The 121,896-nt window shown below is 47.9% G+C and overlaps 6 protein-coding genes across 15 annotated transcripts in view; 2 read left to right on the top strand and 4 right to left on the bottom strand.

Annotated features, from left to right (window-relative positions):
- Window positions 767–3,029, bottom strand: FRAT2 (frequently rearranged in advanced T-cell lymphomas 2). Its single transcript, XM_018041695.1, has one exon. The coding sequence runs from the start codon at window positions 2,838–2,840 to the stop codon at window positions 2,151–2,153; it is 690 nt and encodes a 229-aa protein (XP_017897184.1). The 5' UTR covers window positions 2,841–3,029; the 3' UTR covers window positions 767–2,150.
- Window positions 28,005–57,069, bottom strand: RRP12 (ribosomal RNA processing 12 homolog). 2 transcript variants are annotated; one of them, XM_018041529.1, is made up of 34 exons: window positions 56,810–57,069; window positions 56,057–56,289; window positions 54,441–54,524; window positions 53,054–53,130; window positions 52,453–52,558; window positions 52,133–52,249; window positions 50,925–51,063; window positions 50,709–50,836; window positions 49,669–49,767; window positions 48,974–49,065; window positions 46,962–47,073; window positions 46,633–46,730; window positions 45,231–45,345; window positions 44,048–44,190; window positions 43,725–43,846; window positions 42,715–42,779; window positions 42,465–42,627; window positions 41,888–42,042; window positions 41,528–41,595; window positions 40,884–40,977; window positions 39,898–40,056; window positions 39,680–39,760; window positions 39,376–39,481; window positions 39,003–39,110; window positions 38,330–38,487; window positions 37,273–37,364; window positions 36,929–37,090; window positions 36,637–36,809; window positions 36,273–36,401; window positions 31,476–31,525; window positions 30,696–30,765; window positions 29,213–29,280; window positions 28,840–28,922; window positions 28,005–28,542 (listed from the first exon to the last, which is right to left on the bottom strand). In XM_018041529.1, exons 1-34 carry the CDS (start codon window positions 56,946–56,948, stop codon window positions 28,440–28,442), a joined length of 3,891 nt encoding a protein of 1,296 aa, XP_017897018.1. In that variant the 5' UTR covers window positions 56,949–57,069; the 3' UTR covers window positions 28,005–28,439. The 2 variants fall into 2 exon arrangements, with proteins under 2 accessions (XP_017897018.1, XP_017897019.1); XM_018041530.1 differs by having other exon boundaries at window positions 30,696–30,759; window positions 56,810–57,042.
- Window positions 70,423–77,263, top strand: PGAM1 (phosphoglycerate mutase 1). Its single transcript, XM_005698285.3, has 4 exons — window positions 70,423–70,701; window positions 74,142–74,416; window positions 74,952–75,132; window positions 76,169–77,263. The coding sequence occupies exons 1-4, from the start codon at window positions 70,563–70,565 to the stop codon at window positions 76,336–76,338; spliced, it is 765 nt and encodes a 254-aa protein (XP_005698342.2). The 5' UTR covers window positions 70,423–70,562; the 3' UTR covers window positions 76,339–77,263.
- On the bottom strand, window positions 79,006–85,426 carry EXOSC1 (exosome component 1). 2 transcript variants are annotated; one of them, XM_005698286.3, is made up of 8 exons: window positions 85,316–85,426; window positions 85,093–85,208; window positions 82,562–82,636; window positions 81,315–81,403; window positions 80,510–80,543; window positions 79,951–80,001; window positions 79,735–79,819; window positions 79,006–79,410 (listed from the first exon to the last, which is right to left on the bottom strand). In XM_005698286.3, exons 1-8 carry the CDS (start codon window positions 85,344–85,346, stop codon window positions 79,304–79,306), a joined length of 588 nt encoding a protein of 195 aa, XP_005698343.1. In that variant the 5' UTR covers window positions 85,347–85,426; the 3' UTR covers window positions 79,006–79,303. The 2 variants fall into 2 exon arrangements, with proteins under 2 accessions (XP_005698343.1, XP_017897189.1); XM_018041700.1 differs by lacking the exons at window positions 82,562–82,636; window positions 85,093–85,208; window positions 85,316–85,426 and having other exon boundaries at window positions 80,503–80,543; window positions 81,315–81,360.
- ZDHHC16 (zinc finger DHHC-type containing 16) lies at window positions 85,514–95,022 on the top strand. Of its 5 annotated transcripts, XM_005698287.3 has the most exons (12): window positions 85,527–85,728; window positions 87,146–87,259; window positions 89,535–89,782; window positions 89,955–90,149; window positions 90,302–90,390; window positions 90,784–90,812; window positions 91,434–91,567; window positions 91,708–91,755; window positions 92,587–92,672; window positions 93,339–93,462; window positions 93,650–93,720; window positions 94,434–95,022. In XM_005698287.3, exons 3-12 carry the CDS (start codon window positions 89,540–89,542, stop codon window positions 94,546–94,548), a joined length of 1,134 nt encoding a protein of 377 aa, XP_005698344.1. In that variant the 5' UTR covers window positions 85,527–85,728; window positions 87,146–87,259; window positions 89,535–89,539; the 3' UTR covers window positions 94,549–95,022. The 5 variants fall into 5 exon arrangements, with proteins under 5 accessions (XP_005698345.1, XP_005698347.1, XP_005698344.1 ...); XM_005698288.3 differs by lacking the exon at window positions 87,146–87,259 and having other exon boundaries at window positions 85,514–85,728; XM_005698289.3 differs by lacking the exon at window positions 91,708–91,755.
- MMS19 (MMS19 homolog, cytosolic iron-sulfur assembly component) overlaps window positions 95,227–121,896 on the bottom strand; it is a 34,281-nt gene continuing 7,611 nt past the window's right edge. Inside the window, exons 2-31 of one of the 4 annotated variants that reach the window (XM_018041300.1) lie at window positions 116,663–116,711; window positions 114,447–114,547; window positions 113,582–113,667; window positions 113,121–113,195; window positions 112,639–112,708; window positions 112,130–112,258; window positions 111,982–112,043; window positions 105,743–105,829; window positions 105,245–105,319; window positions 104,757–104,834; window positions 103,958–104,096; window positions 103,562–103,716; window positions 103,226–103,304; window positions 102,693–102,818; window positions 102,418–102,499; window positions 102,007–102,107; window positions 101,734–101,883; window positions 100,337–100,492; window positions 99,186–99,285; window positions 98,583–98,685; window positions 98,366–98,434; window positions 98,025–98,151; window positions 97,447–97,547; window positions 97,270–97,326; window positions 96,937–97,123; window positions 96,539–96,621; window positions 96,245–96,409; window positions 96,103–96,162; window positions 95,700–95,800; window positions 95,227–95,619 (exon numbers count right to left, since the gene is read on the bottom strand). In XM_018041300.1, coding sequence (XP_017896789.1) covers window positions 95,592–95,619; window positions 95,700–95,800; window positions 96,103–96,162; window positions 96,245–96,409; window positions 96,539–96,621; window positions 96,937–97,123; window positions 97,270–97,326; window positions 97,447–97,547; window positions 98,025–98,151; window positions 98,366–98,434; window positions 98,583–98,685; window positions 99,186–99,285; window positions 100,337–100,492; window positions 101,734–101,883; window positions 102,007–102,107; window positions 102,418–102,499; window positions 102,693–102,818; window positions 103,226–103,304; window positions 103,562–103,716; window positions 103,958–104,096; window positions 104,757–104,834; window positions 105,245–105,319; window positions 105,743–105,829; window positions 111,982–112,043; window positions 112,130–112,258; window positions 112,639–112,708; window positions 113,121–113,195; window positions 113,582–113,667; window positions 114,447–114,547; window positions 116,663–116,711 — 2,981 coding nt within the window. In that variant the 3' untranslated portion in view covers window positions 95,227–95,591. Of the gene's footprint in view, window positions 95,620–95,699; window positions 95,801–96,099; window positions 96,163–96,244; window positions 96,410–96,538; window positions 96,622–96,936; window positions 97,124–97,268; window positions 97,327–97,446; window positions 97,548–98,024; window positions 98,152–98,365; window positions 98,435–98,582; window positions 98,686–99,185; window positions 99,286–100,336; window positions 100,493–101,733; window positions 101,884–102,006; window positions 102,108–102,417; window positions 102,500–102,692; window positions 102,819–103,225; window positions 103,305–103,561; window positions 103,717–103,957; window positions 104,097–104,756; window positions 104,835–105,244; window positions 105,320–105,742; window positions 105,830–111,981; window positions 112,044–112,129; window positions 112,259–112,638; window positions 112,709–113,120; window positions 113,196–113,581; window positions 113,668–114,439; window positions 114,548–116,662; window positions 116,712–121,896 lie in introns of those variants that run through there. The other 3 variants (XM_018041301.1, XM_018041302.1, XR_001917310.1) reach the window with 3 other exon arrangements.

Below are 121,896 nucleotides of genomic sequence, written 5' to 3'. Positions count from 1 at the left end.
TCAGATCCTCATTACACTTAGCAGTATTGTTTTATAAATGAGAGCAAAATGCAGAGCTGTCACTTGCCTGGTATGACACACATGGTGAGCAGCAGGACTGAGTCAAACTGAGTCACTGAGCACTAGCCTTCCCCTGCAGCCCATGTGGGAAGGTGCTGTGCAGGACAGGTGCCCCTGGGGCCAGTTAGCAGAGCTGGGCTGTACCAAGTAAGGCTTCCTTGGGGGAAGGGGGCCCATGCCAGGGGAAGATGGGATGGAGAGCAGGGGACCCAGGAGGGCCACTTTCATGAACTGAACTCTGCCTGCTCAAACCACACCAACTACCAGGGACATTGCTATAAAACCCTATTATCCTTTCTCTAGGCCACAGCTCAAGACTGGGTCAAGTGTCCAAGATCAAAATAGTGAGGCTCTGTCTATACCCTCCCCATTCTTTAAATACAAAAAATTCAGCAAACTCACCTTCCTCCACCCTCTTCCAGGTATAGCAAATCACTTGGCCTCTGTCCTCCCTCCAGCCTAGAAAGTTTCTGGAATATGTTTTGATTCCACAAAGGGAGCTGAAAGCCCACCTAGCATGTTTTCTAAAACCTGGACTGAATTTTTCTACCTTGTGGAATATCGACCCAGAAACACTCTTGGACCGCAGCTCCACCAGTCTCCACCTCGACCCCCTCAAGGGCCCTCTCCATTATAACTTCATTATGAAAGGTGTCACCTATGTGCTTTTCTTTCCCCCGCCTTCCACCAAAAAGCCAAACCAGGCTCCAAAACAAAAACCCAATTTATTCAGCAGACATTTTAATTAAGAAATCCTAGAAATCAGGACCACCACAATTTCAGACACTCCGGTGCGAAGTGTACCTCAACAGCTACATCTGAAGGATGAGCAAGCCATTGAATCTTTTTTAAAAAAGTTAGTTTAGCTCCCTTAAAGTTTGGAGGTGGCACCTTATTTAAAGCGCCCTCAAGTTTCCTAAGTTTCACATGGGTAAAACCAGCAGTTTCTCCTCTCGGAGAGTCACATTTAAAACACGGTTTCTGTCACTCACAAAGAGCTGGTGCCTAGAGGAAACAGAGAGGTGAGGACCCTCAGAGACTCAGGCTCATGGCTCCACTGAGGGCCAAAATAGAGCAGACAAACAGCCAGGGTCTCATCCATGCAGTGCAGACATCAGAAAGGGTGGAATAAGAAAGGCCAGGCAGGAGGACAGGAGAGACTCAAGGGATTGTTTATGACCGTTTCTGAGAAAGCTCAGGGTATGGCCAAGAGTGGCCTCACCGGAGGAGTTCTGGATAGAAAGAAAGCACGGAAAAAACAAGTAATTCTCCTTACATCTATATGTCCGCTCCAAGAGGTAGCAAAGCATAAACAGGACTCTTCTTGGAACAAGAGAAAAGACAAGACACAGGGGTGAGTTAGCTTTCCCAGGAACCCCACAGCCTTCCACCTACAGCACACTATGACCTTGAATCACAGGTGGCAAGGTCAAGGCATTTAAAAGTCCACATCCAAGTCGACCCACCTTCAAAATTCTCCACCTCCCTGCCCCAGACAACTGGAGTTCCCATCTCCCACCTCGATCAGTCATCAGATAAGGTGGGAGAGTAAGGGGGCTGGCATCCCAACCCACCCACCACCAAGCTTTTACATTCTTCTTCTCCCTGGAATTTCTTTGCACAGCGATTGTAGCACCATTTTCACTAAGCTCCTCCACCGGAAAATAAAGAAAATGTATTCGAGTCATCAGTTTTCAAGTATTGTTATAAAGCCCTCACGATTCTCGCCCCTTGAAGCCGAATCTTAAAACAATCCTAGCACACGACATCCCCAAGGGTTAAGTCAGGTACAAGTTGATGCAAATAGCTGCCATAGTTCTCCCAGTTTTGTCCCAGGTCCCTGGGGCCGGGGTTAATTCTCACGCGACACGAATGCGCCCAGGCCCGCGTATTTCTCCACGCTCAAGTTTTCTCCGACAGTCTCGCCGGGGCCACTAACTTCTCGGCTTGAGGTCTCTCTCCACGCGCCTCCTTGCAGTCTAGGCGGTCGCTCCAAGAACGGCAACGGCGGCTTCAGCTCAAGGTTGGGGTAAGTAGGACGCCGTAGGGTCCGCGTAGCAGCTTCTTTTCCTCCCTCCAGGGGCCCTGGGTCAGTGCAAAGCGCCGGAGGGTTGAAGGGAGACAGGATCCGGTCGGCTGCGGCTAGCCCCCGGTCCGGGGGGACCCGCGGGGCCTGTGGCTGCCACCGCGGCGACTGCTCGCTGGAGCCTCCGCACGGCCTCCTTGATGAGGTTCCCCGAGAGCACCAACTGCTGCAGAAGCCGGTGCGGGTCGTCGTCGTTGGCGCGCGCCCCAGCTGGGGGCCATCGTCGCTGTTGCAAGCGGCGGGAGGTGACAGCGCCCCGCAGCCATCCTCGCCGGCACGGCCCGGGTAATGTGCTGGCTCCAGCGGCGAGCTCAGCCACAAAGTAGGGCGCAGCCCGGCCCCGCACGCGGCCGCGGTCCCCGAGGGCGCAGCGCAAGGCCCCCGGGGGCGCCGGGCCCCCAGCCTCGACCGACACGGCCGGTAGAAGCAGCGGCTGCGCTGGCGCCCGGGCCTTGTCCGCTCTCACCGCCGCCGGGGGCCGCGGGGGCTGCAGTGGCGGCCCCGAGGGCGCACACGCGGAGGCAGGGCGGTCCTGCGCCGCGTCCAGCTGCAGCGTCTCGCCGATCTGGGCCACCAGCCGGTCCACCTCAACCGAGCCGCCCACAGTCACCGACTGTTCCAGCAGTAGGAAGCTGTCCTCCTCCTCCTCCTCTTCCTCGCCGGCTTCCTCTTCCTCCTCCCTCCGGCACGGCATGGCCCCCAGCGCCGGCACCCGGAGCTGTGCGGGAGTCGCTGGCGGCTCGGCTGTCCCGGGGGGCTCCGTGGGCCGCGGCGAAGCCGGGCGCGGTGCCGAGGCCAAAGCCGAGGCGGTAACCGGAGCCCGCCAGGCACTCGCGCCGCGCGCCTGCAGCCGCGGGAGCCGGAATCCTACTGGCTCGGGTTGATTTGTAAACAATGGGTGACGTCGCCGCCGGGCCCTACCACCGCGCCGGGGAGGGGGGGACACGCGAGGAGGCGGCGCGGCGCGGGCAGTCGCGGGAAGGGCAGGGACGCAGCCGGAGCCTTCTTGTGTCTGCGCTCGGTGTCTGCCTAGGCGTGGATTCCGGGAGTGGGGAGAACTTCGTACTTCCCCGGCCCGATCAGCAGCACAAGAAAATGAAGGCTCTTGAGGAGGCCTGTATTGGATTCTCCCACTCACGGACACACCCACCCACATACCCAAGCCCTCCTCCTCGGACGTTTCCTCCCTCCCACGTGTCAGCACGGCTAGGGCCGGCCCTGCTCTACCCCCGCGCACCCGGAGTGGTGGGGGAGGGGCGGGCCCTGCCACCGGCCGGCTCGGAAAGGGTGGGGCTGGGGAAATTGGGGCTGGGGGGGGCGACGTCGCATTGGCGGGCCTGATCGACCTGAGGTGGGGTCTGTGAGCTTACCCCCTCCGCCCAGGCTTCCGGCCCTCAGGCCCAGCGCGAGAGAAGGACGCGCCACCGTACGGCTAAAGAAGAGCTGACTTTGTTCATTAAAAAAAAAAAAAAAAAAAGATTTAAATAGAAATATAGGGCAATGGAAAAAAAAAACTCTAATTATAGAACTCAAACATGGTTTACAAATTAGAATTTTTCTTTTCCAGCCTTATTCTATGAAAAGTGTTATGCAAACAGCCATTCGTATACAACGTAATTCACTTTCCCTCTAGCATTATACCATAAATGGTGCTCGCGTTATTGCTTGCGCTTTGAGAACATTTAATGATTACGTAAGTACCCATGAAATGACTGTGCCATGAATTATTAAACAGCTCTTTTAACGTTTGCTGTTTACCTTCTTTCACCGTTGTAAATAAGTATATGATTAACATTTTTGTGCGCAGAAATTTTTTCCGTGTTGATTCTTTCGTAAGAACATATTGCCAGGAATGGAAATTCAGGTCAAAGGATATGAATATTTTAAGTTTCTGATAAATGTACCAAATTGCTTTCCTTCCAACAGTTGGGTAAATTTATTCTCCGTCATTCATGTGTAAGCATATGGTATTCACTGTGCCTTCACGAGTACTTGAGTATTACAGTTACTTTTTTTTTCTGGTTTTGTAAGTGATATGGATAACTCATTTCCGTATTTATTTATTTGATCTTACTTAGGTAGAGGAGTTTTCTAAACGTTTATTAACCAATGTACTTCTTATTGGGGGGAATAGTTGTCTCATAATATTTTCCTATTGAGTTTTTTTTTTGTATTTGCATAACTCCTCTACATACCAGAAACTAACTCTTCTCTTTCATATTTTGCTGTGACTCTTTCTTCCATTTTTGTTGGCCCTGTGTAGTTTTTTATTTTTCACTAAAACTTAAACTTTTAAAATAGTCATATCCATATAAAGTCCCTTCCTATGAAACTTTTAATACAAAGCTAAATTTAGAGTCTGGCCTCCAGAAAGTTATTAAATATTCAGTTATATTTTCCTGAGACTTTCCTAGTGTCTTGACTTTCTTCAAATCCATCTGGATTAATTTTGGTCAATAGTGCAGGGAGATAATATGATGCCACACCCTCCCACCCCGAGGCTGCAGGCACAGCGGAATACAGGCAGGGCTGTATTTCTTCACTGGCCCAGAGGTGTTTGGGTACTATAGACACAAGCTCTTTCCTGATGAGCTCCCAGCTGCTGGGTAAGCCGAAGGCTGTAAGGTCTGGGTGTGACTGGGAATATTATGATCAATTGAAAAAAAAGATCTGAACAGGTTGTACAAAGACCTAAGCAGATTCAAGTCTCATTCCTGCCACGTCTGGGTGTGTGGCTTCTGGCAAATCAGTTTACAAGTGAAAACACTTGTAAAATGGAAAAAAATAATCCTGGCCCTGCCTCCCCCTGAGGATTGCTTTCAGGATCAAATGAGATAATGAGAACAGGCTTTGTCAGGCATTACCAAAGTAATGTGGGATTAGGTCCAGTGGTTTACTAACAGAGGTCTGGCTTAACTCCAGCCATTCCCTCAGGGTAACAGCTAATACATTCATGTTAAATTTCCCCCCTTGCAGCCCACTAAGTAAAATGTACCCCCAAGGCATTACTTCCTTGAACTTGACTGGTCCCTGAATTCTGCCTTCTGCTTATGGACCTGGGATTGCTTGAAGTCAGTCCAAAGCCTCCCAGATCCCAAGGGGTGACCCCACAACTAGTTCTGCAGGTTTTGGCGACAGATCCTTTCCCAACGTGCAGACTTCCTCCTGCATCTCTGTGGAGGGCTCTTCACATACTTTATGGATGTGAACTGAAAGCCGTTGACCTCAGAGAGAGAGGAGTCTCATTTTCATTCTGATGACACTTACTAGAGAGAATTTCAAGGGGAATGAAAATTAGGGGAGGTCTTATGGATTTCAGCAGAGTTAAATGGTAATTTTTTTCCTCTCCTCTCTGTAAGATGATGCCTGCCTGTAAGTAGAGAAAAGCAGTTTTATGCTCCATTGACTTTAAACATTAATGGGGTTGGTGTAGCTATTGTCTCTAACCCAGCATCCCTGGAAGTCGTTTTTTGTCTTCTTGTCAGGGTAATTCCCACAGTGCTCTTAGTACTATAGGAAATAGAGCTGAGATGGCATTCTTTTAAAAATCTTCCCTTTGTAATGTTGCTTTTGTGTGGAGATTGCTATGTAAATATGCGGGGACTCGGATATTATACTATTCATTATAGAGAGGAATTCATTACTGGAGACCAACTCCATTTTCCTGGGGGCACTTCTCTGGAGAGCTCTGAGAGAGGAAAGTGCAGTGCTGGACCAGTGGGAGGCAGAGAAGTGCCCTGGATTAGGAATCAAAATACAAAATGCTAGAGAGACTCAGATGCAATTAAAAGTAATGAGAGGGTATCAGAAAGGGAAACGATGAGAGCTGTGTGCCTGGCACGCTGGCCGTCTGCCTGGAAAGAGACATGGAGGGTATTCAGCATCACCCGTGGAAGGACACAGAATTCAAGGATTTTCTCCATTTGTTTAGACTGCATTGAAATTCTTCACAAGGAGTTTGCTTTCCACATGGACTTTGTTTTCAGTCGTCTGCACTCAGAGACGCCAGCAGGGATGAAAAGAGAGACTATAGGCTTGGAATCCCACCTGCATCCAGCCACTTCATCCTTCTGTCCCTCAGATTCTGAATCTGTAAAACGGAGGGTGATCCCTTCTTTACAAAATTGTTATATTACATAAGAATATGTATGGGAAAACTCATCGCATGACCCTGGGGGTGATATTGGAATGAAGCTCTGAGAAGCAGAAATAGTCTTAGAGATGTTTAAGCCTGAAAAAAGGCAAGTTCTGTGCTGTGGTCCATTAATGGATGACTAGAAAAACAGTGTAGCCACACAATAGAATATTACTCAGCCATAAGAAGAAAGGAAGTGATGGTGTGCTACATTATGCTCAAAAACATTACACGAAGTGAGAGAAGCCAGAAACACAAGGTCGTGTATTGGGATTCCACTTACAGGAAATATCCAGAAGAGGTAAGCCCACAGAGGCAGAAAGCAGGTTGGTGGTTGCTTAGGCCTGGGGAGTGAGAATGGTGGGGGTGGGGGAAGACTGCTCAAGGGAGCGAGGTTTCCTTTTGGAGTGTTGAAAAGATTTTGGAACTTGATAGTAGTGGTTGCACAACTCTGTGGGTATATTCAATGTCACTGAGTTGTATACTTCGAAATAGCTAATTTTATGTTATGTGCATATCACCTCAATTCTATGTTGTATCTGGTATTTGATCTAGTTCTCTGTAATTGTAACCGAAACCTACTAGCAGATGTGAAGTCATCGCATCTTCACCATCCTTCCAGTGCAGGCCACAGATCTTTTTCAACTTTGAAGTCCATTGAAAATGCCAAATCAGCTGATTCCCTCACTCCTGCTGTGTGATTTCCTGACTGAGGTAAACTGGGTCATTGTCTTCCTTTGGCAAGCAAGCAAAAACTAGTCCAGCAGCAGCCAGGGGACCCCGATAGTCCTGATGAAGATCTTCAGTCATCTTTTCCATCCTCCCTTTTTTGTGCTAAGGGCATAGGTGGGCATAGGTTGCAATTATTTTTAATAAAATGTCTACCTAGGTAATCATGATTAGAAATTGCCTTGGGCAAAACCATAGGATCAGATAGCGGATCAGTGATTGCCAAAGGTTAAGTTGGTAGAGGGAAGGCTGTAACTACAAAAGCGAACACAGGGAAATTTGGGGGGCCGGTGGAACTGCTCAATGTCCTGATTGCAGTAATGGTTACACACATCTGCACAGATCTTAAAACTTAGAACTGTATACCAAAACAGCAAAACAAACTGTAAACACACATACCATATATTAATTATGGTGGTGGTTGCATGGGTATATATATATTTGTCAAAATTCAGTGGACAGGGACTTCCCTGGTGGTCCAGTTATTAAGACTTTGCGTTTCCACTGCAGGGGCCACGGGTTCAATCCTGGTAGGGGAACAAAGATTCCCACATGCCATGGTGTGGGGAAAAAAAGAAACCCAGTGGGGGAAAAAAAAAAAAGAAACCCAGTGGAGTTTTTAAATGAATGAAAGAATTACAGTATAGGGCTTCGCTGATGGTTCAGCAGTAAAGAATCCACCTACAATGCAGGAGACACAGGAGGCCAGGGTTTGATACCTGGGTTGGGAAAATCCCCTGGAGAAGGAAATGGTAACCCATTCCAGTATTCTTGCCTGGAAAATCCCATGGACAGAGGAGCCCGGCTGGATACAGTCCTTAGGGTTACAAAGAGTTGGACACAACTGAGCAACTGAGCATGTACGCACACACAATTATATTATACCACAATAAAAAATTAATGTTCAAAATTTTGCCTTGGGACATGAAAGACATGCCCGGTACATTCTCTGTAAATCACATATGGGGAAGTAGGAAAGATGATGGTTGGGCTGCTGGTTGTGTGACAGACCAGCAGGGAGTGGATTGAGGGAGATCCTGGCAGGGTCATCGCAGCGTGGAGCTCAGCTTGAGAGGCTGTGACTTCCCTTCATTCCATCACCCGGCACATCGAAGAGGACCTACGTAGTGTCCTTACAGAGCCTAACAGTCTGTAGTGGGAAAAATAATGGCGCTACAAAAATGTCCATGGACTGAGCTCTGGAGCCTGTGAATATGTTATGAGGCTAAAGGGACTCTGCACATGGGATTAAGGGACTCTTGAGTTGGGCAGTTTATCCTGGATTGTCCAGATGGGCCCAATGTAATCACAAGAGGGAGACAGGACTTCCCTGGTGGTCCGGTGGTTAGACCAAGAATCTGCCTGCCAATGCAGGGGACATGGGTTTGATCCCTGGTCCCGAAAGATTCTACATGCCATGGGGCTGCTAAGCCCATGAGCCAAAACTGCTGAACCCAAGTGCCCTAGAGCTTGTGCTCCATAACAAGAGAAGCAACTGTAGTGTGAAGCCTGAGCACTTCAGCTAGAGAGTAGCTGCTGCTCACTGCAACTAGAGAATGTCCATGCCCAGCTACCATAAATGAAAAAAACCATTTTTTTTTAAAGAAGAGGGAAGCAGGTGGATCAGAGAAGATGTAATGGTAGAATTAGAGGTAGAATGCTGTGATTCCTTTGAAGATGGAAGGGGCCATAGGCCAAGGAATGTAGGCAGCCCCTAGAAGCTGGAAAAGGAGAGGAGACAGTTCCTCCCTTACAACCTCCAGAGAGGAACACAGCCCTGATGACACCTTGACTTTAACCCAGTAAGACCCACTTCAGGCTCCTGACCTCTAGACAGTAAGACAATAAGTGTGGGTTGTTTTAAGCTTCTAAATTTATGGTAATTTGTTAAGAAACAATAGGAAACTAATGCACGGTCTAATGCAGAAAATGTATAAATAAACAAATTTCATACCCTACCCTAAACATGGGTCATAAAAGGATTGAGTACCAAGTGTGATGGTTCAATCAAGAAGCCACTCAACCCACTCAATGAGTTAGGAATTACTTTCTACAAAAGTGACCCAGACGGATGCCTCAAGGATGGTGTTGCAACATGTTCACGAAAACCCATTCTTTCTTCCCTGGGAACACAGCTAGAATATGTTTTCCAGACTCACTTGCGGCTAACTGTGGCCACGTGGCTGAGTTCTAGCCAGTGAAACCTGAGCAGAAATGACGTGTGCTGATCCATAGAAACCTCTTCATGTGCTCATCCAATGCTCTTTCCCACTGTGCTCACAGCGGTGTCAATGCCCAGGGCAATCTTGGAAGCCACACATGGAAAATGGCAACCCTGCCCCCAGCCCGATCACCCAACATCTAGAAACACCAGATGTTTAGTTTTCATGAGAATTTGAAAACCAATTTTTGTGTTAAGTGCTGAAAAGTTTGAGATTTGTGACAGCATCCAGCATAACACTAAGTAACAGGGATGGGGAAAGGTTAACAGGGAAGAGAGAAGAGAAGAGAGTAGCACCTCTAAGCAACTTGGAAAAGCTCAAATATGGCTGGACCAGTGTCTAGAGCAGAAACAAAAGGGGGTATGTGAAGGATGGGGTGCAGGTTGAGCTGCACAGGTCAACACTGGGTGGGTAGTGAGCACAGGAGGAACATGAAACCTGATTTGCATTTTAAAAAGAGCAATCTGGTAAATTCCCTGGTAGTTCAGAGGTTAGGACTTGGCGCTTTCACGGCTGGGGCCCTGGTGGTGGAATCACGCCACGCAACCAAAATAAATAAATGCATCAGTTCAGTTCAGTTCAGTTCAGTCGCTCAGTCGTGTCCTACTCTTTGCAACCCCATGAATCGCAGCACGCCAGGCCTTCCTGTCCATCACCAACTCCTGGAGTTCACTCAGACTCACATCCATAGAGTCAGTGATGCCATCCAGCCATACATGTATACAAAAAATAAAAACAAGAAATAAAAGGAGCAATCTGCCTATAGGTGCCAGAGCCCAGAGGGAGTAAACCCCAAAGAAGTAAATATAAAGGCCAGATGCCAGTTTGGGATGATGGTGAAATGGAGGCCTTCCTGCTCAAGGAAGCATTCTGATCTGATCGTGCACAGCCCAGATGAGCTTCCGATGAGCCGCAGCCAGGCTGGGTTCCCATCCCTGTCCTGCAGGCCAGGCCAAGCATTTCACCATCTTACAGAATTTGTCCTATAGAGGGAAATTCACTTCTAGAAGGCCACTCTGGATTTTCCTGCCGGAGCAGCTTTGCTTCTAGTATCTGGAGGTGAGGGAAGAGACTGGTGAGTTCAGCATCTGGACTCACCTGTGGACCTCGACACGCAGGTGCGCTGAAGCCTTCTCTTTCCTGTTTCAGACTCCTGCAGGCAGACAGCGGACTGCCTCAGAGTCAGTGCTGTCTCCACAGAAAAACCACACAACTTCACGTGGGAAAACAAGCCCATTTGGAAATGCAGACTTGAGGACGTTGTCTAAATCCATTCTTGCCCATTGCAGGCCTGTGTCCCTAGGTCTAGTGAGCTGTCCAGGGACCGCAGTCTGTCTGGTCCTGACCAATGTTAGAGGGGACACCTCGTTGGGAGTGGGGTGACTTGGGTTCTTCTCCAGCAGCTGGATGCTGGGGACAGCAGTTCCAGCTCTGGGCCTCACGGTTCCATTTGTAAAGCCAGGGGTTAGACCCAACTCCTAAAGGCTCCCTTGATTCTGGGATGCTGGGCAAGCAGCTGGGCTATGATATCTAAGCTTGTGATTTCTAACTCTTCCTCATGTTCCTCTAGCAAAATTAGGATGGCTAGCAGCTAGTGCCAGAAAAGCTGACAAGGGCGCTGGGAGACTTTGTGCTTTTTACTCTGTTTCCAATTGTGTAAAATGAGCGTAATAAAATCATCTAATTTAGGAGCTACTCGAAACAGGGAAGGAGGAGCCATCTGCACCCAGGGCTCAGCTTGCCAGCCCCAAGTAAACCATGACCCCACCCTCTTAATCCAGGCCCCAGGAAAGCACACTTTTAGAAATCTATTGGCCTTGATTTGAAGGGGCTCTTTCAGTCTCGCTGTATCTTTGGCTTTTATTATATAAATTTTTGAATGTAAATGGACTGTACATTTAAACAAAAAAATTGCTCCCCAAAACAACAAACAAACCTTACAAGATTAAATTAGAGAAGAATTTAGGAGTGGAAGGGAGGCTTCAGAGGGAGGGGATGTATGTGTACAAATAGTGGATTCACATTGTTGTATAGCAGAAACAAACACAATGTTGAAAAGCAATTATGCTCCAATTAAAAATAAAGCTATTGGGTCTTTCAGCAGCAAAAAAAAAAAAATAATAATTTAGGTAATAATTCCTAACATGTATTTGTAGCTATTACTGTGCCATATACTGGGCTTAATGCTTTATGCATAGATTTTATTTTATCCTCAAAACAAATGTGTGAGTTAGATATAATTGTCTCTGAGGATCTTATCTCTAGGGAAACAGGCTAGAGAAGTAAAGGAACCAGCCCAGGGTTGCACAACTAGGAAGTGGGGGACTAGCCTTTGGGTGAATCACCACCCCAGTTAGCCTGAGACTCTCTGTTTTAGCACCGAAAATCTGCTGTCCTAGGAAGCCACCCTTATCTCAGGCCAACCAGGACAGCTGGTCTCGGTAACTCAGTGGTCCTCATGGGGGGCAACATTGCTCCTCAAAGACATTCTGCAGTGGTTGTTATATTAATGGTAGCTATTATTATTTGTATCACTAGTACTACCACATATAATTTTTTAACTTCTCATCCTCCCTCTCCTTACCACCACAATATACTGACAAAAGTACAATATTAAACACTCCCCCAAACCCCTTCCCATACTTGCAGAAAGAGGAAGGCATTGATTGGGAGTACCCAAGGTAAAAGGCACGCGCTTTTTTTTTTTTTACTTTTTTTACAGCTTTTAATCAGAGCCCACTTTTCTGGTTCAGCCAGAGCTTGGATGAGAGCTCTGAGCCTGCCCCATCCTATGCAGCCTTCGATCAGGAGAAAAAGCTTGCTGAAGAGAAGAGCAAAGTGAGCCGAACGCATTGGTGAGTAACCCCCGCCCTGAGCTGTTGCTGCTGATCAGGTGCTTCCCTTCGTTAATCCTTATGAATCCTTAAAGGGGACTTTCTTATTTTCTTTTCTGAACAATGAAAGTACATTGTAAATAAAATCACTTCAAAACATGGTTGAGTCATGGTTTCCACACAAAGGGAAAACCCTCTAAAAGGTAAACAGACCAATCAAACGTAAGGTAGTTCAAGGGCCAAGGGTCCTTAACTAGTGGCCCTTGTCCTATAGAAGTGGCTCTAAGCCTCAAAAAGTTAAACAGAAATGCCATATGATCCAGCAATTCCATTTCTGGGTATATACCCTAAATTGAAAGCACCACATTCATAGCAGCAGTTATTCTCAACAGCCAGAATATGGAAGCAACCCAAATGTCCATCCAGATTTATGAATAGATAAACAAAAGTGATATAGCGATACAATGGGCTATCATTCCTCCTTAAAAAGGAAGGGAATTCTGACACAGACAACAATGTGGATGAAACTTGAGGACATTACGCTAAGTGAAACAAACAAGTCACGAAAGAATAAATATTTCATGATTCCAGTCATATGAAATATCTAAAGTAGCCAAATTCATAGGGACAAAAAGTATAATGGTGGCTTCCAGAGACTGGGGGGAGAAGGGAAATGGGAGTTAACAGATATGGAGTTCCAGACTGGGATGATGAAAAATTTCTGGAGAGGAATGGTGTTGATAAATGTTGCAGAACAATGTGAATGTGAATGTCCTTTATGCTACTGAACTATACACTTGAAATTGCTAAAATGCTAAATTTTAAGCTATGTAATTATTTTATCACAATGAAAAAAGAAGTACCAGTTGCCTGTAAATAGGAAAGAAGACAGATGTTAACAAGTGTTGGTAAAGATATGGAGAAATTGGAGCCCCAATACATTGTTTTGTGTTTTTTTTCCAATACATTGTTGATGGGAATGTGAAACAGTACAACATTTTGGCAGTTCCTCAAAAAGTTAAACATGGGCTTAGCATGAAAAGAGTGAAAGTGTTAGTTGCTCAGTTGTGTCCCACTCTTTGTGACTCTATGAACTGTAGCTTCTCTGTCCATGGAATTCTCCAAGCAAAAATACTGGAGTGGGTAGCCATTCCCTTCTCCAGGGGATCTTCCCTACCCATTCTGGTCTCCTACATTGAAGTCAGATTCTTTACCATCTGAGCCACCAGGGAAGCCTATAACCCAGCAGTTTCACTCCTGGGCATATACTTGAGAGAACTAAAAGCATATGTCCATACAAACACTTGTATATAAATATTCATAGCAGCATTATTCATAGTAGCCAAAAAGTAGAAATTACCCAAACGTCCATCAACTAATGGATATGAATAAATGAAATATGGTATACCAACTCAATGGACATGAATCTGAGCAAACTCCTGGAGACAGTGAAGGACAGGGATGCCTGGAGTGCTGTAGTCCATGGGATCACAAAGTCAGACACGACTTAGTGACTGAACAACAACATCTATACATGGGGTGTTATTTAGCCTTAATAAGGAATGAGGTGGCTTGGCTTCCCCAGGAGCTCCTGGTAAAGAATCCCCCTACGATGCAGGAGAATTGCAGGAGACGTGGGTTTGATTTTTGTGTCAGGAAGATCCCCTTGAGGAGGAAATGGCTAGCTACTCTGGTATTCTTGCCTGGGAAATCCCATGGACAGAAGAGCGTGGTGGCCTACAGTCCATGGGATTGCAAAGAGTCAGACAAAATTGAGCCACTAACAACAACAAACAAAAGGAATAAAGTACTAATACATGCTAAACATGGATAAAACTTGAAAATGTTACATTCAATGGAAGAAGCCAGATGCAAAATGCCACGTGTTACATAATTCCATTTATATAAAATGTCCAGAATAGGCAAATCCATAAAGACAGAAAGTAGACTTCCAAGGAGTTGGGAAAGGAAGTAAGGCATGAGGAATGACCACTTAACGGGTGTAGATTTTCTTTTTAGAGTGGTGGAAATGTTCTGGAATTAGTGGTGATAGTTGTAAGACATTGAATTATGTGCTTTGAAAGAGTGAGTTTTGGGAATTCCCTGGTGGTGGAGTAGTTAGGACTCCATGCTCTCAGTGCTGAGGGCCCTGGTTCAATCCCTGGTCCGGGAAATAAGACCCTGGGGCAAGCTACCAGGTGAGGCCAGAAAGAAAGAAGTCTGGCAGTTTCTTAACAGGTTAAATATAAACTTAGCATATGACCCAGGAATTCCACTCCTAAGACTCTATCAAGAGAAACAGAAACACATCCATAAAAAGGCTTGGACAAGAATGTTCCTAGCTGCTTTAGTCATAATCACCCGCAGGTGGAAACATTCCTGATGTCCATCAACTGGTGAATGGATAAACACAATGGATGTCCATACATTAGAATATTATTGAGCAATAGAAAGAAATGTACTGCATTATGCTAAAACATGGAGGAACCTCAAAAACACGAACTACATTAAGTTAAAGAAGCCAGAGGCAAAACCCTACATATTACTTGATTCCCTTTATGTGAAATTCCAGAAAAGGCAAATGTACAGAAAGAAAGTAGAGCAGCCTGGGGCTGTGGATGGGAGCAGAGAGTGACACCAAAGGGGCACAAGGGAAATTCTGCGGTTGATGGCGATGTTCTAAAACTGGAGGCTGGTGGTGGTTGCACAACTTTTGTTCTATTAAAAAGCCTAGAACCGTACATTTAGAGTGGGTGAATTTAATGGTATATAAATTATACATCAACAAAGCAGTTAAGGGCTTCCCGGGTGGTGCTAGTGGTAAAGAACCTGCCTGCCAATGCAGGAGACATAAAAGAGATGGGTTCAATCTGTGGGTTGGGAAGATCCCTTGGAGGAGGGCATGACTACCCACTCCAGTATTCTTGCTTGGAGAGTCCCATGGACAGAGGAGCGTGGCAGGCTACAGTCCATAGGGTCACAAAGAGTTGAACACGACTGAAGCGACTTTAGCAAGCGTGCATGCACAAAGCAGTTAAACCTTGCTCTAAGGATATATATTGATTCAATAAAGGAAAATTTTAGAGCTCTTTGATGGTCCCCAGCTACAAGACTATTCAGCACTTGAAATATACCTAGTCTGATTTGAGATGTGTTGTTTAGTGTAATACACACTAGATTTCATGGACTTAGCATGAATAACAGAATGTAAGCTAGTTATTAGTAATTATTTACTTTATTACATACGTTAAATGATAGTATTTGGATATATTAAGTTAAATAAACTATATTACTAAAATGAATTTCACCTTTTTCTTTTTTTTGGCAGTGCCATGTGGCTTGTAGGATTTTAATTCCCTAACCAGGCCTCAAACTGGGGCCCCCTGCTTTGAGAGCATAGAGTGTTAACCACTGGAGCACCAGGGAAATCTTCTTACTTTTTAGATGTGGCCACTAGAAAATTTTCACAGGTGACTTACATTATATTTCTAATGGTCAGTGCTGCTCTAGAAGCAGGTCTAGCTACAGGTGAACCTTGGTCTAGTAGCTTCACAATGTTACTCAAGATCTGATTTCTTTCTAGTTTGATCTTCCACAGCACTGATTTCTACCTGGAGTTAGCTACTCTCAATGTTGCAGCTAGCAGCTCTTAGAGGGACATGCTTCTCTATTCAAGAGTAGAGTCTGTATATCAGCATTTTCTCCCAGACAGGCTGGGATTCACCCACTGGACTGCCTTAGTTCACGTGCTCACCCCTGAGTCAATCCTGCGGATAGGAAGAGAGATTCCGTGGATAGTTCATGCGCCCTACTCCTACAGCTGGTGAAAGGGTCAACCTCTCCAGTATCACAGTATAATCAGAACTGAAATCAAGAGTGTACGGAAGGGAAAAGAATGGAATAATCGCTGGGGAAGAAACCAGGAAATATTCCCACTGAGAAAGAAAGATAAATAATAACAACACAGTGTGATGAGTGAAGTCACAGCGGTATAAACAGATTGCCTGTGGTCTGTTCTTGCTGTTGTTTCTGCTTTCTCTTTCTCATACTTTTTCTCCTTGTATGCCGGGTTATTGTTGGTAGAATCCTGGACATTGCATTTGAAAAATTTTTTGTACAATAGAAATAATTTGGGAGCTAAGATGATGTTGTCATCCTCCACATAAGATTTTTGTTTCTTTCTATCAAATTCATGAGGACACTAGCAGTCTGAAACCACCTTACTCCAAGTCCTAGCCTCAAGATTCCCTGGGCCACCCAGACTACTTGATGGTAATTTTCAAGTGTATGTGATACACCTCAGATTTACCCTTACTCCAAGACTGTAATCCATTAAGGTCCCAGCTAAAGATGTGTGTGTGATTTATTTGGGTCTCCATTCTTAGTGATTCCTAAACTCAAACTTTTATCCCCTTAACCTCACAAGACCCCTAAAAGTGCATTTCAGCCACACAGTTTGTACTCCACTCATCCACTCACACATAAGGTTGCCTTTTGCTGGACTCTCTGAGTCCTATTGGCTCCTGAGGCTTGGTCAGGTAATTCCTTGCTATGATGTTAGCTCTTTGTTGCTTTTAAAAAGCTATGTTTGTCTTTTTAAAGGGTTCATCCTACTGTTTTATTTTTAGCAATAAAGTACTTTAAATTAAGGTATAGACTTTTTTTTAACTTAAAAAAATTCATTTATTTATTTGGCTGTGCCAGATCTTAGTTGTATCACACAGGATCTTTGATCTTCATTGTGGCATGCAGAATCTTTAGCTGTGGCATGAGATTCTTGCAGCATCAGTTCAGTTCAGTTCAGTCACTCAGTTGTGTCTGACTTTTTGCAACCCCAAGGACTGCAGCATGCCAGGCCTCCCTGTCCATCACCAATTCCCAGAGTTTACTCAAACTTATGTCCATTGAGTCGGTGATGCCATCCAACCATCTCATCCTCTGTTGTCCTCTTCAATCTTTCCCAGCAACAGGGTCTTTTCAAATGAGTCAGCTCTTCGCATCAGGTGGCCAAAGTATTGGAGTTTCAGCTTCAGCATCAGTCCTTCCAATGAGTATTCAGGACTGATTTCCTTTAGGATGGACTGGTTGGATCTCCTTGCTGTCCAAGGGACTCTCAAGAGTCTTCTCCATCACCACAGTTCAAAAGCATCAATACTTCGGTGCTCAGCTTTCTTTATAGTCCAACCCTCACATCCATACATGACTACTGGAAAAACCATAGCTTTGACTAGACAGACCTTTGTTGGCAAAGTAATGTCTGTGCTTTTTAATATGCTGTCTAGGTTGGTTATAACTTTTCTTCCAAGTCTGGCAGCATGTGGGATCTAATCCCCTGATCAGGGATTGAACCTGGGCCCCCTGCATTGGGAACATGGGGTCTTAACCACTGGACCACCAAGGAAATCCCTCAACATTGGTGTTTTTTTAGATATGACAGTAACGCACACTTAGCATAAACACAGCATAACTTAAACATAACTCTTCTGTGTGCGGAAACCAAAACATTCATGTTACTCCCCTGCCACCCTGTTTATTTTTTGGCCCCACCCACAGTTTGTGGGATCTTAGTTCCCTGACCAGCAATTGAACTTGGACCCTCAGCGTTGAGAGTGTGGAGTCCTAACCTCTGGACTGCCAGGGAATTCCCCTTGTGTTACCCGCTTTATTATAATAGTATTTGCTTTTTGTGGTGGTCTGGAACTAAGCTTGCAATATCTCCAAGGTATACCTATAATGTGCTTGACAGATTTTGAAATCAGAGTCATGCTAGCCTCATAAAATGGGTAGGAATGTTCCCTTTTATCTACAGTATGAAGGAATCTGTGCAAGATTGATGCGGTTTTATTCTTAAACATGTGCTGGTGAAGCTATTTGGACCAGGAGTTTTCTTTTTGAAGTTCAGCTTTTTAAATAGTTATAAGGTTACTCAGAATTTTATTTTTTACAATTCAAAATTTTTATAGATGATACTCCATTTTAAGTTATTATGAAATATTGACTATATTCCCTGTGCTGCACAAGATGTCCTTGTAGCTCATTCTTTTTTTTTTAAATGTTGGATGTTTCTGAATATTTCTTTTAAGTCTTTTATTTTTTTAAGTTTTTTTTTTTTTTAATTTTTGGCTGTGCTGGGTCTTTGTTGCTACACTTGGGCTTTCTCTAGTTGTTGCACAGGCTTTCTCTAGTTGTGGCAAGTTGGGGCTACTTTTCGCTGGGGTGCACAGGCCTCTTATTGCAGCGACTTCTTTTGTTGTAGACGGCTCTAGAGCGTATGGGCTTTAACAGTTGTGGCGCACAGGCTTAGTTGCCCCAGGGCATGTCCAATCTTCCCAGCCCAGGGGTCAAACTTGTGTCCCCTGTGTTGGCAGGCAGATTCTTAACCACTGGACCACGAGGGATGCCCTAGCTCATTCATTTCACAATGCATTCTAACTTTTTTTTTAGCTGAACGCCAGATAATTTTGAGCTGAATTGCCACAGAACTCCTCACTGATGACCTTCATGTTACGAAATTCGATAATCCTCAGCTTACTTGAACTTTAAACAGGTTTGATGCCGCGGATAACCTCTATTTTCTTGAAGTTTCCAGGATATCATGTTCTCCTGTTTTGTGTTTTATCACCTTTTTTTTCTTCCTCACTGGCTGTTCTTATCTGCCCTTAATGTTGAAGTGTCCCAAGCTCAGTCTTAGATGTGTTTTCTCTATCTACACTCACATACTTGTTGATATCCCAGTCTATTTACTTGAAACACACACACACATAGGCTCCCAAATGAATACATCTACCCTGGAAGCTCTCCTCTGAGTTCCAGGTTCATAGACCCCGTTGCTCTAGGGGCTCAGTCTTCCTTTGGATGTCTAATGGTCATCTCAAACTCAGTATGTCTAAAACCAAACTCCAGACTCTCCAGCTCCCAAATGCTTCATCTGCAGTGTTTTCCCATCCCGACTGATGGTCACTTTGCATCAGGTGACCCCTAGATTCACAGTTGCCCAACGACTCCCCTTTCCACCGGGAGGAAAAAGTCAAAGTCCTTATAGTGGCCTATAACCCTATGCCAACTCATCTCCCTCTCCCTGTCTCAGCTCCAGCTACTTTTCTTTGACTAACCTGAGCACATGCCTACACCAGGGTCTTTGCACTTGCTGCTTCCTCCAGCTACAGGAGTTATCTAAGGGCTCACTTCTTCAAATCTTTAGCCAATTTAAAGTTGAAACCACCCCTCCCTCCCATCCAGTACTCCCTGTCCCCTTCTCTGCTTTACAGTTCACTGTAACACGTATCGTTCGCTAACGTATTGAATTCCATATTTATTTTGTTTCATTACCCCATGGAGGCTGGGTGTTTTGTTTGTTTTGTTCTCGATGTATCCCTAGTGCCTAGGGCAGTGCCAGACATGCAGGGAGCAAGGATATTAAAAAAAAAAAAAAAAAAAAATCCTATCTAGCCTTCATAGTCCAAAAACCCAGGGGCCCAGCTTCCCTCTCCTGAAGCTAAAGATCCCTCCATGAACAGCACTGGACTTCAAGTTGCAGTTTCCAAGCGACTTCCAGCCACTTCTCACCATCTCCAACCCTGAAACTACCGCTTCCCATCCCAGCCTAATGTACCATCACCCTCTTATCTGGATTGTTAAGAGCAGGTTCCCAGCAGGTCTGCTCATTTCCTCCAGCCTGTTCTAATCTATGACTCACACAACAGCCAGTAATCCCTTTTTTTTTTTTTTTAATGCAAGTCAAATCAGGTCGCCCCTGTGTATCCTCCACCCGCACCCTATTTTTGTTGGGCTAATCCAAGGCCCTGTAAAACACCCCCATCCAGCAGCTTCTCTGGTCTTCAGCTGCCCCACTCTCCACGTGGCCCCCCTGGCCCAGCAAACTTGGCCTCTTGTCCGTTCTTAAGGGGCCATGTGTGCGTGTGTGCGTGCTTGCTAAGTTGCTTCAGTCATGTCCGACTCTTTGACACCCCATGGACTGTAGCCCGCCAGGTTCCTCTGTCCATGGGGATTCTCCAGGCAAGAATACTGGAGTGGGTTGCCATGGCCTTCTGCAGAGGAGCTTCCCAACCCAGGGATCGAACCCATGTCTCTTAGGTCTTCTGTAGTGGCAAGCAGGTTCTTCATCACTAGCGCCACCTGGGAAGCCTGAAGAGGCCATACTCCTGATTCCAGGGCCTCTGCACATGCCATGCTTAGTTTGGAGCATGGCCCAAAAGTGGGTGACAGGGGCTTTAGCAGCTCTGCCCCAGACCCCAACCACATACGCACACACAAACATACAACCTAAGCAAAAAAAAGGCCTCATCTGCAACAGCGCTTCATGACAGAACCCAGAAACCAGAATATGTTGTCACTTTGGTTGTTTATGCAAACAATCTAACCTAAAGCCTGCTCCACCCCAGGTCTTAGATAAACATCGTTCACATCAAGTCCAACTCCCCACCTTGTCCAAATCCATCCCTTCATGGCCACACTTAGACTTCATGGCTAGTCCAATCATGTCTTTATTGATTTATTTTTAATTTATTTTGTCTGTCTCCACCTCAGAAATTTCATGAAGGCCAAGTTCCTATCTGCTTTGCACACTGCTGAATCTCCCATGCCTCCCAAAATCTTTTTGTGGAAAGAAGTCCTTTTTTCAGAATAAATGCACAATGCCAGTGTGTGAAGAAAATGTTGAAAAAAGAAAAAATTTGCAGGCCAACTCCATCCCCCTCCTTGAAAGGGGAGGAGGAAGAAGAAAGAATACGATACATGCCCCCCCACCTTACCCCTCCTGGCCCTCCCAGTCCTCAAGAAAGTCGGTTCTGGTCCAGCTCCACCCTTCTCTTACCAAGTACAGAAACCTGTTCTGTAATTAGTTTTAGTCTGAGTCGCCGGGCTTTGAGGGTGAAGAGCCTTCAAGATGATGAACGGGAACAAACTCTGTTGAGACTCTGGTGTCCCAGCAACACCATGTTCCCCCAGGAGCTAAGTTACTTCTGCGGCAGGCAGCGTGGGCAAGAACTCTAAAGGCCTGGGTGGTCCCTAACGCCACCTGCTTAGGTTGCCTGTGGGGTCTCAGCTATAAAGTGGGATGATCATGAAAGTGAAAGTTGCTGAGTTGTGTCTGACTCTTTGCGACCCCCTGGACTATACAATCCACGGAATTCAGGCCAGAATACTGGAGTGGGTAGCTGTTCCCTTCTCCAGAGGATCTTCCCAACCCAGGGATCGAACCCAGGTCTCCTGCACTTCAGGCGGATTCTTTACCAGCTGAGCCACCAGGGATGATCATGAAGGTGAGCATCTTACCACAATGAGGCTCTGTACAGCTCGACTTGTAGTTGCCTCTGTACACCTGTGCAGGTAACAGTGGATCAGGTGTGACTGTGCCCTGTGTGGCGTCCTAAGGGAAGGGATTCACATAACCCCTGTGATGACCCTCCTGTGGGCAGGTAAGGGTTTTCTGCAGAATAAATACTAGATGTCAGCTTTGCTAGCTGATTATTATTTGTCTTGGAGGTATACTCTACCCACTCAGAAGGAGTTGAACTACCTGCCAGAATGATTAAGGCCATTTTTAGATAAGTATTATCACACAGCGACCCAATCAATACAGGCATACAGGCAGCCGCGTAAAAATCTGCTGGGGTAACACTGCGCCTCGTCATTTTTATGAGTGTTTTATAACAGAGGGTTATTGGCCATGGACGTACTTCAGGTTCAATTGCCTCAAGTCCGAGATCTATGGCAGAGCAACCATTCTAGGGCAAAACAAGACTTTTCAAGATCTTGCAAGACCTCCAGAGGAGCCACTGGACCGTACAAGCTGTTTCTAGCATGGTTCATAAATCCATCTGCCTATAAACAGTGACTCAGACCCTCTCTGAATGTCTGGATAAAAATTGTGTCAGCTCTGTAATTGGAACCTGCAGGTCTGCAGGGTGACATCCCTGGAATCTGGAAATCAGGCTGCCCTCTAGAATTCAAACCCTTCAGTCTGCACCGAAGTGAAGAAGGCAGGAGGCAAATCAAATCTCAGAAAAGCTTCTGGACAGCAGGTAAGTGGGTCCAAAGAGCCTAGAAGATACCAGAGAGGAAGGATTGGGCCTGTTGTGCAGTGGTACACAGAACCGAGAGGCACCCAATGGGCAGTATTTATATCCCATACACCAAGGACAGTGGTCCGACAGCAATGACCTTAGTAACATATCACTCACGTGATTCCCTTGCCTGTTTCACGCTCACAGAAGCCTCTGATTTTGACTCCTTTTTCAGGGGACAGTATGTCCAGAGCGGTCACCATGACACCAAGTCTCCGGCCCTGTAGCAGTTATCATTCTTGTTATGAGTTAATAAATGGCAATTCTGACTAGGACTCTTGTGAGTCTGTTTTTACTTCACTGAACCTATCAACTCCGATTTTACTTCCTTTATTGTTTTAATCAACGCTGATTTTAAATTTATTTAGTTTTATAAATAAACATTCGGACCTTCCCTCATGACTCAGTTGGTACAGAATCTGCCTGCAATACAAGAGGACCGCCTGCAATGCAGGAGATGTGGGTTCGATCCCTGGGTCAGGAAGATCCCCTGCAGAAGGAAACGGCAACCCACTCCAGTGTTCTTGCCTGGGAAGTCCCATGGACAGAGGAGCCTGGCGGGCTACAGTCCGTGGGGTCACAGAGAGTCGGCCACAGCTTAGCGGCTGAGCCACGTTTCCATCTTTGGCTGTGCTGGGTCTTTGCTGCTGTGTGCGGGCTTTCTCTGGTGGCGGCGAGCCGGGGGCCCCTCTTCCTTGTGGTGCGCGGCTGTCTCACTGCAGTGGCTTCCCTTGTTGTAGAGCCCAGGCTCTAGGGCTCTCGGGCTCCGGCAGTTGCGACCCGAGGGCTGTAGAGCAGACTCAGCAGTCGTGGCACGTGGACTTCGTTGCTCTGCGGCATGTGGGATCTCCCCAGAGCAAGGGTCTAGCTAGTGTGCCCTGCGTACGCAGGCAGATTCCCGACCACTGGACCGCCAGGGAAGTCCCGAGGCTGATTTTAGATTGCAAAGCTGATATCCAGAACTCAACGGGGATGAACATGCAGCCTGCGTATGCAGTGGCAAGCCACTATACCCTCACCCACTTTCTTAATCAACATTTACTCATTACTGACAACAGCTATAAATGGGAAAAAACCTTCCAGCACTGCTGGACCTGGATGACTTGGCCAGGCTCTAACACCCTGGTGAATATTTCTAATGGCAGCAGGGACATTAAGCATGATTTCAGGAAATGACAAGCCAGCTCACATTGCTCCAAATCAGGGTAATTTTCTGGAGTACAGTCATCTATCCATTCATAATAATGTCTAGCAAAAAATAGAACAAGGAGCAGTCATCGTGTCACTTTCTAAATATTGCTTTGCACATGACCCAGCATCTAGTGAGGGCACTGTGCTGTGTGCTTAGTTGCTCAGTCTGTCCAGCTCTTTGTGACCCTATGGGCTGTGGGCGAGCAGGCTCCTCTGTCTGTGGCGTTTCTCTAGGCAAGAATACTGAGTGGTTTACCATGCCCTTCCCCAGGGGATCTTCCCAAACCAGAGATCGAACCCAGGTCTCCGACATTGCAGTTGGATTCTTTACCAGCTGAGCCACCCGAGAAGCCCAAGAATACTGGAGTGGGTAGCCTATCCCTTCTCCAGGGGAACTTCCCAACCCAGGAATTGAACCGAGGACTCCTACATTGCAAGCAGACTCTTTACCAGCTGGGCTACCTGGGAAGTCCAGTGAGGGCATCAAGGAACAACATACTTATGGACTCAAAGACCATGTCTAAGTACATTGAGCTACATCTACCAGGTAGATATTTAAGCCAGGACATTGAAAACATGCTTATGAAATGTTTATACCTCAGTAGGGTAAAAATTTTGTGATAGCCAAGTGCAAGCTTAGAATATAAACTTGTAATTTAAAACTATTTTTGTGAAAAAAGCCCTGTGTTTAGAAACAAATGAAATATACTAGGATTAACAGTGAGAATTTGGTAGAAGGATTCTAGCCCATTTTTCACCTTTCTGTTTTTTCCATACTGGTTTTCAAAACTTCTGTGACTCTTTACTTTTTTTGGCCGAGCTGTAAAACTTGTAGGATCTTTGTTCCTCAACTACGAGCCCTCAAGATTGAAAGTAAGGAGTCCTAACCACTGGCCTGCTGGGGGATTCCCAAATCTTTATTAATACTTTAAAGTGAAATACAGAATACATTCCAATTTTCTAAGTTACCTTTTGAAGAAACATATGCAACGAGGATAAATGAAAACAGGGGCTACTTTAATTCCTTAAGTAATTTTCTCACTTGTAAACAACAGAGAAAACACAGGACCAAGCATATGGACAGATGTAGTCTTACCAAACACCTAATAAGATAACCTATGCCAGGGATGAACTGTGGGCAGAGCCACTACCACACCTGCTGAGGCCATCTTGAGATACATCATCTCCCAAGAAGGGGGAGGGTCGCTTTAACCTGACCCACCTGTGTCCAGAACGTTGTGTTAATAGGGGATATGAGCGGACTGCCTTTGCAAATCCCCAGAATGATGCCAAATTCACAGCCAGCACAAGCATTGCTGTTTCAGTGCGGTCAGGGTGGGTATGTTTTGTTTTCCGTTTCTTTTTTATTTTTTTATGTTTCATCATACCTTAATTTAAATTGGAGTATGTGTGCTTTACAACGTTGTGATAGTTTCTTCTGTACAACAAAGCGAATGAGCTACATGTATACATAGATCTCCGCAGCCTTGAGCCTCCCTCCCAACCCCCCGGCCCCCATTTTACCCCTCCAGGTCATCACAGAGCAGAGCTGAGCGCCCTGTGCTAAACAGAAGCTTCCTGCTAGCTAGCTATTTCACTCATGGTAGCGTATATACATCAGTGTTTCACTCCCAATTTGTCCCACCCTCCCCTTCCCCCACTATGTCCAGATGTCTGTTCTCTGAATCTGCTTTTCTATCCTGCCCTGCAAATAGGCTCATCTGTACCATTTTTCTAGATTCCATATATTTGCATAAATAAATATACAGTATTTGGGCTTCCCGGGTGGCACTGGTGGTAAAGAACTTGTCTGCCATCACAGGAGACAAGAGATGCAGGCTCGATCCCTGGGTCAGGAAGATCCACTGGATAAGGGCATGGTAACCCACTCCAGTATTCTTGCCTGGAGAATCCCATGGACAGAGGAGCCTGGCGGGCTACAGTCCACAGGATCACAGATGGACATGACTGAATCAACTTACACCATATTTATTTTCCTGATTTATCTCACTCTGTATGACAGACTCTAGGTCCATCCACATCACTGCAAATGAGCTAATTTTGTTTAAGGCTGAATAAGATTCCATCGTATTTAGATGCATCACGGCTTTATCCATTCATCTGTCAATAGACATGTAGGTAGGTTGCTTCCATGTCCTGGCTAGTGCTGCAGTGGACACTGGGGTACCTGTGTCTCTTTGAATTATGGTTTTCTCAGAGTATATGCCCAGTAGTGGGATTGCTGGGCCATATGGGGGTTCTATTTTTATTTTTTCAGGAACCTCCATACTGTTCCTCACCGTGGCTGTATCAAATTACATTCCCACCAACAGAGCAATAGGGTTCCCTTTTCTTCAGTCTCTCCAGCACTTGTTGTTTGCAGATTTTTTTTTTTTTTAACTTTTTGTGTTGGGATATAGCTGATTTGTTTGTAGGTTTTGATGATGGCCATTCTGACTGGTGTGCAGTGATGCTTCATTGTAGTTTTGATTTGCATCTCTCTAATAATTAATGATTATTGAACACCTTTTCATGTGTTTGTTGAGCATCTTTTCATCTGTTATGTCTTCTTTGGGTAAATGTCTACTCAGATCTTCCATTTTTTGGATTGTTTTATATTGAATTGCATAAGCTGCTTATAGAGAGATGAATCCTTTGTCAGTTACCTCACTTGCAAATATTCTCTCCCATTCCGAGGGTTGTCTTTTCATTTTATGGTTTCCTTTGCTGTGCCAAAGCTTTTAAATTACTAGGTCTCATTTCGTTTTATTACTCTAGGAGGTGGGTCAAAAAGGGTCTTGGAGTATTCTGCCTGTTTTCTTCCAAGAGTTTTAGAGTGACTAGCCTTATATTTAGTTAATTCATTTTATTTTTGTGTATGGTGTTAGGGAATGTTCTAATTTCATTCTCTTACACGTAGCTGTCCAGTTTTTCCAGCACCACTTATTGAAGAAGCTGTCTTTTCTCCACTGTGCATTCTTGCCTCCCTTGCCAAAGACATGGTGACTGTAGGTGTTGGGTTTATCTCTGGGCTTTCTATCCTGTTCCATTGGTCTATATTTCTGTTTTTGTGCCAGTACCATACTGTCTTAATTACTGTAGCTTTGTAGTATAGTCGGAAGTCAGAGTTGTCTTCCATTTCTGAGGATGGACCCCAGAAAATAAAGCCCAAAGTCTCAGATTCTGACACTGCCAAAAGCAGAACAAAATTAACATAGTAAATCTGAGTTTTGGGGGGAGGGCCTCCACTGTTCCAGTTGCCCTGGAATCAATTGAGCCTTGCACTGATGAATACGCCCAATTCTCCTTCTCCTCATAGACAGAGAAAAGCAGCACTGCCTTTCCTAACAGATGTTTCAAGCACCTGAAGTTTCTGAAGCAAGATTAATTCTTGCCTCTGCATCAAGATAATTTGCATTTGAAGCCTACTTCCCAAAGGATATGGAGTTTAACATATCACTAACATCTACCTTTCTAGGTCACCTGTTCTTCCCACTTTTGAAAGAAACAAAGCTCCTAGGAAAATACACCATGATAAGCAAGTTGCTTCAAATTTTAAGACATCAATCCCGAGCAGTTGGGCAATCCTACCCATACTTATTTCACGTGACACTTTCTACTGCATGTGCTTGCATTCCTGAGAATGGAAACAGAAAAGGGTTGGGCCGGCTTAATTTGGCCCACCTTGTGTCCAGAAGTGTAACAAAGGGTGTCACGGTTAGACCACCTTTGCAAACCTAATAGCCACCTCTTTCAACCTTCCTTCCTCTCCAATTCCAGACTTTCTATGAACAAGACATGTCAACAGCGCCACCTCTGGGCAGCGTGTGATTCCTCTCAGCTTCCTAGCCCCAAATCAGCAGAAGAAATGCCCTAATTTGGGGGCAATGGATCAAGTTGACATGAGTTCCCTGAGAGGATGAGAGGAATGGTGCACAGGGTCTCCTGGGAGCCATTTCCAATGTGGAGACTTTGAGATAAGAAAAACTGTCAATCCAATGCCAGGGGACAAGCATAGTTCCTTATAGCTGGGGGTGGGAAAGAGCGTGTGGTTCTTTGCATCTTGATTCCTACTGGGAAAGCACAAGGAGTATCCTGGGCTGACAGGATATACGGTCTTAGGGGCAATGGGAGCCCTGCACCACTCCCTTCTCTGCTCCAAACCAACAAAAGCTGGACAGTGGGAAACACATTGCGCTTCATACCACAGCCTGATCCATCTGTCTGGGGAAAAAGAATGTGAGGATGAGGAAAGTAGGTGATCAGGCTGTGCTTGGCACACAGAAGGGCTCAGTAAACACCCTACTGACTCAGTGAACAAAGCTGCTGGGAGCAACCTGTACCCTGGGGCAGGCTGGGGCAGCCAGTGCTGCAACTCCCCTTTAGTCTGAGTCCTTGGTGCTCGACCACGGCTCTGCAGGCCAAGTTCAGAGCGTTCACTGCCACTCTGGACGCTCCAAATGTCACCTTCTAACTGGGACGTTAGTTGGAAGTTGGGAAGACCTCTCAAACAGGTGGGTCAAGATCCAAAGCCTGACCCAGGGCTATCATGCTATGCCCCAGACTGGGTACCAAAACTGGTAGGGAAGCAGTCAAGCCAACTGGTGCCAATGACTAGGCACTGTTCTTATACCTGAGGGAGGCAGGAGATAAAACACGGCGTTTCTAGGGACAACACATGGTGTTGCATCTTTATTCTATGTCTGGTCAAAGCAAACCTCACACACTCAGAACTGCAGCCAGGCTGAGTGCCACGGGGCTACAAGCAGGCGGAGGAAAGGAAGACCATCTATCTACTCTGTTGTTTGCAAGCACTCTGGATGGATAGCACAGATGCCCCACTGGCCACTCGGCGATGACAAAGCCACATTCCCATCTCCAGACCCCAGGGGCATCTCTGAAGGGAGACAGATTCTCATTTGGAGCTTCCAAAATCCAGGGCACCTCTGGGACCCAAGCCTGGTTCCAACAAGTCATCCTGAGTCCAGGCTCCACTGCTGACAGGAGCATCTGGAGCTGGTGTCAAGGCAGCCTGGGGGCTGCAAAGGGCCTCAGGCTGGACCACAGAGCAGCTTGGGGAGGAGGGGGCCCTGGGGCTCAGGGCCGACGATCCTTCCTGCGGAGCTTGTGTCCCACGTGGGAGCCCCGCTGAGCAGCTCTCACCAGGCCCTTGAACTGCCCCTGTAGCTTCATCTTCTTCCTGCAAGAACGAGGAATAGGAGGGTCACGTCTCCCTGAGACCAGGGAGTCCCCCTTCCCTTAATGTCAAGAGATAGCCCCCGACCCTGACCAGCTTGAACAGGGAGAAGGGGTGCTGCCAGGAGGTGGGCAGCATGTGATCAGCACAGACCATGCCCTTTGTGTTTAATAGAGCAGTTCAAGTCAATAATACTTGAAGGTGCACGTGAACAAGTAAAAACAGAAAACTGGAAGAGACTTGAGCAATTGAGTGGACAGTGTAATGAGCACGTGCCACCCCAGCCTGCACACACCGTACCTGCGGTTGAGCTTGGTTCTGTTGAGGGGGATGTAGGCGTAGGGGTCGAGCCGACCCTTCTTCTTCACGTCACCCTTTGCTTTCTGCTCACCCAGAGAAACAGAGTCAATCGGGAGTGTGGGTTTCCCTTTCCACCCTTGCCCCTGATGTGACAGGCCGTGTCCTCCCTTTCCATCATTCTCTGCCTCAGGTGGTGCCCAAGAACTCCTGCACCCCGAGATGGCCACCCAGCAAAGGCCTGGACCACAAGACGTCTGTGTGCCCCTTGGTGTGGCCTCCTGCTGGCTCCATAAAAGCTGCCTCTTGGGGTGATGATGGGCATTCGTCCCCAAGCCCCTACCAGGGGAGCCCTTCCCCTGCCCCCAGCTCTTACCTTTGCCTTGTACTCAGCCCCAGGGATAGTCTTCTTGGCCACAGGGCGATGGATGCCAGAGCCTCCCGCTACAGGGGGAACACAGAGGCCATGAGTCAGGCAAGGCCAGGGCACCTCCTCCTGGGAGAAGGCGACAGGCACCTTCTCAGAACGCTGCTGGTGAGATAAGTCACAGCCAGGACCGGATGGCTGTCCCCTAGCAAGAGGACGAAGACCATCCTCGAGAAAGGACTGTTCAGTGACTTGACAATCAGACCACTGGGCTCCTCAGACTGATTCGAATCCACATAAACCTACCAGTGACCTCTGGGAAATATATATATTCTCGACTAACATAAATTAGCGCATACTCTCCAAACTGGACCTTCTCCATTTTTTCTAGAAGAAAGATCACAGGCTTTGAAATCAGGCAGACTGGGCTTCAACTCCAGGCAAGACTCTTAACTTCCTGGAGCCTCTTAGGCTTATCTGTAAAATGAGGCGCTAAGGCTGGATCTCAGTTCAGCTTCCCATCGACACCGTGAGATAGAGAGGCAGCTCTCATCCCATCGTACAGACATGAAAACTGAGGCTTCAGGACTGAAGTGCTTCCAAGGTCGGTGTCATTTCCAGTCCGGGCTTCCACACAGTCACGGATGGCATCCCAGAGTGCTGACTGAGGACAGCTCTCTGAGATGACCCAGGTGATCCTCCTTTACAGGTAAGAAGCCAGAAGCTCAGAGAGCTAGCGTGACCAGGCCAAGGCCACACGGCTGAGAGCAGCGGGGCAAGCAGTCTTGAACCCAGGCTCCCGCTGTGCTGTATGCTGCTGCTTCGGCACACACCTTCTTAGAGCAGAGGAGGTGGGCTGGGATGTGGCCTGCCGGGCCACGAAGTGGAAGGAGCCTTGGCATTCTTCTACTGGTTGATGCCATGGGGCTGAGCAAGCATCTGCTACTGGGACTGGGGACCTCCCACACCAGCCCCTAGACCTCCAGATGCAGAGCAAGGGCCTGGGAGCAGGGACCCTGCAGGGGCTGCCTGGCGGGAAGCAGGCAGAGGTGAGACCTCCTCTGGCTTTGGGCAGCCACCTTGGTACCTCTAGTACCTACTCCAGGAGCTCAGGAACAACTGTACAGAGCGACTCCCTGGGCAGGCCTCTCAAGTGCCACCCTCAGCACAGGACTAATCTGGCCTGACTCAAGGCCATATAAGAGACACGCCCCAGGAGAAGGGTGGGCTGCAAGTCTCAGAAAATCTTGGGTGGGTGGGGAAGAGATGAGGCTAAGGGGCTTCCCAGAAGGGCTGGGGGTTCTGTACACAGATGTCCTAACCCCCAGGCCCCCTGGTCCTCAGCCCAGTCTTAGGTGACGTATCAGGCAAACTTTGCTGGTGTCACCTGAGTGCAACCAGGCCCTGCAATCTCTTGGCTCTGCCTGCAACACACTCAGCCTCGTGCAGGTGACAGGGTACCTGCTCCAACAGAGAAGAGAGGAAGCCTCACCTTGGTACTGAGGGGGCATCTCCAGCTCCTCGTCATCAGCCTCTTTCTGCTTAAGCTTCTGGTGCTTTTTCTATAAAGAAGCAACAAGCAAAGTTCATGAACAAGGGGACGTGATCATACTCGCTAATGGCAGCAGTAAAAGCAGTCGTAACATGCATTAGCAGAAAAGGTTCCCTGCCAAGCACTCGACCCCCCACTTACAGATGAGGGCACTGAAGCTCAGAGAGGGCAAGTAACCGGGCAAGGTCACACAGCTAGGCGCAGACGTGGGGTTACACTTTTAACAACCCCTGTGACCTTGGGCAGGCTGCTTGCCTACTGTAGCCCCCTCTGGAAACAGGAATGGTAGAGTCCCCACCTCCTGGGAGGATTGAGGTGACACGTGGGGCTCTCAGCACTCCCCAGAGGTAGGTACCCGACCCCACAAGGAGCCGGCCCATGGCAGCATGGAGGCCAGCTACTGCCCCTGCTGCCTGCACAGTATATGCCCTCAGGGGAGAGACAAGGGACCGTCTCTCTTCCTTTGGCGGGACAGCGCAGCCAACCCCGAAGGAAGCACTGGGTGCTTCGGGGGACCCAAGCCCCCACCATGCCCTGCAAAGGGGTTGGCCGTGACATCGCGCACTCCAGACTGCATGCTGTGCGCACCCCCAATGCTCCACTGAGAAGTCAGGAAGCAAGGAGGGTGATTCTGTGGAGCAGGGAGATGGCGAGAAGCTATGAGGCCCAAGGCTTAGGTCTTAGGGCCCCGGCCCTCTAGCAGCAGGAATTACTACTCACACTCTTGACGCCTACATCTTCCATGAGGTCAGCCATCTCCTCATCCTCCCCTGGAGCCAAAAAGAGAGAGGTCTGTGATCACGCAGGGACCTCCCTACTCCATCTTCCCAAAGCCCACAGATCTCAACCTGTTTCCTCCCGGCTCGTCAGGCCGCAGGGGCTGCCAACTGCAGCCCCAGGAGACATCCTGTGGAGGACAAGATCCTGACTCCCGCCCCTTCCTCCTCCCCATCCTGGGACCCCTGGACAAGAGCCCTCTAGGAAGTGGTGACCTGACTTCTAAAGTAAATACAGCTTTTGTTTTGGATACTCTAAGAAAGTGCCAGGTTTCCTGGGGAGCCGGGCACTACTGCGTACATTCCACTTTGCAAGGAACACTGCCAGTTCCCCTACTTGAGAATCTTTCTCCTCCCCACGTGCGGGCACATAAAGAAGCATGAACCAACAAAGAGCACAGGCAACAAAAATAAAGATAAATAAATTAAACTCCATTAAAAATGTTAAACTTGTGTGTGTCAAAGATGAAGGTCCCAGGATGAAAAGGCAGCCTGGAGGATACGAAAGTATTTACAAATCATACATCTGATAAACGGTTACTCTCCACGATAGTATAAGATTGCGAAAAGAAGAGAAGCGAAAAGCAAGGAAAGGTATACCCATTTGAATACAGCGTTCCAAAGAATAGCAAGGAGAGATAAGAAAGCCTTCCTCAGTGATCAGTGCAAAGAAATAGAGGAAAACAACAGAATGGGAAAGACTAGAGATCTCTTCAAGAAATTAGAGATACCAAGGGAACATTTCATGCAAAGATGGGCTCAATAAAGGACAGAAATCGTATGGACCTAACAGAAGCAGAAGATATTAAGAAAAGGCGGCAAGAATACACAGAAGAACTGTACAAAAAAGATCTTCACGACCAAGATAATCACAATGGTGTGATCACTCACCTAGAGCCAGACATCCTGGAATGTGAAGTCAAGTGGGCCTTAGAAAGCATCACTACGAACAAAGCTAGTGGAGGTGATGGAATTCCAGTTGAGCTATTTCAAATCCTGGAAGATGATGCTGTGAAAGTGCTGCATTCAATATGCCAGCAAATTTGGAAAACTCAGCAGTGGCCACAGGACTGGAAAAGGTCAGTTTTCATTCCAATCCCAAAGAAAGACAATGCCAAAGAATGCTCAAACTACTGCACAATCACACTCATCTCACATGCTAGTAAAGTAATGCTCAAAATTCTCCAGGCCAGGCTTCAGCAATACATGAATCATGGACTTCCAGATGTTCAAGCTGGTTTTAGAAAAGGCAGAGGAACCAGAGATCAAATTGCCAACATCCACTAGATCATTGAAAAAGCAAGAGAGTTCCAGAAAAACATCTATTTTTGTTTTATTGACTATGCCAAACCCTTTGACTGTGTGGATCACAAGAAACTGTGGAAAATTCTGAAAGAGATGGGAATACCAGACCACCTGACCTGCCTCTTGAGAAATCTGTATGCAGGTCAGGAAGCAACAGTTAGAACTGGACATGGAACAACAGACTGGTTCCAAATAGGAAAAGGAGTATGTCAAGGCTGTATACTGTCACCCTGCTTATTTAACTTCTATGCAGAGTACATCATGAGAAACGCTGGACTGGAAGAAACACAAGCTGGAATCAAGATTGCTGGGAGAAATATCAATAACCTCAGATATGCAGATGACACCACCCTTATGGCAGAAAGTGAAGAAGAACTTAAAGAGCCTCTTGATGAAAGTGAATGAGGAGATTGAAAAAGTTGGCTTAGAGCTCAACATTCAGAAAACGAAGATCATGGCATCTGGTCCCATCCCTTCATGGTAGATGGAGAAACAGTGGAAACAGTGGCTGACTTTATTTTTTTGGGTTCCAAAATCACTGCAGATGGTGACTGCAGCCATGAAATTAAAAGACGCTTACTCCTTGGCAGGAAAGTTATGACCAACCTAGATAGCATATTCAAAAGTAGAGCCAAAACTTTGTCAACAAAGGTCCGTCTAGTCAAGGCTATGGTTTTTCCAGTGGTCATGTATGGATGTGAGAGTTGGACTATAAAGAAAACTGAGTGCCGAAAAATTGATGCTTTTGAACCGTGGTGTTGGAGAAGACTCTTGAGAGTCCCTTGGACTGCAAGGAGATCCAACCAGTCCATCCTAAAGGAGATCAGTCCTGGGTGTTCATTGGAAGGACTGATGTTGAAGCTGAATCTCCAATATTTTAGCCACCTGATGCGAAGAGCTTACTCATTTGAAAAGACTCTGATGTTGGAAAAGATTGAAGGCAGGAGGAGAAGGGGACGACAGAGGATGAGATGGTTGGATGGCATCACTGACTCAATGGACATGAGTTTGGGTAAACTCTGGGCGTTGGTGATGGACAGGGAGGCCTGGCGTGCTACAGTTCATGGGGTCACAAAGAGTTGGACATGACTGAGCGACTGAACGGAACTGAACTCCACGATAGACAAAGAACTTCTTATAACTCAATAAGAAACAAACAACCCAATTAAAAAATGGTCGAAGGACTCGAGTAGACGTTTCTCTGAAAAAATAAATGGACAATAAACATGAAAAGATGCTAAACATCATTAATCATTAAGGAAATACGAATTAAAACTACCAAGAGATACCACTTCAAACACTCCAGGATGTATACTATCAACAAAATACAAAACAGCCAAGTGTTGGTGAGGATGTGAAGAAATTGAAACCCTTGTGCACTGTTAGTAGGAATGTAAAACGGTACAGTTGTTGAAGAAAGCAGTATGGCAGTTTCTCAAAACATTAAAGACAGAAACCACATGATCCACTTCTGGGCATGTACCCAAGCGCGTTGAAAGCAGGATCCTGAAGGGCAATTTGTACATTTATGATCATAGCAGCACTATTTACAACAGTCAGAAAGTGGAAGCATTGCTTATGTCCACTACTGGAAGATGAACAAACAAAATGCAGTCTAGATGTACAACAGAACGAGAAAGGAAAGGAAAGTGAGGTCGCTCAGTCGTGTCCGACTCTTTGCGACCCCATGGACTGTAGCCTACCAGGCTCCTTTGTCAATGGGATTTTCCAGGCAAGAGTACCGGAGTGGGTTGCCATTTCCTTCTCCAGGGGATCTTCCCGACCCAGGAATTGAACCTGGGTCTCCCGCATTGCAGACAGATGCTTTACCATCTGAGCCACCAGGGAAGTCCAACAGAACAAGGGCAGACTTAAAAAGGAAGGAAACTCTAACACAAGCTATGACACGGACAAACCTTGAGGACATTATGCGAAGTGAAATGAGCCCGTCACAAAAGCACAAACATTGAATGATTTCCCTTATATGAGGTACCACAGCTCATATTCAAATTCGCATTAATACAGACAAAAAACAGAATGGTGGCTGTCAGGGACTAGGGGAGGGGGAAGCGATGAGTTGCTATTTCATGTGAACAAGAGTTTCAGTTTTGCCAGATGAACAGTTCTGGAGATGGGCTGTACAACAATGTGAGTGAACAGTCCATTTAAAAAATGGTTAGACAGGGAACTCCCTGGTGGTCCAGCAGTTAGAACTCCATGCCTCCACCACAAGGGGCACGGGTGCCATCTCTGGTTGGGGAACTCAGATCCTGCATGCCACATGGTGCAGCCAGGAAGAAAAAAAAAAAAAGAAAAACACAAGAAACAGAACGTTGAGACTGATCGGCTGGAGGGAAGAGAGTGAAGTGAATCCAATGTCACAGGAAGCGTGTGACCAAGTACAGAACCTGGGTGGTCCCTGGGCTTGTGGGGAGTTCTGAGGAAACACAGCTAAGGCCGAGGGACTGTGGAAAGGCCACATGAAGGGCTTGCACTGGATCTTAGAGTGCAGAGGGTCTGGGAAGATGGAGGGGGGCCGGGGTGGGGCACACTCAGTGTCAGGATTCCAAGCAAGAAGGGAGCAAGGAGATGGGATACAGAGATGAGAAGGGGGCAGTGAGAGGCCAGAGCAGGAGAGAATTAGTGTCGCCACCCCCACCCCCAGCAAGTCCACCATTCCATCTTTACAAGCACCCTCTGAAGTTGGTGCTGGTGTTACACCCACTGTGGGGCGAGGAAACCAAGGCACAGAGAGGTTACGGGACTGTCCACCGCCCCAGAGCTGGCTGGTCCAGCTGCCTAGGCAGCAGTGGCCGTGCTAGCTGAGAGGCTGCAGTGCTGGTGGTGAGAACCAAACTAAAGAGGAAGATGCGCATTTTAGAAGACCTAGGCTTTTGTGATCTTACATGACATGGAGAGATATATGTGCAGAGAGGGAATAGGGAAGATGAAACAGGACTCGGAGGTGTTACACCTGAGCAGCCCCTGGACAACAGGAGGCAGTGACGTGGGAAGTTGGGAGGGGCTGGCTCTCTTCAAGCTCTAAATGAGCTTCCAGACCTCATCCAAGTTTACACTTGGAATTAAAATAAGATTTTTTTTTTTTAAAGGAGGAGGAGAAGCAAATAGAACAGAACAGAAGAGAGATCAAGACAGCGTATGACACAGGGTAAGAGGAAGTACTGCCTTTCGAAAGTTTTGTTTGAATTATGGAAGTATTGAATAAGTAGCTGAGTTACAACATAAAAAGATTTCTTAATGTGGTCAGCAAAGTTTGAGAAACTCAAAAAAAGTTGCCTGAGATATAAGCTCCTTCTATCTGTTTTCACCTATGCTTCCCCAAAGGTGGTCACCGACTGAAGGACCAAATGAGTGGATGGCTGCATAAGCAAATGCACGCAGCCTTGGCCCCTCCTGCGGGGGCAGGTGGCCCCACCTTTGGCGCCCTCCTCTTCCTCTGTCTTGGTGTTGGCGTCCTCCTCCTCTCGGATGATTAGCCGGCCGTCGGCGCTCACCTTGAAGCCATGGTCCTTCTTCTTGCCGCGGCCTGGCCCAGGCTGCGTGGCTGGTGGGGCAGAGTCAGGCGGTGAGGAGGTGGCAGGCCAGTCTTTACCTGCTCACACCCTCATCACAACCCTCCAGGCCCAGGTCTGCGCCTTGGATGGGAACCCGCAGCACAACCATGTGTGTATGTAAGAGGTGAGAGTGCCTGCTGGCCTCCCTAGAGGCCATCCTACTTCCGAACTTGGCCCGAGGCAAGCCTGTCCTCTGTGCCCACGGGCCAGCCGTTTCTTGCTTACCCAGGACTCGCTGGGACACCTTGGGGTCCAGGAAGTTGAGGGGCTCGTCCCCGCCCCCCTCCTTCAGCCACGCCCGGCTCCTCTGGCGGGCCAGTCTCCGCTGCTCCTTGCCCCGACTCCGCTCCTCCTCCTTGTCCTCCTCATCCTCTGAGTCGGCCAAAATCTCCTCGATGCTAAGGACAGAGAAGCCCCAAGTCAGGGAGCTCCAGGAGAGGCGCGGTGGCTGGGCTCGGCCTGGGCAGGCTTCCAGTAGGGGGAGACCAGTTCCCCAGGACCTGGCCTCGGGGCTCACCTGTCGCCTTTGCCCTGGACGGGCTCTTCCTCCTTCTCTTCTTCCTCTTCCATGGCGGCCTGGTGGAGGGCCCGCTGTTTCTTGGCCCGGGACTCTGCTTTCCGGATGTTTACCAGGACTTTGTGGTACTCCTCCGGCAGCAGCTTCTTCACCAGCTCAAACCTGGGGGGTGAGGGGGGCACACAGGTGAGCAGTGAGGTGCCGGGGACAGACGGTGTGTTCCAGAGTGAGGGGTCCAACCGGAGCCCTTCCAGTGCCCCGGCTCGGGGCTTTCTTGGCAGCGGCCCTGGTGGGACGGAAGCCCCTCCACTCCTCCCCTGCTCCCTCCCAGTCAGGGTACAGACCCAAACTTGCGGATAAACTTGGTGAACAGGTTCCGAAGCTTCATGCGGAAGTGCCGCCGCATGTCATCCGAGAGCTTTCCAATGGCGCCCATCTGCAGGACAGAGTGCAGGCTTGAGGGGAGGAGGCACCCTGCCCTGTCTGCCCCGCACCCTACGGGGTTCCCCTGGTTCCATGCGTCCTGTCTGCTTCCCTGTATTAATCTCTGGCTGGACCTCTCTCCAGCCTTCATGAGGCCTGGACTGAGAAACATGTGGCCAGCAGTTGTCCCTCTGGGGGCTCCTCTGAAGGCTTGTACTGACCCCCGTCACTCGGGAACACGTCACCGCCTAGGCTGTTCTGCTGATTCACGGCCCCAGTTAGGTGGCAGGCTTTAGCAGGAGAGGGTAGGCTGTCCTGCCTCTCATCTGCCCCTTCTTGCCTTGACCCAACCCAAGGCCAGATGCAAAGGCAATCAAGAGCCCTGAGGCGACTCAACCCTGCTGCAAGTGGGAAAGTGAGGTGGCGGGCGCAGTGGATCGTGGGCTCAGAAGACAGTTCCGGCTTGCTGCACCCCTTGTGCCCAGCAGGAGGGGGCCAGGGATCCAGCACCAGAGGGTTCTTCAGGGACCTGAAACCAGCAGGGGCATCCAAAGGAGTCTTCTCAAACCCAGAAGATCACAGTGAAGAGGGAAAATGCAAAGGGAGCTTGGGGGCTGCCCAGGGCAAGCCCAGGCTGCAGCTCTGCTCCAGGACTACTCTCACCTGCACTGTGGTCAGGGGAAATCTGGCCTTGGTTGGCCATCTATAAGACAAGGGGTGGCCCTACCCACTGGCCCTGCCCTGCAGAGCCCCTGCTGCTGTGGGAGGGCCGTGGGGGCATGACAAGAGGTGGCCTGGGCGCTGTGCCCCTTAGCCTCCACCACCAGCCCCTCCAGGGATCCTGCACAACCTTCTGCTGCACAAGACAGCATGTGGCTAAAAAAGCGTTTGAAGGCGCCTGACCTCAAGGCCCCACTGGGTCTCTGCCGGCAGCTGTCGGGCCATGTTGCCACCAGCCGAGGGGAAGGGGACGCTCACCACCAGCTGCACATGCTTGGCCAGGTGCACCACGTCCATGACGACCACTGCCACCTTGATGAAGCCCAGCGCCGACTTCACCACATCGCGGGTGCGCGAGGCCAGGAGCAGACACACATTCTCCAGCAGCTGCTCCACCGTGCTGGTCCCCATCAGACCTGTGGGGGCCACAGGGCCACTGTCAGGGACACCGGGAAACCTGCCCAGACCTCAGGCCCCAGCTGGGCCAGAAGAGTGGGAGTTGACCCCTGAGGGCCTTCTGTGTGCCTGGCCAAGGACTAGACCCTTTCCACGAGTATCTCCTCTAGTCCCTCCGCCACCCTGTGAGCAGGGGCTATGCTTTTCCCGTTTGAGAGATAAGATAGTAAGGTTCCAGGAGGATCCTGAGTTTGTTCAGGATTGATAAGCAATGGTTGATATGAAGCAGAACCTTAACTAAGATCTGGGCGAGGGATCTAACCTCCCCCCGCCCCTACCCTCGGGGACTCTGGCCCCTGCGGAAGGAGGGAGGCTGAGCTAGGCAGCAGGGAAGGTGGGAGGCAGTTGGGCTCAGGTCCAGCTCTTCGTCCTCCCTCCCAGGACCACTCTTCATTCTGGTAGCCACCCTGTCCTGACCTCCTGGGCACTGTCCGACCCCGAGGGCTTACCAGGCCTTCAAGGAAATAGTGTTTACCTTTAAACTCGAAGAGGAGGTGGGTCAGGGCCAAGATGCTGCAGCTGACCATGGTCACTGCGCCCACGAGGCCAGGGTAAATGAGGACGAGGTAACGCTGCAGGGCCTCTGGGGGCAGAGAGCAGGAGGAGTTGCCCGGGGCAGAGCCCCCTGCGTGCGCTGCTTCGTGGGCCCACCAGGAAGGGGGAACTCCAGCCAGAGAGGAGCAGCCTGCCTGGGGCCAGAGCCAGACAGCTCACACTACCCCAGCTCTCCGACTAGTGGCTGAGGGGTGCCTCCTCCCCGAGCTGGGAGCAGAGCATCCATCCCAGCCCCAGGCTCCCCAGGCTGGGAGCAGAGCATCCATCCCAGCCCCAGGTCACCCAGGCCTCACCTTCCTGGTTTGGGCCAAACCGAAGGAAAGCGTGGCCCATCTCTACCAGCAGCGCGAAAGCATTCTTCCGAGCTCCCACCGAGACCTCCTTGGTGCAGAGGATCACCTGCCGGGACAGCCCCGTTAGCATGCGCTCCCCAAGCTGGCCACCCCAGGGCTGGCAGCCTGGGGCAAAGGGGCCAGGTAAGGGCGCTCATGCTCCCCGGCCACCCCCACTCCCAAAGCTGTGCTCCTGGATCCCAGCAGACCTTCAGGAGCCACATTCACACAGGCGCCCCATCTCCCCACCCCCCACACCCCGCACCTCTGGGACAAGGGCACTGATGAACTCCTCGTGCTCGGCCGAGAGCTTCTTCACAATATGGATGAGGCACTTCAGACGGGGCTGCGGGACAGGGCGACAACAGTCAGGACCCTCAGTGCCACCTTCGCCCCGGAAGCCCCCTAAAGCGCCTCCAGGCAGGTCCTCTCCCAGTGTTGCCTGTCCACGCTCGGGCGGAGTGGGGGCCCTGGAGTCCGCACCCTCTTGGCGGGCGAGGAGGTGCTCCGCAGCGAGTCCAGCAGGGTCTTCTTCAGGTCATCCAGGTGGCTCTGCACGAAGCGGGCCCCGGGGCCCTGGGGGCTGGCACACACCTCCTCCAGCACACGGTAGGCCTTCTTCTGTATCCCGTGGGCCTTGCTCTGGGAAGGGGTATGATGGACAGGGTGAGAAAGGAGGCCAGGGAGGCCTACCCATCCACCACCCGCCTCAACTGTCACTCAGGCCAGTAACATCCACAGAGCAGCCACATGAGCTGTGACCAGCCCTGGAGGGGACCCAGCAAAGCCTGTCCTCTGGAGCTTGCGACACCTGACTAGAGGGTAGGGAGACCACAGGTGGTGAGAGGTTGACTCTGGGCCGGGCAGGGGAAGCTGAGAGGAGTGAAGCCCCCTCCCTCCCTTCTGCTCTTCCAGGGCCACCTCTCTGGACGTTGGGTGACCCTGCCCTGGACTTGTGTGCCCGCCTGCATGTTCCACCTAGGGCACTGCTCACGCGGCTGGGTAACTGCTTATTACACGTTGTGGTGGGGACAGTTTTCAGGAGGTCACACTGGCCTGACTCTTGCCTGGTGGTTAGCCACAGCAGGCAGGGGACGGGCTAAGGCCCACAAGGGCTGCTGTGTCTGGAACTCTTAAAGCTGCCTAATGAGGCCCGAGTGGCAGCCGGGGGATGAGGTTGGGTGGGGTGAAGGTCAGGGCCGGCGGGGATGGGCCCAGTGAGTGAGTTAGGTCTCAGCTCTGTAAGAGGCATCTTCAAGCAGCTGAGGCCTCAACATGGCATCCACGTGATAAGAGTCCAGGACCAGACAGGTACAGAGGGCAGCCACGCCACAAGAAAGCAGACCAAGACCCGGTCTTGGGCGGCAGCAAGGCGAAGAGACAGAGACATCCCCCTAACACACACACCGCAAGGAGCCCCCACTTGCCCCAGGAGTGGTCGTGCGTGGCTCCCAGCCTCCGTGGCTCACCTCTAGGTAGGGCCGGATGGTGGAGTAGAGCTTGCTGATGGCGGCTTCATCAGCATGGGGAGCCAAGGCCACAACCAGGTCCAGGACAGACAACCTGCTCGGGGACAAGAGACCAAGGAGGGGCTTAGCAGAGGCTGGGGAAGGGCGTAGACTATCTGTGTCCTCATGACTACTGGGGACAGAGGAGGTGGGAAAGGTCAGGGGGAGGAGAACAAGAGGCCTCGAAGGAGCCCATGAATAATCAATGTCTGTACCTAATTCAGCACTCATAAGATCCCAGCTACTGTTCCTGACCCTTGACATGTGTCAACACCTTCAATCCTCATATCAACTCTCTTGCAAGTATTATCATTATGCCCATTTTACAGATGAGAGCTCAGAGTAGATAAATAACTTGTCCAAGGGCACAGCTCGTAAGTGGCAAAGCTGGGATTTGAACCTGTGCAGCACGTCTCCACGGTCCTGGCCCATCCCTAGCAGACTACAATGCCACTCTGGGAAGGAGGAGCCGGTCAGGCCTCATGGAGGAGCTGGGTCATTCAGTACCTCAAGACATTCGTAAATAATTCCAGAGAGAAACACAGGGCTTCTGCCAGCACACCCTCTGGTTCCCTGGGTTGCCCCAGCTCAAGTGGGGTACTCACCTGGTGAAGTCAGAGCTAGAGGGGTCCAGCACCTTCTCACTGGCTTTTTCCAGAAAACCATTCACCAGCTGACAGCCCAAAGGGATAAGGAGATGGTTGTTCAAGAAAAAATACAAAACACACACACACAAAAGAGAAAATACAGAACGGCAGTAGGTCACAGGACTACCCCCTCGTGCCTTCCTCCCCCTCTCCTCCCTATTTAGGGCCCCAAGCCCAGTGCGCTGCTGACATCGGTCCCTGTTCTTCTTGGGGCAGAGGTCCAAGTGAGCCACGGTGGGTGGAGTCTCGACCTCTCCAACACCGCCAACCAACCCTCACCTACTGGAGACTGTTCCTCCCCCTCCTCCACCAGCTCACCTGAGGCTCAGTGATGGTAAGGTAAGTCTTGATGGTTTCCAGCACAGCCCGCCGAGGAGCTGGGGTATCTCCGGCTGCAGCAGGCTGCCCGTACAGGTTGAATAGGATGGGCAGAAAGTTCTTGGCAAAGCGGCTCACTTCAGCACGATCAGCCTCTGGCAGGAAGATCAAAGTTTGCACAAAAGGGGCAGAACATGACCCCACCTCAATGGCCACTGGGGCTGCAGCCCAGAGCCATTCTTTTGGGGGACCTGTGATGGGACCAGAGGTCTGGGGGCCTCTGGGACAGGAGAGGCTGAGGACAGAGCACAGAGAATGGGGCCACCCCAGTCTATAGGGCCAGCGAAGGACCAGCCCCACATAAAGGCTGGACAACTGCCAGCACAGAGTAAAGAGAGTAAAGAGAGTAAAGAGAGAAAGGGGGCAGTTTTCAGCGTCCCATCAACTCCTCGGGTCCCCAGCAGACACTCAGGCCCTTGCAAAGGCTGAGTGATAGCTCAGGCAACGAGCAGGCCAGACAGGGTCAGGGACTCACGCCACAGCAGCCACCTTCTCCCAGGCCTGACCCCACACGTACCTGCCTCACAGCCCTTGGTGATGAGAGTGCGCAGGGCCTGGCATACGGTGACCCTCAGGTCTGGGCGCTCACTGATGGCCGTGCCCAGAGTCCGTGCCAGCCCTTTGAAGGCGGCGGCCACGTCTGTGGGCCTCGTGCAGAACCCAGGCAGGAGGGTCCAGATCTGGAGAGGGAGGGGATGACTGAGGAAGGTGACGCCCAGCAACCCTGTGCCCACCTGTCCTCCCCACGTCCCCCAGCGGACCCTTACCTGCCACTGTAGCGTGTCATAGATCTTGGACTCCACTGTGCTGCCTGCCTGGGCCAGGTCCATTGCTAGAGTGACACAGGACACAGTCTGACCCTGGGCACACTCAGGGCCAACAGGCCTCATCTTTACCCAAACCAAAAGCCCACTGCTGAGGAAGGAATTTGGGTGATTCCTCCGCTCCACGGATGAAACACTTATTAAACAAACATCTGTTTGTTTGAAAAAACTAAAAAGGCCCGTGTGAAATAGAAAGCGGCGTCTGCCCACACTCCTTCCCTGCCCACCTCCCTCCTCTCTTGTTTTTGTCACATTTCTCCAAACACATGCACACTTTTAAACCACAGAAGGACTGGACCAGCCATATACTGTTCTGAAACCTTGTTTTACTAGACAATGAAGTCGGCAGCATTTGTTGAATAACTTCTACAAGGCAGGCTGAGTACCATGCGCTTTCGTGACTGTTCATTTAATCCTCACACCATCGTGATTACTGTCCTCATTTCGCAGATGAGGCGCAGACCCAAGCGGGGAGGATAAACGTGCCTGACGTCACCAAACTGTGGAGTGGCTGAACTGAGATTTGAATATAATCTGTTCAGCTCACCAGGGACTACACAGGTCCATGCCCACATCGAGTCTTTCTTTCTTTACAGCGAGCACTCTGTGTCCCATGGGGGGCTTTGCCATGACTGACTTCACTGTAGCCCCACTGAGGGACATGGGGGCTGTCAGGACTTGTACTGGGAATACACACGAGTACACACCGCATGTGTACATTGGTGTGTACTCGTCTCCCTTGGTGGGAGAAGAGGCCCCTGTCTGCCTGTCTCAGGGCAGGGGGAGCCCTGTAACGGGGGAGCCTGGCCATGCCTCGGACCCCACTGACGATGGCGCTCTAGCACTGGCCAAGCAGCCACTTGGCCCGGGGAGGCTGCCGCACATCCTAAGGCTGAGATGCTGGAGGAGGAGCCCTTCCCGACCCCTCCAGGACTGCGGTGGGCCCACAGTACCTTTCCTTTTCAGGGTGGTGGCCAGAGGCAGGAAGTAAGCGGTAAAGAAACCAAGTCGCGTTTCCTGGACATGGTCTCGGATGACGGGCAGCAGCCAGCTCCGGGGGAAATCCAGAGTCTCTCTGGGAGGAGGGAGGGAACGCCCGGTGAGAGAGAGGTGACGGCCTGGAGCCGAGGAGCAGCGTGGGCCCTGTTCCGCCCTCTCCTACGGACCAGCGCTGCACACAGAGCTGTCACCCCAGGGCGTGGACACCCTCCCAGGGGACAACAAGCCATGTGGCTCTCCTGTGGCTGGTATGGAAGCCAGGCAGGGCCGCACTTACTCAGAGCCGTCGATTTCCAAAGGCACGGCCTCTAAAACCACCTCGGGGCCCATGCTGGCCACCGCAGCCCCCACCGCGCGGTCCAGAGCTGCTGTGTGGGGGAAGTGGGGAGAGAGGCGCAGGTCACACAGCGACTGGAGGCACTAGAGAAGAGTCAAGGGACCAGGCGTGAGATGGGCATGCAGGGCAGGGACCATGGCTGAGTCTGGGCCAAGAGGATGAGGTCAGGAGCGCGGGCCCAGGTTATGCTCCCTCGGAGGTCAAGGACCAACGACCAAAGTAACCTGTCCTTGACCCCTCCTCAATGCCTCAGGATTTTGTAAAAAATTCTGTATTTGTTAGTAACATGTAAAAATCAGGTGGTTTCACATACAAATGTAGAGTTCCAGTTTATCTAGAAAAATGTGAAAGTCTGGGAAGCGCAGACCCACATGGACTATTAGCAAATTAATAGGTGCTGTGGAGTGGCTGCCCCCCGAGCTGCACCCTCTGGCTCTCCATAGCCCCCCAGAGCCCCACTGCAAGCCTCACTCCTTGGGGACCTCTCCTAGGGGTCTGATTTGCCAACCTAATCTGGCAGCGCCCAGACCAGCCCTCTCAAGGCAGCCCCCACCCTCCCAAGGTGGCTCCTTTCGTCCCACCAGCATCAGGGGGAGATAGGAGGGCCCCACGAGGCCTGGAGCCTCCACTGCTGGAGAGGGGTCTGCAGCCTGTCCTCAGGCCCCCACCTGCTGCTGCTGGAGCTGAGGAGGACCTCTGGGTGATCCCTGAGGTTTCAAGATCCCATGGTTTCCTCTGGGCCCTAGTAACCTCCTCGGGACTTAAGGCTGCTTAAAATGCTATGCTCACTTGTTATATGAAATTTGAAGAATTAAAACATAATAGATAGAAGTGAGGAAGAATCATACTAATTCCCTGTGAGTTTTGAAACCATCACCTCCAGCCAAGACTAGCAAGCAGGCATTAGGGGTGGGGGTGGGGGGGTTCTATCCCTCTTCTCGTTCCTTCCACGCTGGCCCAGTCACCTTCCTGGGGACACAGTACTGAGCTCCTGCTGTGGGCCCTTGGCGTGGGTGAAGGTGGGGTGGGAGTGTGGATAAGCGCAGACATAACAGAGACACATGCCCCTCCAAGAGGCCCTGGTCTAACAGCCCAGCGCCACCTCCTGCCCTGGCCCACTCACCTTCTTCATCACAGGATGGGCCTGTCTCCCACAGGCTTCGAAGAAGACACACAGCAGCTGCAGCACAGAGCTCCATGCTGCATGGAATCTGTACGTCAGGCCCTCCTCCACCGCCCTGCCAAGGGAGTGGGCAGTCAGGGTCACGAAAGTCCATGGCTGGCACCAGGAACTACTGACCACAGCGAGGGCAGGGCTCCAGGGAAGGCCAAGAGGGGAGAACTAGTATTTATCAAGTGCCCTCTGGGCTAAGAATCTCCTTTATATAATCTTCACACTTCCAGAAAAGGCTGTGAGATTATCTGTTCCATCCTCAGACGCTGGGAAAGATTGAGGGCAGGAGAAGGGGTTGACAGAGGATGAGATGGTTGGATGGCCTCACTGACATGAGTTTGAGCAAGCTCCGTGAGACAGTGAAGGACAGGGAAGCCTGGCATGCTGCAGTCCATGGGGTCACAAAGAGTCAGACACAACTTAGCGACTGAACAACAAGAACAGATGGGGAAACTGAGGCTCAGAGGGACTAAATACCCTTCACTGAGCCATAAAGTCACTGTCCCATGCTTTCTTGGTCTGACCAGAGGTAGGAAGCTGGGGTAGGAACAGGTGGTCTGGACAAGAGGGAGGAAAGCCACAGCAGTGGGGGTGGGCAGGGCGCTAGCCCTTTCTGGCCTGTGCACACTGTGGTCAGTTCATCTCTCAAGGCTGAGCTTCAGAGGCTTTAGGCAAGAATGGCTAACAGAGGTCAGTGTGGGGAAAGAGGTGAGTTGGGGGGTGGGGTGGGGGGGTAGAACAGCTCTACTCGGTCTTCCAGAAACTTCACTCCAGGTCTTTTCAAGGAACAGAGCCCCAGAGCTGAGCAGACAGACCCAGAAGCAACACCAGCATCCGGGACCCTTGGTGCTCCGAGGCTCCTCGTGGTGGCGGGGGTGGCGAGGTGGCCACATCTGTGACCGGCCCTCTCACAGTGGTGTAGAGGGCAGCCCAGCACGTGAGTGGCCTCTGCAGGCAGGCTGCCACCTGGCAGCTCAGCCTCCCCAAGCTGTAAACGGGGCCAGCACCTATCTCCTAGAACCACAGAGCTACCACTAGTTTCCATTTATTGGTGCTTACCTACACCGCAGGCACTATTCTGCGGACTTTACATTTAAGACCTCATCTATCCTCACCTCCGTTAGCCTGACGAGGACCCTGAGGTACTGAGAGGTGGAGGACGGGCCCCAAGCGCACACTCACGAGCACAATGACACAACATCACCTGGAATGTGACCAGCACGCACACGACGGCCGCTGCTCTGGCGGTGTGCGCAAGGCCCGCCACGCTGACAAGAGGAATGCCTGTCACCACGAGGAGCTTTTGACAGGCACACCTTACTCCCTCCTAACGCAGAGGCTGCATTCTCACCTGAACATCTTGGCAATGTACTGGGAAGGGCCTGAGGCCGAGGAGGTCACGGAGCCAATGTCGGCCATGTGGGGAGCGACACACCCTTTCAGGATCTCCTGCAAAAGAGAGGCCACGGCCATTTGGGCCTAAGCTAGCCCCGCAGTGCCATGCCGTCTTCCCGGGTGACTGCTCCCTGAAGCTTCCAGGAAGTCTGCCTCCACTCTGAGAACCTCTTCCCCAGCACGCAGCCAGAGACCGTGGGCGAGCTCTGGGGGAGACAGGGCGGCAGGAGCCCCCCTCAGACTCTCTGCTCCCCTCGCTGAAGCTGGGGCTGGGGGCAGCGGTACCTGGAGGCACTGGGTGGCAGCTGTTACCACTGGCAAGTGGGGGGAGAGGAGGCAGGTCGTCGCAGTTCCAAAAAAGCGAGGGAGGTGGCCCAGCCCCAGATCCCGGTGCAGCCTGTCAAGACAAAAGGCTTCTGTGGTGCCCGGCCCGAGGCCTAGGGGACTCAGATGGCCCAGGTCTGACAGCAGCCACAGATCTAAGGGGCACCAAAAGGCCCTTCCAGTGGGCAACTGTACAGAGTGCCATCAGGCAGGTAACAGATACACGTGGTAAAAGGTTCATACAGGTCTCCAGGGTACAAAACCAAGAGCACGCCTACCGCCCCACACTGTCTCCCAGACTGACTCAGATGCACTTCCCTGGGGAAAATCAAGGCTACGTTTCTCAAATACTCTTCCAGAAGATTTTATGCTCATACCAGCACACAAAATGATAATTGCCAATGCTTACGGAACAATTATCACATGCCAAGTTCTGGTGTAACAACATTAATTCACTTAAACTTTATAAAAAATAAAAACAACAACTGAGATTAAACCCTATCACAATTCCCATTTCAGAGATGAGGAAACTGAGGCACAGAGAAGTCAAATAGCTTGTCCAAGGCCACCCAGCTAGTTGGGGGGTGGGTGGGGGTGGTCTAGATTCACACCCTGGTAGTTTGGCTCAAGAATGCAAACTATTACACACCTTGCTTTTTCTCAATATATCTCGGAGATCTCCCCATATTAGCATGCACCCATCTATCTCAGTTATTTCCAACAGCTGCCTAGTATTCCACTGTTCGCACCTAAGCAGTACGCCCCTGGGACACATCCAGGTTGCTCCTAGGTGTTTCTGCCATAGGGTCACAAAGAGTTGGACATGACTGAAGCTACTTAGCACACATGGGGAAAAAAACATCCTACAATTACGGGAGTCCTCCTGCAGGATAAACCCTGAAAAGTGGAGAACAAAATGATCCGGCCGCTTTCTGGCACCTCCAGCTAAAAAGCAGTTTGATGCAGGAAAAGAACATGAGCCTGGCGGACCCGGCACTGCTCCCCAACAGCTGTGAGACACGCTCACACACAGTGCTTCAGTTTCTGGCTTATGAAATGGGCTGAGGCCTTCCTCGTGGGGTGGTAAGATCAGCGAGATGAAACATGGATGCGGAGTACCCAGCACAGCCTTCTGAGGGCCAACCAGAAGCCTTCAGAGGACAGAGGATGACATAGGGGTTGAGCCGTCGGGGACTCGACCCTGGCTCCAGGCAAAATGCAATCGCCAACTGACACTCTGTTTTATTCTCCATCTTATTTGGGATAAGTGGAGCTATCCAGTGGCTACTATAAGAGTGAGTGTTTTGTGTGCATGCTAAGTCATTTTAGTCATGTTCAACTCTTTGCAACCTTATGGAATTCCAGGTTCATGGAATTCTCCAGGCAAGAATACTGGAGTGGGTTGCCATGCCCTCCTCCAGGGGGTCTTTCCAACCCAGGGATCAAACTCACGTCTCCTGCATTGGCAGGCCAGTTCTTTACCACTAGCACCACCTGGGAAGCCCGGTAAGTGTTATGACAGAGACACAAAACAGAAACTGGGCTCGAAGGACTGAGAATCCCAGAGAAGGGGACCATTAACCCAGGTGGGAAGTAGGGCGGAGCTGCAGAAAGCAGATGACACCCTCTGAGAAGTAGCCGACTGCACAGGGTGACAGCCGGGGGTGACAAGAACAGCCCCTTGCCCTCCGCCCTTCAGTGGGGAAGATGCTCTCAGACGGCCTTGCTGCTCCTCACAGCTGATTGGTAATTGCTCCGGCAGGAGAGGCAACAGCCCTGGCTAACCCAGGCTGTGCTCCCCAGCCCTGCCTTCACGAACTCAAGAGCTGGTGTGCACACACTCAACACAGAACCGCCGCCACCCCCAGAAAAAGCTGAACCCCTCCAACTTCTAGCTCATGGCCCTCCTATCTGCAATGCAGGGTGGGGAGCCTGGCTGGCGGCTGCAGGACCGCCCTCTACCATGACCTTACCTGACCAGGTTGATATGGGCTTTCTCCATGACCTTCAGCCAGGCCAGCAGGGGCTGTAAATCATTCTCGCTGGGAACGTAGTCGTACAAGGCCTAGGCGAGGGACCAGGAACAAGCAGGTGACTGAGCAAAGTGTTTCAGCAGCAGCCCAGTGACAACACCCCTTCCTATCACTACACGACAGCCTGCACATGGGGCCCTAGAACTCTCAGCCCCCTTGGCCTTCCTTTCCCCGATCCATGAAGCCCTTCTGCTTCCGCTTCTAGGGGAGAACCGTCTTTAGGAGCAGTCGAGAATAACAGGTCACATGACCCTTTGTGAACCTGACAAAGACCAGAACACTTCTCTGGAAAAATGCATGTGAGCACACACACACATTTTTACAATTTTTTGGAGGGGTTGGGGGGAGGGTTGTGCTCCCTTCCCCAAATCCACTTAGAGATCCCTGTTTGAGGTACCAGCTACCATGAGATCATGCTGAATGGGTTACTGCGTTAACTACCACAAGGTCAAGGGTCAGGGCCCCGCCTGTGGACACTCATGTGGCTTTGGTGGATGGTCTCCTGGCTGTCTACCCGCCTCCTATGCCGGGACAGCCCAGTCTGGCCTATCCAACCTCACTCTGCAGACAAGTAACAGGGCTGCCCCCCAGCACAGCCATGTCCCCCGTTTCCCAATCCCTCTGTTAGGTCTCACTGTGATGATCTGGGCGTTGAGCTCTGCCGGCAGGGTACGCACACTGGGCTTGGCATGGAAGAGGCTGTGAAAGGCCTGCATGGCGCAGGCTGTCACCAGCTGCAAAGGACGTGGAGGTTAGTGGGAAACCCACTGCGGAGGCCAAGGCAGCCCTGGGCTCCTCCACATCCCACTCCAGCTGGTGGGTTGTGGGGGAAACCTGGGCCCCCTGAATCTCAAACATGCCCCAGACGCCTAGATACTCAGACACAACTGTTGCTTTAGGAAGTCTTGGCAGCCACTGGGAAATTTTTTTAATGATTTAAACGACATCAGAGAAACGTGAACAAAATGTTTTTAAAATTATGGACTAAAAAAACAGGCTACAAATGGTTGGCATACTATAATTAAAACAGTATTTTTATGTGTTTGCTTATCTAAAAAGAAAATGTTTAAAAGGATACACAGCAAGCTGCCTGTACTATATATCTTAGGAAATGAGACTTGGCGGGAAAAAGATATCTATTTTTTACTTTATATACTTTGGAGGTTTTTTTTTCCTTTCTAAGCAACGATCATGTTATTCATATAATGAATATTTTAAAATATGTATGTGAACAAACACTGTATGAGAACATATAAAGATTAACAGAATTGTGCTAGGATAGCAGAATTGCAAGGCATCGCTTTTATGTGTCTTTAGAGTCTCATACTGATCTTACTAAATTACTATAAGCAAAAAAAGAAGGTGAGAGAGAGAGAAAAATATAACCATAAGCATGGGTGGGGCAGAGCTCAGGCGGGGGAGGACTGCTGCCTCACCAGTCCCACACAATTCCACGCCCCTGCCGAGCTCATCTCCCAGCTGAGGCTGACCCGTCTGCCCCACCCCAGGGATGAGATGTGTCCTCAGGTGTAGCCAAGAGCAGGGTCGAGGAGGCCCCAACTCCTGCTTCTGGCCTGAATAGCGAGCTTCCCGAGTGCCAGCACACAGGCCTGGGGTCTGAAGCTCTGCCCGCCCCTGCCTCGGTGCACCCCCATGCACTGGGGCACGAGCTCACCACATGGTTCAAGGTCATGACCCGCAGGAGAGTCTCGCTGCAGCTCTTCACCAGGCCTTCTGGGAAGCAGGGCAGTAGGTCCTTCAGCAGGGTCAGCATGTGCAGCATGGTGGTGGCCTCCTTGGAGCCTGGCAGACAGTGGGGCAACTGAGACTCCAGCCCACTCTCTGCAGCTGGCCCCAGCCCCACCCCACCCACTCCACCGCGCTGCCCCACCTCCGGACTTCTCGATCTCCTGGATGCAGAACTTGGCGGCAGAAATGGCAGCAGGGTGATGGGCAGGGGCCTTTTCACCAAACATGAACTCGCTGCCCTTGAGGATGGAGCAGACCCCATGCTGGGCAGCCTTCCTGATCTGAGGGGCAAGAAAAGGGGACAGGGCCAGGTCAGCACTCCACCAGCAACGTGGGTGGTTGTCATGACCACCAGCAATGAGCAACAATCGCAGACCCATGCTAGGGGCATCCTTCACGTGGACTCCCGGGCTGATAAGTAAGACAAAACTGGGTTTCAGTTTCTGCTCTTCTACTAACTCACCAACCAGCCTTGAGCAAACCAAACTACTTAGTCTCTGAGCTTCAGTGTCTCATCTTTACAACACGGATTCCTCTCTTCACGCCATCATCCAACAATACAGAGTGCTAACCAGTTCAGCAGTGAACCAGCAACTCTTCAGGAGACAGGAAGTAAAGAAATGTATGCCAGAAGATAAAAGTACTTTGCAGACAATAAAACTGGGGCTGCTACTTTTTTATGCAATGATCAGGTAAGTGTCACTCCAGTGATGTGACGTTCCAGCAGAGACCTGAAGCAAGTGAGAGGACCGCCATGGGGAATCGCAGGGAAGGAGGCACGGGCCTGCCTGGGATCAGAGTGCTCAGCACCAGGAGTGATTCTTAGGACTGTTTTGACTGATACATGCCCCTCAGTTCTAAAGTTCAGGAGGAAGCAACGTGGCCGAGCACTACTTACTGGGCACTGGCTACAAGCCAGGACCTGGACCAGGTCTGAGGAAAACTCCCGAGTGTCACCATGACCTTGCAGCAAAGTTGATTTTATTATCCCTCTTTACAGCTTAAAAAACCAAGACTCAGAGAGATTAGGTAACTTGTCCACGGTCCCAGCACAGTGAGTCAAATATTCAACTCAGTTCTGTGTGACTCCAAAGCCCCCTCCAGCCCCCTCTCCTTCCACTGTAATTAAATACATCACTGACCAGTGAGGCAGCAGAAATTCAAACAGGCCTGACTGTGACCATCCCTCCTGCAGGAGTGAGCAGACAGGGCTTCAGGCAGGAGCAGAAACTCCGGATGGGAGTCCAGCACTCAGGGTGACCACCCCGGGCCACTCAGGAAGCCAGCACCAGCCGGCTTACTGGAATGGGGGCGGCCGCCTCCGCCCACGCCAGGGCCCCACAGCCTCACCTTGGGCTTGGTGTGCACGGTGAAGCTCAGCAGCCCGTGGCACACCTGCATGGTCACGGGGAAGCTCCAGGCCTCGAGGCTCTGCTTCCGCAGAAGGGTGGCCAGACAGGAGAGGACCTGGTAGAGAGGCAGAGACCCTCAGCTCCACCCACTTCAGCCAGGTGGGAGACAGCCCGGGTTCTCAGGGACTCTGGAAAATGCCAAAGGGCTTTCTGAGCATCCACAGAGTGCCTATACCCCTCCCAGGAAGCGTGCAAGCTTTAGCCAAATCAGGTGGGCTCTGGAAGATGGCAGGGGGACACCCAGACCCAGACACTGACCCATCGGAGGGCAGAGGTGGAGCCACTGATGGCCTGGGCTGACATGATATCCATGAAGGCTTTGGAGGTATCGGAGAACTTCTTAATGAGCACAGGACTGGGCACGCTGTGGGGGAGAGAACAGAGACAGTGAGAAGCCCAGAGGGGTCTCCGAGAGCTGCTGGTCTGGAGGAGAAGCTGGACAGAGTGGGGCAGCACGGGCCCCGTCACTCAGCTGGCTCCCCTGTCGTGACACCCAGTTCAGTGCGTTTCAATGGCCCCTGAGCTCCCCGCCTCCCTCATATTTTCCATCACTACCGACCCAATGGGCCCTTATAAGCTCCCCCTAGTCCTCTCCCCACGTGTCCCCTGGCTGCAGGTCCCCAGACAAGCGGGCCCAACATTCCACCTCATCCCTCCTGCCCCGCTGGCCGTGCAGGGCTGTCCCTGCCCAGCCACCCCAGGCACACTCTGTCCTGCTACCATCCCAGGCCACCCGGAGCCTAAGCCGGGAGACTGCCACTGGATGCTTAGCACCTCTTTGTACTTTTTAATAAGTCCTGTGTTCCTCCCTCTCCCCCAGCCCCTCTCCCTTCTTCCGTCACGAGGAGCCAGGACTCACCGCTTGAGGACAAGGTTCAGCAGGTAAGCGACAGCCGCCAGAGACTCCGCGGACTCCACGGCTTCCATGGTTGTCATCTGACCAGGCCGCGGGGTGGGAATGCGGAAGCACGTCAAGCTGGGCAACTGGGGTACTGGGGCCCCGGGCACCCACGGGGATGGGTAGGACCAAGAACCCTGGTGTCAGAAGCTGAAATCCCAGCCTGTCACTGCGACTATGGACTAGCAACTTAACTTTTCTGTGACTCAGGTTTCCTCACTTGTAAAGCAGGGATAATTAAGTTGATGTGAGGTTTAACTGAATTAATACACAGCACACTTAGAACACTGCCTGACGTGTGACGAAAACCATTACATTGCTATTTAATTTACTTCATTATTCTAGAGCAGAGGTTAAAAAACATTCTCTGCAAAGAGCAGCCAGATAATAAATATTTCAGGCTTTGCAGGCCACATGTGGTCTCTGCTGCATATTCTTCTTTGTGTGTTTTAACTACCTTATAAAAATGTAAAATCCATCCTTAGCCCTCAGGCTACACAAAAACAGGCCATGGGTCAGATGATGCCCATGGACTATAGTTTGCCCCTTCTCCACAGTGGTGCTTTTCATACTTTCAAACCCTTAAAAATTATTGAGGATTTCCTCAAAGAGATTTTGTTTATGAAAATTATACCTATTGATATTTATCATATTAAAAATTAAAATGGAGAATTTTTTTTTAAACATAAGAATATGCAAGCACAATTCCACGAGCTGTTAAAATGTCATCAGACATTACATAACTTCTGGAAAACTCTAAGGTATACTCATGACACAGAAAAAGGTAAATGATGGTCTAGTAGTACTATGGAAATAATTTTGACCTAGCCAAGCCCCCAAAGGCGGGGCTGAGGGAAAGAATCTGCCTGCAATGCAGGAGATGTGGGTTCAATCCCTGGGTCGGGAAGATCCCCTGGAGAATGAAATGGCAACCCACTCCAGTATTCTTGCCTGGAGAATCCCATGGACAGAGGAGCCTGGCGGGCTACAGTCCATGGGGTCGCAAAAGAATCGGACATGACCTAGAGACTAAACAACGGCAAATCCCCTGGAAAGGTGTTGGGAACCCCCAGACTACACTCTAAAAACAATTTTACTAGAGAATCCCCTAGGTGTAACCCAGCTTTATCAACTAGGGAAAGAAAAAAAAGAGAGGACTGGATTTTGCTTTACAAGAATCACATAGGAAATCCCACCAGCCTTACCAAGCCCTTTGAGAATAACTGAAGCCCTTTCACCTGTTCAAGGCTGTCTCTCTCCACCCCTGCACGCAGGGGTCCCTGTCTTGTCTCTACAGCCTGAAGAACCTGCCACCCCAAACGCCCACCGGAAAGCTGCACTCACTCACCAGTGCAGCGAAGTACTCAGTCTCACTCTCCTTCCCACCCTGGGAGCGAATCACCTCTGTGACAGCAGCCAGGACAGCGCAGATCTGCACGCAAGGGAGAAACCACCTGTGACGTCTATTTCCCATCAAATCCCACCCCAGGGCAGCCTCTTCTCCTTCCTCCGTCACAAGTTAATCTCCTGACAAAGCCCAGAGCAGACAAGATGAACCCCACTGAGCCAGGGGAACACATCACAGGGCCCAGCAAACTGGAAGACATACACATTTGCCCCAAAACCCACCTCTGCCCCTACCCCTTATAGAAATACCCGAACAAATGTGCAAACATTTGTGCACAAGTGTGTTCACTGCAGCAACCAATTAGAACAATAAAGCAGCCATCAACAGGGGATTAATAATGTAGTATCATATAATAATGACAGATTTGAATACTATGTAACTACTGAAAAGAATGATGACCAACTATACAGAAGAATTTAGAAATGCTAATCTATGGGGAAAAAGTTGCAAAATAGTGTATATAAAATATAATGATGCTTCAGTAAACCTAGACAAAGTCTGGGTAAAAAAAGTCTAGAATAGTATTAATAACTTGATAAGAGGCTGTTGAGAACTTGAGATCTGGCTAGGATGACTGAGAAACTGCATCTTTAAACATCTGAATTATTTATATTTAAAAACAAATACTTTAGCAAATACTTACGGAGAAACAGATTTAGAACTACTTGGGTATAAGAACCTACTTTTGCAACTGTAAGTTTCCTGAACTTTAAATACTAATCAAGTACTGCCCATGAAAATTTAGCATCCAAATGGAGACGTCAGACCGGATTCTGAAAACTCAGTACAGTAAGTATAATGCAAAAATACCTCACTTTTAAAAATATTGATTATAAGTTGAAATGACAATATTTGGAGTATACCAGGTTACATCAGAGATACAAAATTAAGGTTACTTTCACCTGCATCTTTTTTTTAACTTTTATTTAACATAGCTACTAGAGAACTTAAAATCCTGTGTGTGGCTCACATTACATTTCTGCTGGACAGCACCAGTCTAGAAAAGTACAGTGACTTGTCAACAGAAACTACCACAAAGAAGTCAAGCTGGGAGGCCAACTTCCGTATTTTTTTTCTACTCATCTCACTTTGTTACCATTTATAGTTTTGACACTTCTCATCTAAACAATGAAAAAATACAAAATATATATATAATTTAAAATTATAGACAAAAAAAGCAACATTTAGGTTCTATTAGATAAAACGTTTTCTAACCACTGTTATTCAGTATTAACTTATTTAACAAATGTTTTCTGAAAACATTCTATATAAAAAGGCCTGTGTTAGGTATAGTTGAAGAGAAAAAAACGTTTGCAAAATATTTTTTGGACGTTTGGAAATTGTCTGGAAAATACACTGAGGAACTTTACCCTTGAGATGAGAAGATACTCTTAGAAAAAGCAGAGGGGAACCTGCCCTAGGAGATTCAATAGGTCAGGGACACAGAGGGTAGGAAGGGTGACCATCACCCAGAGATTCCACCTTTTGTCACCAGACAGCAGTCAGTTCTGTCCCCCCCTCCAACTAGCCTCAGGCTGTCCTGAGCATCCCCCTACCTCCTTGTGGGCAGCCGAGTTGGACTCCCAGAAGCGCTGCACTTTGCTGAAGGTGACGTTTGTGCAGTCAGACAGGCCGCTCAGGAAGGTGCCAGAAGACTTCTCGGTGAAAGCCGGCGTCACCTCTTCTTCTTCCATGGCCGTCTCAGGGGCTTCGCTTTTGCCCAGGCGCAGGGACCCCGACTGCAGTTCATTATGCAGCTTCACCGCATCAACTGTCAAGTCGCTCTTTCCTGAGAACCAGCGAGAAACAGTAAGGCCCCCACCTCTACTCGAAACTCCTTGGCCAAGAACACAAGAACCATCCCTAGGAAACAAACCGACAGAGTCTGGGCTCCTAATCTGAGAGGTTAAATTCTGAACGCAGTCCGCCTCAGCAGCCCACGGTACTTATCAGACCCAGAAAGGGAAGCCTCCAGCTAACGGTTTCGCTTGTGTGAGTCGGCTGGGGGCTGCAGTGAGGGGATTGGGAAAGAGAAGAGGGTGAGAGCGCTCTGTGAAGAGCCAGATTAATCACAGGCATGATTACAGACGCAGACACTCGTGGTACCCGAGCCAAGTTATCTCCTTCCTGTGAACTCAGTTTCTGCATCTGTTAAATGGGGAGGGTGGGCCCTTACAGCAGCTTCGAGATTGGACATTTTAAGAGACGAAGCGTCTGGTGCCTGGGCCCCAGAGCAGCCTAGATTCATCGAGACTCAGGCAGACCCGGAACCCCGCGGCCCGGCTGCGTCTTGGTCGCGACCCTGCTACCTGAAGGCCGGCTGAAGAAGCGGCTGCGGGCGGCCTGCCGCTGGCGGCAGATGACCGGGTTGCTGTCGCTGCTGTGGCCTTTCTTCCAGCGTTTCAACTTGGCCGAGACCCCGGAGGGCAACTTCCCCGAGCGACCCATGCCTAGTAGGCAGGGAGAGAGTTTAAAGGACTGGGTTCGGGGAACTAAAATACACGCAGGACCCACGTGGGTTCGCAGCCGCTCCACTTCCTCTTCCTCTGGCGTAACTTCCTCATTCGCGTCCGTTTCCATGGCAAAAGAATCAACATCCGGTTTCACGTAGTCTCCAGGCTCTAGACTCTGTTGAAGGAGAGGCTGGAGGGAGGCCCCATTCCTAGGAAGGAGGCTCTGCTGGTAGAGTGTAGCTGGGGCTCTTACTCCACGGCTACTGCTTCTTGGCCACAGGAGTGAACCTTATTAAACTGGAATTCCTTTGCAGGTTAAAACACAAACGTACATTTATTTTTTTTTTAATCTAATTTCAGGGAATTCCCTGGTGGTCCAGTGGCTAAGACTCTGTGCTCTATACAGGGGGCCTGAGTTCGATTCCTGATCCGGGAACTAGATCCCACATGCTGCAACTAAGACCTTATGCAGCCAAATAAGTAAAAATAATTTTAAAAAAAAAATCTAATTTCAAAAGGTAAGCATAGAAACCAGGTGGCGCCGGTGGTCAAGAATCTGCCTGCCAATGCAGACGACACAGCAGACAAGGGTTCAGTCCCTGGGTTAGGAAAATCCCCTGGAGAAGGAAATGGCAACCCACTCCAGTATTCTTCCTCCGGGAATCCCATGGACAGAGGAGCCTGGCGGACTGCAGTCCATGGGGTTGCATGCAAAGAGTGTCACGACTGAGCACACACACACAGTCCTGTATAGCACAAGGAGCTATATCCAATCTCCTGAGATAAGCCACACTGGAAACTTGGGAAAGAATATATATATAAAACAGAATGTGTATGTGTGTATAACTGAGTCACTGCTGTACAGCGGAGATTTGAACAGCATTGTAAATCAACTGTACTTCAATTGAGGGAAAAAAAAGAAAGAGTTAAAACCTGGCCAGACCTGAATGAAAATCAGTTCTGGATGGAAAAAGAGAAAAGCAGCCAGTGATGCTCTAAACCCACTCAGCTATTTTCATTTATTACTGGGGATATGCACTTGCTAAACCACTCTTGCCTCATTATTATTGGTATTCAGTTGCTAAGTCTTGTCTGACTCTTTGACCTCATGAACTGCAACATATCAGGCTTCCCTGTCCTTCACTATCTCTCGGAGTTTGCTCGGACTCATGGCCATTGAATCAGTGATGCCATCCAACCATCTCATCCTCTTACCTCATGATAGCGCTCAATTCCCGCTTGCTTAATCTCGTCTTCTCCTAATTTCATTTCGGAAAATGAAAGTGAAGTCGCTTAGTCACGTCCAACTCTTTGGGACCCCATGGATTACAGCCTACCAGGCTTCTCCGTCCATGGCTGGGAGTGGGTTGCCATTGCCTTCTCCAGGGGATCTTCCCAGCCCAAGAATTGAACCCAGGTCTCCCACATTGCAGGCAGATGCTTTACCCTCTGAGCCACCAGGGAAGTCCAAAAGTTTCCCATGTGCCGCCTGGGAAACGAACCCAGCTCGCAAGAATGGGAATCTTGCATGAAACCACTACACCAGAACTGATTGGATTCCATTGCAATCCACTCCCCTGAGCCCCTCCCCAAAATCCTTTAGCCAGAACACAAAGTTTACAAAAGAGCTTCCCTCCCCTCTCTTGCAGAGCAGCATTCCAAGATTCCTCCAGAATTCTCTTCCTCAGTTCAAATCAATAAATCTGATTTTGTCAGACTAAAGCTTGATCTGGGGTTTTAGGCTGATTAGGCTTTCAGTTAGTTCAGTTCAGTCTCTCAGTCGTGTCCGACTCTTTGCGATTAGGCTTTAAACATGCATTTTTTCAACTTTTGTTTTTTGGCTTCCACTAAAATAAGACCCTTCAATGAGTCAGTCTTAACGTACCAGAACTTGACAACCATTTTGCATCCTTCTTCTTTCACTTGATACAATGTGAATTTCCCCCATGTGTTACAAACTGTGTCCTCTGCTACTGCTGCTAAGTCGCTTCAGTCGTGTCCGACTCTGTGTGACCCCATAGACGGCAGCCCACCAGGCTCCCCCGTCCCTGGGATTCTCCAGGCAAGAACCCTGGAGTGGGTTGCCATTTCCTTTTCCAGTGCATGAAAGTGAAAAGTGAAAGTTTTGTCCGACTCTTCGTGACCCCATGGACTGCAGCCTACCAGGCTCCTCCGCCCATGGGATTTTCCAGGCAAGTGCCCATATTCAAATGTTAAAAACCCTAATTCCCATAGGTGATGGTATTAGGAGATGGGGCTTTTGGGTGGTGTTTAACTCGTAAGGATGGACCCTCATGAAAGGAACTGGCAGAGCTTCCCAACCTTTTCCCACCATGTTTCCACAAAGCGAGAAGGGCCCTCACCAACCACACCCACCCCCCCCCAAAGTTTAAAACCAGACATAACTAATCTATAGTGTTAGAAGTCAGGATAGCAGTGTTCATGGTGGCAGTAGCTGAGAGTGGGCACAAAGGGAATAGTAACATTCTAATTATTTCTGAGTAAGGAGTTTACATGGATGTTATCACTGTGTGCTAACTCACTGAACTGTACACTGACAATTTGTGCACTTTTCTGTGTATATATTACACTTCATTGTTTGACTAAAAATCAGAAGTCATCCTTGCACACAGGGCAGAGAGAGCATGAAGACTGTTGACATGAGAAAGCACCACTGCAGTGAAGGCGGTGAAGGCAGCTGAGTGCTGACTCCAGGCCCCCGAGCCTCCAGCCACAGGAATCACCACCAACTCCTCTGGTCAGGCCCACTTCTGGCACAGAGGCTGAGTTTTAGGTCTGAGAAAAAGGAACTAGTGGCCTGAGGAAAAGGGAACCAAACTTGGAAATTACTATAAGCAAGCCAGTGCTCATGACCAGTGGAGAAGGCAATGGCACCCCACTCCAGTACTCTTGCCTGGAAAATCCCATGGATGGAAGAGCCTGGTAGGCTGCAGTCCATGGGGTAGCTAAGAGTCAGGCACTACTGAGTGACTTCGCTTTCACTTTTCACTTTCTTGCATTGGAGAAGGAAATGGCAACCCACTCCAGTGTTCTTGCCTGGAGCATCCCAGGGACCACTTGAGAGAAGATAGAAAAAGTGTTGGGCTCAAGTCTCGACTTACTTTCTGCATCACACAGAGCAAGAATTGAACCTCTTTGAGTCTGCATTTCATAAGGTGGTAAAAATAATACTGAACCCGCTGGTCTACTCTGAAGATTGTGTCAAAATGATTACAACGCAGTTTAAGTGTTGTTAGTGGTACCATGTGAGGGGTGCTATGGTGCCCTTTTGCCACCAGAGGGAGCACTGCAAACAAACTGTTAAAGCCAAAACCCCACAGAGATCACAACGACTAAGCCACCTGGGGTTTTGCAAATCAGATGGGGAGATGAAGAGGCCCAGGCTAGTGGCAGCCTTCAGATCCTTTTCCTAGACAGCAGGCACTGTGGGCCGGCCAACTGAGTCTGCACCGTGACTGGATACAGCCCCTGGATGCTCAAGAGCAAGCATTGGAGGGGCCGCAGGCTCCCTGGTGGCCCTCCATCCTGAGGCATCTGCTCAGAGTCTCCTCCGGAAGGCATATGGGGCCAGGAGAGGGGAAGGAGACATCCAGATGGCCTGGGCACACTATAGCTCACTCTTCCCCACCCTGCACCCCAGGGCTCACCTTATTGCTGAAGGACTAAACTCCTCCACCCTGAATTCCACCAACGCCTTCCACCCAGAGGCATTAACTGTCTCCATGACTAGCCATGTATATATGGCTTGTAAAGATGACTCTTTGCATCAGGTGGCCAAAGTACTGGAGCTTCAGCTTCAGCATCAGAAGAGCCGACTCATTGGAAAAGACCCTGATGCTAGGAAGGATTGAGGGCAGAAGAAAAAGGGGTGACAGAGGATGAGATGGTTGGATGGCATCACCAACTCAACGTACATGCGTTGGAGCAAACTCCAGGAGATAGGGAAGGACAGGGAAGCTTGGCGTGCTGCAGTCCATGGGGTCGCAAAGAGCTGGGCCTGACTGAGTGCCTGAACAGCAACAAAGGACCACTCACGTTTGTAGGATGGATCCTCTAGTCACACCCTCAGGGTTAGAATTCAAGTACCACCACTTGCTGTCTGACCTTGAGTAAGTCGCCGTACTCTCTGAGCTTGTTTCTTTCATCTGTAAAATGGAGATAAGAATGTCCGCCCATAGCATTTTTGAGAACTAAATAAGATAACACATGTAAAAGTGCTTAACCCTATCTGGCACATAGTGAGAAGGCAATAACTATGAGCTGACTCATTGGAAAAGACCCTGAAGCTGGGGAAAATTGAGGGCAGGAGAAGGGGTGACAGAGTGTGAGATGGTTGGATGGCATCACTGACTCCATGGATATGAGTTTGATGGCTATCTCCATCACTAACTCCAGGATATAGTGAAGGACAGAGAATCCTGGCATGCTGCAGGCTATGGGGTTGCAAAGAGTTGGCCATGACTTAGCAACTTAACAACATTATTATTATCCAAAATAAAAATCTTCTTGAGTTAGAAAGCACCTTTTCACCCACTATCTAAGTGAGAAGGAAAGAGAGAGCACATGTCCTCATTTCACAGACAGGTAAATATGGTTCCAAGGAGTCGAGTAACACCACTAAGGTCATACAGTCGGTCAGTGGGCAAAAGCCAGGAGCTCCAACTCTTAGCTGAGGAGCCCCCTCTGTAGTCACTGCTCTTAAAACTCTCTTTAAGGCTTAGGTGGAAGTAACAGGGCTGCTGCACCCAAAGCACTGAGCCCAGGGCCACAAGAAGGCCTTTTTTAGATTTGTGGGATTGTAATCTCTTATGACGCTAGGCAGGAGGAAAGGGAAGTTGAGGTTTAGCCTCTTGCCCTAAACAAAGAGGAAGCGATGGTTTGGATGTTTGAAATAGGGCTCAAGCCCTGAGGGTAGGAGAAGGGCTTTGTCACCCTGGGCAGCCCATCATGATCAAGTAGTGGAGTTGCAACTCCAGAGGGTTTTCCTAACTGCTGCAGTTGTGTTAACCACCAGACTTTGGGCTTAGGCAAGCGTGCATTTGGAGCCACATCCTAGGTATGTGACTGGTGACTGGACTTTATAAGCCACAGTTTGATCATCTGAAAATGGAGCTGCTCTTTGGAGGCAGAAATGAGATAGCACATGCCAAGTGCTTAGCACCACGCCTGGCACGTCACTGTTGCAGAAGGCTGAGTGAATGGGGCAGTGACATTCGTTTGGCAAAGAAGAGCTTTTAGGAAGAAGAGCTTACTTCCTAGAGTAAGTCTAGGGGGGTAAGTGAATGGCCTGGTGTACTAAAAATGACAGAGAGGACCAGTATCTGGGCATGGCAGGTGTGATCTTGCACAAAAGGAGAACTGTCTTCCAAGGTGGAGTCCACCCTTTCTTCCCACCTGGCAGTATGTGTCCATGGCTAGCTGAAGGGAGTCTGGGTAAGGAGAGAGCGTGATCGCCACTATAACCTGGCGTCCTGATTCCCCCAAATCAGCCTTACTCCAAAATGAAATCTTTGCCACTTACTACTTTGAATACCACCCCACCCTCACCCCCCCTTTTATTTATTTTTTTTTTTTGCCATGAAGCGTACAAGATCTTAATTCCCCGACCAGAGATCGAACCCATGCCCCCTGCAGGGGAAGCATAGTATCTTAACCTCTGAAGGGCCAAAGAAGTTCCACGAGGTGGGTTTTTGAAAATGAAACTGGCAAAGTAGATTGGGAGCATATCCTAATGGGCTTTGAGGGCCAGGCTAAGGGGTCTGGATTCTAACAGGAAGTTTCGGAAGCACGTTGCACTCACGCTCCTACTGAGTCCTCACAGCTGTGCTGTGCAGTAGGTGCCATTATCCTCAGCCCAACAACAAGCACTCACACACACAGAAGGCTGCAAAGAAGAAAAGAGTTTATTTTGTTCTTAAGAATGGTAATTCTGGAGAAACAAATTTGGGTGAACACTAAAGAGTGTTCCAAGGAAGAGTCAGAGGGTTATAAAGACAAAAGCCATCAGAATACATTCTAGAGCAAAAAAGGAAATGTATGCCCTTAAGGGACAGGCTGTGACAAGTGTTTTAGGGTAAGAGTCTGATACAAACCTTGAGTTTCTGGAACATTGGGGAGATACTCTGGATGCGTTCATTAAGGCAATAAATGCTCAAAAGGTCAGATTTCCATCCAGGCAGAGAACCACATAAGTCACACTTCCTTAAAGACCTCCCAGCTCCATTTAATTTTTAATTTGTATTTCAAAAACTTTTATTTTTATTCATCTATTTGGCTGCCCTGGGTCTTAGTTGCAGCAGGTGGGATCTAGTTTTTTGACCAGGGATCAATCCTGGGCTCCCTGCACTGGGAGCATGGCGTCTTAGCCACTGAGTTCAGTTCAGTTCAGTTGCTCAGTCGTGTCCGATTCTTTGTGACCCCATGAATCGCAGCACGCCAGGCCTCCCTGTCCACCACCAACTCCCGGAGTTTACTCAAATTCATGTCCATCAAGTCGGTGATGCCATCCAGCCATCTCATCCTCTGTCGTCCTCTTCTCCTCCTGCCCCCAATCTCTCCCAGCATCAGGGTCTTTTCCAGTGAGTCAACTCTTCGCATCAGGTGGCCAAAGTACTGGACTTTCAACCTCAGCATCAGTCCTTCGAATGAACACCCAGGACTGATCTCCTTTAGGGTGGACTGGTTGGATCTCCTTGCAAGTCCAAGGGACTCTCAAGAGTCTTCTCCAACACCACAGTTCAAAAGAATCAATTCTTCAGCACTTAGCTTTCTTCACAGTCCAACTCTCACATCCATACATGATCACAGAAAAGACCATATCCTTGACTAGACGGACCTTAGTCGGCAAAGTAAGGTCTCTGCTTTTGAATATGCTGTCTAGGTTGGTCATAACTTTCCTTCCAAGGAGTAAGCATTTTTTAATTTCATAGCTGCAGTCACCATCTGCAGTGATTTTGAAGCCCCCCAAAGTAAAGTCTGATACTCTTTCCACTGTTTCCCCATCTATTTCCCATGAAGTGATGGGACCAGATGCCATGAGCTTAGTTTTCTGAATGTTCAGCTTTAAGCCAACTTTTTCACTTTCCTCTTTCACTTTCAACAAGAGGCTTTTTAGTTCCTTTTCACTTTCTGCCATAAGGGTGGTGTCACCTGCATATCTGAGGTTATTGATATTTCTCCCAGCAATCTTGATTCCAACTTGTGCTTCTTCCAGCCCAGCATTTCTCATGATGTACTCTGCATAGAAGTTAAATAAGCAGGCTGACAATATACAGCCTTGACATACTCCTTTTCCTATTTGGAACCAGTCTGTTGTTCCATGTCCAATTCTAACTGTTGCTTCCTGACCTGGATATAGGTTTCTCAAGAGGCAGGTCAAGTGATCTGGTATTCCCATCTCAGAATTTTCCACAGTTTATTGTGATCCACACAGTCAAAGGCTTTGGCATAGTCAATAAAGCTGAAATAGATGTTTTTCTGGAACTCTCTTGCTTTTTTGATGATCCAGCGGATGTTGGCAATTTGATCTCCGGTTCCTCTGCCTTTTCTAAAACCAGCTTGAACATCTGGAAGTTCACGGTTCACGTACTGCTGAAGCTTGGCTTGGAGAATTTTGAGCATTACTTTACTAGCGTGTGAGATGAGTGCAATTGTACGGTAGTTTGAGCATTTTTTGGCATTGCCTTTCTTTGGGATGGAATGAAAACTGATCTTTCCCAGTCCTGTGGCTACTGCTGAGTTTTCAGCCACTGAACCACCAGGGAAATCTTTCCCAGCTTCATTTTAGAGCATTCTGTTAGCAATATTGACTCCATTTTAAATTTTCTTTTCACATCATTATCCATATTATACACATGGAGAAACCAAAGCTGGAGAAAGTCGAGTACTTGCTTAGGTTCCCAACAGCATTAAATGACAGAGTTGGCATTTTAAACTTACTTTTCTCTCAAGTCCTTTTCTTCATGATCAGCTGATTACAAAGACATCAAAGTGGCCTAGTTCTCAGGTACAGTGCTCACAGGCTGGTTGGGGTGGCGGTGAAGAAACCATGGTGATGATATGATCCACGCCATCATCCAGGTATGCCTAGGAGTCAGGGAGCCTTGAGCTTGGCAGGGTGTGGGCAGGTCTAGGAGGCAGATTCAGTGTCAGGTGAGGATTGCTTTCTGATCCATAGGCTGCTGTCTACTTGCTGAGTCCCCACATGGCAAAAAGGGCAAGAGAACTCTGTGAGCTCTCTCTCTCTCTCTCTTTTTTGTAAATAAATGTGTCCATTTCTTTTTTCTTCAATTTGGCTGCACACACGGTATCTTCGATCCTGGTTGAAGTATGTGGGATCTCTGGCTGCGGCATGTGGGATCCAGCTCCCCGACCAGGAATTGAGCCCCAGGCACCTGCACTGGGAGCGTGGAGTCTTAGCCCCTGGATCATCAGGGAAGTCCTTGGGCTTTCTTTTATAAGATACTAGTCCCATGAGCCCTCATGGTCTAAGCACCTCCCATAGTCTGCACCTCCTAATACCATCACATCAGGGTTATGATGTTTTTTTTGCATTTTTAAAACATTTATTTATTTTTAATTGAGAGACAATTGCTTTACAATATTGTGTTGGTTTCTGTCACACATCAACACGAATCAGCCATAGGTATACATATGTCCCCTCCCTCTTGAACTTCTTTCTCACCTCCCACATCCCACCCCTCTAGGTTGTTACAGAACCCTAGTTTGAGTTTCCCAAGTCATACAGCACATTCCCATTGGCTGTCTATTTTACGTATGGTAGTGCCTATGTTTCCATGGCGCTCTCTCCTTTCACCCCACCCTCTCCTTCCTCCCCACCCCCACCACCCACCTGTGCCCAGATGTCTGTTCTTTATCTCTGCGTCTCCATTGCTGCCCTGCAAATATGTTCATCAGTACCATCTTTCTAGATTCCATATGTGTGCATTAATAGATGATATTTATTATTCTCTTTCTGACTTACTTCACTTTGTATAATAGGCTCTAGGTTCATCCGGTTATGGTTTCTTTTGTAGTTTTCATTTTGAAGGTTAAGATTTCAACATATGAGTTTGGGGACATAAACGTTCAGTCCACTGCAGTGACACTGGAGCTGCATGGTGAATTGAAATTGATCAGAAAGGAAAGGTGGCGGTGTGGGCCAGGCCTAGGGAACAGCAGCTGCAAAGACACAGAGGCTAGAGGCAGGATGACATGTTTGCCCTAGAGGCAGGATGCTAATTAAAGACTACTGCACCAGGACAGGCAAGAAACAATGAGGTCTGACACCAAGGCTGTGGCAGTGGGAGCAAAAAGGAGAAGAGAGATGGGAAAATGTATTTAGGAGGTGGAATGGGCAGCACTCACTGACTGACCGGTTATGAGGAATGAGCTAGATTGCAATGTGCAGTTATGTAGACTGTGGACGGCTCAGTTTCCCACCTGAGGGATCTGAACTCCCATTCTCATTGGAACTGGTCTTTTTTCTAAGTAACCAAGATAGCTGTAGAGACTAGCAATAGCCCTAGAGGGAGGAAAAATTACTCCCAGGGAGGCAAGCAGTTCCAGACTAGATGTGGAGGGTGTCTATGGAAGACACCACCTCTAAATAGCTGAAACAAAAAGCTGAATCTCTGATTTACTTTGGGAGTACACAGCACTGCCTGTGGGGCAGTCTCTTTGAGTGGAGCAGGGAAGTGATCGTCCATGAGGTGCTGGGGAGGTGTGAAGGTCAGGGATGGGCACACTTACAGGAGGGAGAGTTTAGGGACTGGCTGGTGACTGTTTCTGATTGACCTACAGAAGTGCGGTCACCAAGGCAAACTGTCATCGTTCCATTACAGGGAGATGAGTTGTCATTGCTGATATGGTTTAAAACCCTTTGGGGTTTTTACTTGTTGCCTTGGCAACAGGACAGTCTTTGGGGTATGAGAACTTTTCTTCATGAGACAGCTAGCTTAAACCGTTCACCTCCTTCCCCTCAGGAGCATTTTACTTTAACAGTGGACCATGTTTCTCAAAGGGTTAAATCTCCAGAGGGATTTAGGACCTGTTGGGGGCTTAGACACCTGCCTGGTCCAGGCAGTGGCAATAAGATCCAGTTTCTGTCCTTTCCTTCCAAATCCTGGACTGGGGTGGTCCTAAAACAGGGATCACGGAAATTAGTTACACAGTAGGGGAAGGTCCTGGCCCGGGGCTGGCAGTCATATATCAAGTCAAAACTAGGACCTAGGAGTGAATGAAAGTTTTATCTGGGGACCTTCTGAGAACTACAGCCAGGAGGACAGCCGCTCAGGTAGCTCTGAGGAGCTGCCCTGGAGCTGGCCAAGGGCAAAGTCTCCACGGGTATATGAAATAGAGATGCAGTGCCCATCCTCAAGGAGTTTCTAGTTGAGTTGATCTGATATAAATAGATACATAAAAAAATCTTTCATAATCTAAGGTAGATATCCTGTGAGTGAGTTAGAGTTCCTCAGAATTCCAAGGAGGTGAGAGATTCCTTCTGGAAGCACAGCAAATGGATGAAAGTAATAAATTAGGATTCCCGGGCTCTCTCCCAAGGCTGGTGGCACAGACACCCTTGGCCTCCTGCCCAAAGTATCCCACTTACATGCTCAGTTCCAATCCCAGTCTTGATAGCATGGGTAATAGTATTTGTTATCAATATGTTAATAATAACATTATTATTATTTATGACTATTTGCTAGTCTGAAAAGGCAAGGTTAAGGCTGGGAGCGTATGCACATCAGTACTGCAGTGATCAAGCAGAAGGAATGGCCAGAGGGAGAATTTCCAAAGAGGGAGTCTTCCAAGGTCCCCACATGGGCCATGCCAGGAGCTTGAACAAGGAAGCCTTCGGGGCAGGTCTTGCTTTGCAGCCCTGGAAGTCCAGAAACTCCAAGTGCAGCTTTTAGTGCTGGACCTCATTCCAGTGACCTCTCTGGTCACTGAGTCCCATCTTCTCCCAGCTGCAGAGGAAGGGGGCAATGGAACATTGTGGTTAGAGTGCACACTCGGCCACTGACTGTTTGGGTTTGAGTCCTGGGTTCTTTTTCACTTCTGCCCGCAGTTGTGACTTTGGACTAATTATATCCCCAGGCCTCAGTTTCTTCATCTGTAGAATGGAGAACCTACATTATATGAATTGCGAGAAGGTTGAGATAATACGTTAAAACACTGGACATGGTAAACTTTTGTTACCAAGTCCAGGTAAGGTCTGCTTGTCTCATGACAGGCCAATGAATCTAAGAGACAAGGTGTTGAGGCAAGCAATACGACTTTGTTCAGAGAACCGACTGATCGAGAAGATGGTAGACTAATGTCTCAAAATAATCATCTTCCCTGGGTCTGGATGCCAGCTTCTCTTATGAATCAGAGGTTGAGGGGCAGGGGAGGGAGCAAAATAAAAAGGCCATTAATTCAAATATCTCCTAAAATAGCAAGCTTTAGACAGGAGGATGTGTTCATTTCTTTCTTCTTGCCATCTGCAGATGAACAGAGTTCTTTCTGAACAAAGGCCCTTTAGTTTAACAGTCTGGCAGGGGGGCAGGATTCTCTGAGGCAGGCCATTACGTATGATTATAATAACAAAAGCAATGGAAAGCAAGTCAAAGAAACAGTTTCAACATGGAGTCAGAATTGACTTCTCCCTGCAACACTTTCAGGGACAGTAGATGACATATCTAAAAACCAGTCTTACGTGCTTTGATTCACGTTTTTAACAAAGTGCCTTTTCTCTGCCTATCAAACCCTTCCCACTCTTTAAAGTCAATAAGTGCCCTAAATGCAACATTTATGTGGAGCCCACAGAGAATATTAGGTTAGATATACACGGACTTGGGAGGCAGCGAGCCTAGGCTTGAATCCTGGTTCCTGCAACCCTGGGCAAATTGCTTCATCCCTCAGTTTCCTCTTCAATAAATAGGGAATCAATAGTACTAGACTCCTAAGAGGGCTTCCCTGGTGGCTCAGATGGTAAAGCGTCTGCCTGCAATGCGGGAGAGCTGGGTTCAATTCCTGGGTCTGGAAGATCCCCTGGAGAAGGAAATGGCAATCCACTCCAGCACTCTTGCCTGGAAAATCCCATGGACGGTGGAGCCTGATAGGCTACAGTCCGTGGGGTCGCAAAGAGTCGGACACGACTGAGCGACTTCACTTCACTTCAGTCTCCTAAGACCACCATGAGGATATGAGTGAATGAGCTAATGTTTGTAAAGTACTTAAAACACTGCCTGATACATAGTAGGTGCTTTATGAGTGAGTGTTGAAAACTTTTGTATAATTTGTCAAAGTATAACACAGCACAATTTCTTTGTTAGGTGTTTTACACCTGGGCCTTATTTGCACTCTGCCTGCTATGAAGGCCAGAAAACACATTCTACCCATCTTTAACCCTAGTCCACTGCCTGACTCATGTTTGGTGCTCAATAAAGTGGCAAGGTTGAAATAAACCAGGACATAGTGGCATGGGCACTGGAAAGCTGTCTAGACAAACAGCAGATAAGCTGTCTACTTAAACTGCTGATTAGGTGTAGGGGAGGGACACGCAGTAATCCTTCTCTTTCTGGAGCGTTTGATCGGCCTAGAGTTTGCTTCACTGTTGGTCCAGGAGGCATTGACCAGAGGCTGTGAGAGACTAGAAAAGTTGGGACAAACAGCTCTGTGTTAAATGAAGAGCAAGTCTTTCAAACTAGCAGTCAGAACCAGTGTCCTTATGGAGATCATTGTCCATGGAAATGAGATAGAAACAACCATTATTTACTGAGCACCTTCCGCGTAGATATACTCACGCTCGGCCACTTCAGTCTGTCCAACTCTTTGCGACCCCCATGCACTGTAGCCCGCCAGGCTCCTCTGTCCATGGGCTTCTCCAGGCGGGAATACTGGAGTGGGTTGTCATGCCCTTCTCCAGGGGATCTTCCTAACCCAGGGATAGAACCCGCGTTTCCTGTGTCTCCTGCTTTGCGGGCGGATTCTTTACCCATTGAGCCACCTGGGAAACCCTCCTGGTAGATAGCCACCCGCTGAATATTTACTACGTTCGTTTACAGACGAGGGTGAGCGAGTAAGCAGTGTCCACATAGCGAAGAAAATGGAAGGGTGAAGACTGGAACGCAGGCGTGTGAATCACAATCTGTGTTCGGATGGGAAAGTGATCTGGGCAAGCCAAGCGCGATTGGAATAATGAAGAACATTTTATTACAACGAAGGGCTTATGAATGACTGCAATTCAATTCGATGACACTCGGGCCGGTATGCACTTCTGGGCACCGCCCAAAGGTTCCACCGCCTTTGGGCGCTTACGTGCGCTCCGTGACCGCCGCGGCGGACGCGGGGTAGGCGGCGGAGACCGCATGCGCCCTGTCTTCCTGGGAGAGCGCCCCCTCCGCCCCGCGGCTGCAGCGCCCGCATGGAACGCATGCGTACACCCGGCTGGAGGAGGGTGGCCCCGAGCTAGTGGAGAGATTTGGCCGTGCAAGTGAAAGGGAGCTGACGGGTGGGGCGCAAGCGCGCAGGCGCAGCCGGGGGCCGGGCAGCGACTCCGGAATCTCGGTGATCCCCAGTCTGCGCCGCATCCCGAACCGCAGCCATGGCCGCCTACAAGCTGGTGCTGATCCGGCACGGTGAGAGCACATGGAACCTGGAGAACCGTTTCAGCGGCTGGTACGACGCGGACCTGAGCCCAGCAGGGCACGAGGAGGCGAAGCGAGGCGGGCAGGCGCTGAGAGGTGCGTAGCGGGCCGGGGTGGTGGATGTGGGCTGCGAAGGCCGGGGCTGGCGCCTCTGGGTCACGGCCGGCTGGCCTCACCCCCTCCCGGAGAACGTCTAGACCTTAGGCTTCTTCTTTCTAACAGTGTATTTTGCAGTTGAGAAAATGAGCCGGGGTTGGGGGATCGACTTGCTCAAGGTCACCCAGCCAAGAAGAGGACCTGGGCGGTCACCGCGCAGTTTTATTGCGCTCTCCACACCGCCTTGCGAAATCGCTCTCGTCTTAGTCTGAGCATTTAGTAACTCGGGGACGGGTCACTAAATTGGATGCCCAGTGTCTTCCAGTGGCTACAACCAAACCTACTCTAGGCTAGGGAGGCTGATGAAGTGGCAGGCCACATGCTTCTCCCTGCCGTGGGGGAGTGAAGCGGCGGCGCGGAGACCAGAGACATCCACGTGCTCCTGTAGGATGCTGCTTAGCAGCATTCCACAAACCCTGTGTCCAGAGTGCATCCACAAATGTAAATGAGTGGTTGAATGAATGAAGGATTTGAGTTAATCCTCTTCACAACCCCATAAAGTATACAGGTTCCATTCCCTTCCTTCCCAACTCTCCCTGGCCCTCTTTCAGTTGGGAAAGTGAGAGTTGGAAAGAGGACTTGACCAAGGCTACATCTTATTCCTAGTCTACCACGCTGGCCTCTGTTCTGGGGATGAGTAAACAGGTAGGTGCGAGGGAACTGGTAGGCTGTGGCAGGCAAAGGTGGAAGTGGAAGTGAGATAAGCTTGCCTACTCAGGCTGGCCCCCTCTGGCAGACGGCTCTCTGTGATTTTGAAATGCTAATAAGGAAGCGTTCCCTGCTGCCAGCAATTCAAAGAATCTCGGGACTGAGGAGGTGCTTTCATTGATCCTGCTCTGCTCCCTTTTAACCTCGACAAAGCAGCAGCCGTTGAAATAGGTCGTTGATGCCTGGTTGATGTGAATCAGGTATTTGGCCCAAATTTGCTCTTTCTAGGTTCTTGCCTCCACTGTAGATCTTTTAGAAATGAAGCAAAGGCTTGGAAACAAGTCTGGGAAATGTAATCCTGCTGAGGACGTGTGTGAATAATTGGGGATGGCCGGGTGTGACCTCATACCCGTTAGGAGAGGCCAGGATGGGGAAAGTGCTGGTAACGGAGGCCATTTTCTCTCCTGTCTGGCAGGAAGAACTGAATGGGTCTGTGGTGGTTTGCTGATGACTGACCCAGGACAAAGCAAAGTGCAACTGTCCCCTAAGACTGGTCAAATGCCTTAACTTGTAATCTCTTAAAATAACAGACCCAAGTTCAGTTTTTAAGTAAATGTTAGTAGCATTAGTTTAAAAAGAAAGCCCATTAAAATTTTAAAATAACTGTTTAGGGGCATCACAGATGATTAAATAAAAAGTCAATGACTAAAAGCAAAAATTCTGAATGATGAAGACCATATGAATAATCTAATAATATAAAAGGCTAAAATAAAGTATTAATTTCACCAGGGCTTTAAGTACTATAGGGCTTATAAAATCTTGCATGATTTCAGGAGCAAATTAGCAAGAACTGAGTTTCACCACGCCATATTATTAAGGGAGGATGGAGGCCACATGGCACAGCAGCTAACCCCATCCCTGGGAGCGTCCTAAACTCTGCTTTTGTTTGATGGCCAAGTTAAAGGAAGAGGCTTTAGAGTTTGTTGAGAGTTATAAGGGGAACTGCTCTTTTTCTCTGGGATCTATTTGTGTATCTAATGTGCAGCACTCCACTGCAATTAGAAAACTCAGTGAAAAAACCACAGCTTTTCAGCATGGCAGCTGAGCCTTGCACTGAGGATGCTGCTTCCCAGTGACTCAGGCTTTTACTGGGAAATCATTCTTCCCTATAAAGTTAGGGAGGAGATGGTAAGTGAGTCTACTAGGACTGGTCCTGAGGCTCAGCGATGAGATGTGTCTTTTCCCTCGTGGGTGCTGGTAGGTCTCCTGGTGACTAATCCTCCCTTCCCCCATCAGTGTAGTTCTTACTGGCCTTATTCTCAGCTGAATGACTGGCAGAAAATTCACTTCATTAATTTCTGTTGGTGGTTTCAATACAGGAAAGTTTGTGCTGAATTTCAATGAGGGCCTTATAGCCTCATTGAAGAAAACAGGAATGTTTTCCTGGCTCACCGCATAAGGAAAGGGCCATCTCCCCATTAAAGTGGGAGGGAGAATAATGGTTTGTGAAACATAAATGAAGATATATATGGTTGTAACTTACTGGTTGGGCCAACATAACTCTTGATACCACCCCTCGTAACTGCTGTGTGTAGAGGAGAGGTCTGCTCTTTCTCCAGTGAGTGGCTTCTCTTAAACTTGGTTTAACAGTTGATGTAGGTAGGTAGATATATAGGGTAGTCAAGGAATTTGACTAGCAGAAAGGAACTGTGGATGAAGAGATTGTGATGTGACTTCCATACGCTAGGGAAGATACAGTTTCATGCAACAGACTGGTTTTATCAGCATCCTCTAAGAGCTCTTGCTGTATCCTAATTGTTGAATTCAAAATCCCATTTCTCCTGGACCAGAAATTAGAGAGGACTGAAATATATTAGTAATTATCAATCAGAAGTGACAGTTCTAACTAAAATACAAACATCAGAATCCTTAGAAGTTAGGAAGCTATGGAGAAAGCTAGAGATGGTGGTTATGAGTTGGATTATAGAGTCATACAACCTGGGTTTTTAACCTTTCATGTAATATCTGTGACCTCAGATAATTTGCTTAACTCCTGCAGTTTCTATTTCCCCCACCCAGTAAGATGGATTGTAATGACGTAACCTCATTAGATTGTTATGAAGACTAAACAAAATACATACAAAGTACTTACTAGTCCAGTGCCTGACAGATGGTAAACCCTCTATAAATATTAACTATTATGTTTATTAAGTGACTCCAAGTTTTTAATATCCTTATGTTAAAAGAATTAAAGCAAATAAAAAATTAAAATGTGCTTAAGCACAGCACTCTGGGGATTAGCGCAGATCTCAGGTTAGCTCGTTGACAATACATTTGGGCCTTTGGTTAGATGAATTATTGGGAAGCTGCTGGGAAGTATATTGTCAATTGCAACATAAATCAACAAATGTCACCTTTCCCAAAGGCAAAATATTGTTTTTCCTGTATGTAAAATAAAATATTTACGGTATACAAAATATTTAGCCAAATAATTTTCATTTGGGTTGTCCATACCTGAGATTTATATGTAAGAAAATTCTGGCTCTAGGGAATTTCCTGGCGGTCTAGTAGTTAGCACTCCTTGCCCTCACTGCCAAGGGCCCAGGTTTAATCCCTGGTGGGGAACTAAGATCCCACAAGCCATGTGGCATGGCTAAAGAAAAGAAAAAAGAAGAAATTCTGGCTCTAGAGTGGACCTCATTGGCTTATCAATTTTAACTTACAATTTTCAGATGCTGGCTATGAGTTTGACATCTGCTTCACCTCAGTGCAGAAGAGAGCAATCCGGACCCTCTGGACAGTGCTGGATGCCATTGACCAAATGTGGCTGCCGGTGGTGAGGACTTGGCGCCTTAATGAGCGACACTATGGGGGTCTGACTGGCCTCAATAAGGCAGAAACTGCTGCCAAGCATGGTGAGGCCCAGGTAAAGATCTGGAGGCGCTCCTATGATGTCCCGCCACCTCCCATGGAGCCTGACCATCCCTTCTACAGCAACATTAGTAAGGTATGGACAAACTGAGGTTTGGCTCGCTGCACACAGGACCAGGGGATCAGAATCTGGACTTCTCTCTTTTAGCTTTTATTAGTATCTGCCTAGATCACTGAGTTTCTAATTTATGATAAAATAAATAACCCCCTTGTAATCCCTCTTCTCCAAGGAATGACCATCACTTGTTAAAAGATTTAGTTAAGAGTTTATGTGGTTTATCTATAAAGAATTTCTATCTTTTTTACATGTATTGCCATATTTTTTAAAACTGCACCGTAGCTGATAGGGCCTTCCTAAACCAATTGTGAGGTAGAGTGAGTTGGGAAGGCCTTGAGGCCTACCTTTCCTAAGTTGTGTTTCTTTTGGACTATTCAGTCTTCCCTGTCGTGGGTAATGGGGGAGGGAGGGCAGGATAGTAATAATCCCCCTTCTCAAGCTCTCAGTGCCCTGTTGAGAGACTTTTACCTATCACTGTGATCCCTTAGGGGATGAGGAATAGGCAGAACAGATGCAACTGGTAATAACTGTTAAGCTGGGATTTTTTGTTTAGGATCGCAGGTACGCAGACCTCACTGAAGACCAGCTGCCCTCCTGTGAGAGTCTGAAGGACACAATTGCCAGAGCTCTGCCCTTTTGGAATGAAGAAATTGTCCCCCAGATCAAGGAGGGGAAACGGGTACTAATTGCAGCCCATGGCAACAGCCTTCGGGGCATCGTCAAGCATCTGGAGGGTATGTGTGCTTTTCAGAGGGGCCCTGGGGGAAGGGTAAAGCAGAGCTGCCACTACTCTGGACTGATTTAGTATGAAGGAGACCTTCAGGAAAGGGTTGGATGTACCGAGAGCCTTAGAGACAGTCCAGATTATCTCCTAGTAGAAACATGATCCTTGCTTCTCAAAGCATCATCTGCAGAACCAGAGGCTGCCACACCCCACTGGGTGCTTGTTAACATGTTAGAACCTCAGGTCCCACTTCAGACCTGATTTGGAAGCTGCATCTGTCATCGCTCCATTACAGCAGAGTGATCACCCAAGGAATGCCCCCAGTATTCTTTCTTAGCCACTGAACAGCAAGAAAAAAAGGGATGGAAAATATCTCTCCCCAGAGGAGATACACACGAAAGTTTGAGATGCCTACCTTTAGACTGGGTCGGAAAGACCCCCTAGAGAAGGAAATGGCAATCCACTCCAGTACTATTGCCTGGAAAATCCCATGGACAGAGGAGCCTGGTAGGATACAGTCCATGGGGTCACAGAGTCGGACACAACTGAGCAACTTCACTTTCACCTCTGGACTAGGACTGCTAGTTGAAATTGCTGATAAAAATCCTTCTTAACCACAGCCTGATTACAACTCCCCACATGAGTGTCAATTTGCATCCTAAGTTGTTTCACTCGAGGGCCTAGAGGCCCAGATGCGCCACGTTTTGGCAGCTGTATGGACAACATAGGACATTTGAGATACTAAGATGTATAGTCCTGCTTCACTGTGGGCTTCCAGATCCCCCATGGGGAGGGATACCTTTCATCCCTTTTTTCTTGCTGTTCAGTGGCTGAGAAAGAATATTGGGGGCATTCCTTGGGTGATCACTCTACCCTAATACAGATCCTTACTCTTATGACAAGTATCAGAAAGGGTGTCTTGTTTTAATTCCTGCCAGAGTCCTTGGAGGACCCATTTCCTCACCTGGAGGATGAACAGAAAAGCTGGAGAGGTCTGTGGATTCTTATCTTGCTTAACTGATCATGAGGAGGGGGTATATTTTCAGGTCTCTCTGAAGAGGCTATCATGGAGCTGAACCTGCCGACTGGCATTCCCATGGTCTATGAATTGGACAAGAACTTGAAGCCCATCAAGCCCATGCAGTTCCTGGGGGATGAGGAGACCGTGCGTAAAGCCATGGAGGCTGTGGCTGCCCAGGGCAAGGCCAAGAAGTGAAGGCAAGCAGCAGATTGCTTTCCCAAGGATTACCCTCCTCCCCTGCCCTGGCCCACCCTACTCCTCTGCACCTCTCCCTGGCACATGTCCCACTGATGACATCTGTAGGCATCATAAGTTGTAGCTGCAGGTGGGGACCAGCGGCTCCCAATTCCACATTAGCCATTTTATCTCTTGCACCCACTCCCTTCATACAGTCTAGTCAGAATGGCACGTCTGGGGCATGGTCCTCGGTCCAAGCCGAGGGAAGACTTATCCAGAAGTGTTGAGAGGTTATCACTGGGGGGGTTGATAGTGGTTTATTACTAAGGAGCTGCTTCCGTAGGGGTCAGGGAGAAAACCATGCTGAGGTGTGACCAATGAGAAGTAAGAGCCTGTTCGTGTCCCCAGAGGCTAGCTGGGCACTGTTGTTAGGTGACTCGGGGCTCTAGTCATTCCAGTGGAAGATGAATGTAACCTGCATGGTGACTCAATCAAATATTCCTCCCTGACTCTAAAAGGCTGGATCAATCCTGAATGTTTTTGTGTTGCATTTACTTAAAAAAAAAAAAAAAATATATATATATATATATATAAATGCAAAAAAAAAAACCTCTTCTGGGGTTTTTAGTGGCGGTTGAAATACTCCCACATGTGGTCATCAGCAAATAAGTCATTCCTTACACCATCATGGGATAAGCTCCTTGACTTCTAAGGCGTAGGAGTTCATCCTGTTGTGTGTTTTAGAATCCCTCCCCGGCCTTACTGTTTTGTGGCAGCGGAATGCCTCTTGATCATGTCCAAGTGTGTTTCTCACTGTGCCTGACTTCTGAACCATGTTCCAGTTGCTTGGCCTAGCACTTGGGCCCAGTACTCATTTGAGCATAACTGTACTAAAAATATCTTTTTTCCAGATCAGTATAAAATAAAGGAGTGATGTGCAATATTTTCTGTGTGATATGTCTTACCTGAGGAAATCAACTCGAACATTCAACTTGAAATGTCTCTCACTGCCCAAGTTCGTGTATGACTAAGAGCTTTAGGACAGCCAGTCACAACTTTACACAGCCATTTTATCTCTTGCACCCACTCCCTTCATACAGTCTAGTCAGAACGGCACGTCTGGGGCATGGTCCTCAGTCCAAGCCAAGGGAAGACTTATCCAGAAGTGTTGAGAGGTCATCACTGGGGGGTTCCCAATACCGTGTATCTCACTGGGTTCTCCACTGCAGGTTGAAGAGCTGAACTCTTTCCTGTTGCCTCTCTACAGCTCTTGCTCAATGCTACTGGTTACTAAAATCAAATTTTGAAACTATTATACCTTCTTTCAGTTCAGTTCAGTCGCTCAGTTGTGTCCGACTCTGCGACCCCATGAATCGCAGCACGCCAGGCCTCCCTGTCCAGCACCATCTCCCGGAGTTCACTCAGACTCATGTCCATTGAGTCCGTGATGCCATCCAGCCATCTCATCCTCTGTCGTCCCCTTCTCCTGCCCTCAATCCCTCCCAGCATCAGAGTCTTTTCCAATGAGTCAACTCTTCGCATGAGGTGGCCAAAGTATACCTTCTTTAGAAAGGTAAAAGTTTGTTTACTAGACTTAAAAAAGCCAGTCCCTTTCTATTAGTAAACTGTAAACTTGATTCACACCTTTCCTTTTGGCTCCTGAAGTTTTATCCCTGTGAGTTACCTAACCTCCTCAGAAATTATACTTGCAGGAGAAAATGAATCTATAGTCATCCCTTATCTGCAGAGGGGAGACTGATTCCAGGACTCCTCTGGATACTGAAATTAACAGATGCTAGGGACTTCCTTGGTGGTCCAGGGGCTAAGACTCAGCTCCCAATGCAGGAGGCTAGGGTTGGATCCCTGGTCAGGGAACAGGATCCCACATGCATGCAGCTGAGTCTGCATGCTGCAGTGAAGAGCAACTAAGACCCAGCACAGCCAAAATAAACATTTCAAAATTAACAGATGCTAAAGTGCCTAATACAAGGTGGCATAGTACAGATGGCTCTCTCCCCGTGGGTTTCCCATCCATGGATGGGGAGGACTGACTGCAGTTGTCTACATAATTGGGGAGGGGCATTACTCACACTTGCCTTTTCTCTGAGGCGTCTGAGAAGATCACTGGAATATGAGAAAGCCCATAATGCTGTCCTCTTCTAGTAGGAACAAGTGACACCCTCCATCTAGAAAATTCTTAAGTGCTCTGTGCTACCCATCAGGTGAGACATGTTATATACATAATCTTCAATCCTGATAACCTCTGAAAGGGCTAGTGTCGTTTACAGAAGAGCAAACACGCTGAAAACAGAAATGGGCCAGAAGGTACACTACTGAGTACTGGGACCCAGTATGAATGTTGCCCTTATTCTAAAATTTGAGCATCTTGCTTTCCAAGTTAGCTGTTTATCTGATGTGCCCAGTAATCCTAGGAAGACTTTTAGTACTTTAAGTCTAAAGTAGCCTGATGGGATGTTAGTTTCCTTAGCTTGTTCTGAATCTTAGAACAAAAGTTGGTAATTTTGTGCTCAACCCATGCCTGACACATAGCAAGTACTCAAAAGTATGTAGCACGTAAAAAAACACAAAAAAAGATAGGTGATTAGGCATTGTCTACAAAGACTCTGCACTAGATGTCATGTCAGTTTAGATTCTTTACCCTACTTGAGACAACAGAAACTAAAATTCTTTTCATAAAAATGTTTTCTTTGTCATAGCAAAAGCACACATTTGCAACACTCAAAGAATAGGCTATAATCTACTGTCATACAGGTTGTTTGCTGGTGCCTCCAAAAGAAATTACTCCAGAGAAGAAAACCCACTGAAAGGTTCACAAGAAAAATGTTCCACCTACAGGAACGATTTTTCTAAAGGTGGCTGCTGACCAACCCCTGGTGTCTGAATAAAGACAACAGCCTCCTGATGTCACTCACACATGTACTCTTGGAAAACAGCTTCCCCTCTGCGTGGGGAAAGTGGCTTCTTAGGTCTGCAGGAACTCAGGCTGCACTCGGGCCACCTTCCGGAATTCTTTGGTGTGGGTCTTCGGGCACTGCATCTCACACCAGCTGATGGGGACCATCTGGACACCTGCAAAGGGAAAGGTGGTGTAGGAGCTGGGACCCCAGATACTTGCTCGAGATATTTCTCTTTTCAGCTGGGTGTGAACTGATGTCACCAGCTGCCTAGTGAACCTCTCACCTCATACAGAAAAAAGCCTTGTTTATTCCACTGATTTAAGAAGTAAGTGGCTCCTTTCCTTAGATTATATAAGGAGAATCATTCTAATCCCAGTAGTCAGTATCTACACTCACATTGCTTCTAAGATAATTAAAATACGAGGGAAAACAGTGGACTAATCCAAACCTTAGCTCTCAGGAAAAGGTAAGCACATGGTAGCATGGACAAACTCACCTGATTCGCTGTGGGCCACCACCACTCCCAGCTCATTTTCGGCAGTGGTTAGCAGGTAGTTGGATTGCGCATCACCTAGGGAGATCTAGTCACATCACGTTGGTAAAGGAAAACAAAGACTTACAAGTCTTCCCTCTCATAGCTACTTGAGTGGTTTCTCTACTTCCATTTCTTCCTTTGACAAAGGACCACAAGTCTTCAGGGAATAAAGGATACCACTTTGGCCAAGACGATGTCCCCTGGGCGGAAACTCTTATAAATTTCAACCTGTAAAGAAAGAAGTGTTAAGTAAAAACTCCGATCAGGTCTATAATGAAACTATTAACCCCACTGGGTAGAGCTCGTTTACTTCTAACCCCAGAGGGTAGAACCCCAATGGCAGATCTACCATTACTCAAGTAGATCAACAACTTCCATTGATTCTGCGGCATCATCACAAAAATGAAAGATCTGAACTCAGTAACCTGATCAGGAATCTGACTTAGACAAAAGGTACTATGGTTGCCCTGAAAGGGTCCAGAATAAGTCTGAGAGAACAGCCATGAATAAATACCTGGCTTCAAAGACAAAGCGTAAACTAGTTCCTCTCTGGTCAACAGAAGAAAAATCACACAAAGAGGAAAGGAATAGTGAGGTGAATTCCTCACCTTCCAGTAGAGAACACCTTAAAATTCCTTGGACTCCACATTCCCACAGACTTTTGAAATTCACTGGAATAATCTCAAAGGACTGAGATTCCTAAAGCCATGAAGAAAAAAAAGAACCAACCAACAACCTTGTCTTTTTCAGTAGCTCGGACGTCTTCTTTGCTATAAAGAAAAGAAGTAACAGAAAGATTAATTATCTGTGAGAAAGAATTATCCGGCAGACTCCTAGCAGAGAAAGAGCTATAAGAGCAAAGAGAACAAGGCCTGATCGGGACCCTGCTGCCACCCAGAGGAGCAGGTGGAGAAATATTTCCGGTCCTAACCCCGAGGAGGAAATCACAGTTCCCATTCTTGGATCAAACAGAACAGGAGTATCAATACCTCCCACTAGAGGAAAGTGGATCCGATTTGGCAGAGGATAAGGAGCTCTGCTGCCTTAGGAGAGCTTGAATGGCAGCATCACAGAACCACACAGAATCCTGAGGGTGGAAAGAGCCTCAGATGTTAAATTATCTAGCTCACAAGAACTGTCTGTCCCTTCTCAAAGAACCCATAGTGGGGAAGAAATACCACTTTACCCACTACCCTTTTTATTGTCTTATAATGCTTGGGTTAATCAATATTAAACACAAGAAAAAAAGGTACTTCCTAAAATGCCTTCTACTTTGGTATGAATCATACCCACAATGCACCTCCAGCTTATTCAATTCTTTTTTGTTCTTTTTAAAGTCCTATCTCATTAATATCTTCTTTCTGTTTTAACTCACATACTATAATATTTTCTTTAGATACTACCTGGGGAGAATCAAAGCACAAAGAGGTGAGACAGGGCAGGAGTAGACTGTTAATTGTTCTTAAAAATTCCAGTCTCCCATCCTATCCTAATCTCATTCCAGGCGCTGAGGCGAATATGAAGACAAAAATACTCCTTACCGGATGGTTCCTCGAAAAGAGTTCTTAAGTGGCGTGGACCCCACATATAGGATGTGTACTTTGGCAAAGCGTGAATTGATGCTGGAGACCTGTGGAACAGAGGAAAGGGCAACATTATAGAGTATTAGCAGTTGTCAGCTGAAGGAGGCAGGAATCAACTAGGAAAGACTAGGATTTTAGTCCAAGCATCCCTACTAAGCATTGAATTTCAGGTAAGTTAACTCGTATTTATCCCTGCATAAGTGATGTTCATAAAGTGGAGTAAGAGCCACTCTGGCCACCTAAAATAGGGTTACCGAGGGAATCAAATGAAATAATATGACAGAGATTTTTAAAAATGTGCAAGTCTAACATAAATACACAAGGGAAGCATAGCAACTCTAACTAGACCTTTAGCAGATCTCACCAAGAGGCCTGTAGTGTGAATGGAACTTAAGTCTCCATTTCAGCTGCTGGGTAATATTTGGATCACTGTGCCTGTCCAGTTATTTTCAAAATAATGCAAAGATTTTCTCTTTTTTTCCTTTTTTAAATTTGGCCACGCTGTGTGGCTTGCAGGATCTTAGTTCCCTGACCAGGGACTGAACATACACCTTTGGCACTGAAAGTGCAGAGTCCTAACCACTGGACTGCCAAGGAATTCCCCACATAGATTTTCTGTTGGAGAAATTATTTATAGAGGAAAACTAAGAGCTACAAGTTAACTGGCAGAGGGTGGGGATGGGCAGGGAATACGGATGTCTTATAGTTACTAATTGGTACAGCACTAATTTGCACTTGCCCTCAAAGACTTTATAAAAATCTTTCATTTCTCTGCAGAAAAAGTTTCGCTTTAGATGTTCAAAAATACACCTCCTTATGACCTTCTGGTACTCCTGTTTCCCAGACAGAAATAAAAAATTACATACTGAGGAAACCAGCTCTGTGAAAGGACTACATAAGCCTGAACTTGACCACACTGATCATTATTCTAGAAATCTCTAGACCCAGCACAGTCCAGTAAAACTTTCTGTGATGATAGAAAAATTCTGTTGACCAACATGGCAACCACCATTCACCTGTGGCTACTGACTACTTGAAATGGAGCTAGCAGAACTGAGGAAATAAATGTTAAATTTGTTTAATTTTATTGAAATTTAAATGACCTTATGTGACTATTGGTTACCATATTGGACAGTGCAGTTCTATAATGATCATGATTTCAACACTGGATGGTATCCTAAGCAAGGAGGTTAGGACCAACTTACCTTGCAGGTTACAATAGCTCCTACATCTGGCAGTAATTGGGACTCTGTTTCTCTCATCACAGATATGACAGGAAGCTGCAGAGAGAAAAATAAAACATGAATATTCTGGCTAAGCCTTGGATAAAGGTATTTGTGGCTTGACAGTAAAATGGGATACCTTGGGCCACAGTAGACGTCACATGGGCAGGTGGACGACAGATTCATTTGTAGCCCAGAGCAGAAAGCCTTAGAAATTTCAGGATACAGGAGGGCCAAGGGGCCACAGAAAGAAAGGTGCAAGAAGATATAATCTTACCACTTCAGATGAGTTCTGAGTTTTTTTGTGATTTTCTTAAGAGTTTTTCCACATACAACTACATTGCCTGTAATCATGGATAATTTGACTCTTTCCTCCAAAGTTATATCTTTCTTTTGGTTTGTCATTTTATTGGACAGGCTAGAATTTTCAAATAAATGTTATATAACAGTGGCCATACTTGTTTACTTCTATTTAACACTTGTAGAGTTTCCTCTTTGAGCATGGTACTGGCTATTGGTGTAGGAAAGATATTTTTGAGCCTGATCTTTTCTTAACCTTTCCCTTGTTCAATATGCTTCAGCTCTCCTGGTCTTTTTTCAGTTTCACCAACTCACGAAATTTTTTCCCATCTCAGGATCTCTTTTCAACCTGCTCTTTCTGCTCACTCACTCAACTCTTATTTATCCTTTAGATTCAGACTAAATATCACTTCTGACTAGGCTGGATTTACCTATTACATGTTCTCATGGTACTCTGTAATATTGTTTCAGAGCAGCCATCATATGTGTAAGTATACCTTCATTTGAGCATTTATTTGCTTACAGTTTGTATCTGTACCCCTTGATAGCAGAGACCACATATATTTGGCTCATTATCACATCCCACAGCTATAAAATGAACAAACTTTCAAATCCTAGGGAAATTCCCAAAATTGATCAAATACAAAAGTCTCTCATTTTATAGGTAAGAACCTATAAAGGGAGTGTAAGTTTCTTACCTAAGGCAGAATTAAGGTTTAGTCAATACTGAATCCTCTTTCTACTATGCTCCCAGTCTCTAGGGCGTTCCTGGTGGCTCAGCTGATAAAGAATAATCTGCCTGCAATGTCAGAGACCTGGGTTCAATCCCTGGGTTGGAAAGATCCCCTGGAGAAGGGAATGGCTACCCACTCCAGTATTCTGGCCTGGAGAATTCCATGGACTGTATAGAGATTTGGGCTTCCCTCATAGCCCAGTCAGTAAAGAATCTGCCTGTAATGCAGGAGACCTGGGTTCAATTCCTGCGTTGGGAAGATCCCCTGGAGAAGGAAATGGCAATCCACTCCAGTATTCTTGTCTGGAAAATCCCATGGACAGAGGAGCCTGGTGGGCTACAGTCCATGAGGTCTCAAGTGTCGGACACGACTTAGCGACTAAACCCATGCCCCCCACCACCTCCAGTCTTTAAGCTGCTCCTCCAAGAACTGCTTATCTGATCCCAAGCTAATCATGGATCAGCCTCTGGAACCAGGGAGAATAATATTATTCATACATTCAATAAACATCTACTGAGCATTTAGCTTGCACTATGTGCATAGTAGTGGAAGGGTCTAATGGGGAACTTATAACTGAGTGTTAAATTGCATGCTGAACTAAGTGCTTAGAAAGGGAGTAACAGCTCTTGGGACCTCCCTGGTGGTCCCATGGTTAAGACTCTGACCTTTCACTGCAGGGGGGATGGGTTCCTTCCAAGATCCTGCATGCTGCCAGGCAAAACAAACAGGCAAACTGACCCCAACAGTTCTTTGTGAGTGTTAAAACAAACAAAAAACAAAACTCCCTTTTTTGACTAGTGGTGTCTATAGGGCTTCTCTGAGAAAGTGATACTAGTGAGGTTATCTAAAGGGTGGTGGTGGTTTAGTCGCTCAGTCGTGTCCGACTCTTGCGACCCCATGAACTGTAACCCGCCAGGTTCCTCTGTCCATGGGATTTTCCAGGCAAGAATACTGAAATGTGTTGCCATTCCCTTCTCCTGGGTCTTCCCGACCCAGGGATCAAGCCCGCGTCTCCTGCAATGGTGGTGGATTCTCTTCCGCTGAGTAGGTAGGATTTAATCGGGCTAAGGAAGAGAGGAGCGTGTTCCAGACGGCGTGTGTACAAAGACTCTGTGGTCCACTGGCGATATTGAAAAAGACAGTAGGACTTCTGCAAAGACTGAGGCGCGGGTAGCGGAGCGAAATGAAGCAGGAGAAGCAGGCGACATTCGGCCAGGATTCAGCTCACAGCACGGCTGAGCTCGCCTCCGTTCTTTCCCCAGCTTGCTTCCCGGAGGGTCAGCAACACAGCCAAGCCAGACAACACAACTAATTTGTGATGGCTAAGTGTCCAGCAGCGGGGATCCCAGCTGTCAGAAACTTAGAGACTAACTCCTTCTCCTGAACCAGGCACTAAAGACGCGCTCGTAGGACCCTGCCTAAAGACAGTGAAGTCAAAGGCAGCGTGAGACAGAAGAGAAGGGAAGCTGCCCCATTTACCGCGCCGTTCTCGCTGGTCTTTGTCAAGCAGCCAGCAAGCGACGAAAAGATGTAGCCGTGCCGGGTGTAGGTGCCGCTGCCCGGGCTGCCCTCCTCCAAGTTACACAGACGTTCGCCTGCGGAAAAAACGCTGCATCAGCCACGGGTCCGCTGAAGCTGTTGGTCGTCTGGCCTTCTTGCCCCTGTCCCTGCCCACGATTTGCTCTAGATACCGCCGACTTACCGGGGATGCAGTACCTCACGGGTGGCGCCATGACTGCCACTGTTCCAAATCCCGAGGAAAATGGGGCCGACCTCTCATTGGCCAATATCCAGGTGCAGTTACGCAGTAAGAAACGCGCTAATTGGTGTGCTCTATCTGTAATCTCCGGAAGCGCTTCCAGAAGACGTAAACTCCATTTCCCAGGTTGCATCGGGACGAATTCGGGGGCGGGGCTTCGGAACTCTTGCGCTTGCGCCTGTGGACAAGGATGGGCGGGCGGTGGGTCCGGGTCTGCAGGCTGGACCTGTGGGCGGTGGGCCATGGTTGGTTGGATTGAGCAGGGCCGGTGGACGCCGAGCTGGAGGGGGTGGCAGTGAGCGGCGGCGGAGGCTGCGGGGTTCGACTTGGCTGATTGAGGAATCGGCCGGCGGCAGGTAAGAGCGAAGCTGCGGCCTTTTCTGCCCAGTCCTGTCGCTTTTTATAGGGTCGGGCCCTGTTCCCGGGCCTTGTGAGCCCGAGTTCCTGCTCTGCACGGCCGTGCCCTCGAACCGGACGGAACACACCCTCCGGGCAGCCCTGAGGCGTGGAGCTGGAAGGTCAGCCCAGCCAACTCGCCCATTTCACAGATTTGGAAATTCATCCCCAGGGATAGGATTAGAATTGTACAGTGTCTCTAAGATAGTTCAAGATAGAGACCGAACGGGTACTCAAGTTATTTTTTACTTTCAGTCTATCATTCTTTGACCATGCCAGCCTTGTTGAGAAATAAAACGTTTCCTCAGTTTCTGTAACTGCAGTCTCCAATCTTGCGGAAGCGTGCTAGTCTGGAAGGAAAGTCTGCATGAATTAGTGTTGCTTTTACTGATGATTGACACTTGCTGCTTCAGACAGTAAACACCCTGAAAACAGCATCTTTGTTCAAATGAGTTATGTCGACTTTGTTTCCTCTGCCCTTTGGTGTCTTTGGAATCTATGTGTGTCCTCCCACCCCTAATAGCCCCCATGTCCAGTTTCCCCTTGGGAAAGAGTTGGTGACTGAGAGCCTTGGGGAGAGGAGAGTGCTGTGACCTACACTCCCGTCTGAACTGGTGGCACGTGTCACTATGTTGGTAGGACTGAGGGATCAGAATGTTCAAGGCTTGTGTTGGGGGTGATGCTGCTGCTGCTGCTAAGTTGGTTCAGTCGTGTCTGACTCTGTGCGACCCCATAGACGGCAGCCTAGCAGGCTCCCCCGTCCCTGGGATTCTCCAGGCAAGAACACTGGAGTGGGTTGCCACTTCCTTCTCCCATGCAGGAAAGTGAAAAGTGAAAGTAAAGTCGCTCAGTCTGTCTGACTTTTAGCTACCCCATGGACTGCAGCCTACCAGGCTCCTCCGCCCATGGGATTTTCCAGGCAAGAGTACTGGAGTGGGTTGCCATTGCCTTCTCTGTTTGGAGTGATAGGGAAACTCTTATTTCCTGCCCTGTTCACTTCCATCACCACCCTTCACCCCCAACACACAGTTTTTTGAGTTCTGCTTTATCTCTGTTTCCTGAGATGAAAACTTATGTTCACTTGTGGTCCCATGGACTACGTATTTCTTCCCTGGCATTCCCATATCCCCCTAAACCTCATTAGGTAAAATAAGGGAAGGGGGCCTTGGTCTCAGACTTCTTTTACATAATCTTGTCTTAAGCTCTGTACCCACAAGCTTTCAGCTTACATGTTTGTGTTGATTACTGGTTGGATAGTTTTCTAGAATGATTTCTAACTCTGAAGTGCAATGATTCCACCAGTGGTTTTCATTTCTCTCTCTATTGATCATGAAGAATGTAGCAGTTTACACTTATTTTGTGTTATCACTTTGGCAGGAGTGTCCTTGCTGTTATTTGTAGGACAGATGGACATCTGACCAGCCTTTCCACTTTGGCATCCCTCCAGTTCGTTCATTCAACAAGTATTTATTGAGTACATCCATGATCCAGGTATTGTGCTAAGCACTTTATAAACATTTCATTTGTATCTTACCAACTGTATATGTAGTCATAAAGTGGGTAGAGCAGAAAGGTGCCTTAGTATTTAATCCTACTCTCTTATTAATGGGAACACAAGAAAACTGAGTCCCAACAGAATTTGGTGCTTTGCCCAAGGTCACAGATCTACTTCAGGGCAGAACTGAATCCTAAGTAGTCAAGTTATGGGGCAGGTAAGAGTTGGTAAGTCTGGCCTTTGAGGCATTTCCTGTAGAGTTCAGTAATTCCAGAAGTAGCCGAGACAATCTAAAAAGTTGAGAATCAGAAAATGAAGGTTTTTTTTCCTTTTAAACAGGAGAGATGGCATATAATTTTTGTTTATTACAGATGAGGCACACATCTTATTTGCATGCTGTTGCTGTTAGGACAGGGGAGCCTGGTGGACTGCCGTCTATGGGGTCGCACAGAGTCGGACATGACTGAAGCGACTTAACAGCAGCAGCTGTTAGGACAGGGGAGCCTGGTGGACTGCCGTCTATGGGGTCGCACAGAGTCGGACATGACTGAGCGACTTAGCAGCAGCAGCAGCAGCTGTTAAAAATATTTTGGTAAATAGAAACTCTCCATTAGCTGTAGTAAGGGAGTGAACGATGGTGTGGATAACCTAAGTCACTTGGATTTGTTTTGGGGTAGAATGTTTCGTTCCGCTGTTACATTAGATTGTAGCTGTACACTATTTGAAAATTCATGCTTCAAGCGAAATCATTATTCCACACAATAGGAGTCCAAGTCGAAGGAGGTAGGAAGTTTGAGCTTTTCCTTTTCCTCTTTTCTGCACTGTCCCTTTGTTCTCTTAGCCGCTCGGAGATGATGGAAATGGCCAACTTACTTTATCCTGCTACAGAAGTAGGGCCCTCCTGAATTGTCTGTCTTCTCCTTGCTGGTTTTATCTGCTGGCTTTGTTTTTGCCTTAAGTCTTCAGAGGGCTTATGGAAGGAGGTAATTGAGTTTTCTTTGCAAGGCCTCTTGTGGGGATATCAGGGTAGTAAGGAGAGTACCTTGCTCCAGTTACTGAAATGACACCATCCCTACAGTGGAGCAGCTTCCTCCAGTTTCTGCTGGGCTTTGAGCTGCCTGTTAAATAAGTCAGTGGAGTTGCAGAGGACAAAGTAGCCATAGGGGAAAATCAGATAATTTCCTCTCTGATAAGACCTTTTGTCTGCAGAATTGATGAGAATATCATCAAAATAATCCGTATGGTCTGTTCTGGGCATTGCCTGGGTAGCTGACCTCCCGTGGCTGTTAGCTGAGGTAAAAATCACATGGAGGAGGTTAAAGCACTTTCAGAGGAGCCATGCACAGCACTAAAGAGCTGGACAGGCTGGTTGGGACACCTGGGGCCAGGGCAGCAGCTGCAGAGAAAGCTCTCAAGTGTCCAGCTAGCACAGAGCAAGGGAAACTCATTACGCAGAGGGCGGGTCCTGTGGTCTTCTTCCGCCGTTCTCCATACCGCCATGTCTCCTGCCTGGTGGTGGTCTGCTCAGGACCTGAGTTGTTTTGTTCATGCTTGGAGTGGGACTGGGACTAGAATTGGAGACAGAGCATCTTATGTCATGCAAGGGGGAGGTGAGCTGTCCCCACAGGAGACAGGGATTCTCATGCCCCCAAGGCTGGTAATGGCAGTAGAACGGATAAGTGTCTTTTGCCTGGATAGCACCAGGGAAGATCTAAGTGCAGGATTCGCATGGTGTGAACTCACTCCCTCACTACTGTTCCTGGTGAAGACAGTTGTTAGGAGGTAGGGGCTTCCCTCGTGGCTCAGACAGTAAAGAATCCGCTTGCAATGCAGGAGACCTGGGTTCAATCCCTGGATTGGGAAGATCCCTTGGAGGAGAGCATGGTGACCACTCCAGTATTCTTGCCTGGAGAATCCCCACGGACAGAGGAGCTTGGCGGGTTACCGTCCATGGGGTCGCAAAGAGTCAGACACAGCTGAGCAGCTAAGCACAGCTCAGGGCAGGCAGGAGACCCCGGACACCTCTGCTACAGTGGCCAGGCCCACAGGGCCACGTGGATAGCTTTGTGCACATTGGTTGGGCTCTTCCAATGGTCTGTCCACATAGACAGTTCCAGAGACCCTGCGTGAGCTTGGAGCTGCCTCCCTGTTTCCCAGCTGGTGACTGGCCCAGCAGGCCTCAGCCTTAGGTCTCTGCCTCCAAGCCGCCCACTGGTGGGGCAGGGAGGGACAGGATCCAGGCTGGCCCCTCACGGTGTTGTGCTTTCCTAGGAGCCATGCGGGGCCAGTGGAGCCTGCTGCTGGGCCCTGCCCGCCTCTGCCTGCGCCTGCTTCTGCTCCTGGGCTACAGGCGCCGCTGCCCACCTCTGCTCCGCGGCCTGGTGCAGCGCTGGCGCTACGGCAAGGTCTGCCTGCGCTCCCTGCTCTACAACTCCTTCGGGGGCAGTGACACCGCCGTGGACGCTGCCTTTGAGCCCATCTACTGGCTGGTGGACAACGTGATCCGCTGGTGTGGGGTGGTGAGTGATGCCCAGGGGCAAGAAAAGGGTTGTTTGGGGAGCGCATGTGTCTGGCGAACCTACCCTGGGTCAGGACCCACACTGGCCTCCTACCCTTGGGAAGCTCCTGAGTCTGCTCTGGGCATTGCCGAGCTCTCTCACGGCATCTTCCTGACCTCCCCGGTGTTGGCAGGTGTTCGTGGTGCTGGTGATTGTGCTGACCAGCTCCATCGTGGCCATTGCCTACCTGTGTGTCCTGCCCCTCATCCTCCAAACCTACTCCGTGCCCCGGCTCTGCTGGCATTTCTTCTATAGTCACTGGAATCTGATTCTCATCGTCTTCCATTACTACCAGGCTATCACCACCCCACCTGGATACCCACCCCAGGTGGGTACCCCCCTCCAGGGGCTTGGGGGTGGAAGAGAACTGCAGGCCCCAGGAGCCAATCCCAGGAATGGGGAGGGAGAGCGCCTTGGTGTTTTTGAGGTGCGAAACCGGTGCTGCTGCAGTCGTCACGTTGCTTTTCTCCCTCTGCACAGGGCAGGAATGATATGACAACCGTCTCCATCTGTAAGAAGTGCATTAACCCCAAGCCAGCCCGAACGCACCACTGCAGCATCTGCAATAGGTAGGTCTCCGGGAACCCCAGCCCTGGCCCTTTTGCTGTAGCCCCAGGGCAAAACCTAGACCTGGCATTTGCCTGGACATTCACGGGGTACCCTGTCATGTGCCAGGCCATGTGTCCTGAGGACACGGGCCCTGGGATGGTCCTGCGAGTTATGCGTTATCACCGCTTGGGGAAAGTGAGGTTCAGAGAGAGGGGTCAGGGTAGGCAAGAGACCCGAGTTACCTTGTCCAGTGTCGTGTAGCCAGTGAAGCACGGTTTGAAGCGAGACCTGGCTGTCCTCAAAGTCTGTGCCCTTTCCACCTCAGCAGGATGCTGGTCCTTGTAGGAAAGGATTGGCACTGACATCTCAAGAACCCTGGCCACCGTAACAGAGCCTGTGTCCCTTCCTCACAGGTGTGTGCTGAAGATGGATCATCACTGCCGTATCCTTTTGCTATCTCCTCTGCCTGAAATCTCCTCCTTTAGCTCCAGAGCACTGCACAGGTTTAAGGGCCACAGACCCAAGGCTTCTAGCTTCACCCTGCAGAGAACGCTGGGCTCAGGAGAAGTTAGTAGAAGAGCAAGTTGTGGGGACCAACCATCTCCTGGGAATAACAGGAGGCTTATGTGCTGTCTGGGACGGATCTTCTGGGAGCAAGGCCTCTCTCCCTAACAGCTCTTTCTTTCATAGACTTTCGTGCTAACATCTATCAGATGGAAAGAGAGGTCTTGTTCAGTGGGTTGTCCAGTGGGGGTCCAGATAGAACCATCGGTCCCTTTCTGCTGTCCCACACAGATGTCTGGTAAACCCGTTTGTCTGAATATTAGCAGACTCATTTTACTGAAGGATTCCAGCTTTCATGATCTCCTGGTGGGACTCGTGAGGGCTTTGAAAAGCTTTAACCCTTTCACCTCAACTTCAGGGAAGTCCCATATTTTCCTGCCTTTGGTGATGGAATCCTTGGGCTTGGATGATATTGTGAGGAACCACAGATAAACCAGAGAAACCAGGACATCCCCTGAAGTTGTGTGTTTGATCTTGTCCTTAATCCTTTCCCCACCAGCCTGGCTAAACAACTGTGTGGGCCACTATAACCATCGGTACTTCTTCTCTTTCTGCTTTTTCATGACTCTGGGCTGTGTCTACTGCAGCTACGGAAGCTGGGACCTTTTCCGGGAGGCTTATGCTGCCATCGAGGTGAGCCCATAGTTAGGAAAAAGGGCAGCTCAGTAGAGAGCACTCCGGGGTGTGGAATTTGTCCCTAAGAAGGGGCTGGTAGCACCCCCCCTCTCCTAGAGGCTTGAGAGTGTAACCAGCACTGTTTTCCATCCCCTTAGAAAATGAAACAGCTCGACAAGAACAAACTACAGGCGGTTGCCAACCAGGTGGGCTCTCCCCACCCCACTGCCTCCTCCTGCTCAGGCCAGGGGTATAGAGTTGCTGAGGCAACTGGGGCCCACCTGTTAGTCGAGTTGTAGAGACTGGGCTGAGGCCAGTCGAGACTGGATCAGGGGTGTTCTGGGGGCTGCCTGCCACAAGTAGGCCAAGTGGCCTGGGGACCAGCTGGGAGTCCCTGGTATGTGAGTTTTTGGCTCTCTATCCCATTTCATCTTCTTTGGGCTGAGCAAGTGCTCTGCCTTGGTGATGGCCTGAGCAGTGAGGAGTCCATGTCAGTCTGTGTGATGGGGTTCCAGGGGACAGAGGCCGGGCCGGGCCAGTCTGGCAATCCTTTGCTCCTGGTCTGTCTGCATCTGCATCAGGATCCCCGGGCCTTTTAGGACTCCTTGCTCTGAGCAGACTGTTGGCTTGAGCTTGTGCCTCTGCTGCCGTTTTGGTCCCTAGTGGGGCTCCCTGTTCTCTCCCTCCGTTCTATTCTGGGTGTGATCTGGTCCCCTCTAGGGGATTACAGCCACACAGTTCCAACTGGGAAGTGGAGTGGCTTCCCCTGGAGCCCCGTTTGTGTTGTCACAGCTAAAGGCCCAGGGTTGGTCCCTCCTGTGCTTTACCATCCTGTCCAGACCCGCTCTGCCCAGTGTATGTCCACACGACGATGCCACCGGCTTGGTCCACCCATCTGGCTGCTGCCCTGACTCCTCTGTGGCTTAACCCCCTCTCTTCTCCCCCTGGGCCTGGATCACTTCCCTGCCTGCAGGTGCTGGGTTCTGGTGGAGACCAGCAGAGTCAATGAGCCAGACTGTGCTGTTTTCTTTTTCTAGACTTACCATCAGACCCCACCACCCACCTTCTCCTTCCGAGAAAGAGTGACTCATAAGAGTCTTGTCTACCTCTGGTTCCTGTGCAGGTATCTTAACTCTCATTTTTGACAGGTTAAGCGGGGAGGGGCAGCTTCAGAAAGCCTTTTACAGAGCCCACACAGGCAGGAACCCCTCCCTGTATGAACTGTTGCTGTTCTTAGTCTCACTTAGGTTGGCCAAGAGTAGAGCTTAATTTTCCCCAGCATTCTGGGGGAGGGAACACAAAGGACTTGGCACTGAGGGTTTGGTATGTGCCAAGGGAAGTTCAACTCCTCCTTATAAGAGCAGATGCATTTTGTAGAGGAGGAAAATTGCAGATGTGAGGGGGTGAGGTGATCTGTTCCATGATACGCAAGTAGACACGGTAGAGCTGGAATCTGATGTGCCATTTTACTTTGATCCTTGGTGCTTACTCCCCTTTCTTGTCTCCCAAGCATGGGTATTTTAGGAAATATATAACATTTTCATTAGTAATAGACTTACTTCCCCATTCTTCTTGCCTCATGATTTATTCTTGGCCCATATAGATGCTTTTTCATGGATGCTGTTTTTATCAGTAGATGCAGTGAAGTAAAAGTTCATTTAGGACCCCTCAGCTGGGAGAGAAGGCAGAAGTCCCTCACCAGTCACTGTTGCTCAGTGCAATTTCAGACCTACTCATGGCCTCTAACCCTCTCCGTGCTGCCCCCCAATCTTTGCCCTTCTCTTCTCAGTTCTGTGGCACTGGCCCTGGGTGCCCTGACTGCATGGCACGCCGTGCTCATCAGTCGAGGTGAGACGAGCATCGAAAGGCACATCAACAGGAAGGAGCGTCAGCGGCTGCAGGCCAAGGGCAGAGTGAGTAGGGCTGGGGCTGGGGTGCTGGGCGCGTAGGAAAACCAAACCTGCTGCTGTGACGAGCTGGTTTTTCCCCCATGGTCAGGGCCAACTAGGGCAGGCCTGAAGCCCAGAACTTGCCTAGCCAATTTAGGCTCAAAATTGGTGTAAAGAAAAGGGTTCCTAGAAACGTTTTTCTTTGCTCTAGGTTTTTAGGAATCATTACAACTATGGCTGCTTGGACAACTGGAAGGTATTCCTGGGTGTGGACACAGGAAGGTAAAGTAAATGTAGCTCAGCGCTGTCCGTTGCACTTTCTGTGTTGGGAACAACATACTACACCTGTGTTGCCTAAGACATGAGCCACTAGTCACATATGGCTTCTGAGTGCTCGAAACGTGGCTCATGTATTAGTGGATTGAATTTTAATTTCATTTTCACCAATTTCATTAGGCACATGTGGCTAATGGCTACTATACTGGTACAGCAGCAGATGACTACAGTAGAATCCTGAAAGCTGTTCTCAGGAAGGGACCTCTAGCTAGGGTCTGTTGGCCACTGGTGACCTCCCATTTGTATGGCAGTGTTGGATTTCAAGCAGACGACTTGTGGGAGTGAAGTTGTGACAGAGGTCCTAAGACAATAAATGAAGCTAGCTCCCTCAGCCCAAGCGACAGATAAATCATTTTCTAGATTGCAACTGCTGAGGCAGTAATAAGTAGGTGACCATTAAGTGCCTGCCCTCTTCCCTTTTCTATCCTTATCATTGCTGCCTGTCACTATGCTCGCAGTGCCCATTATAGCTCAAAACCTCTAAAGGCCTTCAAGGCACGAGAGGGTGTATTTCTTGGACTAAATTGGAACTTATGTTACTTTTGTGATGAATGCCAAGGTAGCTTCAGACTGCCTTGAGCTATCTTTGCTGTGGCATGAGGATCAGGGAGGAAGACTGGGAACGCTTGGGTCTCAGGAGTATTTGTCTTCTCTTACAGGCACTGGCTTACTCGGGTGTTGTTACCTTCCAGTCACTTGCCCCACGGGAACGGAATAAGCTGGGATCCCCCGCCCTGGGTGACTGCTCACTCAGCCTCTGTGATGGCAGTGTGAGCGTGTAAGCTGGAGTGTGTCAGCCACAACTTGAGTACCACCCTGCTTCCTGCGTTGCCTCAAGGGCCTCCAAGGATAGCTTCTTGGGATCCTTGAGCCAAAAGAGCCAGTGGGCCTGCCCCCAAGGTACCATGCAGGGACAACTCAAGGACTGATCTCCTGGCTGCTGCAGAAGCAAGGCACGATGTGGAGAAATCCTAGGACTGATGTCCCTTTACTCAGGCAAACAGAAGTTCCAGCCCCAGACTGGAGATCAGGCAGCTAGCAACCTTGCCAGGTTGACCCCGACCTCCTCCAGGTTACAGCACTGGGGTTGGCCACCACCTCTTCCACTTGCCGTCAACAGCTGAATGGTAGAGATGAGATTCTGGCTTCTCAACAGGGCAAAGATACCAGGCCTGCTGCTGAGGTCACTGCCACTTCTCATGTGCTGCTGAAGGGAGCAAAAATAAAGGTATTTGATTTTGTAAGGACTGTAGCTTTTCACTCTTTGCCTTTCCTGTGGGATGGGGAAAGGGAAATTGGGGTCAGGGCCTAGTGAGCAGATGTTCTGGTCCTGCCACCCGTGCCTCACTTGGAGGGGTTGGATGTCCTCAACAATTCCTATCGTTTCTCTTCTAGGTCAAGCAGTGATGCTTCTGAGGCATAAGTGGAAGAGGGAAATAACTGACAGCCCCGTTACCAAAAAAATCTTTATTCTCCAGCAGGTACACACACACCACCCTCCCTGGTCCTCAGGGCCACACACATCTGCATTCACCCTCAGCAGCATAGCTCCTTTTTTCTGACATATAAATGGAAGAGCCTCAAGACCAAGGATCATTCTTCAAACACAAGTAGTCTCACACGCAGTTACTTCCCAAATCCATTAGAAATCAGGATTCCTGTATTTCTTGTATAGCCATGCGGCAGAGGCCTGGCATTTGTGTTGTGTCTGTGGGAAAGGCAGTCACGGGCCAGCGGTCTCCCTGCCTGGGCAAGGCGGCTCGATGGTTAGTAACTTCAGGTTAGGCCGTCAGCCAGTGTAGGCCAGGGATGGGGGCTCAGCTGCCAGGGCTCCCCAGCAGAAACCTGGAGGCAAAAAGAATGTTGACAGCACTGGCGGTGAGGCTCACTTCAGTCCTGTCTCTCCCCGTGACCTAGAAACTCACCATTCTCCCCTGGCTGACACTGCTTCCTTGCGCACCAGCCTCTTCTTGTCATCCAGGGGTTTGGCTAAGGCCCGGATCACCTGTGGTTTGTATGGTAGCAGCTGTGGAGTTAGAGGACTTCATCTTAGCCTTGTTCAACCAAGGTAACCAAAAAAGTTGCTCTGACTCTACATCTAATAGTCTTCCTATTCTTGTACTGACTCCAGACAGTCAGTACAGCCTCCTGTGTGGCGGGCTGGCCATTCTATTTTCAGGGACTCAGGAAATCCTTGCCTATCTGTACTATATAGTGCATATCTCAGTAGCACAGCCAGGTGGCCAGTCCTGCCTGCTTAAGGCAGAAAGGTGCCCTTGGCTCTTCTAGGAAGTTTCCGGGCCAGAGAGGGACACCTGTGGTACTCACCACGGGGGTGGGCAGGCGAGTGAGAGCGTGCATGCACTGCAGTGCAGCGATCCGGACTGCCTGGAACACAACCATAAGGAGGTGAGGGGAAGCCCACGAAGGGGAGACGTACAGGCCGAAGAGTCGTCAGGGCTCAACGCACCATGGAAGGGCTGGCACTGAGGGTCAGGAACTTGGTGACGAGGGTGTCGACGTGGAGACTCATGACCTGGGGCGCTTCCAGTAGAAGAGGCTGAAGGCAGCTGAGGGTTGAGAGCTGCACCACAGAGTCAGGGCAGGACAGGGCCTCCAGCAGCAGGGAGAGCAGCTAAGGGGTCACAGGAAAGGGTGGAGTGACCACATCTTTGATAAGCCTGCTTCTCCTCCCCTTTCCAGACCCAGCATGGGGAGGACAATGGCTTTGTCCCTGTTTAGAGGCTGTGACGGCAAGGCTTACCGTGGGCAGCTCTGGCAAGAGCACAGGCTTTGGTAGCCTGTTAAGTACATGAGACAGACCCTTCAGGTAGTTTGGCTTCACATCTGCAAAAAATGGAAAAGCTTAGGGGAAAACTGGGCTCAGAGAGAGCTTGGGATTTCAATTCCAATCTATGGTGAAGCTGGGACATCAGCCTACAGAGATTTTTATTTTTATTTAAAAAAAAAAAAAGCCCCTCAGGCTCAGAATAGGCAAGGTATACCCATCAAAGGAAAAGAGTGGGTCAAGAATCTAGATGTTCTGCCCTCCGACAGAGGCCTACTATGCTCTAAAGAAGCACTCAGGTCCTAAATTCTGACTGTGGCCTGAACAAAGGAGAGGTCTATATATTTGAGGGCCTTCCTCTAACCTCTCCTCACCTTGCGGGGCAGCATGGAAGCCCCGGACCAAAGCGGGCACGTTATCCGTGAAGAACCGCTGGCGGAACATGATCCGCACTTCAGCATGGCCAGCACGAGTTAGCACGTCAGTGCAGTCGGACATGAGCAGAGAGAAGCCATCAGCTGCTGCCGGGCCTAGTTCTGGATCACTCAGGAGGCCCATGAGCTGGAGGAAAGAGAGCTTTTGAGGTACATCAGTGGGGAAGGATCTTAAATACTATGAAGAGGACAGCAGTCATTTTGGGGAGGAAGGGGATCAAGAGCGAAGTTGCTGTTTAGATTCTAGGTTCTGCTTGTTCAGCAAAGACTTACCTGCTCTGTAAGGCAGGAACTGAGAGGATGGTATCTAAGCACTAAGGCCTTTGTGACCTGTCACCAGAGAGAAAGAAAAGTCAGGGCAAGATGCCCAAACCCTGAGAAGCATGCAGGGTTCAATGGAGAGATTTAACCAGATTAACTGCTCTAACAAACTGCATTCCGACTCCTTACCCAGAGAAGCAGTGTGAAGGCCTGACTACGACAGGGCCCAGAGCTCAGCCCAGCTTCCACTTTGTCCACAGCCAGCTGCAGAAATTCATCCAGCTCTTGCCCTAAAAAGGAGGTAGGAAATGCTGACGCACGTGTGTCTGTTTTGACAACAAAGGCTGTAAATCCTTTAAATGCAGAAGCCATTAGAAAAGAACCATGTCATTTTAGCTGTGGACTTGGCCCACTTAGCTCTAGGACACCATCATGAGCCTGGGATTCTCATAATGTTGGGGTGCTGGCATAGAAAAGTCTACTTCTAATAAAAAGTCTTTTTTTCGAAAAGAGCTGTCCACTTCTAATAAAGAATTAGCCCTGATAGCCCCCTGCAGGGAACAGGAGGGACGGAACCAGACAGAGCACTCTGGTTGAAACCCTCATCATCTTCCATTCTATAAAGCTTTGCCCAGCTCTGGTCTTGACTCCTGTCCCAAGGGCTGTCCCATGGAAAGCCTGATTATATTAGCAAACTCCTTTTAAAAAGAGAATGAGTGACTACTAAACTTCAAGACTGCATCAGAAGTTGATTCTCCCTCCAGTACCTGCAGGGTGCTTGTTTAGGAGTCCTGCGAAGCACTTGGCGGCTGCAGTAGAGGAGAAGGGGCAGCTTTGGCAGCAGCTCAGCTCTAAAAGCTCCCGCATGAGTCGGTTCAGCTGTGGGATTTCCACCTGTGGAAAACCTGGTCGTGTCATGGACCCAGAGAACACTTGAACTCCGAGCGACAACCAGGAGAGAGTGGCAGCAGGGGCCAGGGTGAAGGAGAAGTGAATTCTCCAGTGGGAAAAACAGAAAATCAGCTTAGCTGCAACAAATTTCAGCCCGGCTCCAGCTCCCCTGGTCAGGATTAAACTGGGGTATTCCCCAAAGGTTGTGGTCACTTACGTTTCGAGGCAGGGAGCAGACAAAGGCCATAAGCAGTGCGACCAGTCGTCTCTGCCCTGAGGAGCCATCCTGTAAGGAAGAAGAGTCCTATCAAGCCTGTCCCACCAGCAGGAGACTTGTGACCCTGATGACACCCATCCCAGATTTGCCAGAAAGATATGAAGGGCAGATGTCCCAAGACTGTTCCCCATCTGGGTCTGATCCATCGGACCCTCACCTGGAATGGCTGGAATCTGCCAGAGAAGCTGTTTTCAGGCAGGAAGGAGATGTTGCCGTCCAAGAAGAGGGGCACGATGTGGGCGACACTCTGGGCAGCTAAGCTAGGGGGTACACCTAGTGTCACCAAGGAGCCAGGGTTCTACAGCAGCCCTGGGGTTCCCAGGACTCACTGAGTCCAGGGACCAGAGCATGCTCACTCACACCTTCAACAAATACTAACTCAGCACATACTATATGCCAGGAACCATTCCTGTCCTAGGCCTTGGTGCTACAGCAGTGACCCAGCCAGATCAAATCCCTGTTCCCTTGGAGCTTATAATCTAGCAAGAGGACTCGGTATATGTCAAAAATGCTTCATAGGTGACTCCTATGCACAGCTATCTGTAGCTAAGAACCATCAGTCCATGGCTCCCCAGAACCTCATCCACAGTCCATGGTGCTAAAAGAGCCCTTCTTTCTTTGCCAATAAGACTTACAAAACAAATAACCGGCTTCACATTTACATCTGGGTGAGAGGACAGCTCAGAAGGAAATCATCTGCTACTTCTTCCCAAGAATGCTAGCCTCCTCGGGATCAAGTCGCATGCATGATTAGACTCACTCAGGGCTCAAGTGGGTGGTAGCAGTGGCAATGACCGACGCCATAGTGGCCAAGACCTCATCCTCCAACAGGACTCTTTTCAGAACTGAGTGCTCCTTCTCTGCCAAATCAGAACACACACAAGCACAGGCCATGACTGTGGCTCACACGGTTAGGTCCTGTCCCCCTCGTGACTCTGGCCTTGGCTCTCGTTACAGCAGGAGCAGTTTGTAACCTGTCCTCTAGCAGTGCTGTAGCCCTGGGAACCAGCAAGGCACCAGAAGCAGGAATGTCTGATGCGGGCCACAGGGGGTTCCCGAGGATTGCCTCTGACTAGACAACAGTGGGAAACAAGGCTAGCTAATAGGAATATTCTTAACATCAGAACTGTTAGTCTTTTCAAAAACTTAAAGGTAATGTGGATTTATCTTTGCGGCTCCTTTTACATAGCAGCTACCATACACACATACGTTACTGTTGCTAAACATTATGAATTAACTTATTTAATCTTATTTACCAACTACCCTGTGATATATAGGTATTACCCTCCATCTCCTTTGCACAAGTGAGGAAACAGAGCTTAGAAAGGCTAGATATCTTCACCTAAGTTAGCAGGTGGTGGCTTCCCTGGTGGCTCAGACGGTAAAGACTCCACCTGCAATGTGGAAGACCTGGGTTCGATCCCTGGGTTAGGAAGATCCCCTGGGGAAGGGCATGGCAACCCACTCTAGGCAACCCATTCTTGCCTAGAGAATTCCCATGGACAGAGGAGCCTGACAGGCTACAGTCCGTGGGGTCGCAAAGAGTCGGAAACGATTGAGTGACTAAGCACGTAAGTGAGCAAGTGGTAGAGTTGACCATGAGACCCAACCAGGTCTGCTAAACTCCAGAGCCTAATTCTAACTAATCTAATTACACAGCAATTGAAGGGGAGGGGGGGAAAGTGTGCATCCTTTTGAGTGTTGCTAACACTAGTAGATTTTGGTTCTTTCCAGAGGTCAGCTTGGCACCTTTTGATTAAAGTGAAATCTCATTATGTGGACACAGAATTCAAAAGACACCTCTGCTGGTGCAAGATGCAATACCAGTGAAACCCTGCAGGTGGCAGTGCTGTTCACCACTAGTGCACAGGCTGCAGTGAAAGGAGGGAGGGGTGAGAAGGGGAAAGTTACCTGGTGTGGAAGCCTGCACAGCCAAGGCAAGCAGGCAGGGGACAGCTGTCTGATGGAAGTACCAGCAGCTCTCGGGGTCTTGCTGGCATTTTTCTGCCACCTGCTGGAGGCTCTGACAGACAGCAATAACTTCACTGGTTCCTGGACTCTCACTCCCTGTGTGGTGAGAAAGTTTTCTGTAAGGTTTTCTTAAAAGCACTCCCAGGCCTGTCAGATATGGGATATAGGAAGAATAATCAAAGATAAGTATCTTATTAATATAAAGAGCCAAGTCATTTTATCCGGGAGCAGAGAACCGCCCTGCCAGCTCTGCAACAGAAGCACTGATACACAGCGTGGGGGTGAGGGGAGCTACCCTCTTGTACAGTCAGAGATATGTGTCACTTATAATCCTCCTTGAAGCGGTTCTTCCATATCTGCAGTTCTGCATGTGCGGACTCAACCAACTGCGATCATGCTGTACTACAGTTTTTACCCTGTGAAAAGAAATCTGTGTGTGCTGTACAAACTTGCTTTAAGGGTCAAACACACATCCTCCTTTAGTTTTCATAACAACCCCCTCAGCAGTATCATTTCCCCCATTTTATAGAGGAGGATGTGAAAGCTCAATAAACTAGCAGTGGTTTTTCCAGGGTCACACACCCGGGCCGTGCTCTGAATCCAGCGTTCTTTCTATTGTGTATCAGGTGCTGGAGCATCCTCTGCTGACTGGATCACCCGCAGAGGACGGGGCAGTACAGAGTGGGGAGCTTGGGGAATTAGCGAGGGCCCATGGCGGGCATGCACAGGTTCCTAACAGCCACAGCTGCTGTCGCTTGTGAGGAGCAGTGCTCCTCACACTCCAGGGTGTGTACAACTCCCCGGGAGATCCTGCTAAAACGCAGATTCTGACCAGTGGGGCCTGAGATTGTGCATTTCTTTTTTTTTTTCAGCTGGAACGCTGTTTAAGTCTACATAATGCCTTGTCGCACAGAGAAGAGAATACCGGAATAGGTTAGACTTTCTTTCTATAGCAAGCTCAAATTGTGTCCGACAGTTTTATCTGCTACAGAGTGCTGCTTGCATGAGTCTGCTTTTCTAATAAGCTCCCAGATCATGCCCATGCTCCTGGTTGATGAACTCTATTTTGAGTAGCATAGCCTTACAGTGGTGCTTTTCAATGGATTCCACACTGAAATCATCGAGGCATTCTTAATAGTCGTTGCCCAAATCCCATCCCTTCTTAGAGACTGAATCAGTTGGACTGAATGAGGCCCAGGCTGGCAGCATTTTTTCAAGTTCCTATGTGACTCTTGCTAGAGCCATCACTGGAACCACTGTTTTAGACACATCAACTCCAAAGCTGACTGCAGCTCCCCCTCCAGCCCAGCTCCTCAGTGACTGTTTCCTGTAGTCACCTCTGTTCATCTGGCACAGATGCTGCAGCAGAAGAGGCAGCGTCTCCTTGACGATGCTGGGATGTGTGGATACAGCTGATAAAGCTTGCAGACAGCGTGGATGCCGGGAGCACCTGGTGGGCCCATCCCCTCTAGCCAAATCTGACTCCTCTGAAAAGCAACCCAGGAGATCAGGTTTCACTGTGTGATGGCAAGCATGAAGGAAGCCCCCCCACCCCCGCCCCACCAACTTCCCTGGGAAGGAGCAAGCCACAGAAGGTCAGAGACACGTACCTGAACACAGATCCTCAGCAAGCTTGGGCACTAGGTGGCTGCTGAAGGCCACGGGGTAGAGAGTGGCCAGGCTTCCTGATGCCTCCAGTGCTGCCACCCTGCTGGGGCACAGCGCAGGTGAGCATTAGATGAGCTGGCTCTGTGGCTCTCTTGCCTAGGCCTCCCATTCGGCAGATTCAGGAGCGTGGGCTTCTGAGACCACCTTTCTAAAAAAGCACGATTCGAGTACCTATACCACTAAGTTGGACAGGGCTTCTTAATGCCCCCCAAAAGAGAACATTCCCACAACAATCGCTCCAACCAGTTAGCAGCCAGAGCCAAGCACAGACTCCATGTCCTCTGGGAAAGCCAAGGGTCAGGAGCACGCCGGCCTGGAATAGCTGGCTCTATCTTGCTGTCTTATATTCTCACCAACTCTGGGAATCCTCCTCCAGGAAGCTCAGTCTGTACAGGTGACCCACTGCTAGCTCCAAATCCCCGGAAGACAGGAGATCTGTATTAGAAGGAGACATAAACCTCATCTTTCTTCCCCAGCAGCCACCACCATCCTTCACAAAGTCCTATTAGAAATCCCAAATCATACAGAATTGTTAGAACCACAGAATAAAGACTGCTCTTTATTTAAGACAGAAAACCATAGGAAAGGGACCAAAAGCTCCAATCTTTTCTCTTTCCCTTAAGTGTACCTGGCTGAGCACCCAACACTGTGAGTGTACGAATGCCAACAAGCTGAAGCTGGGTGTTGGGGTCTGCCAGGGCCATGAACATCAGTGAGCACAGCTGGTCCTTGAAGCCACTCAGAGGTCTTTCATCTAGGGAGAAACAGAGTCCAGGTTAGACGGAAACCTCATTCAGCACCGATACAAAGATAACTTGGGGCAGATTTTTTTTTTTTTTGGCTGTGCAACATGGAACATGGGATCTTAGTTCCCCAACCAGGCATCAAACCAATGCCCCCTGCAGAGGAAGCATGGAGTCCTAACCACTGGACCAGGGAACTGCTGGGACAAATTTAAAGAATTTAATCCATTGGATATCCAGGAAGTACACTAGGGAAAAAAATGAACAGGGCTCATTTCTTAAGTGTTCTCTTGTGCTACAACTTGAGAACAGGTCGGCTGTTCTAGGCTCCTTCTCTATAGCACTCCCGGCCTGCCCTCGTTTACAGGGCTGCAGCGCTCAGCACCCCCAGGACAGCACATCTAGAAGGCAGCCTCACCCTTGTCTTCATAGCTCCATTTCTGCTGCAGCTTCAGGAAACCCAGGATCATTTCAAGGATTGTCCTCCGCTGGCTGCTCTGTAACGTTTTAAGGGGTTATGGGGGTCAAAGACTACCTTTTAATGGATTTCAGTCTTGCTACTATGGAAGTGGGGAGAATTATCGTTGTACGTAAGAGTGTGAAGAAAAGAGTGAACAAGGGAACTAGCAACAGCTAATGGGAGCAAAACCCAAGATCTACTATACCTAGGCCCAAGCGCAACATTGCTTTCTCTATGAGAGAGCCATCCTAGCCCAAGGTCCCATCATTTCCTAAAAAGATTCTGCCTCCTTACCTGGCTGTGCTTGTGGAACTGTTCCAGCAGCAGAGGCAGCACGTTGCTGGTGATGTGGTCGCAGGCCCGGGCAGATGCACCTGCAGCCGCCTGCAGCAGTTTGGCGCTAGGCCACACCAGTTTCATGTCCGGTTCACACAGATGGTGCCTGCAGTCTAGAAAGGCAGCACATCACAGACCTGGGGAGCAGGCTGAATGCTGCCCGGTTCCCCTGCAGGTCATAGAAGATGGAGGCTCAGCCCCAGGACTAGCAGTTATCACTTAAATTTCTTTCAATTAAAAGCAGGGCTCCAGTATGCAAATCACTGAACTTGGGGGCACTGTGAAAGGTCACTGGCCTTAAGGAATTTCCCTCTGTTGTGTGCACTCCCCTTTCTAGCTGCCATGCCCCATTACCCTGTAGAATGTTGCTAAGGAAGGAGTCAAGGAGGTCCTCAGCATCGGCCCTCAGCACAGAGCGAGACAAACACGCAGTCAGGGAGTTGAGGGCCGCCAGGCCCTCGGCCTCTACCCGCTCACTTGCCGTCTGGAACACCTGTCAGGGAGGGATCCCATGGCTACTGAGGTGAGCCTGCACCAGGTGAGACCCTACCCACCTGCTGCCTATTTCCTTTTGGGGAGAGGGTGGTGAGAACCTTTAGGGCACAACAATGGAAATTAACCCCTCACGTGAATTTTATCTCAATTGATGTATTCTCACTAAGTCCTTAGTCCTACTAGGATATTGATATACATAGTTCTTTTTTTTCCTTTTCAATTCTGATTATGCTGCACAGCATGTGGGTGATGTTTCCCGAAGAGGGATTGAACCCATGCCCCCTGCACTGAGAGCATGGAGTCCTAATCACTGGATCGCCAGGGACGTCCCCACGTACTTTTTGAGAAACTGAATACCGACCTTGAGTGGTGGTTGCTGGGATCCCTTTCCCCAAGTCTCTTCCTCTCCCCCTCTACTCAGAGTGACCTATGCCCTTTACCAAGGAAGGACAGGAAGTGGGCACTATGGGAGACTGATCACATCATCAGGAAGCAGCTGGCCCTAACCATTTCATTCAACTAAAGTATGCCCCTTGGCTCTCCTGCTGAATAACCAGGCACAGCAACAGAGGGAAAAGGACAGGGTGTGTTATCTCCCCTCATGCCTGACCTGACAACTAGGAGTTAAGAGTAGTCAGTTTATCTAAGTGACACTCACCTCTCTGCGGATAGAAGCCCAGAGGCTGGGAAGGAAGTCCTTTAGTTCTTTCTGTCCGTACATGGCACAGCAAGCATTCTGCCAGGGAAAGCAAAGGTTAATGGCGGTCTACACTCTCAGGCTTCCTGGGACGTGCAGCCCCCTCAGCATAATGGCACCTGAAAGAGGCGGCTCTCAGCAGTAAAACCAGCAGGGTTTCATAACCATCCTACCCAGATCACTGAAAAGCAGGATCTCGCCCCAGCTGATGAAAACAAGCAAGAAGAGGGAGCCCTGGTCAGCCTTTCCTCAACTGCCACACTATTACTACAGAACAGGGCAAAACGCAGCTGCGGGCTGGAGGTAAACCTACAGGCTGAGACCCTGGGTATCCCTCTCCTGAGGCCCAGGGAACAGCTCCCCAGCTCTCTAAGAATCAGTCCATAATCCTGTAGCATTGCTAAATTGTCTAAAGACAGCTGGGTCCTCAAAAGAGAAGAATCACTCACCAGAGTCTGCAGAGAATCCAGCTTGGCACTCAGAATCTCGGAGTCCACTTTCTCAATCAGCAAGGGCAGCAGGAACTGTGGGAGAGAAGGAAGAACCGAGCACGGGATGTGGCTGGCGCTGCAGCCGCACCAAGCCCACCATGTCCTCGCTGTCATCAGCCCCCGGGGTAGGTGCTACGTCACCGAGCTGCACTGAGTCAGGAGTTGTGACTGTAAGCCAATCTCCCTCCCAAGCCATGGCCGGACTCCTAGTGACCTGAAAAGTGGGCTAGCTGGCAAAGCTAAAGAATCTCAAAAGAGAGCACCATATAGGGACTGGATTACTATCTTAAATGAAGAGATGGTAAAGTTTTCTACTTCAAAGGTCTGAAGACACTTGCAGGATGCCATATCTTAGAATGTATACTGGATCTTTCTTTTCCTCCATGCCTTTAACTGTTCTTTCTTCAGACCCTTCTGAGGCCTGAGGCTACATGCCCTAACTCTGGCCAGACCCACCTCAGCAAAGCGTGGTGTAGAAGCCAGCACAGCTCGAAGACTCAGGATGAGATCTTCTCTCTGGATGCCATGGGGATCATTAGGTGGCTGCAAAAGGGAGAAGAGGCGTGGCCTTGTGTATCTCTTTAGACCATGCCTGGACACAGGACCGAACCTACCAACCCTGCAGAACAGGGTGAGACGTACAGCCAAATTGCCAGACAAGTGGTACAAGGCCCCAGAAGGAAGACAGCTTGCTCTTTCGTGTTGTTCCTTGGGAAATTTCTGTCTGTTGGGCCTTTATTTTCTATCTGATCATGCAGTTTTCATCTGATCTATCATCTCACCACTCAGAGATAAGCACCCTTAACTTTCTGGTGCAACTTTCTTCTCTGTATATAGAGTATGATGACTATGTGATTGGTAGACACTTTCCCTTTAAAATATATATAGCTTTAGAAACCGTGATTCTTTTGAACATATGGTTTGCCATCTATTTTTTCACTTAATACATTAGGTACATTTTTTTCATGTTATTATGCTTTGATAGCATTTGTTTTAGTGGCTGATACTATTTCATTGTGTGGTTGAGCCACAATTTATTTGGATAAACTCCCTTTGACGGACATTTCTATTTTTCCACCCTTATAAAAAGCTGTAATCCTGGCAATATAAAAGCATTGATGATTTCTGTATCAAGAAGGCAGATTTTTTTTTAATTGAAGTATACAGTTGACTTATAATATTGTGTTAATTTCAGGTGTACAGAAAAGTGGTTCAGTTATATACATTTATATATATTTTAGATTCTTTTCCATTATAGGTTATTATAATGTATTAAATATAGTTCCCTGTTTTATACAGTAAACCTTTGTTGTTTATCTGTTTTATATATAGTGATATGTATTTGTTAATCCTGTTCAGTTCAGTTGCTAAGTAGTATCCAACTCTTTGCAACCCCATGGACTGCAGCATGCCAGGCTTCCCTGTCCATCAACAACTCCTGGAATTTACTCAAACTCATGTCCATAGAGTTGGTGATGCCATCCAACCATCTCATCTTCTGTTATCCCCTTCTCCTCCTGCCTTCAATCTTTCCCAGCATCAGGGTCTTTTTCAATGACTCAGTTCTTCACATCACATGGCCAAAGTAGTTTCAGCTTCAGCATCAGTCCTTCCAATGAATATTTAGGACTAAACTCCTATATATCCTGTTAATCCTGTATTCCTGATTTATTCCTCCCCAACCTCTTTTAAAACCCTTTGGTAACTGTAAAGTTTGTTTCCTATGTCTGTGAGTCTGTTTCTGCTTTGTAAATGAATTAATTTGTATTATTTTTTAGAGTCCACATATAAATGGTAACATATAATTGTTTTTTTGTGTCTTACTTAGTATGAAAACCTCTAGGTCCTCTACTTTGTTGCATGTATCTTTTAAAATTAGAGTTTTCCTCATTTCCAGATATATACCAGAGGAGTGGGACTGCTGGGTCATATGGTAATTCCATTCTGTTTTCCATAGCAGCTGCCGAATTTACAATTCCCACCAACAGTATAGGAGTGTTCCCTTTTCTCCACACCCTATCCAGCATTTATTATTTGTAGACTTCTTGATGATGGCCATTCTGACTAGGGGCTTCCCTGGTGGTTCAGATGGTAAAGAATCCGCCTGCAATGTGGGAGATCTGGGTTTGATCCCTGGGTTGGGAAGATCCCCTGGAGAAGGGAAAGGCTACCCACTGCAGTATTCTGGCCTGGAGAATTCCATGGACTGTATAGTCCACGGGGTTGCAAAGAGTCAGACACGACTGAGAGACTTTCACTTCACTTTACTTCATTCTGACAGGTGTGAGGCGAAACCTCTTTATATTTGTAATTTGCATTTCTTGAATAACTACAAAGTTAAGGATCTTTTCATGTGCCTATTAGCCACGTGTATGTCAAGAAGGGAGACTGAAAACATGAATCAGATTTTCCTTTTCCTCTTTAGAAATCCCACCAAAAATGCAGTAAGGGGATTTTCTTTTCTTTCTTTTTTTTTAAGATATAAAGCTGAAGGGTAAACAGGACAAGAGATATTAGCAACAAAATCGTAAAAGCAGACTGGTAAGAAGAAAATGACTTAGAGCCAAGACAACAGAATCCTCAGTAGGCTTGGGGAAAGCTTAGTAACTCTCCATACACACCACACAGTCTCCTCAGAAAGCTTTGCAACCAGCAGTACCAGGCACCTTTGGAACTGGGAGTGGGGTTAGAGGAGCAGTCTGACCTCCCAGATTGCTTCTCAAGTCCTTCCTAGCTGCAGCAGAATCTGGGGGTTTAATTCTTGGAGAAGGTGAGACAGAGCTGAGACAAAAATGCAGTTGAGGGCCTGGGTGCTGAATCAAAAGAGGTCTAAGTGGGAATTCCTTGGATGTCCAGTGGTTAGGACTCAGTGCTTTCACTGCCAAAGTCCTGGATGGGGAATAAAGATGCTGCAACCTGAGGGTTCCCAAACTGTCCATGTAAGCCACTCTACAGGGAAGTTCATCCTCAATCAGCCCACCCTATGTGCTCAGAGCTCCCACTCAACTTTATAATCCTCACTTTGAAACACGTGCAAACTCCCAAGGATTACTAGATATCTGGAGAAAGCCTCTAACCTGGAAATAGAGAACAACATAAACTGAATAAGCAACTTGGATGAAACAAAGACCACACATGTGGGGAGTTTTCAAGAATGGTAAGAAAGTAATTCATTCATGGGTTAAATAAGAATAGAATGTTATTAAAAAAAAATCAAAAAACATTCAAGAAATCATCAAAAATGACAATAAAAGGCCCTGGGAAATTCAAAGCATGAGTGCAGAAATGAAAAACAAAATCAGCTGCTGGGAGATGTGCTGGTCCTGGGCCTTTCTGCCCTCGGATCCCTTCCTCAGGCTGACCACTGTAAGCTGCATTCTCCCGGTTCCCACAATGGCGGAGGTTCAGTCAATGGGAAGCACTTGCAGATGAATGCAGGTTAGAAGGAAAGGAAAACCCAGGACACTTCTTCCCATCTCTATTTAGTGGGCACTTTCACCACTGGTAGCATCTCCTCCTTGGCTCCAAGTCCCACTGAAGGCCTGTGTTTTGTCATACGCTGGCCCCTGAGGTCCAGTAACATCAACTTTTCTCTTTGTCCCTCCAGCCTCAGGGTGGTAATGGTTTTCTGCTATTGATAGGTTGCCTCACTATCCTTTGTTTGGCTTCTCGGCTCTCCTATAATGTGTACAAACAATTTCCAGCATTAAATTATTTGTTTTAAATACCAAAGTGGTTTCTGTTTTTCATGCCTGGACTCTGACTGATAGAAAAGATAAAAAATAAAAATTTCTTATAAAGTAACAAGAAGGTAAAGGAAGGAAATAAGAAAGAAAAGGTAACAGACTGACAGGAGTTCCCAAAGGAAGGAGCAGAGAGCTAACAGAGGGAAAGACAGCAGCAACGGAGAATGCCAAGAAGTCCTCCCAGGCCGGAGGACGCGGGCTTCCAGACCGACAGGACCGACCAAGCACCCAGTACAATGCGTGGAAACAGACCTGTACTAAGACACATCACTGTGAATTTTCAAAATATTGGGGGGAAATAATCAACGCTTAAAAGCTTCCCAAGAAGAGGGAAGAAAAGTGAACATAAAAGTTTTGCAGAGCAGAAAGAATTCAGACTTCTTCACAGCAACTGAAAATTAGAAGTAAATATAGCAATGCCTTCAATTTTATACCCATATTATCAATAAGTGTGAGCAAAGAATGAAGAGATTCTAGATTTACAAAAATGAAAACATTTTATACTCTTTTTACACCCACGGGAAGCTCATAAGGGACGAGCACCACCAAAATGAGGGAATAAACCATAAAATGAGGAATATGTAAACACAGAAAATGGAGATCTGATCCAAGAGAAAAAATAAAGGAATCCCTAGACGATGGGAAAGAAAGATTCAGTATTGACTCTGCATTAAGAGTAGGAAGCAACCAGCTAAGACTGTATGGCTAAGTTAAGACTGGTTTTTACATTTTTAAATGGTTGAAAAACAAATCAAATAATATCTTGTGGCAAAATAAAAATTATATGAAATGTGAATTCCCAAGTCCATCAATATATTTATTGCAATACAGCCAGTGTACCACATTCCAGCGGCAAGGGAATTTCTGTGCTAGAACAGCAGAGCTGAAGAGTTTCAATAGGGAACATAAGGCTCACAAAGTCTAAAACAGCAGCTATCTGGCCCTAACTTATACTGCTGTGATCCATGATGGTGATGGCAAGTGGCCTATACAGATTGGTAAGACCGTGAAGAATATTTTTAACACAAATTTAACACTGAAAGCCAGGTGTCCCTATTTTAACTGACAAGAGCTTTCTGCTTCCCATAGACCACACTGTGGAAAAAAACACACAACTCTGCTCAAATAAAAGAAATTTTCCAATTATTATCTATAAACTTGTTTTTCCTAGAACATCTCTGAGAAAATATATAAGCAGTTGGGAGCAATGATTATCTCTGAAAGGAAAATGGTTGGTGGCAGTGAAGAGGCTTAATTCTCTAAATGTTGCATCATGTTCACTGTACTATCTTTCGAAAAAAAAAAATATTCTTGCCCACCCTAAAATTTTAAGTGCATATATTCCAGCACACATTCCTAAATTTTAGGAATTTATCCTAGTGTTACACCCATATACCCCATATGTGTGAAATGATACATGTACAGGCAGGTATGTTAAGTGGCAGCATTGCTTGTAACAGCAAAAGATTAGCAAAAACCTTTGTCCCACGGAGGACAAGTAAAATTAATTAGGTATGTCCATGCAAAGGAAAATCAGTCATAAAGAATAAAGAGCTAGTTTATATACTGTTATGGAACCCTCTCCAAGATATACTGCTAAGTGAAAATGGCAAAGTATAGGAAAAATGTGTAAATCCACTACCATTTTTATGGGGAAAGGGAAGAGCATTTTTTAATACATGGATGAGAAAGCTCTGTAAGATTCAGACGTAATTGATAAAACTGGTTGACAATGGAGAAATAAACTTGATGGTATGTAGATTTTTCACCTATTTGTACCTTTTGTATTTTGAATCCTGTGAATGTGTTATCTTTTCAAAACAAACACAAAATAAAGAAAGTAAAACCAGAGAAATCTGGCAGCCTAACCAAGAGCTTTCAAGAATTCAAAGGCTTAAATACTTCTGAGCAGAAATAGTGATACTGATTACAAAAGCAATGAAAAGGATATTAGGAGAGAGGTGGCCCCAGCAACATGATGTCAGCTAAAATAAGCTGCTAAGAAATTCCCTATGGCAAAAATGGCTTTTTATCTTAAAGGCAGGGAAAGTCAATAGTGAAAGGCACTCAAGTCATGTCCAACTCTTGGAGACCCCATGTACTATACAGTCCATGGAATTCTCTAGGCCAGAATACTGGAATGGACAGCCTTTCCCTTCTCCAGGGAATCTTCCCAATGCAGGGATTGAACCCAGGTCTCCTGTACTGCAGGTGGATTCTTTACCAGCTGAGCCACAATGGAAGCCCAAGAATACTGGAGTGGGTAGCCTATCCCTTCTCCAGTGGATCTTCCCAACCCAGGAATCGAACTGGGGTCTCCTGCATTGCAGGTAGATTCTTTACCGACTGAGCTCTGATGTAAATTTGATGTGTGTGGTATAATTCCTTTCATTTCATCTACATACCATGCATACCCATATAGTGCTGAGACCCTGAGTATTTGGAAAGAGAAGGTAAATCAAGATGCAGAGTGGGAGAAGGGCTGAGGCATGAGAGCAAACACCTCCTGTGCATGCTATGCTCAACTGTGTCCTCTTTGTTTCTATTGCCTGAGATGTGCCCTCAGAATCCAGGATCATATGCTACACATCCTTCAGAAACCAACTGAAATCCTATTTTATCTGTGAGTCAGTTCCTGCCTACTCTAGCTCACACTGAACTCTGTCTTTGAACAACTGTAACACCACTTGTTTTGGTCCATAATCTCTTACTGTTACTTAAATGTTTCAACTTTCAAGGACATGAATCATGTTCTACAATCCTGTAGCTCTAAGCACTAAGTACATTTTTGGAAGGTTTTTTTTCCACTTCCCAGTTTACTGACATGTTAAGTTCTTGAGGGCAGGGATCGTTTCTTTTGTTCACTGATGTACCCTCAGTGCCTAGAACTGGGCCTGGCACATAACAGACACTCAATATTTGAATGAATGAATGACAGGTACTACTTACAGGAGTAAAATCAATAGGGAAGTAACAAGATGTCACTTCAAACAACTCCTCCACAAAAGGTCCTAAAGGCAACAGAGAAAGAATGAGGACTTACAAGCCTTTCCTCTGACAAGCCCCAACCAGCTAATCCAAAACTGCAAGGACGTACCCAGGCTGTAGTCTCTGGAGATGAGGTCATAGACAATGCGGAAGGCCACCAGAAGATTACGGGGATCCTTTTCCCCATCCATCACCTGGATGAAGCCAAAGGTGAAATCAGCTCCTAGGCCCTTCAGCTCTGGGGAGGAGAGAACAAGGTCACTACTGTCCCACAAGATAGAAAGTGGGGCTTTCTTCTGGCCTGCGTTTTCCCTCTCTCACTGCCTCCCTCTTCACGCCTCCCAGAGCCGACCATTTCTGCTTTCCTATTCCAAGAGAGTTCTCAGTGAAGAGAAGATGTGCCACAATATATAATGGCTATGGAGGTAGGAGTTTAACACTTCAGCTCAAACCCCACCCTTTCTTTCTTTTGCTGGGGAGTGAGTGACTCCCAGTTTCCCTTTATCTTCCTCTCAAAGTACTGGCTCTTTTATATCACCCTGGGCTAAAATCAGTCCTCGTAAAGGGGGAAGAAAAGTTGCGTTCACTTTTTAGGTCTCCTGAAAGCCTGCCTCTTACCTTCTTCCCGGGTTCGCATGAAGTTGGTGATGATACTGTAGACTGTGTGTCGGTCCACCTGCGGCAGGGACTTAGTAGGAGAGACAAGAAAGTAAAGTAAGTGCCCAAAGAATACCTCAGCTGACAAAACTATTTCCTGCTTCACCGTCTCTAACTGGGTAATTTTCTTTATACCAGAATAAGATGACCCTCAGAGGAAATGCAAAGAAAAGGTATGGGTCTGGTCCAGCAATCTAGCAGAGGAACCAATAACCAAAACCTGTCTCCTACGTGCCTCACTTTCTTTAGGTGTAAGAGGACACAGGTCAGATGTAATTGCATGCCTCCCTCTCCTTATACAGTAGCAAGGGACAGCAGGCAAATATGGTCAAAGGCCTGTAAGAGTTCAGAACTCTTAGAAGGCAATTTTTTTTTTGCCATGTAATTCTAGTTATGTCAAGGGCTGGAAGATAGACAATACCGAGGTCACTGTTACCACTCACCTGTACGTGGACCTCCTGGAAGATGGCTTTAAGCACAGAGACTGCCAGCCCTGGGGGCAGGGCCACACACAGGCTCTGGGGGAGAAGAGAAGTGTGAACACAGAGGGAAGTCTGGAAATTTTGGTGTAGCCTTCAAGCCTAAAACGGGCCTATCTAACTGCAGTGGGAATTACAACATCCAGGCTGGGGAAGACATGCGGACGGTGAGAAACACGGGCCCTTTTCTCAAGCTGATTAGGTCTCTACAGCTCCTTCCAGGTTGACGCTGAATTCCAGTCCCCAAAGGACACTTTTACTCTCCAGACTAAAAACAGAAGTGGAGCTGGCTGAGACTACTTTAGCCCCATATCTAGGCATCTGCTTTGAAGTACCCGAAGTCTCACCCACTAAGGGGAAGGAGAGAATTCACTGGAAATAGAGTCCTGTAAACATGGTATGTAATACAGAAAAGGAGAACTCACAAGTGCCTTCAAACCCTGCAGGACAGACGGGATCACGAGATGATGATCCTTCAGCCGGTTCTCATAGAACAGGATCAGGTGGACCACTGAACAGACCAGAAATTCAGGCATTAGTTTCCACAGGATGGAGAAGGGCCCGCTGGCATCGCTTCTTCCCAAAGTTTCTAAGGGCTGTTCCTGCCTGGGCTTCACTACAAATCACCTCCTTCACCTAGGTATGTCCCAAGCCCTCCCATTTGGGGGGTTCCTTCCTTATCTGTCAAGAAAACAGGTGAACATCTTGGGTCATCCATTCACATAGAGGTCACAATCAAACCCATTCTCAACCTGAGAACTGCCTTTCTACAGAACTTGGGTTGGCACGTTTTCTCACAGGGCCATATGGTAAATATTTTAGGTGTTTGGACACAGTATGTCACAACTACTCAGCTGGGCCACTGTAACATAAAAGCAGCATGAACAGCAGGTTCATAAATGGACATGGCTATATGCTTATAAAATTTTATTTATAAAAACAGGCTGTCGTTTGCCCACCCCTGCTATGGAAGATAAATAAGCTATGGGTTTTTTCCCTCAGGACTTCAAAGCATTTTGGTATTTCATTACTCTTCTGCTCCATCTATGAAACACTACTTTGTCCATTTTACAGACAGAAGACATACTGGGGGAAAAAAAAACCTGTCTAAGGCTACATTTGAAATCTATGTGTCTTGTGGCTCAATTCTTATCTTCTTTGCCACATATACTAGTGCGGTGTGAAAACCCTGAGTTAGGAGTACGAAGATACCTTATGTCCCTCCCTCCCTCCCGGGTTAACCGGCCTGATAGACAAGGAAGACTTTGGCTCAGCACGCCTACCAGTTACCTTCCTTCTCCAGGAGCAAGGAGTGACACTGGAGGAGCACCTGTGACAAAAGCTGGATTCCACGTGCCCGAGTTCGGGGTTCTGGATTCTCTAGAGAAGACCTGGGGGAAAGTAAGATAGAGAGCCCGATATCACCCAGTTCAAACTTCGGAAGTAAATATTTTGCAATTAGTCAGTCACACTCAGCCCCTGGGCATGGAAGCTGGCCCAGGAAGGTACTCTGGAGGCGCTCAGCATTACAAACAACAGTAAGGCCAATCCCCAGATTGGCCTGGAGGTGTCATCAGGGGCATAAGTGACACCACAGCCAACAGAACTGTCTGTCTCCAGGCACTGACTGGGTGTGGGGTTTACTCTTTCTCCTCAGTGATACAATTGTGACTTTCCTCTGAAAGAGAGCTTAGCAGTTACCCACAGGGCTCAAGAGATGGCAACTTCTACCAAAACAGGAGAAGAATAACTATATCACTATTAAAGCAACCATTATAGTCTTTATAACTGGAAGTGTACTAAGTAAGATGGTCAGAATAAAGGCTTTAACTATTAAGGATTATTGATATGGGAGGACCCAGGCTGAAGCAACAACAAGGTGATTTATCTTCAAAACAAATCACAGAGATTACATTTAAACATACCACAAGGAATCTAAGCAAATGAAGGAGGCAGAAGACTTCTGAAGGAGAGCTGGCCAGGGTACCTTAAGGAAACAAGGATAAGAGTACCTATGCTGAGCTCAGTCGTCCAGTAGTGTCCGACTCTTTGCTACCCCATGGACTGTAGCCCCCTAGTCTCCTCTGTCCATGGAATTTTACAGGCAAGAATACTGTTGCCATTTCCTCATTTCCTCCTCCAGGGGATCTTCCCAACCCACGAACCCTCATCTCCTGCATTGCAGGTGGATTCTCTACCACTGAGCCAACCGGCGAAGTCTCAAGAGTATCTATACTAGAGGAGCTGGGGCAAAAAAGATCAGTCTTGACAGGATACCTGGGATAGGAGCTTACGGCAAGGGCCCCACTCAGAAGCAGAAAGCTGTGCATTTAAAAATGGACCAAGGCACACAGATGCTCACAGAAGCATTATTCAGAATAGTCAAAATGTGACAACAACTCAGATATCCCTCAACTGATGAATGGGTAAACAAACTGTGGTATATCCGTATAACAGAATATTACTCAGCAAGCAATGAAGTACTGATACAAGCTACAACAGGAATGAATCTTGAAAACATTATTGCAAATTAAAGAAGCCAATCATAAAGATTATATATTATTGTATGATTTCATTTATCTGAAATTTTCAGCATAGGTAAATCCACAGAAACAAAGTAGATTAGCAGTTACCAGGTGCAAGGAAGAGAAAGGAATGGGGAGTGACTGTTAATAGGTGTGGGGTTTCTTTTTGGGGTGATGAAAATGTCCTAAAATTGACTGTGGTAACTAATGGCTACACAAATCTGTGAATACACACTTTATTATTTATTTTTTTAATACACACTTTTAAATGGTGAATTTATGATAGGTAAATTATATCTCAATAAAGCTGTTACTTTAAAAAAATGAACCAAGGCCACAACAACATATGGGAGAAATGCATAATAGTGACCTACTCTCCCATCTTCTCCCCAATTTTCTATTTTTCTCTGTTTTAGGAGACACACTAGCTATGACAGTTAACAACCTTTGCTACTAAGACTTTCCAATTTAAATGGTCTTCCAAGTACAAAATACGAGAAGAGCAGGCATTAGACTATAAGCACGTGCCTCCTCTGGAGCTTGGAATATCTGGTTTGAACAGTGGTCTTCCAGCTGTTGTTCCAAGCCTTTTCCTACAGTGGGGAATCCCGTGCCAGGTCAGCCTCCCAGGTGGGGCCCACAGGGGTCTGAGTCAGATGCAGGCTGACTAGGATGCCACGGGGGAGGGTGGGGCTAAAGAAGCATTAACATTTGATGGCTTTCAACCACCCACCTTCACCTAAACCTGCGGGCTGATGCAAGAGCTACTGCGGCCCACAGGCTGTGCTCTCAACACCTCGTCAAGGGTCTCAATCAGCTGGCATGAAACTTTTTTCAAGAGAAACATAGGCTTAGCATGAGGTACTAATATGGAAGGGGAGGGAGGAACTGGGCTACAGTGGAAGAAACTGAGGACAAAATAACTGTTTTCAGAGTGTACTGCCAGGGCTGATGAGAGTTGTTCTGGAGCAGGTAGCTTACCCAAGGGCTTCCACCACTTGTAACACTGTATAGCTTCCAGACTTCACATCTAGAGGAAAGAAAAACAAAAACAAAAACATGAAACAACAACAGTAACAACAAAAAACTCCATCCTAGGGTTTAATGTCTCTATTGCCGATGTTTCTGCCTATCCTGGGTTCACATCTGGGGGTCCACTGTGCTTGCCAAGAGTCCCTCCACACTAGAGGCATTTCGTAATACTTCAAATATGCAGCTCCAAGTATAAAAACTGAAAAGAAAGTAAATATATCATTTGTAGGTAACCTGATTGTTTACCTAGGAAAATTCAAGAGAAATACATGAAAAAATATTACAAGCAAAACAACTCATTAGGATGGCTTGGTACAAAATTAATATGAAATTAAGAACTTTCACATATATGTACACTAGCCTGTAAAATCATATAAAGGAAAAAAGTAATAATAGCAACAAATAAAATTTTAAAAAGAGAGAGAAAAATACCTCAATATAAACTGAACAGAAAAATGTGAATATCTGAATGGTGAAAACTTTAAAGCACAAGTGAGAAAGTTGAGTGCAGAAAATAATACATAATCAGGCAAATTCTGAAAAAGGGTAATGAGGGCGGAAAGGTGGTTCTTCCAGATAGTAAAAGATTTTTATAAATAAATTTTACAATAATTAAAACACTGTATACTTCTGAATATACTTTATATTCTCCATAATAAAAGTATAAACAAAAAATAACAGTGTAGTATGAGTTCATAGTCAAAGAAATCAATGGTACAAAAATGGAACAGAAAATCCAGAAAGAGACACAAATACATGAAAATATGATTTAAAAATTATTTCAATTAAAGAAAAACAGATTATTCAATAAATGATGTTGTAATGATTGGATATTTGGGGGAAAAGAACAAAAACAAAAAAACCAATGGCTCTGAATTTTTCACCAAAGTAAATTTCAAATGGATTAAAGAAAAAAAAAAAACAACAGGAGAACATTTCTAAGTATAATATAAAGTTATACTTTAACCATAAAAGAAAAGATTAGTTAAAATTAGCCACATTAAAAAAAACCAAAACACCTGGATTTTCTGCAAGGCAAGAAAAGAAATCATAAGACAAACTAGGAAAAAATATATGCAATTCTTATAACAAAAGGCTATTTTGCTAATACAAAAAGAGCTTCTACAAATCAATGAGAAAAAGACCAATAACCAACTTAAAAATCGGCAAGACCAGAAGATGCTCAACTATATTAACAACAGGAATGCAAACAGACTGGCAAAGATCAAACATTTTGTGTAACTCTATGTTCAGTGATGGCAGGCAGAAATAAGGCACTCAGACGCTGCAGGTGCCATGTGAGTTGGTACAGCCTTTTTATAGAGGGCATTTTTTCCCTGGCCCATCCACTTGGCATGAGGGATCTGAATGCCTGGCCAGGCTGTGGACCGTGCCCCCTGCTTTGGAAGCACAGAGTCTTAGCCACTGGACCACCAGAGAAATCCCTAGGAAGAGCAACTTGAGAGTATCTTCTAAGTTACAAGTGTATCAATACATATGCTCTAACCCAGGGAATCTTCTCAAAATTTACCCTACCTACTTTTAAAAGTGCAAAATAATGCATGTACAGATTTTCTCACTTCAGAGTAGTTTATAATAGCAAATGACTAAATAACAAATGGCCATCAATGATAAGAAACCAGTTAAATTAGTTATAGTACACCCATACAATGGAATTCTCTGTAGCTAACTTAGGAAAAGAAATTGAAAAAAGGCTGAGGAACCTATATATTTATACTAATAATGGAACAAGATTTTGAAGCAGAACATAGAGTGTACATAAATAGTATTAATATATAGTATGTGCATGGCATTGTTTTTAAAGGGGGGGGGAATGATTTCTACTTGTATTTATTTATATCTCTAGAAGATAAAAGGAGTTAGTAACACTGATTGTCTCCAGGGAAGCAGACTGGTAGCTAGGGGAATGAGTGTGTGTGTGTTCAGTCACTAAGTCCTGTACAACTCTTTATGAGCCCAGAGTCTACAGCACGCCAGGATTCCCTGTCCTTCACAATCTCCCAGAGTTTGCTCAAATTCATGTCCATTGAGTCGGTGACGCTATCTAACCACCTCATCCTCTGCCACCCGCCTTTCCTTTTGCCTTCAATCTTTCCCAGCATCAGGGTCTTTTCCGGTGAATAAGCTCTTTGCATCAGGTGGCCAAAGTACTGGAGCTTCAGCTTCAGCATCAGTCCTTACAATGAATATTCAAGATTGATTTCCTTTAGGATTGATTGATTTGATCTGCTTGCAATCCAATGGGGTTGAGAGGTAGACTTAAAAAAAGGTTTTACTTTGGAATAATTTTAGGTTTAAAGAAAAAAGGTTGTAAAGGTAGTACAGAGTTCCTATATACTCCTTGCCCAATTTCCCTGAAGGTTAACATCTTACATAGTACATTTGTCAAAACTAACAGAGATGAGCATTTGCATATTACTTTTAACTGAACTCTAGACTTTATCAGATTTTACCAACTTTTCCACTAATGTAATTTTTCTGTTTCAGGATCCAGTTAAGGATATCACACTGCAACTAGCCATAACGAATCCCTCAACCTTCCTTGTTTTTCACGACTTTGGTATTTTTAAAAAGTATCAATATTTTCATAAAACGTCTTTTGATGAATTTTTTTTTAATGTTTTCCTCGTGTTTATCCTGGGGCTATGGAGTCGGGTAAGAATAACAGCACAGAGGTAAAGTGCCTTTCTCATCTCATCCTATCACAGGTACAATATATCAACACGACTTACCACTGGTGATTTTAACTCTGACCACTTGGTTAAGGTAGTGCCAGCAGGTCTCTGCACCACGCATACAGTTATTATTTTTCCTTTTCCCGGATTCTTTCCTTTGGAAGGGAGTCACTAAGGCCAGAGTCCACACTTAGTGACTTAGAACAAAGGGGAGATTAAGCTCCGTTTCTTAGAAGAAGGAGTACTTATCTATGTTATTTGGAGTTATTCTAAGGAAGATTCATCTCTTCCCTTCATTTATTTAGTTATTTATATCAGCATAGGCTCATGCATATTTTATGCCTTGGGTTATAATCCAATACTAGGCTATTTCGTTGCTCAATTTTCTATCTTTAGCCATCAGGAGTTTTTTTACACTGGTTGGCACCAGCATCCCTTTGACATACCCTATCCTTTTATTTTTTTACAGTGCTTTCTTACCTTTTGGCACTACAAAATACTAAAGGTTCATGTTGTAATTTCCCTGCCCCAACCCTTAAATCTGCCTTTGCCCCAAGAAGTCCTGGTTCTTTTTATTGGAGAATGGTATTAAAAACCAACATATGGAAGTAGCTGCACTCGTTGCTACTGTGATATCACTGCTTCTAGGCCCTTCTCGGCAGAGAGAGCTGGGAAATATATGTACGTATTCTAACTTATGTGCATACACACATTATCATTATTTCTGTACCTATCCATATATATCAAACTAAATAAAAGATTATACTGGAGTCTCCACTCTAATATAGTACCACAGGGTCCATTCTAGCCTTCCCCTTTGCTTATTTATAATTTGTTTCTTGGACAGTGAGGAACTTGGCTCCCATTATCTACCATTTTTTATTCTTTTCAACCCTCGTGTAGCTATAAATTACTTTTGGAATTGTCAACCTCTGTGAGAAACAAATACATAAGCAGAGCACAGTACTTATGGGCAGTTTTGCCTTCAGCCTGAAACAGTTTCCAGACAAAATATTGTTTTTCAAACACTGAATCAGCTTGCCCTCCATGTCCCCTTTCAGTTCAGTTCACTCAGTTGTGTCCGACTCTTCGCGACCCCATGAACCGCAGCACGCCAGGTCTCCCTGTCCATCACCAACTCCCGAAGTCTACCCAAACCATGTCCATTGAGTCGGTGATGCCATCCAACCATCTCATCCTCTGCCATTCCCTTCTTCTCCTGCCCTCAATCTTTCCCAGCATCAGGGTCTTTTCAGATGAGTCAGCTCTCCGCATCAGGTGGCCAAAGTACTGGAGTTTCAGCTTCAGTCCTTCCAATGAACACCCAGGACTGATCTCCTTTAGGATGGACTGGTTGGATCTCCTTGCAGTCCAAGGGACTCTCAAGAGTCTTCTCCAACACCACAGTTCAAAAGCATCAATTCTTTGGTGCTCAGCTTTCTTTATAGTCCAACTCTCATATCCACACATATCCACGACATAGCCTTGACTAGATGGACCTTTGTTGGCAAAGTAATGTCTCTGCTTTTTAATATGCTGTCTAGGTTGGTCATAACTTTCCTTCCAAGAAGTAAGCGTCTTTTAATTTCATGGCTGCAATCACCATCTGCAGTGATTTTGGAGCCCAAAAATATAAAGTCAGCCACTGTTTCCACTCTTTCCCCATCTATTTGCCATGAGGTGATGGGACCGGATGCCATGATCTTAGTTTTCTGAATGTTGAGCTATAAGCCAACTTTTTCATTCTCCTCTTTCACTTTCATCAAAAGGCTCCCTTTAGTGAGGATATATCATACACGAGTAGTATAATAATACAGACTAGTTCCAAATTGGGAAAGGAGTACGTCAAGACTGTATAGTCACCCTGCTTATTTAACTTATATGTGGAGTACATCATGAGAAATGCTGGACTGGATGAAGCACAAGCTGGAATCAAGACTGCCGGGAGAAATACCAATAACCTCAGATATGCAGATGACATTACCCTCATGGCAGAAAGAGAAGAACTAAAGAGCGTCTTCATGAAAGTGAAAGAGGAGAGTGAAAAACTTGTCTTAAAGCTCAACGTTCAGAAAACTAGGATTAGGGCATCTGGTCCTATCACTTCATGGCAAATAGATGGGGAAACAGTGACAGACTTTATTTTGGGGGGCTCCAAAATCACTGCAGATGGTGATTGCAGCCATGAAATTAAAAGACACTTGCTCCGTGGAAGAAAAATTATGGCCAACCTAGACACCATATTAAAAAGCAGAGACATTACTTTGCCAACAAAGGTCTGTCTAGTCAAAGCTGGGGTTTTTCCAGTTGTCATGTATGGATGTGAGAGCTGGACTATAAAGAAAGCTGAGCACCGAAAAATTGATGCTTTTGAACTGTGGTGTTGGAGAAGACTCTTGAGAGTCCCTTGGACTGCAAAGAGATCCAACCAGTCCATCCTAAAGGAGATCAATCCTGGGTGTTCATTGGAAGGACTGATGTTGAAGC

The sequence above is a fragment of the Capra hircus genome, chromosome 26, assembly GCF_001704415.2.
Source record: "Capra hircus breed San Clemente chromosome 26, ASM170441v1, whole genome shotgun sequence".
NCBI classification, from domain to species: domain Eukaryota; kingdom Metazoa; phylum Chordata; class Mammalia; order Artiodactyla; family Bovidae; genus Capra; species Capra hircus.
Note: the sequence above shows the minus strand (reverse complement) of the source record. Positions and strands in the feature narration are given on the sequence as shown.

Excerpts from the sequence above, each read along its gene's own strand:
- FRAT2 (XM_018041695.1), bottom strand. The coding sequence starts at position 2,840 with ATGCCGTGCCGGAGGGAGGAGGAAGAGGAAGCCGGCGAGGAAGAGGAG.
- RRP12 (XM_018041529.1), bottom strand. The coding sequence starts at position 56,948 with ATGGGTCGCTCGGGGAAGTTGCCCTCCGGGGTCTCGGCCAAGTTGAAA. Across the intron at positions 50,837-50,924 it reads GGAGATCGAGAAGTCCGGAG|GCTCCAAGGAGGCCACCACC; the intron begins GTGGGGCAGCGC and ends ACTGTCTGCCAG. Across the intron at positions 28,923-29,212 it reads GGGCTGAGTACAAGGCAAAG|AAAGCAAAGGGTGACGTGAA; the intron begins GTAAGAGCTGGG and ends CTGGGTGAGCAG.
- PGAM1 (XM_005698285.3), top strand. The coding sequence starts at position 70,563 with ATGGCCGCCTACAAGCTGGTGCTGATCCGGCACGGTGAGAGCACATGG. Across the intron at positions 70,702-74,141 it reads AGGCGGGCAGGCGCTGAGAG|ATGCTGGCTATGAGTTTGAC; the intron begins GTGCGTAGCGGG and ends TACAATTTTCAG. Across the intron at positions 74,417-74,951 it reads TCTACAGCAACATTAGTAAG|GATCGCAGGTACGCAGACCT; the intron begins GTATGGACAAAC and ends TTTTTTGTTTAG.
- EXOSC1 (XM_005698286.3), bottom strand. The coding sequence starts at position 85,346 with ATGGCGCCACCCGTGAGGTACTGCATCCCCG. Across the intron at positions 85,209-85,315 it reads CGTGAGGTACTGCATCCCCG|GCGAACGTCTGTGTAACTTG; the intron begins GTAAGTCGGCGG and ends TTTTTTCCGCAG. Across the intron at positions 79,820-79,950 it reads ACATCGTCTTGGCCAAAGTG|ATCTCCCTAGGTGATGCGCA; the intron begins GTATCCTTTATT and ends TGATGTGACTAG.
- ZDHHC16 (XM_005698288.3), top strand. The coding sequence starts at position 89,540 with ATGCGGGGCCAGTGGAGCCTGCTGCTGGGCCCTGCCCGCCTCTGCCTG. Across the intron at positions 91,568-91,707 it reads AGGCTTATGCTGCCATCGAG|AAAATGAAACAGCTCGACAA; the intron begins GTGAGCCCATAG and ends CCATCCCCTTAG. Across the intron at positions 93,721-94,433 it reads CTGGGTGTGGACACAGGAAG|GCACTGGCTTACTCGGGTGT; the intron begins GTAAAGTAAATG and ends CTTCTCTTACAG.